A 141,714-nucleotide genomic window follows, 5' to 3' on the forward strand; every position below is an offset into this window, starting at 1 on the left:
TCCTTTATTGTGCCCATCTTTGTATGAAATATTCTCTTGGTGTCTCAAATTTTCTTCATGAGATCTCTAGTCTTTTCCATTCTATTGTTTTCCTCTATTTCTTTGCATTGATCACTGAGGAAGGCTTTCTAATCTCTCCTTGCTATTCTTGGGAGCTCTGCATTCCAATGGGTATATCTTTCCTTTTCCCATTTGCTTTTCACTTCTCTTCTTTTCAGAGCATTTGTAAGGCGTCCTCAGAGGCATTTTGCTTTTTTTCGTTTGTTTTGTTTTGCTTGCATTTCTTTTTCTTGGGGATGGTCTTGATCCCTGTCTCCTGTACAGTGTCACAGACTTGCATCCATAATCCATAGGCACTCTGTCTATGAGATCTAGACCCTTAAATGTTTCTCACTTCCACCATATAATCGAAACGGATTTAATTTAGTTCATAGCTGAATGCTTTAGTGGTGTTCCCTACTTTCTTCAATTTAAGTCTGAATTTGGCAATAAGGAGTTCTTGATCTGAGCCACAGTCAGCTCGTGGTCTTGTTTTTGCTGACTGTACAGAGTTTTTGTATCACTGGTTGCAAAGAATGTAACCAATCTGATTTCAGTGTTGACCATCTGGTGATGTCCGTGTGTAGAGTCTTCTCTTGTGTTGCTGGAAGAGGGTGCTTGCTATGACCAGTGCGTTCTCTTGGCAGAACTCTCTTAGGCTTTGCCCTGCAAGGTCAAATTTGCTTGCTGCTTCAGGTGTCACATATATATATGTGTGTGTGTGTGTGTGTGTGTGTGTGTGTGTGTGTGTGTGTGTGTTTGTATGTATATATAATAAAATATTTTACCTTGTGAATAATAAACAAAATATTTAACCTGACTGAAACGACATTAAACTTTTAAAACTTAAACCAAAAAAGATTGATTTGCAGGGAAAAATATTTAATTACTGACCTAATTTTAGAATACTGGGGATGTAGATGGTAATAAAAACAGAACCAGTTTTACTTGATTTTGTTCCTGTAATAAAATTCTTCGTGGCCAATGCCCCCCAGTAGTGCCTGCAATGGATGTGTGCCACTCCCCCTACCCTACCTGTAGGAGGCCACTGCATCATTCTAAATTCCTTAGCCAAAAAGGGCCTAGTCAATACTGGCTGTGTGACCTCCAAAAGGCACCACTATTTTCCTTCCTTTCTTCCCTCCTACCTCCTCCTCTTTCTTTCCTTTCCTTTATTATTACACAATGGTTAACGTTTAACTTTCCATTTATTGTTATTACATAGTACTGACTCTGTTTCCCATGTTGCACAATACAACCTTGAGCTCATCTCACAATTTATCCCTCCTATTCCCTCACCTCTGTACTGCACCTTCCACTCTCCACTACCCAGTAGATTGTTCTCTATATCTGTAAGACTCTTTATATTCTCTACTTTGTGATATTTTAAGAGTCTATAAATGATATCATGCGGCACTTTTCTTTCTTAATTTACTTACTATTATACCTTCCCTGTTGCTGCAAATGGCATTATTTCATTCCTTTTACGGCTGAGTAGCATTCCATAGGTCTCCCTCGGTGGCTCCTTTGCAAACAATCTGCCTGTCAAGAAGGGGATGTGGGTTCAATCCCTAGGTAAGTAAGATCGCTTGGAAAGGGAAGTGGCAACCGACTGGAGCAGTCTCGCCTGGAAAATTCCTTGGGCAGAGGCGTCTGTAGCGGTAGACGGGGTGGGGTCGTGAAGAGTGGGACGTAACTTAGTGACTGAACAACAGCGAGTGTCCCATAGTACATGTATACGCATCTTTATCCATTCATCTATTGTCTGATGGACATTTCCATTGCTTCCATGTCTTGGTGAATGGTGTGCTTCAATGAACAGTGGGGTACATGTCTCCATAGCTCTCGAGGAGGGCTACTTAAGGATAGCCAAGAAGAGCTAAGATAAAGACAACTAAGGTAAGGAAGGTAAGCTAAGGAGAGCTACACTAAGAGGAGCTAAGGGGTGCTGAGGTTTACTAAGGAGAACTTAGGAAGTGGGGGCTAAGCTAAGGGCAGCTGAGCTACCCTAAGGAGAGCTAAGCAGAGGAGTGTTGAGCTATGGCGGGCTGAGCTAAAGAGAGCTCTGCTAAGGAGAGCTAATTGACGAGAGCTATGGAGAGCACTGGAGAAGGCAATGGCACCCCGCTCCAGTACTCTTGCCTGGAAAATCCCATGGACGGAGGAGCCATGGGGTCGCTAAGAGCCGGGCAAGACTGAGCAATTTCACTTTCAATTTTCACTTTCCACTTTCATGCATTGGAGAAGGAAATGGCAACCCACTCCAGTGTTCTTGCCTGGAGAATCCCAGGGACGGTGGAGCCTGGTGGGCTGCCGTCTATGGGGTCGCATAGTCGGACACGACTGAAGTGACTTAGCAGCAGCAGCAGCGTGGAGGGCGATGGAGAAGGCAATGGCACCCCATTCCATTACTCATGCCTGGAAAATCCCATGGAGGGAGGAGCCATGGGGTCGCTAAGAGCCGGGCAAGACTGAGCAACTTCACTTTCACTTTCATGCACTGGAGCAGGAAATGGCAACCCACTCCAATATTCTTGCCTGGAGAATCCCAGGGACAGCGGAGTCTATGGGATCGCACAGAGGCGGACACAACTGAAGTGACTTAGCAGCAGCAGCAGCAGCAGCACGGAGAGCGAGCTGAGGAGAGCTGAGCTAAAGAGGGAAAACCTACGGCGACCTAAGGAGGGCTTGGGCTTCCCTAGTAGCTCAGAAGGTAAAGCATCTGCCTGTAATATGGGAGACCTGGGTTCAATTCCTGGGTTGGAAAGATCCCCTGGAGAAGGAAGTGCCAACCCACTCCAGTATTCTGGGCTGGAAAATTCCATGGACAGAGGAGCCTGGTGAGCTACAGTCCACTGGGTCTCAAAGAGTCGGTCACAATGGAGCAACTTCACTTTCACTTTTCACATTCAAGGAGGGATAAGGAGGGCTGAGTTAAGGAGATTTGTTCTTGCCTGGAGAATCCCAGGCATGGGGGAGCCTGGTGGGCTGCCGTCTATGGGATCACACAGAGTTGGACACGACTGAAGCGACTTAGCAGCAGCAGCAGCAGCAGCAAGGAGAGCTGGGCTATGGAGAGCTGGGCCAAGGAGAGCTGGGCCAAGGAGAGCTAAGGAGCATTTAGGTGAGGAGAAGTGAACTAAGGAAAAGTAAGGAGAGCTAAGCTGAGGACTGCTGAGCTAACAGGAGCTTATGGAGAGCTTAGTTGAGGAGAGCTGGGCTAAGGAGGACTAAGCTAAGGAGGTCTAAGGAGAGCTAACTAAGGAGAGCTTCACTAAGGAGAGCAATACTAAGTAGAGTTGAGCTATGTTAACGAGATCTAATTAAGGATAGCTAAGATAGGAGTCTAAGAAAACTAAGATCATGGCATCTGTTCCCATTATTTCATGGCAAATAGTTAAGGAAACAGTGGAAAGAGTGACAGCCTTTATTTGGGGGGACTCCAAAATCACTGCAGATGGTGACTGCAGCCTTGAAATTAAAAGACGCTTACTCCTTGGAAGGAAAGTTGTGACCAACCTAGACAGCATATTAAAAAGCAGAGACATTACTTTGCCAACAAATGTCCATCTAGTCAAGGCTATGGTTTTTCCAGTGGTCATGTGAGAGTTGGACTATAAAGAAAGCTGTATGGTTGTGAGAAGTGGACTGTGAAGAAAGCTGAGTGCTGAAGAATTGATGCTCTTGAACTGTGGTATTGGAGAAGACTCTTGAGAGTCCATTGGACTGCAAGGAGATCCAACCAGTCCATCCTAAAGGAAATCAGTCCTGAATGTTCATTGGAAGGAATGTTGCTGAAGCTAAAAGTCCAATAATTTGGCCACCTGATGAGAAGAAGTGACTCACTGGAAAAGACCCTGATGCTAGAAAGGTTGAAGGTGGAAGGAAAAGGAGACGACAGAGGATGAGATGGCTGGATGACATCACTGACACGATGGACATGAGTTTGAGGAAACTCCTGGGAGTTGTTGATGGACAGGAAACCTGGTGTGCTGCAGTACCTGGGATCGAAAAGAGTCAGACACGCCTGAGTGACCTGAACTGAACTAATGAGAACCATCTGTGTAGCACAGGAAACTGTCCTCAATGCTCTTTGGTGATCTACCTGGAAAGGAAATTTTTAAAATGGGATACACACACACACACACACACACACACACACACAGATACACACAGTTGATTTACTTTTCTGTACAGCAGAAAGTAACACATTGTAAAGCTACTACACGTGTACTACTGTAGGCTCCATTTATAGGAAGGTCTAGATGAGGCAAAACTCATCTATACTTATAGAACTGAGCACAGGATTTGCATGGGATAAGGGCAGTCAGTGGAAGGAGCTCAGAGATTTTCTAGGATGATAGGGGAAAGAAGATATTGCAGTGAACATCATATATATATATATATAATCTTGGTTTTATTGCATAAATATTCCTGCAATGTAAATTCCAAACAGGGTCTGGCTAAGTGGCCATGCATTTATAAATTTACTAGACATTGTCACATCGTTCTTCAAAGTTTCATCACTTTATGCTTTCACAGAAATGCATGAGCCCTCATTTTCTAGATTCTCATCCTCAATTCAGTGGAAAATTTTGATATCTTTCAACTTTCTTATTGAACTTTTTTGTAGTTTTCTTGGTGAGGAATTGTATTCCATTATTGTTTTGGTTTGCATTTCTGTTACTATTACCAGATAATATTCTTAATTATTATCAATTAACTTCAAAATGTCTTCCTGTTTTTAGGTAATTTTTCTTTCTTTCTTTTTTTCTGGGTAATTTGTATTTTGTTGTACCTTTAGCTTACTTCATGTTTTTCTAATGTTAGATTTTTCATCTTATTTTAACTTTGGAATCTGCATAACTTAGGTAAATGAACCCTTTGCCAGCTCTCTTCCAAATATTTCTCAATCGTCATTTTATAATTCATTGTTTATTGACCCACGCAGAAATTTTACTGAAAAGAAAGTTATGTAAAATTTCCCTTTTTAGCTTCAAAGATCACGTAAAGTAAAATTTAAATAACAGACAAAAAGCTCTAGGATGCTAGAGTGTGTGGTTAAAAGAATCAGGAAGGGGGACAACTCTGAATTCACCTGGCTGCCTTTCCACATGTGCTTTTCAAAAAGCTTTTTACATTAGCCTCATACTGTGGAATGAGGTTCGTGACATTGTACAGGAGACAGGGATCAAGACCATCCCCAAGAAAAAGAAATGCAAAAAAGCAAAACAGCTGTTGGGGAGGCCTGACAAATAGCTATGAAAAGAAGAGAAGTGAAAAGCAAAGGAGAAAGGAAAGATAAAAGCATCTGAATGCAGAGTTTCAAAGACTAGCAAGAAGAGATAAGAAAGCCTTCTTCAGTGATCAATGCAAAGAAATAGAGGAAAACAACAGAATGGGAAAGACTAGAGATCTCTTCAAGAGAATTAGAGATACCAAGGGAACATTTCCAAAGATGGGCTTGATAAAGGACAGAAATGGTAGGGACCTGACAGAAGCAGAAGATATTAAGAAGAGGTGTCAAGAATACACAGAACTATACAAAAAAGATTTTCATGACCCAGATAACCACGATGGTGTGATCACTCACCTAAAGGCAGACATCCTGGAATGTGAAATCAAGTGGGCCTTAGAAAGCATCACTACGAACAAAGCTAGAGGAGGTGATGGAATTGTGGTTGAGCTATTTCAAATCCTGAAAGATGATGCTGTGAAAGTGGTACACTCAATATGCCAGCAAATTTGGAAAACTCACCAGTGGCGACAGAACTGGAAAAGGTCAGTTTTCATTCCAATTCCAAAGAAAGGCAATGCCAAAGAATGCTCAAACTACCGCACAATTGCACTCATCTCACATGCTAGTAAAGTAATGCTCAAAATTCTCCAAGCCAGGCTTCAGCAATACTTGAACAGTGAACTTTCTGATGTTCAAGCTGGTTTTAGAAAAGGCAGAGGAACCAGAGATCAAATTGCCAACATCCGCAGGATCATGGAAAAAGCAAGAGAGTTCCAGAAAAACATCTATTTCTGCTTTATTGACTATGCCAAAGCCTTTGACTGTGTGGATCACAATAAACTGTGGAAAATTCTGGAAGAGATGGGAATACCAGACCACCTGACCTGCCTCTTGAGAAACCTGTCTGCAGGTCAGGAAGCAACAGTTAGAACTGGACATGGAACAACAGACTGTTTCCAAATAGGAAAAGGAGTATGTCAAGGCAGTATATTGTCACCCTGCTTATTTAACTTATATGCAGAGTACCTCATGAGAAACGCTGGACTGGAAGAAACACAAGCTGGAATCAAGATTGCCGGGAGAAATCTCAATAACCTCAGATATGCAGATGACATCACCCTTATGGCAGGAAGTGAAGAGGAACTAAAAAGCCTCTTGATGAAAGTGAAACAGGAGAGTGAAAAAGTTGGCTTAAAGCTCAACATTCAGAAAACGAAGATCATGGCATCCAGTCCCATCACTTCATGGGAAATAGATGGGGAAACAGTGGAAAGAGTGTCAGTTTATTTGGGGGGGGGTCCCAAAATCACTGCAGATGGTGATTGCAGCCATGAAATTAAAAGACGCTTACTCCATGGAAGAAAAGTTATGACCAACCTAGATAGCATAGTCAAAAGCAGAGATATTACTTTGCCAACTCAGGTCCATCTAGTCAAGGCTATGGTTTTTCCTGTGGTCATGTATGGATGTGAGAGTTGGACTGTGAAGAAGGCTGAGCACCGAAGAATTGATGCTTTTGAACTGTGGTGTTGGAAAAGACTCTTGAGAGTCCCTTGGACTGCAAGGAGATGGAACCAGTCCATTCTGAAGGAGATGAACCCTAGGATTTCTTTGTAAGGAATGATGCTAAAGCTGAAACTCCAGTACGTTGGCCACCTCATGTGAAGAGTTGACTCATTGGAAAAGACTCTGATGCTGAGAGGGATTGGGGGCAGGAGATGTAGGGGATGACAGAGGATGAGATGGCTGGATGACATCACTAACTCAATGGACATGAGTCTGAGTGAACTCTGGGAGTTGTGGGGAACAGGAAGGCCTGGCGTGCTGCAATTCATGTGGTCACAGAGAGTCGGACACGACTGAGCAAATGAACTGAACTGAACTGAATGTGTGTGTGTGTGTGTGTGTGTGTGTGTGTGTGTGTAAAGAGAAAAAATGAAGTAAGGCATGTAGCACCATGATGGGCCAAGATGAAGCCAAGATGGGTGGGGCTGCACCTGGGACTAAAAACAGATGAGTGGGCAATAGACTTACTCAGCCCTGAGAAGCCAATGGGGACACATCTCTAGAGCTGAGATTGGAGGACTCTGGGAGTCCCAGCAGGTGTGCTCAAAGCCAAGAGTGAGGAGGGGAACGCAAGCAAAAAGATGCTGCTGCCCAGTAGGCCTGTCTCCCTTAGGCCACACCAAAGGTGATAAAACTTTTATTAAGGAAAATGTAGACTGTGGATATTGGGGAAAGAACTTAGCCAGTGCAGGGAGTGTGATAAAGTAAGTAAAAACCACGATTACTTTCACCACAGTTCATATTTTAGTCCATCCCCCACCCCCATCATTTTTCAGCTCATATTTTTAGCATTGGAAATACGCTTCATGCCTGTACCTTGTTCGGTACTTCTCGAGCATTTTATCATAAAAATTTCCAAACATTCAAAAAGGTGGACATTTTTTGTAGCTAATACACCAAGACTTCCCACTTAGGTGGGGCCAGAGGGAAGGTGATGCAACTTTTATGATGGAAAATGCGGTCTGTGGATATTAGTAATAGAACTTGGTCAGCACACAGAGTATGAAAATGTAAATAAAAGGCATGTTTAGTTTCACAAGAGTTACTATTTTGGGGCTTCCTTGGTGGCTCAGTGATAAAGAACATGCCTGCCAATGCAGGAGTCAGGAGCTAGATCCCTGGGTTGGGAAGACCCCCTGGAGAAGGGATTGGTAACCCACTCCAGTACTCTTGCTTGGAGTATTCCATGGACAAAGGAGCCTGGTGCAAAAGAATCAGATATGAGCAAGGGACTGAACACACTATATTTAGCCTATCTCCACATCTTTTTTCAGCTCATATTTTTAAAATTTGAAATTATACATCATGTGCATTTTTTTCGTTTTTATTTGCTCTGTACTTTCCCCAGCACTTTATGATAAAACTTTCCAAGCATTCAAGGATGTTGAACAGGTTTTCTAGCTCATGCACAAAGACTGAAGCTAAGGAGAACTGCCCAAGGACGGCTCCAGTAAGGAGACCTAAGCAGGGCTGTGCTAAGGAGAGTGAGGAGACACCAGGTTTGCTGGCTTCTCTGCCTCATGCCACTCTAATGTACAACCATGAACTGGTGGGGCCAAATGCCGTGATCTTAATTTCCTGACTGTTGAGCTCTAAGCCAACTTTTTCATACTCCCCTCTTCCACTTTCATAAGAGGCTCTTGAGCTCTTCTTCACTTTCTGCCACAAGGGTGGAGTCATCTGTATATCTGAGGATATTCATATGTCTTCTGCCAATGTTGATTCCAGCTTACCACCTCGCCCAGCATTTCTCATGATGTACTCTACATATAAGTTAAATAAGCAGGGTGACAATATGCAGCCTTGATATACTCCTTTTCCTGTTTGGAACCAGTCTATTGTTCCTTGTCCAGTTCTGTTGCTTTCTGACCTGTATACAGGTTTCTCAAGAGGCAGGTCAGGTGGTCCGGTATTCCCATCTCTTTCAGAATTTTCCACAGTTTATTATGATCCACATATTCAAAGGCTTTGGCATAGTCAATAAAGTGGAAACAGATGTTTTCCTGGAACTCTCTTGTTTTTCAAAGATCCAGCAGATGTTGGCAGTTTGATCTCTGGTTCCTCTGCCTTTTCTAAAACCAGCTTGAACATCTGGAAGTTCTTGGTTCAACTATTGCTAAAGCCTGCCTTCGAGAATTTTTGAGCATCACTTTGCTAGCACGTGAGATGAGTGCAACTGTGCGGTAGTTTGAGCATTCTTTGGCATTGCCTTTCTTTGGGATTGGAATGAAAACTGACCTTTTCCAGTCCTGTGACCACTGCTGAGTATTCCAAATTTGCTGGCCTATTGAGTGTAACACTTTCACAGCATCATCTTCCAGGATTTGAAACAGTTCAACTGGAATTCAATCACCTCCACTAGCTTTGTTCATATGATGCTTTCTAAGGCCCACTTGACTTCACATTCCAGGATGTCTGGGTCTAGATGAGTGATTATCTGGGTCATGAAGATCTTTTTGTACAGTTCTGTGTATTCTTGCCACCTCTTCTTAATATCTTCTGCTTCTGTTAGGTCCCTACAATTTCTGTCCTTTGTTGAGCCCATCTTTGCATGAAATATTCCTTTGGTATCTCTAATTTTCTTGAAGAGATATCTAGTCTTTCCTATTTTATTTTCCCCCCTATTTCTTTGTACTCATCGCTGAAGAAGGCTTTCTTATCTCTCCTTGCTATTCTTTTGAACTCTGCATTCAAATGCTTATATCTTTCCTTTTCTCCTTGGCTTTTTGCTTCTCTCCTTTTCGTAGCTATTTGTAAGGCCTCCTCAGGCAGCCATTTTGCTTTTTTGCATTTCTTTTTCTTGGGGATGGTCTTGATCCCTGTCTCCTCTACAATGTCATGAACCTCTGTCCATAGTTTATCTGGCACTCTACCAGATCTAGCCCCTTAAATAATATTTCTCACTTCCACTGCATAATTATAAGGGATTTGATTTAGGTAATACCTGAATCAGTTCAGTTCAGTTCAGTTCAGTTCAGTCGCTCAGTCGTGTCTAACTCTTTGCAACCACATGAATTGCAGCACGCCAGGCCTCCCTGTCCATCACCAACTCCCGGAGTTCACTCAGACTCACGTCCATCGAGTCAGTAATGCCATCCAGCCATCTCATCTTCAGTCGTCCCCTTCTTCTCCTGCCCCCAATCCCTCCCAGCATCAGAGTCTTTTCCAATGAGTCAACTCTTCCCATGAGGTAGCTAAGTACTGGAGTTTCAGCTTTAGCATCATTCCTTCCAAAGAAATTCCAGGGTTGATCTCCTTCAGAATGGACTGGTTGGATCTCCTTGCAGTCCAAGGGACTCTATTGATTTTCCCCACTTTCTTCAATTTAAGTCTGAATTTGGCAATAAGGAATTCATGATCTGAGCCACAGTCAGCTCCTAGTCTTGTTTTTGCTGACTACATACAGCATCTCCATATTTGGCTATGAAGAATATAATCAGTCTCATTTTGGTATTGACCATCTGGTGATGTTCACATGTAGAGTCTTCTCTAGTGTTGTTGGAAGAGGGTGTTTGCTATGACCAGTGCATTCTCTTGGCAAATTGTGTTAGCCTTTGCCCTGTTTCATTCTGTACTCCAAGGCCAAATTTGCCTGTTACTCCAAGTGTTTCTTGACCTCCTACTTTTGCATTCCAGTCCCCTATAATGAAAAGAACATCTTCTTTGTGTATTAGTTGTAAAAGGTCTTGCAGGTCTTCATAGAATGGTTCGACTTCAGCTTCTTCAGCATTACTGTTGGGACGTAGGCTTCAGTTACCACGATATTGAATGGTTTGCCTCAGAAGTGAACTGAGATCATTTTATTGTTTTTGAGATTGCATCCAAATACTGCTTTAATGTTACTCTCTCCACAAATCTCACCCTCTCCTCCCCTCTCACCACATCCATCAGTCTGTTCTTTATGTCTGTTTTCCATTGTTGCCCTGAAAATAAATACTTTGGTCCCATCTTTCTAAATTCCATATATATGTGTTAGTAAATGATATTTATCTTTCTCTTTCTGACTTACTTCTCTCTGTATAATAAGGTCTAGGTTCATCCACCTCAGTAGAACTGACTCAGATGCACTTCTCTTTGGGCTGAGTAATATTCCATTGTGTGTATACCCCACACTTTTTTATCCATTCATGTATGATGCACATCTGTGTTGCTTTCATGTTCTAGCTATTGTAAATAGTGCTGCAATGAACACGAGGGTACATGTATGTTTTTCAATTTTTGTCTCCTCGGGGTATATGCCTAGAAGTAGGATCGCTGATCATTATGGTGGTTTTACTCCTAGTGTTTTAAGGGATCTCCATACTGTCTTTCAAAGTAGCTGTATCAGTTTTCATTCCCACTAACAGTGCAAGAGGGTTTCCTTTTCTCCACATCCATTCCAACATTTATTGTTGCAGACTTTTTGATGATGGCCTTTCTGATTGCTGTGAGGTAGTATCTCATTATGGTTTTGATGTGCATTTCTCTAATAATGAGCGATGCTGAGCATCTTCTCATGTGCTTGTTAGCGGTCTCTATGTCTTCTTTGGAGAAATGTTTCTTTAGGCTTTTTTCTCACTTTTTCCTTGGGTTGTTTGTTTTTCTGGGATTGAGTTGTATGAGCTGCTTGTATATTTTGGAAATTAATCTTTTGTCATTTGTTTCATTTGCTATTATTTTCTCCCATTCTCAGGGTTGTCTTTTCACCTTGCTTATAGTTTCCTTTGCTATGCAAATCTTTATAGTTTAATTAGGTCCCACTTTTTTTTAACCTCTGTTTTAATTTCCATTACTCTAGGAGGTAGGTCATAGAGGGTCTTGCTTTGATTTACGTGGTCGAGTGTTCTGCCTGTTGTCCTCTAAGAGTTTTATAGTTTCTGGTCTTACATTTAGGTCTTTAATACATTTTGAATTTATCTTTGTGTGTGCTGTAAGGACGTAATCTAATTCTTTCTTTTATATGTAGCTGTCCAATTTTACCAGCACCACTTATCGAAGAGATTGTATTTGCCCCATATTCTTGCCTTCTTTGTCAAAAATAAGGTACCCATAGGTGCATGGGCTTATTTCTGGGCTTTTTATCTTGTTCCATTGGTCTATATTTCTGTTTTTGTGCCAGTACCATACTGTCTTGATGAGTGTAGGTTTGCAATATAATCTGAAGTCTGGAAGGTTAATTCCTCCATTTCTATTGCTCATTCTCAAGGCTACTTTGGTTATTTGGGACCTTCTGTGTTTCCATATGAATAGTGGAATTTTTTTCTTCTAGTTATGTTAGAAATACAATTGGTAATTTGATGAGGATGGCTTTGAATCTGTAGATAGCTTGAATAGTAACATAGTTATTTTCATGATATTGATTCTTCCTACACAGGAATATGAAATATCTCTCCATCTGTTTGCATTTCTTTGATTTCTTTTATCAGAACTGTACACAGTTCTTTTGTCTGCTTAGGTAGGCTTATTCCTAGATATTTTATTTTTTGTTTCAGTGGTGAATGGGGTTGATTCCATTTCTTTTTATGATTTTTCATTGTTCAGTTCAGTTCAGTCACTCAGTCGTGTCTGACTATTTGTGACCCGATGAACCACAGCACACAAGGTCTCCCTGTCCATCACTAACTCCTGAAGTCTCCCCAAACCAATGTCCATCGATTCGATGATGTCACCCAGCCATCTCATTCTCTCTATCATCCTCTTCTCTTCCTGCCCTCGATCTTTCCCAGCATCATGGTCTTTTCAAATGAGTCAACTCTTCACATCATGTGGCCAATGTATTGGAGGTTCAGCTTCAACATCAGTCCCTCCAATGAACACCCAGGACTGATATCCTTTAGGATGGACTGGTTGGATCTCCTTGATCCAAGGGACTCTCAAGAGCCTTCTTCAACATCACAGTTCAAAGGCATCAATTCTTTGGCACTCAGCTTTCTTCACAGTTCAACTCTCACATCCATACATGACCACTGGAAAAATCAAATCCTTGACCAGACGGACCTTTACTGACAAAGTAATGTCTCTGCTTTTCAATATGCTGTCTAGTTTGGTCATAACTTTCCTTCCAAGTAGTAAGCATCTTTTAATTTCACGGCCACAATCACCATCTGCAGTGATTTTGGAGCCCAGAAAAATAAAGTCTGACACTGTTCCCACTGTTTCCCCATCTATCTAACATAAAATGATGGGACTGGAAGCCATGATCTTTGTTTTCTGAATGTTGAGCTTTAAGCCAACGTTTTCACTCTCGTGTTTCACTTTCATCAAAAGGCTTGTTAGTTCCTCTTCACTTTCTGCCATAAGGGTGGTTTTCTCTGCATATCTGAGGTTATTGAGATTTCTCCTGGCAATCTTGATTCCAGTTCTTCCTCCAGCCTAGCGTTTCTCATGATGAACTCTGCATATAAGTTAAATAAGCAGGTAACAATATACAGTCTTGACATACTCCTTTTCCTATTTGGAACCAGTCTGTTGTTCCATGTCCAGTTCTAACTGTTACTTCCTGACTCACATTCAGGTTTCTCAAGAGGCAGATATTTAATTTTTTGTTTCAATGGTAAATGGGATTGATTCCATTTCTTTTTCTGATTTTTCATTGTTAGTATATAGGAATGCAAGTGATTATTGTGTATTCATTTTGTATCCTGAGACTTTGCTCTAGTAATTTTCTGATAGTATCCTTAGGGTTTTCTGTTTATAGTATCACGTCATCTGCAAACAGAGAGAGCTCTACTTCTTTTCACATCTGGATTGCTTTGATTTCTCTTTCTTCTCTGGTTGCTCTAGCTAGGACTATACGCAGAAAGGGTGTATAAACTCGAACCCAAAACAATAAAGTAAATGGCAACGGGATCATACTTATGAGTAATTACTTTAAGTGTAAATGGGTTGAAACTCCCAACCAAAAGACAAAGACTGGCTGAGTGGATACAAAAACAAGACCACTATATATGTTGTCTACAAGAGACCCACCTCGAAACAAGGGACACATACAGACTGAAAGTGAAGGGCTGGAAAAGCTATTCCATGCAAATAAAGACCAAAAGAAAGCAAGAGTAGCAATACTCTTATCAGATAAAATAGCCTTTAAAACAAAGGCTGTGAAAAGAGACAAAGAAGGACACTACATAATGATCAAAAGATCAATCCAAGAAGAAGATATAATAATTATAAATATACATGCACCCAACTTAGGAGCACCACAATATGTCAGACAAATGCTAACAACTATGAAAAGGGAAATTAGCAATAACACAATAATAGTGTGAGACTTTAATACTCCCACTCACACCTATGGATAGATCAACTAAATAGAAAATTAACAAGGAAACACAAACTTTAAATGATACAATAGACCAGTTAGACCTAATTGATATCTATAGGACATTTCACCCAAAACAATGAATTTCACTTTTTTCTCATGTGCACAAGGAACCTTCTCCAGGATAGATCACATCCTGGGCCATAAACTAGCCTTAGTAAATTCAAAGTAATTGAAATCATTCCAAGCATCTTTTCTGACCACAATGCAGTAAGATTAGATGTCAATTACAGGAGAAAAACTATTAAAAATTCCAACATATGGAGGCTGAACAACATGATGCTGAATAATGAACAAATCACGGAAGAAATCAAAATATGGATTGAAACGAATGAAAATGAAAACACAACAACCCAAAATCTATGGGACACTGTACATCAGTGGTAGGGGAAGGTTCATAGCAATACAGGTTTACTTCAAGAAACAAGAAAAAAAAGTCAAATAAATAACCTAACTCTACACATAAAGCAACTAGTAAAGGAAGAAATGAAGAACCTCAGGGTTAGTAGAAGGAAAGAAATCTTAAAAATTAGGGCAGAAATAAATGCAAAAGAAAGAAAAGAGACCATAGCCAAATTCAACAAAGCGAAAAGCTGGTTCTTTGAGAAGATAAATAAAATTGACAAATGATTAGCCCGACTCACCAAGAAACAATGGGAGAAGAATAAAATCCACAAAATTAGAAATGAAAATGGAGAAATCACAACAGACAACCCAGAAATACAAAGGATCAGAAGAGACTTCTATCAGCAGCTATATGCCAATAAAATGGACAATTTGGAAGAAATTGACAAATTCTTAGAAAAATACAACTTTCCAAAAGTGAACCAGGAGGAAATAGAAACTCTTAACAGACACATCACAAGCACAGAAATTGAAGCTGTAACCAGAAATCTCCTAGCAAACAGAAGGCCAGGAGCAGATGGCTTTATAGCTGAATTCTGCCAAAACTTCAGAAATGAGCTAACGCCTATCCTACTCAAACACTTGCAGAAAATTGCAGAGGAAGATAAACATCCAAACTCATTCTATGAGGCCACCATCACCCTAATACCAAAACCGGACAAAGATGCCACAAAAAAAGGAAAACCACAGGCCAATAACACTGATGAACATATATGCAAAAATCTTTAACAAAATTCCAGCAAACAAAATCCACCAACATATTAAAAATATCATACATCATGATCAAGTGGGCTTTAACCCAAGGATGCAAGGATTGTTCAGTATCCACAATTCAATCAATGTAATACACAACATTAACAAGTGGAAATATGAAAATCATATGATTGTCTCAGTAGATGCAGAGAAAGTCTTTGACATAATTCAACATCCATTTATGATCAAAAAAAAAACCAATCTACAGAAAGCAGTCATAGAAGGAATACTCCTCAACATAATAAAAGCTGTATATGACAAACCCACAGCAAACATTATCCTCAATGGTGAAAAATTGAAAGCATTTCTCCTAAATTCAGGAACAAGACAAGGGTTCCCCCTCTCACCACTGCTATTCAACATAGTTCTGGAAGTTTTGGCCATAATATCAGAGAAGAAAAGGACATAAGAGGACTCCAGATTGGAAAAGAAGAAGTAAAACTCTCACTGTTTGCAGATGACATAATCCTCTACATAGAAAACCCTAAAGACTCCACCAGAAGATTATTAGAGCTAAGCAATGAATATAGTAAAGTTGCAGGACATAAAATTAACAGACAGAAATCCCTTGCATTCCTATACACTAACAATGAGAAAACAGAGAAAAGGAAACAATTCCATTCATCATTGCAATGAAAGGAATAAAATACCTAGGGCTAAATCTACCTAAAGAAACAAAAGCCCTATATATAGAAAACTATAAAACACTGATGAAAGAAATCAAAGAAGACACAGCTAGATGGAGAAATATACCATGTTCATGGATTGGAAGAATCAATATAGTGAAAATGAGTTTACTACCCGAAGCATAACCCATTGAATATACCACCCATTGAATCTTTAGATTCAATGCAATCCCTATCAAATTCAGTTCAGTTCAGTCACTCAGTCACATCCAACTCTTTGCGACCCCATGAACTGGACCACTCCAGGCCTCCCTGTCCATCACCAACGCCCAGAGTTCACTCAGACTCATGTCCATCAATTCAGTGCTGCCATCGAGCCATCTCATCCTCTGTCATCCCCTTCTCCTCCTGCCCCCAATCCCTCCCAGCGTCAGGGTCTTTTCCAGTGAGTCAACTCTTTGCATCAGGTGGCCAAAGTACTGGAATTTCAGCTTTAGCATCATTCCATCCAGAGAACACCCAGGACTGATCTCCTTTAGGATGAACTGGTTGGATCTCCTTGCAATCCTAGAGACTCAAGTCCAAGTCTCAAGACTCTTCTCCAACACCACAGTTCAAAAGCAGCAATTCTTCAGCACTCAGATTTCTTCACAGTCCAACTCTCACATCCATACATAACCACTGGAAAAACCATACCCTTCACTAGACGGACCTTTGTTGGCAAAGTAATGTCTCTGCTCTTGAATATGCTCTCTAGGTTGGTCTTTTCTTTCATGGAGTAAGCATCTTTTAATTTTGTGGCTGCAATCACCATCTGCAGTGATTTTGGAGCCCAGAAAAATAAAGTCTGACACTGTTTCCACTGTTTCCCCATTTATTTTCCACAGAACTAGAACAAATAATTTCACGATTTGTATAGAAAAAACAACAACAACAACAACAACAACCTCAAATAGCCAAAGCAATCTTGAGAAAGAAAAATCAACTGGAGGAATCCACCTGCCTGATTTCAGGCTCTCCTACAAAGCCACAGTCATCAAGGTAGTGTGGTACTGGCACAAAGACAGAAATCAATGGAACAAAATAGAAAGCCCAAAGAAGAATCCGCACCCCTTTGGACACCTTATATTTGGCAAAGGAGGCAAGAATACATAAAGGAGAAAAAACAATTTCTTTACCAAGTGGTGCTGAGAAAACTGGTCAACCACTTATAAAAGAATGAGACTAGAACACATTCTAACAACATACACAAAAATAAACTCAAAATGGATTAAACATCTAAATGTAAGACCAGAAACTATAAAACTCCTAGAGGAAATCATAGGCAAAACACTCTCTGACACAAATCACAGCAGGATCCTCTATGACCCACCTCCCACAGTATTGGAAATAAAAGCAAAAATGAATAAATGGGACCTAATTAAAATTAAAAGCTTTTATACAACAATGTAAACTATAAGCCAGGGGAAAAGGCAGCCTTCAGAATGGGAGAAAATAATAGCAAAGGAAGCAACTGACAAATAATTTATTTCAAAAATATACAAGCAACTTCTGCACTTCAGTTTCAGAAAAATAAATGGGCCCAATCAAAAAATCGGCCAAAGAACTAAAAAGACATTTCTCCAAAGAAGACATACATGTGGCTAACAAACACATGAAAAGATGCTCAACATCACTCATTCAGTTCAGCTCAGTTCAGTCGCTCAGTCGTGTCCGACTCTTTGCGACCCCATGAATCGCAGCATGCCAGGCCTCCCTGTCCATCACCAACTCCTGGTGTTCACTCAGACTCACGTCCATCGAGTCAGTGATGCCACCAGCCATCTCATCCTCTGTCATCCCCTTCGTCTCCTGCCCACAATCCCTCCCAGCATCAGAGTCTTTTCCAATGAGTGAACTCTTCACATGAGGTGGCCAAAGTACTCATTATCATTAGAGAAATACAAATTAAAACCACAATGAGGTACCATTTCATGATAGAATGGCTGCTAAATGCTGGAGAGGGTGTGGAGAAAAGGGAACTCTCTTACACTCTTTGTGAGAATGCAAACTAGTACAGCCACTATGGAGAACAGTGTGGAGATTCCTTGTAAAATTGGAAATAGAATGGCCATATGACCCAGCAATCCCAGTGCTGGGCATACACACTGAGGAAACCAGAATTGAAAGAGACATGTGTACCCCAATGTTCCTCGCAGCACTGTTTATAATAGCCAGGACATGGAAGCAACCTAGATGTCCATCAGCAGATGAATGGATAAGAACGCTGTGGTCCATATATACAATGGAATATTACTTATCCATTAAAAAGAATACGTTTGAATCAGTTCTAATGGGGTGGATGAAACTGAAGGCTATTATACAGAGTGAAGTAAGCCAGAAAGAAAAACACCAATACAGTATACTAACGCATATATATGGAATTTAGCAAGAAAGTAATGATAACCCTGCATGCGAGACAGCAAAAAAGAGACATAGATGTACAGAACAGTCTTTTGGACTGTGGGAGAGGGCGAGGGTGGTATGAAGTGGGAGAATGGCATTGAAACAGGTATATTGTCATATGTTAAATGAATCACCAATCCAGGTTTGATGCATGAGACAGGGTGCCTGGGGCTGGTGCACTGTGATGACCCAGAGGAATGCGATGGGAAGGGAGGTGGGAGGGGGGTTCAGGATGGGGAACCCACGTACACCTGTGGCAGGTTCATGTCACTGTATGGCAAAACCACTACAATATTGTAAAGTAATTAGCCTCCAATTAAAATAAATAAATTTACATTTTAAAAAAATTTAAAAAGAACAAAACTAACAAAAGCACAAACTAGAAATCAAAACTAAAGCAATCAAAAATAAAGCAATGAAAACAAAACTAACAAATATGGCAAGGGGAAAAAGGGAATGTAAGAAAGAGTAGAAAGGCAAAGCTAAATAGTAGTAGCTAAAGAAGAGATATATTTTAAAGATTAACTGCAAGGGGGAAAGAACCATGGGAAAAGCAAACAAAGGAATAAATGTTAGAAAAAATATAATAGGTTTAAAATTTTTTAATTACAATTTGAAAAAAGAATTGCCACAGAACTCAAATGTAAAAGGCAGAGATTTATAGCAGCAACAAAAAGTGGGATTTAAAAAAATTCAAAGGCTTAATTAGATTTCATAGTGCTAATAAAATTGACAGCTACAACAGAGGTGGGGGGGGGGAGAAAAATATAACAGGAAAAAGATTTTTAATACAGAACAAGTAAAAATATAAGAATAATAAGGGTATTTCTTGAGTGTCTGTTGTCAGCATCCTTTCCCTCTCTGGGAGCCACAGTCCACCCAAGATGCCCTCCAACACTGCCCTGGTCTCTGGACCTGATGCAGGGCAACCTCAGACTCTAATCTGGCCCCACTCCTATGTGTTCTTGCCCCCAGTATCCACATATATCAGAACTAGTGCATTTTCTTTTGCAGGAGCTCTCAAAGTCCTTTTATATTCAATACCGGCAGACTCTATGCTCTATATTCCATAGACACAGAGTCTGTCTAGTTGATCATGTTGATTTAATCTGCAGCTTGTAGAGCTGGTGGGAAGGGTTTGGGTCTTATTCCTTAGCCACACTGCCCCTGGGATTCAATTGTGGTTTTATCTGAACCTCTATATGTGGGTCATCCACTGGGGTTTCCTCCTGAGACTGCCCTGAAGTACTTGGGTCTGCCCAAGTGAGGGCCAGGTGTGGAGGTGGTGCAGCTGCTTGGGTTGCAGGGGCTCTGGCAACACTGGGTGCTCAAGGGAGTTGGCAGCTAGAGGAGCAGGAAGTATAGTCCTCTAGAAGGGTATGGCAACCTGCCAGGGTCCAGCCCTGGTGGATCCAGGGTGATTTGAAGGTGGGGACAGAGTCGGCGTCTTTGGAAAAATACATATTTAATCACAGATATAGAGAGATTAGAAATGAATAGTGTAGTAGGAAGATTAGTGGAGAAAAAGAGGCTGAATAACTTGGATTACGTGGAATAGCATCCATGCTCCAGATGGGAATTCAGCCAGAAAAACAGGAGCAAGAAAGAAGCGACATGGGGGAATCAGTCTTTCTGGAAACTGATCCGATTTCTTTATTTCTGAGTTTGCTTATATACCTTTTGTTACACATAGGGATGAATACAGAGTCACGCGGGGATCAGCAGTCCTGACCTTTATCAAAATCAGATGCTTCACATATATGCATAAAAAAAAAGGTCTTAGGGATATTACATCATCTTCTGGCCATGAGTGAGACCTGCTGACATTTTATGATCCTTTCTTTCTGATAACCAAACAACTAATTTCTTCGAAGGGTGTTTTTTCTTAAACCAGGCACTACCCTCCAAATAAAGTTACATTCCTATAGGTTGCGGGTGTAGTGAGTTACAATCAAGAAAAGAATTTATTTAACCCAAGGTTAACATGATTAGTCTTAAAGGTTAATACTTATTTCTCCTATATCCTTAAAGGTTAATACTTATTTCTTCTATATGTTAGTTATATTTGTTTAAGGGTAGGGAACATGGAGATTTAGCAGCAAACATCAGCCCAACAAATGAAAATCCTTTCACCAATGCTCCCCTTAAGATCTGTTTAGTCTTAAGATATGATAAAGTTGCATTTTTACATAGCAAGGACACAGTGATTTATAACAAAGTACAGTGATCTATTACAAAAGAGAAAATCCATTAACTCAAAAAGTCTAGTATTGCTAACCTTAAAAACTACTGTATTTCCTTTTCTATAGTCCAAATACATTGATTAATATATTTCCAGGTGCCTAAGGATATGGAAGCCTGGTGGCAATCATTGACTCAACAAGAAGAAAAAGCCCTATGCTAATTAAGACTCTCAAAATACTCCAAAACTCTCTGTGCTGTTTATGGTTAAGAGGTAGTAAACAATCATGTGAGTAGTGGCAGGAGTATGGATAATCCTGTCACACAAGCTAGTCTGTCAGCAGAGAGGTTTGACCTGAGACATCCTTGTGCCACCCAGAGCAGGGAATTAGCAGCAATTATTGACACAACAAATGAAAAACCCTTCACCAATATGATTCATAACCAACCCACTATACTAATAATTTCTAACTCCCCAAAAGAATTTGCCTTTAGTAAGTGTAAAACATCTCGTGCCTCTCAGGTTGGGAGGCTGTAAATAATCACATGTGGCCGGACGAACCTATACAGGTGGGCTAGATCACCTTCAGAGGAGTCCGTAAGCTGAAACACTCTTGTCACGCCCAGGAATTTTTATTGCCTTGGAGCTGCATCTCTGAGAGAAACGGTTATGGGGGAGAGCCCCCGTAAAGTCAGAGGTGTAGGTGAGAGCATAAAACAGACTCTGGTTTTGGGGTAGATGCTCGGGAACAGGGGGTTTCCTGAGGCTTGATCACGACTTTGCGTATGCCAAGCCTCCTTCCTCATGACCTTTGCCATGGGCGGAGTTCCTCACACTGGCCCCCAGCAGCAACCCACTCTAGTAACTATTCTTGCCTGGAGAACCCCCTGACAGAGAAGCCTGACAGGCCACAGTTCACAGGGTTTCAAAGGGTCAAACACTACTGCAGTGACCCCAGGTGCATAGACCCAAGACGTTTTTGCCTGTGGCAGCTCTGCCCCAGTGAGGGTTGAGCTTGAAGGTGGCACAGCTATTTGAGCCATGGGGATCCTGATGGCACTACGTGTGCAGGGACACAGACTGCCTCAGGTGCAGGATTTATGACCCTATCGGAGCCTGGCTGGCCATCAGAAGGCCTCTCAGGCTAGTCTTTCTCCGTGCCTCCCTTGCTTGGGGTCCTTCCCTGTTGTTCAGTGCATTTTTATATTAGAGCTTCACAAGTGCACACCTTACAATACATTCACCCTATTCTTTTACACACTCAACAGAAATGCAAAATATGCACACAATAACACATTTACACAGATTTTACAGCAGTAATGTCCATCTTGGCCTCAAACTGGAAAGCACTCAAATGCCTATAACCAGAAGAATAGATACAGAAACTGTAGCACATTAATACTGTGGCATATAGTATATATGCCCTAAGGTCCTGAAAGAGGGCCTTAAGGTTTGTATCTGTACCTAATGTTTTACTTCTTGACCTGGGTGCTAGTTAAATGGTCACAATAAGATTATCAAAATTGATCATACTTTACAGCTTAGACACATACACTCTCTTGTGTACCTTAAACTTACATTTTTTTCTTTAAAACCTTTATAAAAGTCATCTTCATGCAACATTAAATTCAGTCCCCCAAATGATGGTATTGTAGGTAGAGGCTTTGGGGAGCTGATGAGACCTTTAGGATAGGGATATTATGAATGGATTTTATGCTCTTATAAAATAGAGACCAGTGCAAGTTTAATGCATGAATCAGGACACTCAAAGCCAGTGCTTTGGGACAACCCAGAGGGGACGGGTGGAGGTGGTAGGGGGCATTCAGAATGAGGGGACACATGTGTACCTGTGGCTGATTCATGTCAATGTATGGCCAAAAAAATCACAATATTGTAAATGAATTATCCTCAAGTTAAAATAAATTACTTAATTTTAAAAAAGAAGATCTTAGAGATCTTCTAAGATCTACTAACCTGTTTCTCTGTGTGAGAACACAGAGAGAAGACAGTCATTTATAAACTGGAAGAAAAAAAAAAAAAGCCTTTAGAGCCATGGTCCCCAGGTCCCTGCAACAACCAGGCTGAACAGTAGGATATAAGGTGTGGGTGAGTGAAGCTTCATCCATTTTATAGCCAATCCTCATTGCTCACATTACTGCCTGAGTTTTGCCTCCTGTTCGATCAGCAGTGGCATTAGATTATCATAGGAACTTGAACAATGAATAGTTCTGTGAACTGCACACAGATGGTATCTATGTTGCAAGCTCCTTTTGAGAATCGAAAGCCTGATGATCTGAGGTGGATCTGAGCTGGTGATGCTAGCACTGTCCTCAGTGCTGCATAAAACAGATTACCATTAGCAGAAAGATTTGACTGCACAAAGTCATGATACGTCAACTGTTTGCAGACTCCTATCAAAACTCTATCACTGACAGGCAAGTAATAATTGAATTACATCTGGTGCAGGTTTTAAGTCAAAATCCGACACTTGTTTTAGTGCGTTCATGGTCTCCCATTATTTTATTTGCCACTTCCCGCTCTGCCTCTTTCCCACACTGCACATTTGTTGGTCCCAGTTTTCATTAGCTCACAAGCTAACACTAGCTAAAATAAGTAAAAAAAAAAAAAAAAAAACAAGAACAGAAAAACAAAAAGACAGATGCCTCTGGAGAGCTTCTCTGAAAGGGGTGAAGACCCAATGATGGGAAAGCAGAAGATGCTATGACTGTCAACACAAGGCAAGTGGCATTTAAAAGAAAATACCAAGAATCCTACATGTTCATTAAAACAGGGGATTCATACTCCAAGCACACTTTGTATATTTGATGACTAGTTATCCAACAAAGTCACAAAATCTTCAAAACTACTTCACCAGATGGAGATCAAGCACCTGGCATTAAAAGAACAAGTCTTCTGAGTTTTCCAAAAGAAAAAAAATGTGAACAAAAAGAATTGAAGCTATTGTTGAAGGCCACCACTTCACTGAACGTGTCTGCACTGAGCGCACCATTCTTACTGGCTAACTTCATTGCTAAAGTTAAGAAGCCCTTTACCATTGGTGAGGGGTTGACCCTGCCTGCTGCTAAAGACATTGGTTGTGAATTTTAGGAGAAGCTTCAGTTCCAAAGGAGCCACATATTCCTCTTTTGCCTACAACAATTACTGCTGCTAAGTCGCTCAGTCATGTCCGAATCTGTGTGACTCCACAGACAGCAGCCCACCAGCTCTCCCATCCCTGGGATTCTCCAGGTAAGAACACAGGAGTGGGTTGCCATTTCCTTCTCCAATGCATGAAAGTGAAGAGGGAAAGTGAGCAGAGCTAGAAAAATAATTTCACAATTTGTGTGGAAATGCAAAAAACCTCGACTAGCCAAAGCAATCTTGAGAAAGAAGACTGCAACTGGAGGAATCCACCTGCCTGGCTTCAGGCTCTCCTACAAAGCCACAGTCATCAAGACAGTATGGTACTGGCACACAGACAGAAATATAGATCAATGGAACAAAATAGAAAGCCCAGAAATAGATCCATGCACCTGTGGACACCTTATCTTTGACAAAGGAGGCAAGAATACACAATGGAGAAAAGACAATCTCTTTAGCTAGTGGTGCCGGAGAAACTGGTCCACAACTTCTAAAAGAATGAAACTAGAACATTTTCTAACACCACACACACAAATATATTCAAAATGGATTAAAGATCTAAACGTAAGACCAGAAACTTTAAAACTCCTCGAGGAGAACATAGGCAAAACACTCTCCGACACAAATCACAGCAGGATCCTCTATGACCCACGTCACAGAATATTGGAAAGAAAAAGCAAAAATAAACAAATGGGACCTAATTAAAATTAAAATCTTCTGCACAACAAGGGAAACTATAAGAAAGAGGGAAAGAGAGCCTTCAAAATGGGAGAAAATAATAGCAAATGAAGCATCAGACAAACAGCTAATCTCAAAAATATACACACAACTCCTGCAGCTCAATTGCAGGAAACTAAACAACCCAGTCAAAAAATGGGCCAAAGAACAAAATAGATATTTCCCCAAAGAAGACATACAGATGGCTAACAAACACATGAAAAGATGCTCAACATCACTCATTATCAGAGAAATGCAAATCAAAACCACAGTGAGGTACCATTTCACGCCAGTCAGAATGGCTGCTATCCAAAAGTGTACAAGCAACAAATGCCAGAGAAGGTGTGGAGAAAATGTAACCCTCTTACACTGTTGGTGGGAATGCAAACCAGTACAGCCACTACGGAGAACAGTGTGGAGATTCCTTAAAAAACTGAACATTGAACTGCCATATGACCCAGCAATCCCACTGCTGGGCATACACACCAAGGAAACCAGAATCGAAAGAGACACATGTACACCAGTGTTCACTGAAGCACTGTTTATAATAGCCAGGACATGGAAGCAACCTAGATGTCCATAAGCAGATGACTGGATAAGAAAGCTGTGGTACATATACACAATGGAGTATGCAAGTAAATTCTTCAGCACCATCTTTCTAGATGCTGCATATATGCATTAGTATACAGTATTTTGGAGAAGACAACGGCACCCCACTCCAGTATTTAGCTTTCTGACTTACTTCACTATGTATAATAGGCTCTAGATTCATCCACCTCATTAGAACTGTCAAATGTGTTCTTTTTTATGACTGAGTAATATTCCATTGAAAACTGACTTTTTCCAGTCTGATGGTCAGTTTTCAGTCCAATCCCAGAAAACGGCAATGCCAAAGAATATTCAAACCACTGCACAACTGCACTCATCTCACACGCTAGCAAAGTAATGTTCAAAATTCTCCAAGCAAGGCTTCAACAATACATGAACCAGGAACTCCAAGATGTTCAAACTTGATTTAGAAAAGGCAGAGGAATCAGACATTAAATTGCCAACATTTGTTAGATAGAACAAGCAAGGGAACTCCAGGAAACCATCTACTTCTGCTGTATTGATTTTGCCAATGCCTTTGACTGTGCAGATCTCTGCAAACTGTGGGAAATTCTTCAAGAGATGGGGATACCAGGCCAACGTACCTGCCTTTTGAGAAATCTGTATGCGGGTCAAGAAACAGCTGTTATAATGGGACATGGAACGACAGTCTGGGTCCAAATCTGGAAAAGAGTACGTCAAAGCTGTATAATGTCACCCTGCTTATTTAACTTACAGGCAGAATACTGCGCTAGATGCAAAATTCTGTGCTAGATGAAACACAAGCTGCAATTAAGACTTTGAGGAGAAATATCAACAACCTGAGATACTCAGAGTATGCCACCCTTATGGCAGAAAGTGAAGAGGAGCTAAAGAGTCTCTTGATGGAAGTGAAAGAGAGTGGGAAAAGTCGGCTTAAAACTCAACATTTAAAAAGCTCAGATCATGGCATCCAGTCCCATCACTTTTCATGGGAAATAGGTGGGGAAACAATGGAAACAGTCACAGACTTTATTTGGGGGTGCTCCAAAAATCACTGCAGATGGTGACTGCAGCCATGCTATTAAAAGACTCCTGCTCCTTGGAAGAAAAGCTATGACCAACCTATTCTCCATTCTCCAGACAAAAATACTGGAGTGGTTTGCCATTGCCTTCTCCAAGATCTGGGATACCTACCAGCAGGAGACCTAGACAGACATTTCCCCAAAGAAGACATACAGATGGCCAACAGGCCACAAGAAAAGATGCTTAACATCACCAATAAAAGGAAATGCAAATTGAAACCACACTGAGGTATCACGTTACACCAGTCAGAATGGCTATTGTTTAAAAGTCTGCAGATTGATAAGCACTGGAGAAGGGGTGGGGGAAAACGGACCCTCCTACACTGTTGGTAGGAATGTAAGTTGATGCATTTACCATGGAGAACATTGTGGAGGATCCTTCAAAACTGGAAAACAGTTACCATATGGTCCAGCAATCCCATTCCTGGGCATATGTCCAGAGAAGAACATGATTCGAAAAGATACATGAAGCCCAAATGTTCATAGCAGCATTATTTAGAATAGCCAAGACATGGACGCAACCTAGATGTCCATCAGCAGATGAATGGATAAAGAAGATGTATGACATAGCCCCTGGCCTGGGCCATGGTCACCACTCCAGGAGTAACCCTCAGCTGAGGTCAGGGTCTGGAGATCACTGCTCTGGCCAGGGTGCAGGCTCGAGGCTCCTGAGAGCACAGGAGCTCTGATGCCCACCTGGCACCCTTACCTTCATCCCTCGTATTATATTTGGGAATGTCTTTTTCAAATCTCGCACGCCTTCTGGGAACCAACCTGCTCATGACATGAAAATGCAACTCTGGGGTCATCAAGGTGGTTCTAGTGGAAACCAAGGCAAGCGATTACAAAGCTGCAAAAAAATATTCCACATTTGAGATTTCAGCAAGATAACCTCAAGTCTACTGCTTTTGCCAAAGGCAGAATGAAATTTCTGCTCCTTTGCTATGATATCTTTTGGGTGATTATGCAATAAATGCATTTCTAGCTTCATAGGGCACGTTTTAAGGGGAGAAACAAAAACAGTGAGTGCACATTCAGTCAATAAGTCGTGTTCCACTCTTTGCGACCTTATGGACGGTAGCCCACCAGGCTCCTCTGTCCATGAGATTCTCCAGGCAAGAATACTGGAGTGGTGCCAGGGGCCAGCCTGAGGAACTCCGCCCATGGCAAAGGTCATGAGGAAGAAGGCTTGGCATATGCAAAGGCGTGATCAAGCCTCAGGAAACCCCCTGTTCCCAAGCATCTACCCCCTAAACCAGAGTCTATCTACTTTACTGTTTCATGCTCTCGCCTACAACTCTGACTATATGGGGGGCTGTTCCCCACTGGTTCTCTTGGAGAAGGAGTAAATGTGCAGCTCCAAGTCAATAAAAATTCCTGGGGTGACAAGAGTGTTTCAACTTACGGACTCTTCTGAACGTTATCTAGCCCATCTGTATAGGTTCATCCGGCCACATGTGATTGTTTACAGCCTCCCAACCTGAGAGGCATGAGATGTTTTAGACTTACTAAAGGCAAATTCTTTTGGGAAATTGTCAGTATAATGGGTTGGTTAGGAATTATATTGGTGAAGGGTTTCTCATTTGTTGTGCCAATAATTGCTGCTAATTCCCTGCCCTGGGTGTGACAAGGATGTCTCAGGTCAAACCTCTCTGCTGACAGACTAGCTTGTGCGACAGGATTATGCATACTCCTGCCCTTAAGCACATGATTGTTTACTACCTCTCAACCATAAACAGCACAGAGAGTTTGGAGTATTTTGAGAGTCTTAATTAGCATAGGGCTTTTCTCATTGTTGAGTCAATGATTGCCGCCAGGCCTCCATATCCTTAGGCACCTGGGAATATATTAATCAATGTATTTGGATTATAGAAAAGGAAATATAGTAGTTTTTAAGGTTAGCAATACTACACTTTTTGAGTTAATGAATTTTCTCTTTTGTAATAGATCACTGTACTTTGTTATAAATCACTGTGTCCTTGCTGGGTAAAAATGTAACTTTATCACTATCTTAAGACTAAATAGATCTTAAGGGGAACATTGGTGAAGGGTTTTCATTTGTTGGGCTGATGTTTGCTGCTAAATCTCCATATTCCCTGCCCTTATAATGAATATAACTAACGTATAGGAGAAATAAGTATTAACTTTTAAGCACATAGGAGAAATAAGTATTAACCTTTAAGATTAATCACGTTAACCTTTGGTTAAATAAATTCCTTTCTTGATTGTAACTCACTACATCCTCACCCTATAGGAATGCAACTTTATTTGGAGGGTGGTGCCTGGTTTAATAAAAAATGCTCTTGGAAAAAATAAGTTTTTTGGTTATCAGAAAGAAAGGGTCGTAAAATGTCAGCAGGTCTCATGGCCAGAAGATGATGTAAAACCCCTAAGATCTTTTTTTATGTAAAGCACCTGATTTTGATAAAGGTCAGGACTGCTGACCCCCGCATGACTCTGTTTTCATCCCTATGTGTAACAAAAGGTATGTAAGCAAACCCCAAAATAAAGAAACGGGATCAGTTTCCAGCAAGACTGATTCCCCCATGTTGCTTCTTACTTGCTCCCCATTTTTTTCACTGAATTCCCATCTGGAGCATGGGTGCTTGCCATGTCTACTTACTTGTCCCGGCTTTCAAGTCCACGCGAGAAGGAGCCCAAGGAGGGGCACCTTCTGATATTCAAGTGGTGCCGGTGGCCCAATGTAGATGGTGCAAATTCCTTGTCTTGGAATTTTGTTGGCATCCCACGTAAACCAAGTTATTCAGCCTCTTTTTCTCTCCTACTATTTTCTGGCCGAATTCCCATCTGGTGCGTGGGTACCCACCAAGCCTTCCAGTTTTGCCTGGGCTTCTAAGATCAGACAGTGGGGGCCTCAGTGCCTCCTCTCCTTCGGGAGAATGGGAAGACGCCTGCAACCTACGTAGGTGGTGATTGGTATTCCATGTAAACCAAGTTATTCAGCCTCTTTTTCTCTGCTAATTTCTAATCCCTTTCTATCTGTAATTAAATAAGTTATTTCCAAGAATGCCGACTCCATCCCTACCTTCAAATCACCCTGGATCCACCGGGGCTGGACCCCGGCAGAGTGAGTTGCCGTTGTCTTCTCTAAGCAATCTTACCAACCCAAGGATTGAAACTGCTTCTCCTTCAGGCAGATTCTTTACCACTGGGCCACCTGGAAAGCCAAAAAATACAACAGAGATACTTGTAAGAGTTTCTTAGATGGGACTTCCCTTGTGGTCCCATGCTGCCATGTAGTTAAGACTCCATGCTGCCAATGCCAGGGGCACAGCTTTGATCACTGCTCAGGGGAACTCAAGGGCATGGCAACCCACTTCAGTATTCCTGCCTGGAGAATCCCATGGACAGAGGAGCCTGGCGGGCTAAAGTCCATGAGATCGCAAAGAGTCGGACAGGACTGAAGTAACTTAGCACACAGGGTAACATATGGGATCACAAACAGGTGGACACCGTTGAAGTGACTTAGCACCCACAGGGTAACTAAGATCACACACACTTGTGCAGCACAACCAAAAGATAAATAATAAAGGCATCTTCCCCTACCAAAAATGTGTAACAAGGGATTATTAAAAAAAAAAAAAGAAAGAAAGAAAGAAAGAAAGAAAAAAAGCTTGTTAGGGAAGGCATGGTGAACTTGAATTTCTAACAAGCTCTCTGTACAGTGCTGAGTCTGTTGGCTCATTTGACAGCACATTGTTAGAACCAGGGAATAAAATGACGGTGAGGAGAATCCATATACCATAGGAGAATCCAGATACCCTTTATACCACAATAAAGTTTATCTCAGAGACCGGAAGATCCCCTGAAGAAAGAAGAAGGGGAGAAGCGAATGGCAGCCCCACTCCACTAGTCTTGCCTGGAAAATCCCATGGACAGAGGAGCCTGGTGGTCTATGGTCCATGGAGTCACAAAGAATCGCTACTTATCACAGACACACACAGTTTATCCTATTTCCTCCTTCTCACTCTCAGTACAGTCACAGTCATACACACACACACACACACACACACGGCCAAAGGACCGGTCATCCATCCCTAAAGCTGATAATTCAAGGCCTTCACAGGAAGCAGGATGCTGAAAAGGAAGCCTCTGCTTCTTTGGGGTTTCAGGGCTACTGCTTTGGATACTGGAAATTCCTTCACTGGCCACTGGCCAAAAATTTCTCCCAACTGAGCCTGTGTGACCCCCATTCAAGGAACGGAGCCGTATTTGACTAGCAGTAGAAATAACAGGAAACAATGGAGGACTGCTGTCTGATAGATGGTGGAATTTTTACTGCAACAGAGATTTCTTCTGGGCACACATAACATGTTTCTAAAAGTTGGGTAGTTTGTCATTCCTTCAGTTCAGTTCAGTTCAGTCTCTCAGTCGTGTCCGACTCTTTGCAGCCCCATGAATCACAGTACACCAGGCCTCCCTGTCCATCACCAACTCCCGGAGTTCACTCAGACTCATGTCCATCGAGTCAGTGACGCCATCCAGCCATCTCATCCTCTGTCGTCCCCTTCTCCTCCTGCCCCCAATCCCTCCCAGCATCAGAGTGTTTTCCAATGAGTCAACTCTTCGCATGAGGTGGTCAAAGTACTGGAGCTTCAACTTTAGCATCATTCCTTCCACAGAAATCCCAGGGCTGATCTCCTTTAGAATGGACTGGTTGGATCTCCTGGCTGTCCAAGGGACTTTCAAGAGTCTTCTCCAATACCACAGTTCAACAGCATCAATTCTTTAGTGCTCAGCCTTCTTCACAATCCCACTCTCACATCCATACATGGCCACTGGAAAAACCATAGCCATGACTGGATGGACCTTTGTTGGCAAAGTAATGTCTCTGCTTTTCAATATGTTATCTAGGTTGGTCATATCTTTCCTTACCTTCTCGCAATTAAACTTGTAGAAAGCCTGCAGGAACTATTGTGTGATTGGCTTTTAGAACAACATAGTTGCTACATTTCAGAATAGTTTTAGATGAGGACTTACCTGGTGGTCCAGTGATTCAGACTCTGTGAGTCCACTGTAGGGGAAATGGATTCCCCAGCAGGGAAAGTAAGATCCCCAGGAAACTAACATCTCACATGCCCTGTGGCATGTGGCTGTCTCTTTTTCTAAATAAAGCTTTATTGGTACCATGCCTCATCCATTCACTTACCTTCTGCCAATGGCTACTCTGGGGCTCCCAGGGCAGTGGTGGGTAACTGCCATAGAGACCATGCAGCTTACAAAGGCTAAAATATTTACTATCTGGCCTCTTCAGAACAGGACTTCCTGGTGGCTCAGCTGGTAAAGAATCTGCCTGCAGTGCAGGAGACATAGGTTCAATCCCTATATTAGGAGGGTCCCCCTGGAAAAGGAAAAGGCTACGCACTCCAGTATTCCAGCCTGGAGAATTCCATGGACTGTATAGTACGCAGGGTTGCAAAGAGTCAGAGGCGACTGAGCGACATTCACTTTCATTTTTCTCTTCAGAATAAAGCTTTCTGGCCCCTTAATAGACTCACGTGCTGTCACTAGTTTGAGAGACCAGGGTTACGTACATGGTTCACTGTGGATGTTCAACCAAGGGCATTGCAATGGGACCCAAAGACTGGAAGGGAAGAGCCACCACGATCAAACCATGGGCCCCATAATGGGCGGACTGACCCACACTTTCCCTGTGAGAGCCTTTTGGTCCCTGGGGATGGAGATATTGCTCTGGTCTTTGTATCAGACACATGTTTCTGCCGTGTGTGCAACCAGCTGCACATAAATCTGTGTCATCTGCAGACGGGAGTTCTCGCCACAAGCGAAGCCCATGAGCTTCGTTTGGATTTCCTATCACCTGCTCATGGCTGCTTCTGTAAGCAATATAGCAGTCATTTTGAAATTAGTGAGGGTCTGTGGTTAATGAGCAGACTGCCTTTTTGTTAGATATCTGAGCTGTGACATCAGAGCACATGGTTACCCAGAAACAGTCATCTCATTTTACTATGTTAGTAAACTGTGCTGCAGAAAGAAACATAACGTTTAAACGAAGGTTGAGATATGCAATGTGTGTATATGTGTCAACGGACATGAGTTTGAGTAAACTCCAGTAGTTGGTGATGGACAGGGAGGCCTGGTGTCTGCAGTCCATGGGGGTAGTGAAGAGTTGGACATGACTGAGTGACTGAACTGAACTGATATATGTGTCTATCCTATAGACCTCCCTGTGGGGCCCTATACCAAGGTCTCAGGTGTGGAGCCCTTGGACCGAGGTCACAGGATAAAACTCTGGAACTGATCAAGTCCTATAGCAACTGTTGCCCTGAGCTCCCAGATCTAAACTGGCCAGTTTCCTGACCCCATATGAGCTAAAATACCCACTCTTATCCACCCAATAGCATCCTAGGGGTTTCTCAGCTGGTACTTGAGGTAAACACCCTGCTTGCCAATGCATGAGACATAGAGACTTGGGTTCGATCCCTGGTTTGGGAAGATCCCCTGGAGGAGGGCATGGCAACCCACTCTGGTCCTCTTGCCTGGAGAATCCCAGGGACAGAGGAGCCTGGCGGGCTCCAGCCCATAGGATCACAGAAAGAGTTGGACATGAGTGAAGCAATTTATCACACATAGCATCCTAACCAATCACCTAATGCCACCCTTCTAGTACGAATTTTCTGTCTTGAGGCTATAAAATGGGCTGCTTGCCCATCAAAGGGGTCAGCTCTCGATGTTGAGCCAGCCTGCTGTTTGAACAGCATCTCCCACTCTGATAAACTCTCTCTTCCTCTCATTCTGCCTCACCTCTGGAAACTTCCAACTGGTGCATGGACCACAACACTCCCCCAACACACATTTCCTTGAAAGCGTGGTGACATTCAGATGCCATCACATCTGAGACCACTTGAGACTTGCCTCCAGCCTCTCAAAAGCGGACTTCTTGTTGCTTCAAGACGCTGAGTCTAAGCAAGTGCTTCAGTCGGTCTGACCCCTTTGCAGACACTTAACTGACGGGGCGGTGAACCTCCTATTCCCTGGTGGAGCTTAGGGAGTGAACTGCTTGGACTGAAGTCTCAGCTTATGACCTCTGTGAGCTTGGACACGTCACACATCTTCTGCTGCTTTGGATAGAAACTAGAGATAGAAAGGTGAGCCACCAGGATGGGGGCTGGGTGGTGCCAGTTAAGCCAGACTTGAAGTTGTCCAGTGCAGCCAACGCATGGAAGGCAGTCTGATAAGGATACTTGCATTAGCTTGGGTTCCTTCTTTGCCTCTGGACGCAAACCCCACCCTGTCCTTTCCAGCCTGGGCTCGTCTCTTTGCAGGCTAAGAGATGGACCTCAAGACTTAGTCTGATGGCTGCAGCACTTAATGTCCTGCTGACTGCTCTCTTAGGCACTATTTCTCAAGCCATCCATTTCTGCTATTTCTTCAGAACAAAGACTTGGATTCCTTCAGGAAGGCAAGTCAGGGGAGGGTAAGTCCCCTCAAAAACCACTAGTCAGACTCTTTGGATTCTAAGTCTCAGTAGCTCAGTCGTAGTCTGACTCTCTGTGACCCCATGGCTTGTAGTCCGCCAGCTCCTCTGTCCACACAATTCTCCAGGCAAGAATCCTGGGATGGCTAGCTGCTGTTCCCTTCTCAGGGGATCTTCCCAACCTCTGATGGGACGCTGGTCTCCCCCATTGCAGGCAGATTCTTTACTGTCTGAGCCACTAAGCCCAGGTTCAAAACCCATCCACTGTGTACAATATTTACAGAGCTCCTGAATTCCCCTGGGGTGCAAGGGAGGGGGCATAAAAGGAGTTGCATGCCAAGCTGTAACCTACAGCAACACTTTTTTAATCTGCTTAAAGCTCTGTATGCAACCTTGAGCAGTTTTGTCTGTTTGGAGGACACTGGGCAGAAACAGAGGCTAAAATGCAGTGACAAGATTGCACAGATTCACCCTCAAATCTTTTGCATCAGGGCAAGTGAACAGAAGTGGCATTTTCATCTTTTAAGGCACGTTCCACACATGATCTTCCAAAAAAAACATTCTGCTTTCCAGGAGCCAACGAAATAGAAGATCAACTGTTCCCAACAGGTCCTGAGATCTCCGCTCTGAAGGAATCAGGGTCTCGGGAGTAGTCCTACAATGGTTTGTCCTGTGTTTACAAGCGAGTGTGTACTCCCCAAGGGTGGTTAAGGTTTCATCACCGTCAGCGTGTGTTCTGACTTCTATCAGAGCAGCTAGCTGCCCCTGCTTCCAGACGAGCCAGCCTGGATCTTTCTGAAGTGGTAGCGCTTGCAGCTCCTGGTTAGAGGCCCTGCTTCCATCCCGCAGTGACCTCCCCTCTGCCTTCTGCCCCATCAGAAGCCCAGTCCTGGGGTTTTCCAGGAGGAAGGCTGAGGAGTTGAGGCCAAACTCTGTCTTACTTAAAACTGCAAAGCTGGTGGTGGAAATGGAGATGGGCCGCTGGTATGGGAGAAGGAGGAGGAAAAGCTTAGAGGGACGCCTGACCTCTGGTTGGAAAAATTCTGAAACGGCATGTTTACTGCTGGGAGGAGGTCAAAGACTGTCTGCTCCTGACTGCAAATGGACCTGTTAAATTTCCTGATGATAAGGTTGTTGAAGCTGATGTTTTTCTTTCTTTCTTTTTTATTTCAAATTATGGTTAGTGAAAAATCTGCCTGCAATGTGGGAGACCTGGGTCTGATCCCTAGGTTGGGAAGATCCCCTGGAGAACAGAAAGGCTACTTACTCCAGTATTCTGGTCTAGAGAATTCTATACATTGTATAGTCCATGGGGTCGCAAAGAGTCAGACACCACTGAACGCCTTTCACTTTCACTTTTAGTAAAGCCATAACTTAGTTGGGATTCTTGTATTGTCAAGCTTGAAGAGTTGTTTTCTTTTTAAAGTCTGCTCAGTGTATTACCAATAGTACTAATATCATTTTGAAACTTTCATATGTATAGAATTCAGCATGACTTTCAATGTTTAATGCAGTTCCTCTAAAATTAAAGCAGTTTGGCTTCCCTGGAGGCTAACTCGGTAAAGAATCCACATGCAATGAAAGAGACCTGGGTTCAACCCTGTGTCCCAAAGATCCCCTGGAGGAGGGCATGGCAACCCACTCCACTATTTTTGCCTGGATAATCCCATGGACAGAGGAACCTGGCGGGCTACAGTCCATGGGGTGGAAAGACTGGAACATGAATGAGCGACTAACACACTTAAGAAAATATGAATAAACTTGAACTTGTTTTTTTTTTTTTCCTCAAAAGAGTTACTCTTGAAACCTAACATACAATGTGAAAAATCTACCCCTACATTGTTGAGATGAGTACAAATGGAGCAGACCTGAAGGTGTAAAACGTGTGTGTGTGTGTGTGTGTGTGTGTGTCCAGTTTGGCAAGTTTCCCCTGTCTTCAAAGGTTTGTTGATTCCAAGCAAAAGTCTAAGCAAAAAGTCCTAGCTCTGTGAAGTGATTTCCCTGGTGGAGGAGGGCCACAGAAAAGCAGTATTTTCATGCTAATCTTGGCAGGGTCACTGTTTATGAACTGGCAACGGATCAAAATGAAGGATGTCAGAGACTCAGACTGCTCGGACCTGGCAAGAGCGCGTGCTTTCTGGGGGAGATGAGGTCAGATGAAACAGCACCGTTGAGGACTCCGGGTTCTGGAGAATTAACCACCCGCACCCGGGGAAGGCGCGCTGAAGGGCAAGAGGGCGGACTTCCCCGCCCCTGAGCTCTCTGCCCCCAGCCGTCCTCCTAGCTACTAAGCATCACCCTCGTGAGGCCTCGTGGCGTCCAGCGCTGCCCTCACGGAGCCTGGCTCCTTTTCTGCCAGCGCCGGCCGGGAATCGGGAGGGGGCTGCGGGGAGGCCCAAGGCACAGAACGCCCCGCCCCGCGGCCCCCGCGCCCAGCACACGACTCAGGCCGGCCTGGCGGTCCACAGATTCCGGCATACCTGAGCCGCGCGCGTCCCTAACACGACCAATGTCCTCTCCGCGACTGGGCACCTTCTGCTGCCCCACGCGGGACACCGCCACGTAGCTCGCACAGGGCTTCCAGTGGCGGGCCTCCACCCGCCCTGCTTGGGCAGCGGCGCGCTCCGCCTGGCGCTTGACCTCCTGCAGCTGCAGCCCAGGAGCCGGCCCGCGGTCCCCGGGGTCGCTGCGGCCTCGCCGCAGACCTCGGCCCGCGGCCACGCCTCCGTGCGCATCGTGCGCGACGCCACCGCTTGCGACCTGCTCGGATGACTGGTTGAGCGCGCGACTCGCGCGGGCGAGGAGCGGGGTGGGACCCGTCGGTGTGCGAATGAGAGTGCCTGGCCCATGCGTGGGGACCCCTTTTGGGGAGGTAAGGGCACGTGGCCGGGAACCACTCCGTGCGTGGTTCAGGGCCCGGGCGTACTTTGCGGGTGGAGACCACTCCGCACGCAGTTGAGCGCCCGCGGCCCTAGAGTAGGGCTCCCTCAGTTTGTGGGTGAGGAGACCCGGCCCCCAAGTAGAGGTCAAGTAGAGACCCATCTGTGCGTTTTTTTCAGGGTGTGCCTACATGTGCTGTTGAGAGCCCCACGGGTGGGCCTCCGTGCGAGGCTGACGGAGTGTGGCCCACCGCAGGTGACTCCTTCCTGGGAGTTGGGGGCTCACGGCCTGTCGCAGATGGGGACAACTGCCAGTGCGATTGCGGACACCAGACCCGCGAGCAGGGACCCACTGTGCGTTTTTCAGGGGTCGAGTCCATGGGTTGGGACCCCTCCGTGCCCAGTTGAGGGCCAATGGCCCAAGAGTGGAGTCCCCTCAGCGCGGTTGAGGGCACCCAGCCCACAGGTGGGGACCACTGTGTGCGCATTTGAAGGCACCTGTCCGTAGGTGGGAACCCCTCCGTGCCCAGTTGAGGGCCCATGGCCTGTGAGTGGGGACTTCACTGGGCCCAGCAGACAGCATGAGGCCCACGACTGGGAACACCCTTCAAGGGATTTGAGGGTGCACAGCCTTGTGGTGAGGACTACCACTCCGTGCGCAGTTGAGGGTGCATGGCCCATGAGTGGGAACCACTGCGTGAGCGGTTGAAGACACACATCTTTGTGGTGGACCACAGTGTGCATGGTCCGTGAAGCCACATGGCCCATGGGTCTGCAAGTGGGGATCTCTCTGTGCCCATTTCAGAGCCTGTGGCCCACGAGTAGGGACGACCTTCATGGGAGTTGAGGGCACACACCTTATGGTGAGAACCACTCCATAAGTGGTTGGGGGCCCACAGCCCACAGGTGGGTAACCCTTGGTGTGCAGTTGAGGGCAGCCTGCAGCCTTGAGGACCCATCCATGCATGGTTGATGGTGCTTGCCCCATGAGTGGGAATCCCTCTCTGTGGGCATGAGGGCGCACTGCCTGCAAGTGGGAACCACTGCATGAGTGGTTGAGGGCACACAGCCTTGTGGTGGGGACCACCATAGGTGTGGATGAAGGCACATGGCTGGTGGGTGGGAAGCCTTCAGCGGGAAGCCTTCCGTGTGCAGCTGAGGATGTCGGGCCATGAGTTGGGACCTGTCTGTGTGTTTTCCAGGGCGCGTTTAGTGTGTGTCGGGATCCCTCTAAGCCCAGTTGAGGCCCGCGGCCCTCGAGTGGGGATACCTCCGTGTGTGCTTGAGGGCTCTGCCCGCGAGTGGGGACGCCTCTGTCCGTGGTTAAGGGCGCACAGCCCAGTGGTGGGGACCACTGCTATGCGCAATTGAGGACGCCTGGCCCTGGAGCAGGGAGCCTTCTGTGCATTTTTCAGGGCAGGCGCACCTCTGGTCAGGACTCCTCTGTGTGCCCTTGAGGGCGCGTGGCCAGTGAATGGGGATCTCTCTGTATGCGGTTGAGGGCACACGACCCGCAGGTGGGAACCCCTCCATGCCCAGTTGAGCCTGTGGGGCCTGAGAGTGGGGACTCCCTTCTTGGGAGTTGAGGGAACACAGCCCTCAACTGGGGAACCCTTCATGTGCAGGGAAGGACACCCGTCCCAGGAGTAGTGTGCATGGTTCAGGGTGTGCATACCGCGGATGGGGAGCACTCCAGGCATGGTTGAGCGAGCCTGGTCTCCCGGAATAGGGGCCCCTCCATATGCGGGGGAGGACTCCAGGCCCACGAGTGGGGAGGCCCCTGTATGAGTGGGGGTGCCTAGGAGGCAGGTGGTGCGTGTTTTAGGGCCCATAGCCTGTGAATGGAGACCCTTATGGATGCAAATGAGGACGCCCGCCCCTAGGAGTGGGGACTGATTGTGCGTGGCTGACAGCACCTGGCCGGGCCCTGGGAGGACTGATGCAGAGATGGCTTCCCAGGGACACAATGGGAGGACAAGTGGAATCTGCAATACAAGATAGGTAAAAGTTGCTTCCGGGGACTTCTCTTTTTTAACACTTTGATGTATTTGTTACTGCTCTTACTAGGGAAACTTTAGGCAGTGCTGTGAAGGAAAACCCAGAAAACACAAGGGTTCCATGATTGTTCCACCAGTGAGAGACTAATAGTTAATATCAGCCCTGGGCACACACAAACATGCATTTGTTTCCAAACTGATTTAGCAGGATCAGGAAGAAAACTTCATATATATGAAAAAATCTGTATTTCCTTGTTTATATATAACTTTGGGTTTTCTATCACAGGTGTGCAAACTTGCAGTCTCTAGGCTACATCCAGCCTGCTTTTTTATGCATGGCCCATGAGTTAAGAACGTTTTTTCACTTTAAAAATGTGTTTTTAAAATCTATGGGGACTTCCCTGGTGGCTCAGACGGTAAGGCATCTGCCTGCAAGGTGAGAGACCCAGGTTCAATCCCTGGGTCGGGAAGATCCCCTGGAGAAGAAAATGGCAATCCACTCCAGTCCTCTTGCCTGAAAAATTCCATGGATGGAGGAGACTTGTGGGCTACAGTCCATGGGGTCACGAGAGTTGGACACGACTAAGCAACTTCTCTTTCTCCCTTTCTAAGAGGAGAGTTAAAAAGCTGGCTTAACACTCAAAGCTTAGAAATCTACAGAACAGGGGCTTCCCTGGTGGCCCAGTGACTCAAACTCTGCGCTCCCAATGCAGGAGATCCAGATTCAATCCCTGGTCAGGGAACAAATCTCACGTGCCGCAGCTAAGACCTGGCCCAGCCAAGTAAATAAATACTTTTAAGAAAATCTACAGAGCAACAGTCTTTCAAACGTGCAAGATTCTGTGAAAGGTGAATGTTAGTGCCCGTTAGTGGAGTCTGATGGGGATACAGCCGTGCCCTGCACTTGTGCACTGTTGGGGCAACATCTTCCACCCACCCTGTTTCCCCACGAGGGCAGAAGTGGGTGTTGCATAGAGAGTGTGGGCCACAGAGCCTAAAATATTTTCTCCTGATCCATTACAGAAACTTTGCTGACCCCTGCTTTCAACCCTAGCATGGCACATTTTACAAACTGTAAGCTCGATACTGCTGATGTTTTAAACTTTTTATTTTGGACTTTATTAAATATATGCAAATGTATAGAGACTGTATAATAAAGCCCCAGTTCTCATTTCCTAGCCTCCTCTATACTTCATCCCTGTACCCCACTCTCCACTAAATTAATTTGAAGCAGATCCCAGAAGTTATATTGTTTCATCCACACAAATCTCAATATGTATCTGCAAGAAGAATTCAGCATATATATATATATATATAACCATATACACAATTATAATATATAACATGTCTATTGTAACATACTGTTTACTACATCTGTGAGTGTGTTAGTCACTTGCTCATGTCTGACTCTTTGCAGCCCCATGGACTGTAGCCCACCAGACTCCTCTGTCCATGGGATTCTCCAAGCAAGAATACTGGAGTGGGTTGCCATTGCCTTCTCCATTTGATCTTCCCAACCCAGGGATCAAACCCCAGTCTCCCGCATTGCAGGAGGATTCTTTACTATGTGAGCCACTAGGGAGGCCATATACTGTATAGTATGTTACAATTTTATTATATATTATAATATATAATATATTTAATATGATATATTAGTGAAGATAAATCGCTCAGTCATGTCCAACTCTTTGTGATCCCTTGGACTGTAGCCTACCAGGCTCCTCCATCCATGTAATTTCCCAGCCAAGTGTACTGGGGTTGGTATCCATTTTTTTCTCCAGGGGATCTTCCTGACCCAGGGATCGAACCCAGGTCTCCCACATCACAGGCAGATGCTTTACCCTCTGAGCCATCAGGGAAGCCCAATGTGGTATATTAAGTATATATCTAATATAGTATCATAATATAATATATATCTCACACTGATATCATTACCTTCTAAAAAATAAGGAAAACTGATTCCTTCATGTCACCGCTACATGTTCAGGCATGTCACACATGCCAGTATTCTGTTATTTCATTCAAATCAGGATCCAAAGAGCATCCATGTTCTGTGAGTGCTGAGGAGTGCTGGCCATGTTGGAATCATCTGCTGTTGAAGGAAAGGCCCTGATGGTATTTAAATGGCTTCCACCTCGTGTCCTGAGGGTGTTGCAGCAGCTTCTAGTCCATCTTGACCAGATACCTGGTGGATGTGTTCCAGGGGTTGGCTCCCCTGTTCCTCTTGCTGTTATGTGCTTGGAGACTCTCAAGAATCTTGACTCCAGACACATGCTATGGAACTTGTAGTCACTTCTGCAGACTTGAGTAGGACAGGAAGTAATACATCCCTTTCTGTCAGTGACAAAGTGAGTGTGATTCAGGATAATTAAATTTTAAAAAATTGGCTTTCTTCCTGATTCTGCTGAAGCATTTGGGGGAAGCATCTTAATAGCTTCAGTAACTTGAATATCTGGAGATAAGATTTGCAGCCAAACACCTTTTGAGGGGTCAGGAAATAAGACTGGCACATCCTTTCACCTTTCGAAGGACAGTATATGGCACTGTGGGCAAATGAGCAGAAGCAGGAGTCAGGGCAAGGCAGGGGGTGTCTGGACTTCCTCGCTGAAAAATAATAAGCACTGATGCCAAGGCATCCCTGGTGGTTCAGTGGTAATGGAGCCACCTGCCCATGCAAGGGATGTGGGTTCGATCCCTAGTCCGGCAGGTTCCCGAATACTCCAGAGTCTGTGAGCCACAATTGCTGAGCCTAGTCTCTACACCCAGTCTCTACACCAACTTCTGAAGCCCACAACCCACCTAGAGCCTGCGCTCCACAAGAGATGCCACGGCAATGAGAAGTCCACGTACCACAATGAAGAGTAGCCCTTTCTCTCTGAAACTAGAGAAAACCTATGAAGACTAAGTTCAGCCAAAATAAAGACAGAAAGAAATACAGAAAGAAATTCCATGCCTAAGCATGGAATGTGTTTGCACTCTCCCCCCAACCCCTCCTCCGTGGCAGAATTTTAAAAAATCTTTTTTTTAATTGTTGTTCCTGGACAAATTGTACAGCTTGTGGGATCCTGATTCCCTGACCAGGGATTGAACCTGGACCATAAGAAACCACAGAATCCTAGCCACTAGACCACCAGGGAAGTCCCACCCCAGTTTTACTGAGACTTCACTGACATATAGCACTGGGAAACATTTAGATATCCAGGACAATGATTCACATTTACCACAAAATGTTTCCTAAACACCCATCACCTCATATACATGCAAAAATATATACATATGGTGTTTACTGAGCTCAAAGCAGATCTCTATAGTGAAAACAACAAAGCACTGATTCGAATAAAACATTATTCCTGTTATTTGCGCTTAAGAATGAGAGGCGACATCTTTAGGATTTTAGTGTGCATAATTCCCTTTGGTGGTGTAGGACAGTGTATATTTGGTTGCCTAATTTGAAGTATATGTTTGTATGCCAACTATACACATCATGCTAGTATCCAAGTCTGTACTGTTCATTTCCCCTTGAGCATTTGGCGTTATACAGTGTACACTCAAACAGATGTTATCACAAACCTCACAACGCTCGAGTGTGGATACTGACTATAGGCGAATTAGATATCTGGATCTAAGAGCAAGGAAAACTCACAAATAATAAATGTCAGAAGTAGATTACCAAGAGCTAACTTGTGAAAATCTTCAATTTTTATTTTTATTTTTTTAAAAAAAGAACGGAAGAACTCTCTTCCACAACTTCAGAATGAGCTTTTTCGGGACTTCGCTGGTGTTCTGGTGGTTGAGAATCCACCTTGCAATGCAGGGCACGTGAGTTCCATCCCTGGTCGGGGAAGATCCCACATGGCATGGAGCGACTAAGCTCATGCCCCACAACTACTGAGCCCACGAGCCATGACTGCTGAGCCCAGGTGATGAAACTGTTGGAGCCCAGGTGCCCTGGAGCTGGTTCTCCACAACAAGGGAAGCCACAGAGATGAGAAGCCCAAGAGTAGTGCCCCTGCTCGCTTCACCTGGAGAAAGTCCTGTTAGCAGCAACAAAGACCAATCAATAAAATAAATCAATACATCCTTAAAAAAAAAAAAAGAATGTGCTTTTTTTCAGTCGTTCTTTTTTTTTCCTTTTTTTTAACTTGAGGACTAGCTAAGCAGGACACTAAAAATACAGCCAAAAAACACACTGTTATTCACAACATCACTTCTTAGAGGCAAATAAATGAACAAGCTAAATAAGGAGTGTGACAGTAGCTGATGTCAGTGGAAGTGGAAATTAAAGTGCCTGGGATTGCTCTACAAACCTAATCCTTATCGTCTGAGTCTTGGTGTTTTTTTTTCCTCCCCCTCTCGGTCTCTCCTGCACCCACCAACATGTGTATCTCTCGTCTCTGTCTCCCTCACATCTTTCTCTCTCCCTCCTTATCTTCTATCCATCCATCCTTTCATCTGTCCATGTGTCCATTTGTCCATCCATCATTTTTAAAGTCACCAAGTCCCCTTCAGGTCTGAGTCAGGAGTAGATACAAAGAAAGCGTTATCACCTGGTTGTCCTTTAGGCATCACAGTCAGGTCTGTGGTGTGGTTAGAGTTTCTGAGTTTTGTGGACTACTTCTCCACCGTGAACAGGATGTGTGGCCAGTCATCTTCTGCGTGGGGAGTGCAGTAGGTGTGGCTCCTCTGGTCCCCCTCCACACCCCTTCACTCCCCTCTGTTACACTGAGTCCTCAAAGTATGGTCCTGACCCTCCCACCAACCCAGTGTGGGTTTTAGAAAAGCTCAGAGACCCCCACCCTTACCCCACTGACCAGGGACCCTGAGTGGGGAGGGCCTGTCTGTGATTTAACAAACCCTCCAGGGGTCTCTGGAGCTTCCCAGATGGCTCATGGGTGAAGAACCCGCCTGCTAATGCAGGAGATGAGGATTTGATCCCTGTGTTGGGAAGATCCCCTGGAGGAGGAAATGGCAACCGACTCCAGTATTCTTGCCTGGAGAATCCCATGGACAGAGGAGCCTGGTGGGCTATAGTCCATGGGGTCACAAAGAGTCAGACACGACTGAGAAACTACACAAGAACCAGTGGCCTCTGAGCTACACTGCAGTCTGAGAACCACTGTGCTAGTATTTTCCATCCCCCATCCTTAAATTACACGTACAGTCATTACCTGAGATTTAGCCAACATCAAAACAAGCTGGCTAATAAAAAAAAAAGAAAAAAGAGAGTTATTGATTCATTGGATGTATGTACTTACCAAAATTGAATTTAAGTATATCTGTTCATTGGCTTCCCAGAGATGCTAGTGGTAAAAGAACCCACCTGCCAATGCAGGAGCAATAAGAGACATGGGTTCAATTCCTGGGTCTAGGAAGATCCCTTGGAGGAGGGCATGGCGACCCAATCCAGTAGTTTTTGCCTGGAGGATGCCATGGACAGAGGACCCTGCGGGGCTACAGTTCACAGGGCCGCAAAGAGTCGAACACCATTGAAGGGACTTAGCACTGCAGCACGTCCCTGCCTTGCTTCTCCTGGGAAGGTCCTTCCTGCACATCCTCATTCATCCTTGGCAGAACGGCATCTGCTTCAAAGTGCCAGGCCAGGCCTTCCATCTCTGAGCCCTTCATCTCTCTTGCCTACATGTATGAGCACCAGGCAGGGCTCACTGGACCAGTCCAGCTGAGCAGATGGGAGAATAAAGGCACACGCCTGCCCCCAGGCCACATCCTAGCCTGGGCTTCTAAGGGTGGCCACGTGTCTGTGGAGGGTTCTCATGGACACGAGATGACATCAGGGGAGGGGGCGGGGCCACCCAGACCCTGCACCCTGGGGCTGGGATGATATCAGGAGCCGGGCGGGGCACTGATTATATTATTATTGCCATTCTTCTGATTATAGCTCTGGGTCCTGCTGCTGCACAGTACCTGCTTCTGGTGGTTATTCTGCTACACGGTGGACGCCTACCTGGTGATCCAGAGGTTGGCTGGACAGAGGTATTCAGGGTGAACAGCTGGGTTCTTCTGCCATAGCTCATTGCCTGAGGGGAAGGTTGGAGAGGCCACGAGCACTCTTATTTCTATAGGGTTAGTTAGTTCAGTCACTCAGTCATGTCTGACTCTTTGAGACCCCATGAATTGCAGCACACCAGGCCTCTCTGTCCATCACCAACTCCCGGAGTTCACTCAGACTCACGTCCATCGAGTCCATGATGCCATCCAGCAATCTCATCCTCGGTTGTCCCCTTCTCCTCCTGCCCCCAAATCCCTCCCAGCATCAGAATCTTTTCCAACGAGTCAACTCTTCGCATGAGGTGGCCAAAGTACTGGAGCTTCAGCTTTAGCATCTTTCCTTACAAAGAAATCCCAGGGTTGATCTCCTTCAGAATGGACTGGTTGGGTCTCCTTGCAGTCCAAGGGACTCTCAAGAGTCTTCTCCAACACCACAGTTCAAATGCATCAATTCTTCGGCGCTCAGCCTTCTTCACAGTCCAACCCTCACATCCATACATGACCACAGGAAAAACCATAGCCTTGACTAGGTGGATCTTAGTCAGCAAAGTAATGTCTCTGCTTTTGAATATACTATCTAGGTTGGTCATAACTTTTCTTCCAAGGAGTAAGCGTCTTTTAATTTCATGGCTGCAGTCACCATCTTCAGTGATTTTGGAGCCCAAAAATATGAAGTCTGACACTGTTTCCACTGTTTCCCCATCTAGTTACCATGAAATAATGGGACCAGATGCCATGATCTTCGTTTTCTGAACGTTGAGCTTTAAGCCAACTTGTTCGCTCTCCTCTTTCACTTTCATCAAGAGGCTTTTTAGCTCCTCTTCTCTTTCTGCCATAAGGGTGGTGTCATCTGCATATCTGAGGTTATTGCTCTTTCTCCTGGCAATCTTGATTCCAGCTTGTGTTTCTTCCAGTCCAGCGTTTCTCATGATGTACTCTGCATATAAGTCATCAAGCAAAACTAAACAAAACAAAACAAAAATAACATTCTCTTCCCAGATGTTTAAGTGGATTTTAGGACAGTGGCTTGCAATAAGAGAATAACAGCTCTCATGGTTTTCTGGTTCAGCTTTTCAGCTGATGCAGGAATTCCTTTCTGTGCTTTCTGAGAGATGGCCTTGGGTCAGGCACTTTCAGTAACAGATTGTTCATCCCACTGCTATGTGACAAAGACAAGGGGAGGGGGGCTCCCCCTCATTTACAGCAGGGCTGGGCCACCGGCCATTCTCCCCACTACCCCATTCTCTGCAACTCCACAGAAAAAACACCCTGCCATTTCCTCCCAAGTCCTGTCTTTCCCAGACCAGACACACACCCATGCTTCGTGGGATCATGGTCTCCAGAACCCTCAGTGTATCCTGTGCTCACCCCTGGAATCTCTTTAGCTTGTGTGCCTCAAGGTTCTTATTAAAATATCCTACTGGGAGTGCAACATTGTATCCTGCATGATGTCCGACCAGGACCTGAAACACACAAGTCTGCAGAATGCAGGCTCAGTGATGAGCTTTTGTGGACTTCTAACTGATCCTAGCAAGGCTTCAGCAATAGGGGAACCGTGAACTTCCAGATGTTCAAGCTGGTTTTAGAAAAGACAGGGGAACCAGAGATCAAATTGCCAACATTGGCTGGATCACGGAAAAAGCAAAAGAGTTGCAGAAAAACATCTCTCTCTGCTTTATTGACTATGCCAAAGCCTTTGACTTTGTGGATCACAATAAACTGTGGACAGTTCTGAAAGAGATGGGAATACCAGACCACCTGACCTGCCTCTTGAGAAATCTGTATGAAGGTCAAGAAGCAACAGTTAGAACTAGACATGGAACAACAGACTGGTTCCAAAGAAAAAAACAGTACGTCAAGGCTGCATATTGTCACCCTGCTTATTTAACTTATATGCAGAGTACATCGTGAGAAATTCTGGACTGGAAGAAACACAAGCTGGAATCAAGATTGCCGGGAGAAATATCAATAACCTCAGATATGCAGATGACACCACCCTTATGGCAGAAAGAGAAGAGAAACTAAAAAGCCTCTTGATGAAAGTGAAAGAGGAGAGCGAACAAGTTGTCTTAAAACTCAACATTCAGAAAATGAAGATCATGGCATCCGGTCCCATCACTTCATGGGAACTAGATGGGGAAACAGTGGAAACAGTGTCAGACTTAATTTTTTGGGCTCCAAAATCCCTGCAGATGGTGACTGCAGCCATGAAACTAAAAGATGTTTACTCCTTGGAAGAAAAGTTATGACCAACCTAGATAGTATACTCAAAAGCAGAGACATTACTTGGCCAGCTAAAGTCCATCTAGTCAAGGCTATGGTTTTTCCTGTGGTCATGTATGGATGTGAGAGTTGGACTGTGAAGAAGGCTGAGTGCCGAAGAATTGATGCATTTGAACTGTGGTGTTGGAGAAGACTCTTGAGAGTCCCTTGGACTGCAAGAAGATCCAACTAATCCATTCTGAAGGAGATCAACCCTGGGGTTTCTTTGTAAGGAAAGATGCTAAAGCTGAAGCTCCAGTACTTTGGCCACCTCATGCGAAGAGTTGACTCATTGGAAAAGACTCTGATGCTGGGAGGGATTGGGGGCAGGAGGAGAAGGGGACAACAGAGGATGAGATGGCTGCATTGCATCACGGACTCGATGGACATGAGTCTGAGTGAACTTCGGGAGTTAGTGATGGACAGGGAGGCCTGGCGTCCTGCGATTCATGGGGTCGCAAAGAATCAGACACTACTGAGTGACTGAACTGAACTGAACTGAACTGACTAAACTGCTCTGCTCCCTTCTGGTCAGTCACTGACTGACTAGTCCTCTGCATCTGATCCTTGTGTCTTAGGGAGTTTACTGCATAAACCAGGGGTCCCCATCCTCTGGGACTTGATGCCTGATGATCCAAGGTGAAGCAGATGCATCATGACAGAAATAAAGGGCACAGTAAATGTAGTGCATTTGAATCATCCTGTAAATCTTGGAAAAGCGATTTTCCACAAAACTCGTCCCTGGTGCCAAAAAATCCGGAGATAGCCAGGATGAATGGTTAGGCTAGATCTGGTATTGGCTGGGAAACCTTCATGAACATTCAACATTCTCACCACCTGAAGCTCTGAGTTGGGCCAAGGATACCAAGTCCGAAGTGCAGGGAATGAACTGAAAGTCACTCAGTCGTGTCTGACTGTTTCGACTCCATGGACTATACAGTTCATGGAATTCTTCAGGCCAGAACATTGGAGTGTGTAGCCTTTCCCTTTTCCAGGGGATCTTCCCAACCCAGGGATCAAACCCAGCTCTCCCACACTGCAAGCAGATTCTTTACCAGCCACCAGGGAAGCCCAAGAATACTGGAGTGGGTAGCCTCTCCCTTCTCTAGAGGATCTTCCTGACCCAGGGATCAAACCGGGGTCTCCTGCATTGCAGGCAGATTCATTACCAACTGAGCTACCAGGGAAGCCCAACCGAGCCTGAGGTCCAAGCTAAATTGCTTCCTTTCTTCAGTCATAGTAAAAACCTTCACCAGAGCAAAATGTTGGGAGAGTGGATGTAGGCAATTCTTCCCTCCAGCCTGATGGTTTAAAGTATGCTTATTTCAACTTAGCCATCATTGATAACTTCTATCTCCCGGCTCTTTCACAGTGAGCTGTCTCTCCATTTACTTTGAGTTAGTTTCTAAGTTACTTTGAATGTGAGTCACTCAGTCGTGTCCAACTCCTTGCAACCCCACAGACTGTAGCCTGCCAGGCTCCTCTGTCCATGAGATTCTCCAGGTCAGAATACTGGAGTAGGGTGGCTTTTTCCCATCTCCAGGGGAACTTCCCAACCCAGGGATCGAACCCGAGTCTCCTGCATTATAGGCAGACTCTTTAGCATCTGAGGGCATAGACACCTTTGCAAGCTACACTGACAGCATCTCCTGGTCTCTTCAGGACATGAGTGACTTTTACTGGGTGCATGGCTAGAGCAACCTCAGCCACTAAGGCTGCTTTCAAGAACCAAGACTGGGGTGCGGGCTCTCTGTCCTTTACCTCGCCAGCATGATACTGGAGTTGGGGTTGCTGATGGCCGGCTGCGTGGGACTCCACTTACTGGTGTATCTCTTTGCTGTGCGCCTGAAGGTCATGGACACCCATGTCCTGCTTCACACTCCAGATCTAGGCAACGCAACGGGTACGAGGTGAGCAAAGGCCGACTCTCCCACGTGGGAAGGTTCGGCACCATTCCTGCCTGGAGCACTGCAGAGGTTTCTCTGTTCTGGGAAGCTCACATCTGCGGGCAGATAAGGCGCAGGTGCTTTGCAGGCAGAGGCGTCTGCTCACCACCAAGGGGCAGCCGTCAGAAAGGCCAGGGGGATCCATTCTACCCTGGTCTGATCTCTGAAGCCAGGCAGGGTTGGGGCGGGTCTAGTTAGTACTTGGATGGGAAAAAGGCCTCAGGAATGGAAGGAGCCTCCACGGGACCCTTGACCAATAAATAGAGCTTCACTGCCAGGGCAAGGGGCACGTCCTTTGTAAAGAGAAAAGAAGACAAAGGCAGCAAGAGTGCTCAGAACACAATGATCAGACATTTTTGTAATACCTACTTCAGAGTTTTTCCTGCAGAATCCAACACCTGGCTCATGCCAGATATTTAAAAAAGAACAACGAAACAACAACAAAAAACTCCAGTGCCAACCCAGGTGGATAACTGACCACCAGAGGTAGCAACTATAGTCCCGAGGAGGCTGTAGGAGAATGAATTGATAGTCACAGTAAGTAAGCTTTTAATCCTAGGCAGAGACCAGCCGGTTTCCCAGCTTCCCACACACCTTTCGTGAACCCGAGGCCCCACAGTCAGAAGTGAAACTCACCGTGTCCCTGGAACGATTGGACGGGTGGTTGCAGCCAAGTCTGCAAACATGAATACACTTGTCCGAGCTGTAAGAGGCAAAGGTAGCATTCTGGCAGTCCATGTCGAGAGCAGGGGCTGCAGAGAAGCAAAGGGCGGAGGGCTGGGGGAGAGGGGACAACACAGTCATTTAGCAGGTGTGCACAGAGCTCAGCTGACTCAGAGATAGCAGCACCATAGGTGAGAAAGCTGACAATATGATAAAGCAACACTCGCAGTGCCAGCACAGCCTTGGTCCATCACAGACCCTGAGGTCTGCCATTTATAGTTGCAAGGATAACCAGATGGCTTCAGAAAGAGACCCGACCCCCACCAAAGTGTCACCCAAAGTGATGCTTTGGGTGCCCTGAGCACACAGCTACTCCCTCCCCTGGTGCAGGTGAGACGGTAGGGGAGAAGCATACTGTTGTTCCCAGGAACATCACCAAACTGGGTGATGGATTTTCTTTTGGTGGGAAAGGGACAGAGCAGAGGAAAGACTTCTCAGCCTATGTTCAATGTGTCTCTCACTCAGTTATATCTGACTCTTTGGGACCCCATGGACTGTAGCCCACCAGGCTTCTCTGTCCATGGGATTCTCCAGGGACAAATACTGGAGTCGGTTGCTATTCCCTTAACCACCAACCGCCAGGGAAGCCCCTGTTCTTAACCTGCAAACCAGAGGTGAACCCTGTCCACCCTCCTGCATTCCAGAACTGCAGGACAGATACCATCAGCTTCCATGTCTTAGCACCACCCCCTCACAGGGCCTGTGGTGGGAGGGTTTCACGTAGAGGTAATGCTGGCTTTTTTCTCAACCACCCATGAAGGGGTCAGGGGGTTCAGCACAGGTCCACAGCTCTTGCTGAATTTGCCACACGTGCGCAGTGGAATGAAGGAGCCAGGTTCACTCGGTCAGCATGACGATCCAGGGAGCGAGGAAGCAAAGCCCACACGGCCCTTGTTTATAACATGGTACACGAGCCAAGTCACAGCTTTCCCGGGAGGGCCTCTGCATTTGGTCATGCAATTAATACGCCCAGAAGGGTGACAACCTGGCATGTGGTTCTGGGGATGGTAGTGGCACCTGGCAGAAAAGGCAATGGCAACCTACTCCAGTACTCTTGCCTGGAAAATCCCATGGACGGAGGAGCCTGGTGGGCTGCAGTCCATGGGGTCGCTAGGAGCTGGACAGAACTGAGGGACTTCATTTTCACTTTCACTTTCATGCATAGGAGAAGGAAATGGCAAGCCACTCCAGTGTTCTTGCCTGGAGAATCCCAGGGATGGGAGAGCCTGGTGATCTGCCATCTATGGGGTCGCAGAGAGTTGGACACGACTTAAGTGACTTAGCAACAGCAGCAGTGGCACCTGGCCTTGACAACTAACTTGTGCTGAACCCCGGCCATCTAAATGGAGGATGCTTGTACTCAGCTGACTGGGTCTGTGTCCACTGTGCTGCTGGGACCCTGCCCTCCCCCGATTAGTCATGATCCAGGCTCAGCTGTTTGACCCGGGTGGGTGACCACCCTGCTGACACTTGGCCAATGACATTTGACCAGCAGCACTGCTCTAGTTACAGGCAAGCTTCACTTTGCTTTCTCCTTTTAACTTTTACTTGAGAATAGATTATAGAATTGATGCTTTGGTACTGTGATGCTGGAGAAGACTCTTGAGAGTCCTTTGGACAGCCAGGAGATCCAACCGACCATCCTAAAGGAAATCAACCTTGAATATTTATTGGAAGGACTCATACTGAAGCTGCATTACTTCCGGTCACCTGATGGGAAGGACTGACTCATTGGAAAAGACCCTGATGCTGGGAATGATTGAAGGCGGGAGGAGAAGGGAATGACAGAGGATGATATGGTTGGCTGGCATCACTGACTCGACAGACATGGGTTTGAGCAAACACCGGGAGATGGTGCAGGGCAGGGAACCCTGGTGTCCTGCAGTCTGTGGAGTAGCAAAAGTTGAACAAGGCTGAGCAACTGAACAGTAACAACAAATAGAATCCTGGGATTGTGCAGAGGTGTTACAGGAAGGCTCTACCTTGAATCCGTCACCCACTGGTTGCATGTCACGGTCCTGCAGTACTGGGCTGGACGCAGAAGGTGAAAGGGTCCAGACGCAGCTGTGTATGCAGAGGCACAGTGTTTGATCTCAAGGGCCGATCCGTGTAACCACATCCTCGGTCAAGAGCCAAGGCGTGTTCCAACACCATGAGGGCCTCCCTTGCGCCATGTTACTGGCCCACCATTCCTTCCCTGGACTGAGAAATAAATGGTATCTCACCCAGGATTTGTTCCTTGGAGGGTGACTTTTTCTTTTTTCAAACTGCAGAAGCCCCTTGAGACCTATCCCAGCCTTTGGGTATTACCCACCTTATGAGTCACTCAGTTGTGTCTGACTCTTTGCAACCCCAGGGACTGTAATAGCATACCCACTCCTCTGTCTATGGGATTCTCCAGGCAGGAACCCTGGAGCAGGTTGCCATTTTCTTCTTCAGGGGATTCTTCCCGACCCAGGGATGGATCAATCCTGGGTCTCCTACATCACACGCAGAGTTTTTAGCATCTGAGCCACTAGTTAGGTCCTGTGTGAGCCACAATTTGACCCTTGTGGCTCAGGCAGTATTATCAACAGTCTATCAAAAAAAATTTTTTTTAAGTCTATTTATAATCTATTCTTTCTTGTGGCTGAGTGGGAGAACATCGTAAAAAAAAAAATCAGCTCCTCAGTTTTCACTCTTTGGGACTCCATGGACTATAGCCCACCAGTCTCTTCTGTCCACAGAATTCTCCAGGTAAGAATAGAGGAGCTGGTCGGCAGGCCCTCCTCCAGCGTATCTTCCTGACCCAGGGATTGAACCTGGGTCTCCTGCATCACAAACTGATTCTTCACTGTCTGAGCCACCAGGGAAGCTCCTGCACTTGTTTTTAACCTGTTCTTTCTCATTGCTTAATGTGCTGGAACCCTGTTAAGCTCTGAGGCCTAATGCTTCCTTCTGACTGAGGGCACCCCCACCAGGCCTTCCTGGGGAACAGCTCCAGAGAAGCAACGCAACCACTGATTATCAACACATCACATGCTGAGGGACAGATGTCCCTGTAGCTTGTACAAAAGCACGCTCCCTTGTCTTCCATCTTGGACAATGTCTACCACACCACTTCACACTATAGAGAAAGAGCAAATACCACCCAGAGCCAACCCAGCAACGGGCTACGTGTCGACCCCGTGGGCAGCATCACCCCAGGTGAGAAGCTCCCTGAGGGCAGAAGAGACACGTGGTCCATGGGATAGAAAGCCTAGGACCTTGGGATTGCTCTGGGGGAAATTTACATCCTGCTGAAAGACTCAGTACACGAGTCCTCAAGATGAAAACTGGTACAGGAAACTTATGGGCGTATTCCTCTCAGAAGAAATCAGAAGCCAGAGCTGCCTGTGTTACAGACATCTCCCCCATCATGTGAGCACACTGGTGCTCAGCACCAAGAATCAGAACCCTGGCAGGCTTCTGCCCCATCACTGTCTGCCCCGTCACTGAGTCCCTTCCCTACAACAAACCTCGAGATGGTCTTAGCCTCTGTCATGAGGCTGCAATCCCAAAGGGGGCTCACATCAAACCTGTCAGAAAGCCACCAGGCTCACCTGCCACAGTCTGCTCTGTCTATGGCACGGATGGCCGTGACATGCACGGATCAAATCATGGAGACTGGGTTGTCAGGGCCTGGGGAGAGGGGCACTAGAGAGCGCATTCTTCATGGGTAAGGGGTATCCTTCTGGGGTGACAGGAACATTCTGGAGCTAGACAGCGGTCAATGCTCTGTACATTCCGCCCACTGGAAACACACACATGGACGCAGACACGCAGACCTACACACAGAGGCACACACAGAGAGACACTCGGACCACGCCCCCCCCCCAAGAGACACAGATCCCACAAACAGAGACACACCCACAATCACACACACACACCCACGCAGACACGCCCCTCCAGAGAGATACCCACACCCACAGAACCCCCAAAGACACATCCCTTCCCACACACAGAAACACATCCACATTTAGACAGCTCCCACAAAGAGAGACACACACCCACACACAGACCCCTTCCGCAAAGAGAGACACACACCCACACTCTGACATACACCCCCACACAGACCCCTTCCACAAAGAGACACACACCCACACACAGACCCTTTCCGCAAAGAGAGACACACACCCACACTCAGACATACACCCACACACAGACCCCTTCCACAAAGAGAGACACACCCACACACAGATGCACACCCCCACACAGACCCCTTCCACAAGGAGAAACACATACCCACACTCAGACACACACCCACACATAGACAGTCATTTCCTTCTCCAGGGGATCTTCCCCACCCAGGGATTGAATCCAGGTCTCCCACCTTGGAGGCAGACGTTTTGCAATCTGAGCCACTAGGGAAGCCCCTGTAGATTTTTAAAACACACTTTAAAATGTAAAGACATTCTTAACTCATGGGCTGTACACAGAAAAGCAGGCTGGATGTAGCCTAGAGACTGCAAGTTTGCACACCTGTGATAGAAAACGCACAGTTAGATATATATATATATATATATATATATATATATATATATATAAACAAGGAATAAAAATTTTATCATATACCTGAAGTTTTCTACCTGGTCCTGCTGGTTTGGAAACAAATGCATGTGTGTGCTCCCGGGCCTGATCATCTTAAGTATTAGTCTCTCACTGGTGGAACAATCATGGAACCCTTGTATTTTCTGGGTTTTCCTTCACAGCACTGCCTAAAGTTTCCCTAGTAAGAGCAGTAACAAATACACCGAAGTGTTAAAAAAGAGAAGTCCCCGGAAGCAACTTTTACCCATCTTGTATTGCAGATTCCACTCGTCCTCCCATTGTGTCCCTGGGAAGCCGTCTCTGCATCGGTCCTCCTGGAGCCCAGCCAGGCGCTCTCAACCACGCACAACTGGTACCTACTCCTAGGGGCAGGTGTCTTCATTTGCACACGTAGAGGTCCCCATTCACAGGCCATGGGCCCTAAACATATACCACCGCCTGCTGGGCACCCCTACACGTACACAGGTATCCCACTTGCGGGTCTGGCATCCTCACCTGCATATGGAGGGGCCCCCAGTCCCGGGGACCAGGCTAGCTCAACCGTGCATGGAGTGGTCCCCATCTGCAGTATGTACATCCTAAACCATGCACACTACTCCCGGGACGGGTGTCCTTGCCTGCATATGAAGGGTTCCCCACTTGAGAGACATGTTCCCTCAACTCCCAAGAAAGGGTCCCCACACTTGGGCCCCATGGGCTCAACTGGGCATGGAGGGGTTCCCACCCGCAGCCCATGTGCCCTCAACTGCGTACAGAGAGGTCCCCATTCACTGGCCGGGCGCCCTTAAGGGCACACAGAGGTGCGTGTGCCCTGAAAAATGCACAGAAGGCTCCCTGCTCCAGGGCCAGGCATCCTCAACTGCACTCAGCAGTGGTCCCCACCACTGGGCTGTGCACCCTTAACCACGGACAGAGGCGTCCCCACTTGTGGGCAGCGTGCCCTCAAGCACACACAGAGGTATCCCCACTTGAAGGCCGCGGACCTCAACTGGGCGTGGAAGGATCCCAACACGCACTAAGCGCACCCTGGAAAACACACAGACAGGCCCCCACTCGGGGCCAGACGTCGTCACCTGCACATGGAAGACTTCCCACCCACGGGCCATATGCCTTCAACCACGCATGTGGTGGTCCCCACCACAAGGCTGTGTGCCCTCAACCGCTGACGCATTGGTTACCACTCGCAGGCAGTGCGCCCTCATGCCCACAGAGAGGGATTCCCATTCACGGGGCAAGAACCATCAACTGCCCACGAATGGGTCCTCAAGGCTATATGCCGCCCTCAACTGCACACCAAGGGTTCCCCACCTGTGGGCTGTGTGCCCTCACCCACGCATGGAGTGGTCCTCACCACAAGGCTGTTCACCCCCAACTCTCATGAAGGTAGTCAACACTCGTGGACCGCACGCTCTCTCCTGGGAACAGTGAGGTCCCCACTCCCACGCCATGAGCCCTCAACTGGGCATGGAGGGGTTCCCACCTATGGACTGGTGCCTTCAACCGCTCACGCAGTGGTCCCCCCTGCGGGCTGGGTGCCCTCAACTGCACATGGAGGGGACTCCACTCTTGGGCCATTGGCCCTCAATTGGCCATGGAGAGGTCCCGACCCATGGACTCGACCCCTTGGAAACGCACAGATGGTCCCTACTCGTGGGCCTGGCGTCCTCAGCTGCACCTACGACGGGCCTTGCGCCCCCAGCTCCCACAAAGGAGTCACCTGTGGCGGCCCGCACTCCGTCATGTAGGCGCACCCTGCAGAAAACGCACAGACTGGTCTCTTCTTGGGGGCCGGGCCTCCTCACCCACAAACGGAGGGAGCCCTACGCGCGGGCTGCGCGTCCAACTGCTCCCGGAGGGGTCCCCCCCCCCCCCCCCGCGCACTATGCGCGGGCCCTGAACCACGCACGGAATAGTCCCAGGCCATGTGCCCTCACCTCCCAAGAGGGGGTCCCCACGGGTGGGCCGGGCGGTCCCACTCGCATACCGATGTGTACTCCCTCGTCCCCCGCCCTCACGAGTCGCGTGCAAAACCAGGCAGCCCCAGGTCGCAAGCCTTGGTGGTGCGCACGATGCGAACGGAGGTGGGCCGAGGTGCGTGGCGACCCCAGGGACGCGGGCCTGCTCCGGGTCGCAGCTGCAGGAGGCCGAGCGCCAGGCGGAGTGCGCCGCTGCCCAGGCACAGTGCGCCGCTGCCCAGGCACAGTGGCTAGAAGGCCCGCTGCTGGAAGCCTAACGCAAGTTACGTGGCGGTGTCCCGCGTAGGGCAGCAGAAGGTCTGCCGGGACTCTGAGGACTGGCCGGGCGGCCTGAGTCTTGTGCTGGGCGCGGGGACCGCGGGGAGGGGGCGTTATGTGCCCTGGGCCTCCCGCAGCCCCAGCCCTATTCCCGCTCCGCGCTCGCAGTAAAGGAGTCAGGCTCAGTGAGGGCAGCGCGGAGCACCTCGAGGCCTCACGAGGGCGATGGTTGGTAGGGAGGAGGAAGGGTGGGGCAGAGAGCTCAGGGGCAGGGAAGTCCGCTCTCTTGCCCTTCAGCGCTCCTTCCTCGGGTGGGGGTGGTTAATTCTCCAGAATCCGGAGTCCTCAACAGTGCTGTTTCATCTTACCCCCATCTCCCCCAGAAAACAAGCGCTCTTGCGAGACTTGAGCAGTCTGAGTCTCTGACATCCTTCATTGTGATCCGTTGCCAGTTCATAAACAGTGATCCTGCCGTGATTAGCATGAAAATACTGCTTTTCTGTGGGCCCCCTCCACCAAGAAATCACCCCACAGAGCTAGGACTTTTGCTTGGAATCAACAAACCTTTGAAGAAAGGGGAAACTTTTGCCAAACTGGACACACACACATATGCACACGCACACACACACGTTTTATACCTTCAGGTCTGCTCCATTTGTACTCATCTCAACAATGTAGGGGTAGATTTTCCACATCGTATGTTAGCTTTCAAGAGTAACTCTACTGAGGAAAAAAAAAAGAAAAACCATTCAAGTTTTCAGATTTTCTTAAAGTGTGTTAGTCCCTCATTCATATTTGAGTCTTTGTGACCCTGTTGACTGTAGCCAGCCAGGTTTCTCCATGAAGTCTCTCCATGGGATTCTCCAGGCAAAAACACTGGAATGTGTTGCCATACCCTTCTCCAGGGGATCTTCCGGACACAGGGATTGAACCCAGGACTCCTTCACTTCAGGTGGATTCTTTACCAAGTTAGCCACCAGGGAAGCTACACTGCTTTAATTTAGAGGAACTGCATTAAACATTGAAAATCATGCTGAATTCTATATACACAAAAGTTTCAAACCAATAAAGCTTTATTTAGAAAAAGAGACAGGCACACACCACAGGGCATGTGGTATCTTAGTTTCCTGGAGATCTCACTTTCCTTGCTGGGGAATCCATGCCCCCTGCCCAGAGTCTGAACCACTGGACCACCAGGTAAGTCCCCATCTAAAACGATTCTAAAACGTAAGCAACTGTATTGTTTTGAAAGCCAATCACACATAGTTCCTGCAGGCTTTCTACAAGTCTAATTGAGCAGAAGTAAGAAATGACAACCTATGCAACTTTTAGAAACATGCTATGTGTGCCCAGAAGAAGTCTCTCCATTGTAGTGAAAATTCCACCACCTTTCAGACAGCGGTCCTAGGTCATTTCCTGTTATTTCTACCGCTAGTCAAATACGGCTCCATTCTTCGAAGGGGGGTCACATAGACTCAGTTGAAAGAAATGTTTTGGCCAGCAGCCAGTGAAGGAATTTCCAGCATCCAAAGCAGTAGCCCTGGAACACCAAAGAAGCAGAGGCTTCCTTTTCAGCGTCCTGCTTCCTGTGAAGGCCTTGAATTACCAGCTTTAAGGATAGATGACAACTCCCTTTTGTGTGTGTGTGTGTGTGTGTGTATGTGTGTGCGCCTGCGTGTGTGTATGACTGTGACTGTTCTGGGAGTGAGAAGGAGGAAACGGGATAAACTGTGTGTGTCTGTGCTATGTAGCAATTCTTTGTGACCCCATGGACCGTTCCCATAAGGCTCCTCGGTCTGTGGGATTCTCCAGGCAAGACTAGAGGAGTGGGGTTGCCGTTTGCTTCTCCCCTTCTTCTTCCTTCAGGGGATCTTCCCGACCCAGAGATAAACTTTATTGTGGTCTAAAGGTATCTGGACTCTGCTATAGCATCCAGATTCTCCTGACTGTCATTTTCCTCCCTGGTTCTAACAATGTGCTGTCAAATGAACCAACAGACTCAGCACTATACAGAGAGCTTGTTAGAAGTTCAAGTTCACCATGCCTTCCCTAACAACCTTTTTCTTTCTTATTTTTTAAATGCCTTGTTACACATTTTTGGTAGGGGAAGATGCCTTTATTATTTATCTTTTGGTTGTGCTGCACAGTGTGTGTGATCTTAGATACCCTGTGGGTGCTAAGTCACTTCAACGGTGTCCATCTGTTTGCGATCCCATGTTTAACCGTGTGCTAAGTCACTTCAGTCCTGTTCAACTCTTTATGATCTCAGGGACTGTAGCCTGCCAGGCTCGTCTGTCCATGGGATTCTCCAGGCAGGAATACTGGAGTGGGTTGCCATGCCCTTGAGTTCCCCTGAGCAGTGATCAAAGCTGTGCCCCCTGCATTGGCAGCATGGAGTCTTAACCACTGGACCACCAGGGAAGTCCCATCTAAGATTCTCTTACAAGTATCTCTATTGGATCTTTTGGCTTCCCAGGTGGCCCAGTGGTAAAGAATCTGCCTGAAGGAGAAGCAGTTTCAACCCTTGGGTCAGTAAGATTGCTTAGAGAAGACAACAGCAACCCACTCCGTATTCTTGCCTGGAGGTTCTCATGGACAGAGGAGCCTGGCAGGCTACCGTCCATAAGGTCGCAAAGAGTGGAACACAACTTTTTGACTGAACGTGCACTCACTGTTTTAGTTTCTCCCCTTAAAATGTGCCATATGAAGCTAGAAAGGCATTTATTGCATAATCACCCAAGTGATATCATAGCAAAGGAGCAGAAATTTCATTCTGCCTTTGGGAAAAGCAGTACACTTGAGGTTATCTTGCTGAAATCTCAAATGTGGAATCTATATTGCAGCTTTGTAATCGCTTGCCTTGGTTTCCACTAGAACCACCTTGATGACCCCAGAGTTGCATTTTCATGTTACAAGCAGGTTGGTTCCCAGAAGGCGTGCGAGATTTGAAAAAGACATTCCCAAATATAATACGAGGGATGAAGGTAAGGGTGCCAGGTGGGCATCAGAGCTCCTGTGCTCTCAGGAGCCTCGAGCCTGCACCCTGGCCACAGCTGTGATCTCCACACCCTGACCTCAGCTGAGGGTAACTCATGGAGTGGTGACCGTGGCCCAGGCTGGGGGTACTTCATACATCTTCTTTATCCATTCATCTGTTCATGGACATCTAGGTTGCGTCCAGTCTTGGCTATTCTAAATAATGCTGCTATGAACCTTTGGGCTTCATGTATCTTTTCGAATCATGTTCTTCTCTGGATATATGCCCAGGAATGGGATTGCTGGACCGTATGGAAACCATGTTTTCAGGTTTTAAAGGATCCTCCACAATGTTCTCCGTCATAAATGCATCAGCTTACTTTCCCATCAACAGTGTAGGAGGGTCCGTTTTTCCCCACCCCTTCTCTGGCATATTATCTGCAGAATTTTTACTAATAGCCATTCTGACTGATGTGATGTGATACCCCAGTATGGTTTCGATTTGCATTTCCTTTTATTGGTGATGTTGAGCGGCTTTTCATGTGGCCTGTTGGCCATCTGTATGTCTTCTTTGGGGAAATGTCTGTCTAGGTCTCCTGCTGGTAGGTATCCCAGATCTTGGAGAAGGCAGTGGCAAACCACTCCAGTATTTTTGCCTGGAGAATGGAGAATAGGTTGGTCATAGCTTTTCTTCCAAGGAGCAGGGGTCTTTTAATAGCATGGCTGCAGTCACCATCTGCAGTGATTTTTGGAGCACCCCCAAATAAAGTCTGTGACTGTTTCCATTGTTCCCCCACCTATTTCCCATGAAAAGTGATGGGACTGGATGCCATGATCTGAGCTTTTTAAATGTTGAGTTTTAAGCCGACTTTTCCCACTCTCTTTCACTTCCATCAAGAGACTCTTTAGCTCCTCTTCACTTTCTGCCATAAGGGTGGCATACTCTGAGTATCTCAGGTTGTTGATATTTCTCCTCAAAGTCTTAATTGCAGCTTGTGTTTCATCTAGCACAGAATTTTGCATCTAGCGCAGTATTCTGCCTGTAAGTTAAATAAGCAGGGTGACATTATACAGCTTTGACGTACTCTTTTCCAGATTTGGACCCAGACTGTCGTTCCATGTCCCATTATAACAGCTGTTTCTTGACCCGCATACAGATTTCTCAAAAGGCAGGTACGTTGGCCTGGTATCCCCATCTCTTGAAGAATTTCCCACAGTTTGCAGAGATCTGCACAGTCAAAGGCATTGGCAAAATCAATACAGCAGAAGTAGATGGTTTCCTGGAGTTCCCTTGCTTGTTCTATGATCTAACAAATGTTAGCGATTTAATATCTGATTCCTCTGCCTTTTCTAAATCGAGTTTGAACATCTTGGAGTTCCTGGTTCATGTATTGTTGAAGCCTTGCTTGGAGAAATTTCAACATTACTTTGCTAGCGTGTGAGATGAGTGCAGTTGTGCAGTGGTTTGAATATTCTTTGGCATTGCCCTTTTCTGGGATTGGACTGAAAACTGACCATCAGACTGGAAAACGTTAGTTTTCAATGGAGTATTAAGTTCAGTTCAGTTGCGACCCCATGACTCACAGTACACCAGGCCTCCCTGTCCATCACCAACTCCCGGATTTCACTCAGACTTGCATCCATCGAGTCCATGATGCCATCCAGCCATCTCATCCTCTGTTGTCCCCTTCTCCTCCTGCCCCCAATCCCTCCCAGCATCAGAGTCTTTTCCAATGAGTCAATTATTCGCATGAGGTGGCCAAAGTACTGGAGTTTCAGTTTCAGCATCATTCCTTCCAAAGAAATCCCAGGGCTGATCTCCTTCAGAATAGACTGATTAGATCTCCCTGGGAGAGAGAGTCTCCAAGGGACTCTCAAGAGTCTCCTCCAACACCACAGTTCAAAAGCATCAGTTCTTTGGTGCTCAGGTTTCTTCACAGTCCAACTCTCACATCCATACATGACCACTGGAAAAACCATAGCCATGACTGGATGGACCTTTGCTGGCAAAGTAATGTCTCTGCTTTTCAACATGATATCTTGCTTGGTCATAACTTTTCTTCCATGGAGTAAGCGTCTTTTAATGTCATGGCTGCAGTCACCATCTGCAGTGATTTTGGAACCCCGCAAAATAAAGCCTGACACTCCACTGTTTCCCCATCTATTTCCCATGAAGTGATGGGACCAGATGCCATGATCTTCATTTTCTGAATGTTGAGCTTTAAGCTAACTGTTTCACTCTCCACTTTCACTTTCATCAAGAGGCTTTTTAGTTCCTCTTCACTTTCTGCCATAAGAGTGGTGTCATCTGCATATCTGAGGTTCTTGACATTTCTCCCAGCAATCTTAATTTCAGCTTGTGCTTCTTCCTGCCCAGCATTTCTCATGATGTACACTGCACATAAGTTAAATAAGCAGGGCCACAATATACAGCTTGGATGAACTCCTTTTCCTATTTGGAACTAGTCTGTTGTTCCATGTCCAGTTCTAACTGTTGCTTCCTGACCTGTATATAGCTTTCTCAAAAGGCAGGTCAGGTGGTCTGGTCTTTCCATCTCTTTCAGAATTTTCCACAATTTATTGTCATCCACACAGTCAAAGGCTTTGGCATAGTCAATAAAGCAGAAATAGATGATTTTTTGGAATGTTCTTGACTTTTTGATGATCCAGTGGATGTTGGCAATTTGATCTCTGGTTCCTCTGCCTTTTCTGTAACCAGCTTGAACATCAGGAAGCTCACAGTTCACGTATTGCTGAAGCCTGGCTTGGAGAATTTTGAGCATCACTTTATTAGCGTGTGAGATAAGTGCAACTGTGCAGTAGTTTGAGCATTCTTTGGCATTCCCTTTGTATAAATGAAGGCAAAATAAAAGGAAAGCTTTTTCCTTATTATTAATTGGTGAAAAATAAATGCTTGCTTGGGCTTTGTTTTTTTGACTTTTTTTGGAGTTATAATTTTATTTTATTTTTTAATATAAATTGACTTATTTTAATTGGAGGCTAATTACTTTAAATATTGTATTGATTTTGCCATGCATCAACATGAATCCGCCATGGGTGTACACGTGTTCCCCATCCTGAACCCCCCTCCCACTTCCCTCCTCATACTATCCCTCTGAGTCATCCCAGTGCACCAGCCCTGAACATCCTGTATCACGCATTGAACCCGGGCTGGCAGTTCATTACGCATATGATATTATACATATTTCAATGCCATTCTCCCACGTCATCCCACCCTCACCGTCTTCCGCAGAGTCCAAAAGACTGTTCTGTACATCTGTGTCTCTTTTGCTGTCTCGCATACCGGGTAATCATTATCATCTTTCTAAATTCCATATATATGCGTTAGTATACTGTATTGATGTTTTTCATTCTGGCTTACTTCACTCTATATAATAGGTTCCAGTTTCATCCACCTCATTAAAACTGATTCAAACGTATTCTCTTTTTTTAGATATTTTAAAAATCTTTAATAACAGAAGTACATAATCAGCTCCAACATATTTCACAAAACACACTTAGTAAAATATTGCAAAAAATACTCATTAGTTTCTATAGTTTTTGTTTCCTCGTGCAAATTATCCATTCATCTAAGTTCTCTAATAATTTTCTGTTGACTATGATTTTAAGCTTTATTTTAAACTATTTTTGCTACTTACAAACCAATATTGATATTTTTATGAGTTGGCTGAGGAAGATTAAAATTTATCAAAAGTTTTACTGCCTGAAGTCTTACTTTATGATTCAAACAAAATTTTAAAAAGATTGAAGTTATATAATGCTTAGAGTTAAATTAGATTTTAACACTTAATATTTGCAATTCATGTTTTTCCCCCCTCAAAAAAAATTAAAGTATGATAGTTTAAAAATAAATATTCTGAAAATAATGACCATTATAGGTAGGCATTTAAAACTTTAATCTGTAGTCCAGGTAGTGCATTTTTTTAATGTTCTCTTAGAATCATGTATCTGCTTCTAATTAGATGTCTGAGAAAAATTATGTGTTGTTTTGATTTATTAACAAGAAAGTAAACCTTGCCACAGTAGTCAATATCAATTACATAGAGGAGAATAAACATCAAATCTCTCAAACTGAACAATTTTTTTTCCATTGGTATTCAATGTGTTGCTTAAAAAAATCGGAGAAGCAGCAGAGCAACTGTGGTATAGAATTTTATTAAGTCTGGGTAAATTTAAAATCAAATTGAAACTGTGTAGGAGAGTCCCATTTTGTCCTAATTATCTAGAAATACTCTTGTCAAGACATTGTAAAGGAGACTACTTTATTGAATGACCTAAAGTTTTGCTACTTGAGTTGTTGCTCCCAAACAGCTTCTGGCACTTCAGAACCCCATGTGGAGCTCACAGAGGTAATGGGCTTCAGTGTATAGTTTCCAATTCTTCATTAATTTTCTAGCCTTCCTGTTATTTCTTCGGGCAGCTGAAATGGAGGGGGTCAGGATAAATTTATGTTTGAAATGGATACAAAAGGGTTAGGAAAAGAATTGCAAATCTGAGCAATTCGATGCTTCTGAAGACTTAATAACAGGGCTCACCTTAATGTTGAAATTTCTTTCTCTGTATTCTTTTAAATGTGGCTTGTCTCTGTTCCAAGATGTCTGAGCTTCAGCTGGAAGACTCAAAGGGTGGGTGCAGAAGTGATCTGGAGGATCACTCATTCACACATCAGGTGTTCACACGTCAGCTGGTTGATGCCGGCTGTTGGCTAAGATGTCAGCTAGGACTGTGGGATGAACACCAACTTGTGACCTCTTTATTTGATCTGAGTTTCTGAGGGCCAGTGCCCCAAGTGGAGCTGAATGGAAGGTGTGTGTGTGTGTGTGTGTGTGTGTGTGTGTGTGTGTGTGTGCATGCACGTGTGCACATGCTCATGCACACATCACATCCAACTGTGTGTGACCCTATGGACTGCAGTCTGCCAGGCTCCACTCTGTGCATAGAATTTTCCAGGCAAAGATGCTGGAGTTGGTTGCCATTTCCTCGTCCAGCGGATCTTCACAACCCAGGGATCGAACCCAAGTTTCTGGCTTTGCAGGCATATTTTATCTTTTAACTGCTGAGTCACCAGGGGAGCCTGATGGAAGATATATCTTTTTTTATAATCCAGCCTCAGAAATCAGTATAACTTTCTGGGCTGGAGCAGCCACAAGTTTGCCCAAATTCAAACTGGGGAAATAGACTCCATCTCCTGATGGGAAATCAACTGTAAGCATTCATTGGATTTTGGCCATCTGATGCAGAAAGCCAACTCATTGGAAAAGACCCTGATGCTGGGAAAGATTGAAGGCAAAAGGATAGAGTGGTGGAGGATGAGATGGTTAGATAGCATCACCAACTCAACGGACATGAATTTGAGCAAACTCCAGGAGATAGTGAAGGACAGAGGAGCCAGACAGGACTTAGCAACTGAACAGCAACAACAGCCTGATGGGGAGAGGAAGTTCTGCACCAGAATATGGGTTTTGGGAATGTATGAGACCAGACATATTACTGTGGTTATTTTGGAAAATACAATCTTTCATGCTGTGTAAAAAGGCAGATCTAATCACTTAATTATTTCGTCATAGAAAGTATAAACCCGCTTTGAAGCAGCCCATTCATTGACTCTAACACTACTTGCTGCATATGAATAGTGTAAACAATGTTACATGACAGCTCTTCATACTCTTGAACTCTGTTCCTTTGAAGCCCTCTTTTCTTTATTTAAAATTCCTATAGATACACTATGACTTATCAATGTACTTTAAATGTGATATCCCAAAATGAACACAATATCCCAACATTTCAGGCTAGATTTTAGTAAATAAAATAAATTGTAAGCCTTTTTAATTCACATTTTACACCTTAGATAGTGTGGTGGTGGTTTAGTCGTTAAGTCGTGTTCAACTCTTGCCACCCATAGACTGTAGCCTGCCAGGCTCCACCGTGCATAGGATTTCCCAGGCAAGAAAACTGGATTGGGTTGCCATTTCTTTCTCAAGGGGATCTTCCTGACCCAGGGATCAACCCAGGTCTCCTGCAATGTAGGCAGATTCTTTACCAATTGAGCCACCAGGGAAGCTACTAAAGTAGCCTTAAGGAAGTAGGTTTTGAAAGCAAATCACACTATTGTCTTAAATAGGCTACATTGCTAACTAAACCATATTCTCTTCTGTTGTGAAAGTTTCAGCTTAAGTAATTCCTATTTTATTTTTTATTTATTTAATTTTTAATTTTTATTGTTACTATATTTTTTCTTTACAATACTGTATTGGTTTTGCCATACATTGACATGAATCCACCATGGGTGTACCCGAGTTCCCAATCCTGAACCCACCTCCCACCCCATATCATCTCTCTGGATCATCCCCGTGCACCAGCCCCAAGGATCCCGTATCCTGTATCGAACATAGACTGGCAATTTGTTTCTTATATGATAGTATACATGTTTCAATGCCATTCTTCCTAATCATCCCACCCTCTCCCTCTCTCTCAGAGTCCAAAAGTCCATTTTATACATCTGTGTCTCTTTTGCTGTCTCGCATACAGGGTTATCCTTACCATCTTTCTGAATTCCAAATATGTGTGTTAATATACTGTATTGGTGTTTTTCTTTCTGGCTTACTTCACTCTGTATAATCGGCTCCAGTTTCCTCCATCTCATTAGAACTAATTCAAATGTATTTTTTTAATGACTAATACTCCGTTGTGTATATGTACCACAGCTTGCTTATCCATTCATCTGCTGATGGACATCTAGGTTGTTTCCATGTCCTGGCTATTATAAACAGTGCTGCAATGAACATTGGGGTACACTTGTCTCTTTCAGTTCTGGTTTCCTCAGTGTGTATGCCCAGCAGTGGGATTGCTGGGTCATAAGGCAGTTCTATTTGCAATTTGTAAAGGAATCTCCACACTGTTCTCCATAGTGGCTGTTCTAGTTTGCATTCCCACCAACAGTGTAAGTGGGTTTTTCTCCACACCCTCTCCAGCATTTATTGCTTGTAGACTTTTGGATAGCAGCCATTCTGACTGGCATGAAATGGTACCTCATTGTAGTTTTGATCTGCATTTCTCTGATAATGAGTGATGTTGAGCATCTTTTCATGTGTTTGTTAGCCATCTCTATGTCTTCTTTGGGGGAATGTCTGTTCCATTCTTTGGCCCAGTTTTTGATTCAGTTCAGTTCAGCTCATTTCAGTCGCTCAGTCTTGTCCGACTCTTTGTGACCCCGTGAATTGCAGCACGCCAGGCCTCCCTGTTCATCACCAACTCCCGGAGTTCACTCAGACTCATGTCCATCGAGTAGGAGATGCCAACCAGCCATCTCATCCTCTGTTGTCCCTTTCTCCTCCTGCCCCCAATCCTTCCCAGCATCAGAGTCTTTTCCAATGAGTCAACTCTTCACATGAGGTGGCCAAAGTACTGGAGTTTCAGTTTCAGCATTATTCCTTCCAAAGGACACCCAGGACTGATCTCCTTTAGAATGGATTGGTTGGATTGGGGCATTTACTTTTCTGGAATTGAGCTCCAGGGGTTTCTTGTGTATTTTTGATGTTAATTCTTTGTCAGTTGCTTCATTTGCTATTATTTTCTCCCATTCTGAAGTCTGTCTTTTCCCCTTGCTTATAGTTTCCTTTGTTGTGCAGAATATTTTAATTTTAACTAGGTCCCATTTGTATATTTTTGCTTTTATTTCCAATATTCTGGGAGGTGGGTCATAGAGGATCTGGCTGTGATTTGTGTCAGAGAGTGTTTTGTCTATGTTCTCCTCTAGGAGTTTTACAGTTTCTGGTTTTACGTTTAGATCTTTAATCCATTTTGAATATATTTTTGTGTATCGTGTTAGAAAGTGTTCTAGTTTCTTTCTTTTACAAGTGGTTGACCAGTTTTCCCAGCACCATTTGTTAAAGAGATTGTCTTTTCTCCATTGTGTATTCTTGCCTCCTTTGTCAAAGATAAGGTGTCCACAGGTGCATGGATCTATTTCTGGGCTTTCTATTTTGTTCCATTGATCTATATTTCTGTCTGTGTGCCAGTACCATACTGTCTTGATGACTGTGGCTTTGTAGGAGAGCCTGAAGTCAGGCAGGTGGATTCCTCCAGTTGCAGTCTTCTTTCTCAAGATTGCTTTAGCTAGTCGAGGCTTTTTGTATTTCCACACAAATTGTGAAATTATTTTTCTAGCTCTGCTCACTTTCCCTTTTCACTTCATGCGTTGGAGAAGGAAATGGCAACCCACTCCAGTGTTCTTGCCTGGAGAATCCCAGGGACAAGAGAGCTGGTGGGCTGCCTTCTGTGGAGTCACACAGAGTCAGACATGACTGAGCGACTTAGCAGCAGTAATGGTTCTAGGCAAAAGAGGAATATATGGCACCCTTGGAACTGCAGCTTCTCCTAAAAGATCACAACCAATGTCTTTAGCAGCAGGCCGGGTCAACCTGTCACCAATCGTAAAGGGCTTCTTAGCTTTAGCAATGAAGTTAGCCAGTAAGAATGGTGCTCTCAGTGCAGACACATTCAGTGAAGTGGTGGCCTTCAACAGTTGCTTCTATTCTTTGTGTTCACTTTTTCTTTTTTCTTTTGTAAAACTCAGAAGACTTGTTCTTTTAATGCCAGGTGCTTGATCTCCATCTGAAGTAGTTTTGAAGATTTCCTGACTTTGTTGGATAACCAGTCATCACATATACAAAGTGGGCTTGGAGAGTATGAATCCCCTGTTTCAATGAACATGTAGGATTCTTGGTGTTTTCTTTTGAATGCCGCTTGCCTTGTGTTGACAGTCATAAAGTCTCCTGCTTTCTGATCATTGGGTCTTCACCCCTTTCAAAGAAGCTCTCCCGAGACATTTATTTTTTACTTATTTTGGGTTGCGTTAGCTTATGGGCTAATGGAAACCGGGACCAACACAAGTGCAGTATGGGACAGAGACAGCGCTGGAAGTGGTAAAGAAAACCATGGCAGACCATGAATGCACTAAAACAAGTGTCGGATTTTGACTTAAAACCTGCACCAGATGTAATTCAATTATTACTTGCCTGTCAGTGATAGAGTTTTGATAGGAGTCTGCAAACAGTTGACGTATCATGACTTTGTGCAGTCAAATCTTTCTGCTAATGGTAATCGCTTTTTGCAGCACTGAAGACAGTGCTAGCATCACCAGCTCAGATCCACCTCAGATCATCAGGCTTTCGATTCTCAAGAGGTGCTTGCAACATAGATACCATCTGTGTGCATTTCACAGAACTGTTCCTATGATAATCTAATGCCACTGCTGATCGAACAGGAGGCAGAAATCAGGCAGTAATGTGAGCAGTGAGGACTGGCTATAAAATGGATGAAGCTTCGCTCACCCACCGCTTATATCCTACTGTTCATCCCAGTCATTACAGGGACCTGGAAACCATTACTGTAAAGACCTTTTATTTTTTCAGTTTATAAATGACTGTTTTCTCTCTGTGTTCTGATACAGAGGAAGAGGTTAGCAGGTCCTCTGAGATCTTTTTTAAAATAAAGTAATTTATTTTAACTTGAGGATAATTCGTTTGCAATATTGTAATTTTTTGGCCATACATTGACATGAATCAGCCACAGGTGCACATGTGTTCCCCCATTCTGAATGCCCCCTATCACCGCCACCCCCACCTCTCCCCTCTGGGTTGTCCCAGAGCACTGGATTGGAGTGTTTTGATACATGCATTAAATTTGCACTGGTCTCTATTTTATAGAGCATAAAATCCACTCATGATATCCCTATTCTACCACACAATTGCGCTCATGTCACATGCTAATAAAGTAATGCTCAAAATTCTCCAAGCCAGGCTTTAGCAATACATGAACGTGAACTCCCTGATGTTCAAGCTGGCTTTACAAAAGGCAGAAGAACCAGAGATCAAATTGCCAACATCTGCTGGATCATCAAAAAGTCAAGAACGTTCCAGAAAATCATCTATTTCTGCTTTATTGACTATGCCAAAGCCTTTGACTGTGTGGATGACAATAAATTGTGGAAAATTCTGAAAGAGATGGAAAGACCAGACCATCTGACCTGCCTCTTGAGAAACCTGTATGCAGGTCAGGAATCAACAGTTAGAACTGGACATGGAACAACAGACTGGTTCCAAATAGGAAAAGGAGTTCATCTATGCTGTATATTGTCACCCTGCTTATTTAACTGATATGCAGAGTACATCATGAGAGATGCTGGACTGGAAGAAACACAAGCTGGCATCAAGATTGCCAGGAGAAATCTCAATAACCTCAGATATGCAGATGACACCACCCTTAGGGCAGAAAGTGAAGAGGAACTAAAAAGCCTCTTGATGAAAGTGAAAGAGGAGAGCAAAAGCGTTGGCTTAAAGCTCAACATTCAGAAAATGAAGATCATGGCATCTGGTCCCATCCCTTCATGGGAAATAGATGGGGAAACAGTGGAAAGAGTGTCAGGCTTTATTTTTTTTGGCTCCAAAATCACTGAAGATGGTGACTGCAGCCATGACATTAAAAGACTCTTACTCCATGGAAAGAAAGTTATGACCAACCTAGATAGCATATTCAAAAGCACACACATTACTTTGCCATCAAAGGTCAATCTAGTCAAGGCTATAATGCTTCCAGTAGTCGTGTATGAATGTGAGAGTTGGACTTGAATAAAGCTGAGTGATGAAGAACTGATGCTTTTGAAATGAGGTTCACATCCTAGTTGTAATAGTGTGTTCTATTATTCCGCTCAATGTTCCCATTAGGAGATGCCAGGGTGCTACCCCAGTGGATCCACGGTAATTTGAAGGGGAGGTGGAGTTGGCGTCTTAGGAAAAAATTATTTAATTAGAAATATAAAGATTAGGAAAGAATAGTGTAGTAGGAAAATTAGTGGAGAAAAGAGGCTAAATAACTTGGTTTACGTGGAAAGCTAATAAAACCTCAAGACAAGAGGTTTGCACCATCTACGTAGGTCACCAGCGCCCACTTGAATATCGGAGGGTGCCCCGCATTGGGCTCCCTCTTGCGTTGGTCTTAGAAACCAGGGCAAGTAAGTAGACTTGGTGAGCCTCCACGCTCCAGATGGGAATTCAGCCAGAAAAGAAGAGAAGGAAAAAAGACTACACAGGGGAAACCAGTCTTTCCACTGACTGGCCCACCCTTTATTGTTCAGGAATGCTTTTATACTTTTGATTGTACATAGAGATCAATGGATAATACAAAGTTATGCAGCGTCAGCAGCCCTGGCTCTTATCAAGACCAGGCTTTCTCTCTGCATACCTAGCTGTATACACAAATCTTGGGTGATTTACATCATCTTCTGGTCAGAAGGCCAATTAGCATTTTACGGCCCTTTTCTGATAAGGGTCTGTCAACCAGAAAACTTATTTGCCTTAATGCTGTTGTTCTTTTCCCAAATCTGGTGCCACTCTCAGACAGCACTAAATAAAGTTACATTCTTACATAGCAAGGACACAAAAATTTATAACAAAGAAAGAGGAGTATAGTGATCTATAACAAAGAGAAAATTAATTCACTCAAAAGTCTATTGTTGCTAACATCAAAACTACTATTTTCCTTTTTCTATATCCTAAGTACATTGATTAATATCCTCCAGGTGCCTAAAAGATAAAGAATATGGAGGCCTGGCAGCAGTCATTGACTCAACAGTGAAACCCATCACCAATACAATTTTTAGCTCTTTAGAAAAGGCTCTATATCTTTAAGATGCTTTAAGCTTCATGCCTCTCGCGGTTGGGGGGGGGCATAAACAATTCGCAACTGTAGTTAAACCTGTCAGGCAAGCTAGAGAGCCATCAAAGGGGTTTGAGCTGAAACATTCTTTTCATATGCAGGAGACTAATTGGAGCTGTAAGTTAACTTTTTCCAGAGAAAGGTGGTCGGGGATAGTCCTCCTGTAATGTCACAAGAATAGGTGGAAAGCATAATGCATTAAGGCAGGCAGACTCTGGTTTTGGGGGAAGATGTTCAAGAAAATTCAGTGAGCCTCCCTTAAGGCCCAACTCGCCTTTGCCTGTCAGACCCCTTAACCTCATGACCTTTGCCATGGGTGGGACTCTTCGTGCTGGCTCTGTGCTGGCTCCAGGCAAGGAGAGGTGAGACAGGGTGCAGGACATCCTTTTTTTCATTTCTTATGTACATCGCCATCATGTGGACTGTTTCCATAATTACAGTGCAGTTCAGTTCAGTGGCTCAGTAAGTGTCCAACTCTGCGACCCCATTGAATTGCAGCACGCCAGGCCTCCCTGTCCATCAGCAACATCCGGAGTTCACCAAACTCATGGACATCACCAAACTCGGTGATGCCATCCAGCCATCTCAACCTCTGTCGTCCCCTTTTCCTCCTGCCCCTAATCCCTCCCAGCACTAGAGTCTTTTCCAATGAGTCAACTCCTTGCATGAGGTGGCCAAAGTACTGGAGCTTCAGCTTTAGCATCATTCCCTCCAAAGAACACCCAGGGCTGATCTCCTTCATAATGGACTGGTTCCATCTCCTTGCAGTCCAAGGGACTCTCAGGAGTCCCCTAAAACACCACAGTTCAAAAGCATCAATTCTTCTGTGCTCAGCTTTCTTCACAGTCTAACCCTCACATTCATACATGACCACTGGAAAAACCAAAGCCTGACTAGATGGACCTTTGTGGCAAAGTAATGTCTCTGCTTTTCAATATGCTGTCTAGGTTGGTCATAAGTTTTCTTCCAAGGAGTAAGTGTCTTTTAATTTCATGGCTACAGTCCTATCTCCAACTCTTTGCGACCCCAGGAATGGTAGCAGCTGCCAGGCCTCCTGTTCATCACCAACTCCCAGAGCTGCTCAAACTCATGTCCATCGAATGGGTGATGCCAACCAACCATCTCATTGTCTGTCGTCCCTTTCTCCTCCTGCCCTGAATCTTTCCCAGGATCTAGGCTCGGTTTCCCCAACCGCAGGCCTGGGGGACCCCTCCGTGTCCAGTTGAGGGCGTGCTGCCCGCGAGTGAGGACCACTCGGTGCGCGGTTTAGAACACATGGTCCGCGGATGGGAACACCTCCATGCCCAGTGGAGGCCGCGGGGCCCACGAGTGGACCCCCCCATTCATGGGAGTTGAGGGAATACGGCCGTAGACTGGGGAAACCTTCCTGTGAGGGAAAGGACACACGTGGCGGGGCCCCGCGAGCCCAAGAAGGCGGGGGGAGGCGGTGAGGGTGCTCACGCCACTCACCCAGGAAGCAGGGTCTCACGCAGAGCCGCGTGGTCAGGAAAGTGGAGCTTGTGCAGCGCGTGCTGGGGGGAGTGATGGTCGCTCCAGCAGGAAAGTTTCCAGGGGTCCCCGCGCTGCGCCCACAAGAATGGCGGGGTGCGGGGCTCGGGGCGCGCGCTCTGGGGAAGGGCTGGCCCCGGACAGGCGCCCAGGGGGCACCCAGCCCCGGACAGGAACCCCGGGGGCACCCAGCCCCGCCGTGAGCTCAGCAAGAGGGATTTTGCACCGCCCATGTCAGGAGGCCCAAAGCAGGCAGGAAGTGGGGGATCGCGTCTCATGCGCGCACAAGAGACAGCTGATACTGTGCGGCAAGGAAGTGGGGTCTGGGGCGCACAAGAAGGGATAGCTCGAGCGATCAGGCATGCGCGGGACGTCACGGTGGATCGTGCCGCCACAGGAAAGTGGGGATCGCCCCAAGCGCAGAGGAAAGAAGCGTACGCGCCTCTAGCGGCAAAGTAGGGCTAGTCCCGCGCGAGCGTGTGCGCTACGGGTCTCTTCCACCTGCGAGTCAGGGGACCAGACGAACTACGGCTGCTGCGAGCTGTCTGGACTATGGGAGGGACAGGGAAAGACTCGCATGGGACCACCCGCCTCCCGGGCCGGCTGGAACCCCAGATGTCGTTCGCCTGTGACCAGGAGGACCGGCGATCGACTGGGTGAAGCCAAAGCGCAAAGGAATCCCGCAGCGGTTTCAAGCCTACCTCCAATCCCCTGTATTTGAACAGAGAGACTGATTGCCCCTGCAGCGAGGTCAAAGAGCTGGCCCACAGATTACCCAGCGCGGTGAGCAGCCCCAATGCCGAATGGCCTCTGGTGGCGCTGCCTGTAGTTTGCGCTCAATGCCGGCGGTCGCTTCGGCACAAGCGTGCGACGAGGACGGCCGCTGGGACTGTTCTATAGCTGGGCGCTCCTTAATACCTGGTGGCGATAAGAAGCGTTAGCCACGTGCTGTGCAGGAAGAAGGTGGCAAGGGCAACCCGGGAGAGCACAGACGGAACGGTGAGTCAGAGGTCCTGGCAGGTCCCAGAGGAGGTCGCGCCAGGACCTGCATCTCAGCAGGAGTGCCAGTGTCTTTAGACATCGGGAGCGGGATTTGTATTGTAGGGTTCTGTGGCGTCCTACGCAGACACCTGGGGAAAGCGGGCCTGGACGGATGGACAGCGGTGACTTCCCCTTTAAGGGCTCCAAGCTCATACTGATCCCCACAAGCCCCCACCCCCGCCCCCACTCTCCGCACCGCTCCCCTCCCCCACCCCCCCACACACCCCGGGGTATTAGTATGAAAGGACTTCTCCTTTGTGAAAGGAGTCTCCAGGAGGGCGCCTGTGAGAAGCAGGCTCTGGTGGACTTTGGCTGTGGCGGGTCCAGTTAAGTGCACCGAGCTCAACCCAGGCACGTGCTGGCTGGTATGAGTGTTGACCTCCTGCTTGGCGTAGTGTGCTCTTTGATTCCGCTCAGTGTTCCCAATGGGAGAGGTGAGGCACGGTGCGGAGCATCCGTTTTGTCACTTCTTATGCTAGATTGCCATCGTGTGGAACGTTGTTGTAATTGCCGTTCAGTTCAGGTCAGTGGCTCAGTCGTGTCCGACTCTTGGCGACCCCCTGCATGGCCGCAGGCCAGGCCTCCTGCGCATCACCAGCTCCCGGAGCTTGTTCAAACTCGTGTCCATCGAGTGGGTGATGCCAACCAGCCATCTCCTCGTCTGTCGTCCCCCTTCCCCTGCCCTCAATCTTTCCCAGGGTCGAGTAGCGCAGGGTAGGGACGCCTCCGTGCCCAGTTGAGGGCGTGCTGCCCGCGAGTGGGGACCACTCCGGGCGCGGTTGAGAACACCGGGCCCGCGGGTGGGAACCCCTCCGTGCGCAGTGGAGGAGGCGGGACCCGCAGGTGGGGACCCCCGACTTGGGAGTTGAGGGAGCACTGCCCTCGACTGGGGAGCCCTGCGCGTGTGGGGAAAAGACACCCGTCCCAGGGGGCCTCGCTAGCCCCCTGAGGAAGGGGGACTCGCGCTGCGCCGCGTGGTCAGGTAGGGGGCACTCGCGCAGTGCGTGCCTCGGGGAGGGATGGTCCGCTCGCGCAGGAAACGGGGTGCTCGCGCCGCGCGCGCTGGACCCGAGGCGCTTGTGCTGTGCTGCGCCGCGCGAGCAGGAATGGGACGGGGATGCTCACGCCACGCGCTCCCGGGGAAGGGTTGGCCCAGCACAGCGCAGGACGGCGGGCGGCTCGTGCCGTGCCGCGCGGACAGCAAGTGGGGTTTTGCCCCGCCGGTGGCAGGAGGCCCGGCGCACTCAAGACGTGCAGGGTCGCGACTCGCCACGCGCGCACAGGAGAGGGCTGATACCGTGCGCCGGGGCAAAGGGGCTCGTGGGGCCCCGCGTGCGCAAGAAAGGAGAGCTCGTGCCATGTAGCACGGGCAGGAAAGTGGGGCCTCGCGCGGCCGGTGCCCGGGGAGAGCGCGCCGGCAAGCGCAGGAACGTGTGCGCCTGCGCGGCCTGAGCAGGAAGGGAGGGTTTCGCGCTGCGTCACTCGCGCAGGCTGTGGGTGCACGCGCCGCAGGTGGCTGGGGGGCCCCGCGTGCGCAAGAAGAGAGACGGCGCGCCCTGCAGCGTGGGCAGATGGGTCTCGCCCCGCGCGTGCCGGTGGACACTGCGCGCACACGAAAGGGGTGGGCGCAGAGAACATTTGGGCACGTGCCTCTCCCACCGGGAGAAGGGCTGGTTCCCCGCCCGCGCGGCTTCGGGTCTCTTCGACCTCAGGGGCAGGGGACTGGACGCGCTGAGGCTGCTGCGAGCTGTCTGGAGGGTGGGAGGGGCGGGGAGAGGCGCGCTTGGGACCTCCGCCGCCCGTGGGGAGTAGGAAGTGGCCGGCTATGGCTGCAGCTCGCGGTGACCTGGAGGGGCGCGGGGGTGTGTGGCGCTCCCCGTGGGGCCAGAGGTCCGGCTGGGGCGGCGGCTCGAGGCGCCCACGCCCCCGGGCGACAGGCGCGGCAGGTGAGGAGCCAGAGCCCTCCTGTTGGCACCCGGGGCCGGCCGGCGCGCCAGAGGTGGTTCGCGTGGAAGCCTGGAGACCCGCGACCACGTAGGTGAGGCCGGAAGGGCCCAGAAGTCCGCGCAGCGGTCCTGGTCCCGCCCGCCAGTCCCCTGTGCTCCCCGCAGCGGGCTGGGGATGCCGGACCCCTGAGCCCTCTGAGCGCGTGGCCAAAGAGCTGGCCGTCGGGCGCTGCTCCGAAGTCCGGGAGGTAGGAGAAGGGGTCTTGCTCTCCCCCGGGGGCTGCCCGTACACCCTCAGATTACCCAGCGCGGTGCGCAGCCCCAATGCCGAATGGCCTCTGGTGGCGCTGCCTGTAGTTTGCGCTCAATGCCGGCGGTCGCTTCGGCACAAGCGTGCGACGAGGACGGCCGCTGGGACTGTTCTATAGCTGGGCGCTCCTTAATACCTGGTGGCGATAAGAAGCGTTAGCCACGTGCTGTGCAGGAAGAAGGTGGCAAGGGCAACCCGGGAGAGCACAGACGGAACGGCGAGTCAGAGGTCCTGGCAGGTCCCAGAGGAGGTCGCGCCAGGACCTGCATCTCAGCAGGAGTGCCAGTGTCTTTAGACATCGGGAGCGGGATTTGTATTGTAGGGTTCTGTGGCGTCCTACGCAGACACCTGGGGAAAGCGGGCCTGGACGGATGGACAGCGGTGACTTCCCCTTTAAGGGCTCCAAGCTCATACTGATCCCCACAAGCCCCCACCCCCGCCCCCACTCTCCGCACCGCTCCCCTCCCCCACCCCCCCACACACCCCGGGGTATTAGTATGAAAGGACTTCTCCTTTGTGAAAGGAGTCTCCAGGAGGGCGCCTGTGAGAAGCAGGCTCTGGTGGACTTTGGCTGTGGCGGGTCCAGTTAAGTGCACCGAGCTCAACCCAGGCACGTGCTGGCTGGTATGAGTGTTGACCTCCTGCTTGGCGTAGTGTGCTCTTTGATTCCGCTCAGTGTTCCCAATGGGAGAGGTGAGGCACGGTGCGGAGCATCCGTTTTGTCACTTCTTATGCTAGATTGCCATCGTGTGGAACGTTGTAATTGCCGTTCAGTTCAGGTCAGTGGCTCAGTCGTGTCCGACTCTTGGCGACCCCCTGCATGGCCGCAGGCCAGGCCTCCTGCGCATCACCAGCTCCCGGAGCTTGTTCAAACTCGTGTCCATCGAGTGGGTGATGCCAACCAGCCATCTCCTCGTCTGTCGTTCCCCTTCCCCTGCCCTCAATCTTTCCCAGGGTCGAGTAGCGCAGGGTAGGGACGCCTCCGTGCCCAGTTGAGGGCGTGCTGCCCGCGAGTGGGGACCACTCCGGGCGCGGTTGAGAACACCGGGCCCGCGGGTGGGAACCCCTCCGTGCGCAGTGGAGGAGGCGGGACCCGCAGGTGGGGACCCCCGACTTGGGAGTTGAGGGAGCACTGCCCTCGACTGGGGAGCCCTGCGCGTGTGGGGAAAAGACACCCGTCCCAGGGGGCCTCGCTAGCCCCCTGAGGAAGGGGGACTCGCGCTGCGCCGCGTGGTCAGGTAGGGGGCACTCGCGCAGTGCGTGCCTCGGGGAGGGATGGTCCGCTCGCGCAGGAAACGGGGTGCTCGCGCCGCGCGCGCTGGACCCGAGGCGCTTGTGCTGTGCTGCGCCGCGCGAGCAGGAATGGGACGGGGATGCTCACGCCACGCGCTCCCGGGGAAGGGTTGGCCCAGCACAGCGCAGGACGGCGGGCGGCTCGTGCCGTGCCGCGCGGACAGCAAGTGGGGTTTTGCCCCGCCGGTGGCAGGAGGCCCGGCGCACTCAAGACGTGCAGGGTCGCGACTCGCCACGCGCGCACAGGAGAGGGCTGATACCGTGCGCCGGGGCAAAGGGGCTCGTGGGGCCCCGCGTGCGCAAGAAAGGAGAGCTCGTGCCATGTAGCACGGGCAGGAAAGTGGGGCCTCGCGCGGCCGGTGCCCGGGGAGAGCGCGCCGGCAAGCGCAGGAACGTGTGCGCCTGCGCGGCCTGAGCAGGAAGGGAGGGTTTCGCGCTGCGTCACTCGCGCAGGCTGTGGGTGCACGCGCCGCAGGTGGCTGGGGGGCCCCGCGTGCGCAAGAAGAGAGACGGCGCGCCCTGCAGCGTGGGCAGATGGGTCTCGCCCCGCGCGTGCCGGTGGACACTGCGCGCACACGAAAGGGGTGGGCGCAGAGAACATTTGGGCACGTGCCTCTCCCACCGGGAGAAGGGCTGGTTCCCCGCCCTCGCGGCTTCGGGTCTCTTCGACCTCAGGGGCAGGGGACTGGACGCGCTGAGGCTGCTGCGAGCTGTCTGGAGGGTGGGAGGGGCGGGGAGAGGCGCGCTTGGGACCTCCGCCGCCCGTGGGGAGTAGGAAGTGGCCGGCTATGGCTGCAGCTCGCGGTGACCTGGAGGGGCGCGGGGGTGTGTGGCGCTCCCCGTGGGGCCAGAGGTCCGGCTGGGGCGGCGGCTCGAGGCGCCCACGCCCCCGGGCGACAGGCGCGGCAGGTGAGGAGCCAGAGCCCTCCTGTTGGCACCCGGGGCCGGCCGGCGCGCCAGAGGTGGTTCGCGTGGAAGCCTGGAGACCCGCGACCACGTAGGTGAGGCCGGAAGGGCCCAGAAGTCCGCGCAGCGGTCCTGGTCCCGCCCGCCAGTCCCCTGTGCTCCCCGCAGCGGGCTGGGGATGCCGGACCCCTGAGCCCTCTGAGCGCGTGGCCAAAGAGCTGGCCGTCGGGCGCTGCTCCGAAGTCCGGGAGGTAGGAGAAGGGGTCTTGCTCTCCCCCGGGGGCTGCCCGTACACCCTCAGATTACCCAGCGCGGTGCGCAGCCCCAATGCCGAATGGCCTCTGGTGGCGCTGCCTGTAGTTTGCGCTCAATGCCGGCGGTCGCTTCGGCACAAGCGTGCGACGAGGACGGCCGCTGGGACTGTTCTATAGCTGGGCGCTCCTTAATACCTGGTGGCGATAAGAAGCGTTAGCCACGTGCTGTGCAGGAAGAAGGTGGCAAGGGCAACCCGGGAGAGCACAGACGGAACGGTGAGTCAGAGGTCCTGGCAGGTCCCAGAGGAGGTCGCGCCAGGACCTGCATCTCAGCAGGAGTGCCAGTGTCTTTAGACATCGGGAGCGGGATTTGTATTGTAGGGTTCTGTGGCGTCCTACGCAGACACCTGGGGAAAGCGGGCCTGGACGGATGGACAGCGGTGACTTCCCCTTTAAGGGCTCCAAGCTCATACTGATCCCCACAAGCCCCCACCCCCGCCCCCACTCTCCGCACCGCTCCCCTCCCCCACCCCCCCACACACCCCGGGGTATTAGTATGAAAGGACTTCTCCTTTGTGAAAGGAGTCTCCAGGAGGGCGCCTGTGAGAAGCAGGCTCTGGTGGACTTTGGCTGTGGCGGGTCCAGTTAAGTGCACCGAGCTCAACCCAGGCACGTGCTGGCTGGTATGAGTGTTGACCTCCTGCTTGGCGTAGTGTGCTCTTTGATTCCGCTCAGTGTTCCCAATGGGAGAGGTGAGGCACGGTGCGGAGCATCCGTTTTGTCACTTCTTATGCTAGATTGCCATCGTGTGGAACGTTGTAATTGCCGTTCAGTTCAGGTCAGTGGCTCAGTCGTGTCCGACTCTTGGCGACCCCCTGCATGGCCGCAGGCCAGGCCTCCTGCGCATCACCAGCTCCCGGAGCTTGTTCAAACTCGTGTCCATCGAGTGGGTGATGCCAACCAGCCATCTCCTCGTCTGTCGTTCCCCTTCCCCTGCCCTCAATCTTTCCCAGGGTCGAGTAGCGCAGGGTAGGGACGCCTCCGTGCCCAGTTGAGGGCGTGCTGCCCGCGAGTGGGGACCACTCCGGGCGCGGTTGAGAACACCGGGCCCGCGGGTGGGAACCCCTCCGTGCGCAGTGGAGGAGGCGGGACCCGCAGGTGGGGACCCCCGACTTGGGAGTTGAGGGAGCACTGCCCTCGACTGGGGAGCCCTGCGCGTGTGGGGAAAAGACACCCGTCCCAGGGGGCCTCGCTAGCCCCCTGAGGAAGGGGGACTCGCGCTGCGCCGCGTGGTCAGGTAGGGGGCACTCGCGCAGTGCGTGCCTCGGGGAGGGATGGTCCGCTCGCGCAGGAAACGGGGTGCTCGCGCCGCGCGCGCTGGACCCGAGGCGCTTGTGCTGTGCTGCGCCGCGCGAGCAGGAATGGGACGGGGATGCTCACGCCACGCGCTCCCGGGGAAGGGTTGGCCCAGCACAGCGCAGGACGGCGGGCGGCTCGTGCCGTGCCGCGCGGACAGCAAGTGGGGTTTTGCCCCGCCGGTGGCAGGAGGCCCGGCGCACTCAAGACGTGCAGGGTCGCGACTCGCCACGCGCGCACAGGAGAGGGCTGATACCGTGCGCCGGGGCAAAGGGGCTCGTGGGGCCCCGCGTGCGCAAGAAAGGAGAGCTCGTGCCATGTAGCACGGGCAGGAAAGTGGGGCCTCGCGCGGCCGGTGCCCGGGGAGAGCGCGCCGGCAAGCGCAGGAACGTGTGCGCCTGCGCGGCCTGAGCAGGAAGGGAGGGTTTCGCGCTGCGTCACTCGCGCAGGCTGTGGGTGCACGCGCCGCAGGTGGCTGGGGGGCCCCGCGTGCGCAAGAAGAGAGACGGCGCGCCCTGCAGCGTGGGCAGATGGGTCTCGCCCCGCGCGTGCCGGTGGACACTGCGCGCACACGAAAGGGGTGGGCGCAGAGAACATTTGGGCACGTGCCTCTCCCACCGGGAGAAGGGCTGGTTCCCCGCCCGCGCGGCTTCGGGTCTCTTCGACCTCAGGGGCAGGGGACTGGACGCGCTGAGGCTGCTGCGAGCTGTCTGGAGGGTGGGAGGGGCGGGGAGAGGCGCGCTTGGGACCTCCGCCGCCCGTGGGGAGTAGGAAGTGGCCGGCTATGGCTGCAGCTCGCGGTGACCTGGAGGGGCGCGGGGGTGTGTGGCGCTCCCCGTGGGGCCAGAGGTCCGGCTGGGGCGGCGGCTCGAGGCGCCCACGCCCCCGGGCGACAGGCGCGGCAGGTGAGGAGCCAGAGCCCTCCTGTTGGCACCCGGGGCCGGCCGGCGCGCCAGAGGTGGTTCGCGTGGAAGCCTGGAGACCCGCGACCACGTAGGTGAGGCCGGAAGGGCCCAGAAGTCCGCGCAGCGGTCCTGGTCCCGCCCGCCAGTCCCCTGTGCTCCCCGCAGCGGGCTGGGGATGCCGGACCCCTGAGCCCTCTGAGCGCGTGGCCAAAGAGCTGGCCGTCGGGCGCTGCTCCGAAGTCCGGGAGGTAGGAGAAGGGGTCTTGCTCTCCCCCGGGGGCTGCCCGTACACCCTCAGATTACCCAGCGCGGTGCGCAGCCCCAATGCCGAATGGCCTCTGGTGGCGCTGCCTGTAGTTTGCGCTCAATGCCGGCGGTCGCTTCGGCACAAGCGTGCGACGAGGACGGCCGCTGGGACTGTTCTATAGCTGGGCGCTCCTTAATACCTGGTGGCGATAAGAAGCGTTAGCCACGTGCTGTGCAGGAAGAAGGTGGCAAGGGCAACCCGGGAGAGCACAGACGGAACGGTGAGTCAGAGGTCCTGGCAGGTCCCAGAGGAGGTCGCGCCAGGACCTGCATCTCAGCAGGAGTGCCAGTGTCTTTAGACATCGGGAGCGGGATTTGTATTGTAGGGTTCTGTGGCGTCCTACGCAGACACCTGGGGAAAGCGGGCCTGGACGGATGGACAGCGGTGACTTCCCCTTTAAGGGCTCCAAGCTCATACTGATCCCCACAAGCCCCCACCCCCGCCCCCACTCTCCGCACCGCTCCCCTCCCCCACCCCCCCACACACCCCGGGGTATTAGTATGAAAGGACTTCTCCTTTGTGAAAGGAGTCTCCAGGAGGGCGCCTGTGAGAAGCAGGCTCTGGTGGACTTTGGCTGTGGCGGGTCCAGTTAAGTGCACCGAGCTCAACCCAGGCACGTGCTGGCTGGTATGAGTGTTGACCTCCTGCTTGGCGTAGTGTGCTCTTTGATTCCGCTCAGTGTTCCCAATGGGAGAGGTGAGGCACGGTGCGGAGCATCCGTTTTGTCACTTCTTATGCTAGATTGCCATCGTGTGGAACGTTGTTGTAATTGCCGTTCAGTTCAGGTCAGTGGCTCAGTCGTGTCCGACTCTTGGCGACCCCCTGCATGGCCGCAGGCCAGGCCTCCTGCGCATCACCAGCTCCCGGAGCTTGTTCAAACTCGTGTCCATCGAGTGGGTGATGCCAACCAGCCATCTCCTCGTCTGTCGTCCCCCTTCCCCTGCCCTCAATCTTTCCCAGGGTCGAGTAGCGCAGGGTAGGGACGCCTCCGTGCCCAGTTGAGGGCGTGCTGCCCGCGAGTGGGGACCACTCCGGGCGCGGTTGAGAACACCGGGCCCGCGGGTGGGAACCCCTCCGTGCGCAGTGGAGGAGGCGGGACCCGCAGGTGGGGACCCCCGACTTGGGAGTTGAGGGAGCACTGCCCTCGACTGGGGAGCCCTGCGCGTGTGGGGAAAAGACACCCGTCCCAGGGGGCCTCGCTAGCCCCCTGAGGAAGGGGGACTCGCGCTGCGCCGCGTGGTCAGGTAGGGGGCACTCGCGCAGTGCGTGCCTCGGGGAGGGATGGTCCGCTCGCGCAGGAAACGGGGTGCTCGCGCCGCGCGCGCTGGACCCGAGGCGCTTGTGCTGTGCTGCGCCGCGCGAGCAGGAATGGGACGGGGATGCTCACGCCACGCGCTCCCGGGGAAGGGTTGGCCCAGCACAGCGCAGGACGGCGGGCGGCTCGTGCCGTGCCGCGCGGACAGCAAGTGGGGTTTTGCCCCGCCGGTGGCAGGAGGCCCGGCGCACTCAAGACGTGCAGGGTCGCGACTCGCCACGCGCGCACAGGAGAGGGCTGATACCGTGCGCCGGGGCAAAGGGGCTCGTGGGGCCCCGCGTGCGCAAGAAAGGAGAGCTCGTGCCATGTAGCACGGGCAGGAAAGTGGGGCCTCGCGCGGCCGGTGCCCGGGGAGAGCGCGCCGGCAAGCGCAGGAACGTGTGCGCCTGCGCGGCCTGAGCAGGAAGGGAGGGTTTCGCGCTGCGTCACTCGCGCAGGCTGTGGGTGCACGCGCCGCAGGTGGCTGGGGGGCCCCGCGTGCGCAAGAAGAGAGACGGCGCGCCCTGCAGCGTGGGCAGATGGGTCTCGCCCCGCGCGTGCCGGTGGACACTGCGCGCACACGAAAGGGGTGGGCGCAGAGAACATTTGGGCACGTGCCTCTCCCACCGGGAGAAGGGCTGGTTCCCCGCCCGCGCGGCTTCGGGTCTCTTCGACCTCAGGGGCAGGGGACTGGACGCGCTGAGGCTGCTGCGAGCTGTCTGGAGGGTGGGAGGGGCGGGGAGAGGCGCGCTTGGGACCTCCGCCGCCCGTGGGGAGTAGGAAGTGGCCGGCTATGGCTGCAGCTCGCGGTGACCTGGAGGGGCGCGGGGGTGTGTGGCGCTCCCCGTGGGGCCAGAGGTCCGGCTGGGGCGGCGGCTCGAGGCGCCCACGCCCCCGGGCGACAGGCGCGGCAGGTGAGGAGCCAGAGCCCTCCTGTTGGCACCCGGGGCCGGCCGGCGCGCCAGAGGTGGTTCGCGTGGAAGCCTGGAGACCCGCGACCACGTAGGTGAGGCCGGAAGGGCCCAGAAGTCCGCGCAGCGGTCCTGGTCCCGCCCGCCAGTCCCCTGTGCTCCCCGCAGCGGGCTGGGGATGCCGGACCCCTGAGCCCTCTGAGCGCGTGGCCAAAGAGCTGGCCGTCGGGCGCTGCTCCGAAGTCCGGGAGGTAGGAGAAGGGGTCTTGCTCTCCCCCGGGGGCTGCCCGTACACCCTCAGATTACCCAGCGCGGTGCGCAGCCCCAATGCCGAATGGCCTCTGGTGGCGCTGCCTGTAGTTTGCGCTCAATGCCGGCGGTCGCTTCGGCACAAGCGTGCGACGAGGACGGCCGCTGGGACTGTTCTATAGCTGGGCGCTCCTTAATACCTGGTGGCGATAAGAAGCGTTAGCCACGTGCTGTGCAGGAAGAAGGTGGCAAGGGCAACCCGGGAGAGCACAGACGGAACGGTGAGTCAGAGGTCCTGGCAGGTCCCAGAGGAGGTCGCGCCAGGACCTGCATCTCAGCAGGAGTGCCAGTGTCTTTAGACATCGGGAGCGGGATTTGTATTGTAGGGTTCTGTGGCGTCCTACGCAGACACCTGGGGAAAGCGGGCCTGGACGGATGGACAGCGGTGACTTCCCCTTTAAGGGCTCCAAGCTCATACTGATCCCCACAAGCCCCCACCCCCGCCCCCACTCTCCGCACCGCTCCCCTCCCCCACCCCCCCACACACCCCGGGGTATTAGTATGAAAGGACTTCTCCTTTGTGAAAGGAGTCTCCAGGAGGGCGCCTGTGAGAAGCAGGCTCTGGTGGACTTTGGCTGTGGCGGGTCCAGTTAAGTGCACCGAGCTCAACCCAGGCACGTGCTGGCTGGTATGAGTGTTGACCTCCTGCTTGGCGTAGTGTGCTCTTTGATTCCGCTCAGTGTTCCCAATGGGAGAGGTGAGGCACGGTGCGGAGCATCCGTTTTGTCACTTATGCTAGATTGCCATCGTGTGGAACGTTGTTGTAATTGCCGTTCAGTTCAGGTCAGTGGCTCAGTCGTGTCCGACTCTTGGCGACCCCCTGCATGGCCGCAGGCCAGGCCTCCTGCGCATCACCAGCTCCCGGAGCTTGTTCAAACTCGTGTCCATCGAGTGGGTGATGCCAACCAGCCATCTCCTCGTCTGTCGTCCCCCTTCCCCTGCCCTCAATCTTTCCCAGGGTCGAGTAGCGCAGGGTAGGGACGCCTCCGTGCCCAGTTGAGGGCGTGCTGCCCGCGAGTGGGGACCACTCCGGGCGCGGTTGAGAACACCGGGCCCGCGGGTGGGAACCCCTCCGTGCGCAGTGGAGGAGGCGGGACCCGCAGGTGGGGACCCCCGACTTGGGAGTTGAGGGAGCACTGCCCTCGACTGGGGAGCCCTGCGCGTGTGGGGAAAAGACACCCGTCCCAGGGGGCCTCGCTAGCCCCCTGAGGAAGGGGGACTCGCGCTGCGCCGCGTGGTCAGGTAGGGGGCACTCGCGCAGTGCGTGCCTCGGGGAGGGATGGTCCGCTCGCGCAGGAAACGGGGTGCTCGCGCCGCGCGCGCTGGACCCGAGGCGCTTGTGCTGTGCTGCGCCGCGCGAGCAGGAATGGGACGGGGATGCTCACGCCACGCGCTCCCGGGGAAGGGTTGGCCCAGCACAGCGCAGGACGGCGGGCGGCTCGTGCCGTGCCGCGCGGACAGCAAGTGGGGTTTTGCCCCGCCGGTGGCAGGAGGCCCGGCGCACTCAAGACGTGCAGGGTCGCGACTCGCCACGCGCGCACAGGAGAGGGCTGATACCGTGCGCCGGGGCAAAGGGGCTCGTGGGGCCCCGCGTGCGCAAGAAAGGAGAGCTCGTGCCATGTAGCACGGGCAGGAAAGTGGGGCCTCGCGCGGCCGGTGCCCGGGGAGAGCGCGCCGGCAAGCGCAGGAACGTGTGCGCCTGCGCGGCCTGAGCAGGAAGGGAGGGTTTCGCGCTGCGTCACTCGCGCAGGCTGTGGGTGCACGCGCCGCAGGTGGCTGGGGGGCCCCGCGTGCGCAAGAAGAGAGACGGCGCGCCCTGCAGCGTGGGCAGATGGGTCTCGCCCCGCGCGTGCCGGTGGACACTGCGCGCACACGAAAGGGGTGGGCGCAGAGAACATTTGGGCACGTGCCTCTCCCACCGGGAGAAGGGCTGGTTCCCCGCCCGCGCGGCTTCGGGTCTCTTCGACCTCAGGGGCAGGGGACTGGACGCGCTGAGGCTGCTGCGAGCTGTCTGGAGGGTGGGAGGGGCGGGGAGAGGCGCGCTTGGGACCTCCGCCGCCCGTGGGGAGTAGGAAGTGGCCGGCTATGGCTGCAGCTCGCGGTGACCTGGAGGGGCGCGGGGGTGTGTGGCGCTCCCCGTGGGGCCAGAGGTCCGGCTGGGGCGGCGGCTCGAGGCGCCCACGCCCCCGGGCGACAGGCGCGGCAGGTGAGGAGCCAGAGCCCTCCTGTTGGCACCCGGGGCCGGCCGGCGCGCCAGAGGTGGTTCGCGTGGAAGCCTGGAGACCCGCGACCACGTAGGTGAGGCCGGAAGGGCCCAGAAGTCCGCGCAGCGGTCCTGGTCCCGCCCGCCAGTCCCCTGTGCTCCCCGCAGCGGGCTGGGGATGCCGGACCCCTGAGCCCTCTGAGCGCGTGGCCAAAGAGCTGGCCGTCGGGCGCTGCTCCGAAGTCCGGGAGGTAGGAGAAGGGGTCTTGCTCTCCCCCGGGGGCTGCCCGTACACCCTCAGATTACCCAGCGCGGTGCGCAGCCCCAATGCCGAATGGCCTCTGGTGGCGCTGCCTGTAGTTTGCGCTCAATGCCGGCGGTCGCTTCGGCACAAGCGTGCGACGAGGACGGCCGCTGGGACTGTTCTATAGCTGGGCGCTCCTTAATACCTGGTGGCGATAAGAAGCGTTAGCCACGTGCTGTGCAGGAAGAAGGTGGCAAGGGCAACCCGGGAGAGCACAGACGGAACGGTGAGTCAGAGGTCCTGGCAGGTCCCAGAGGAGGTCGCGCCAGGACCTGCATCTCAGCAGGAGTGCCAGTGTCTTTAGACATCGGGAGCGGGATTTGTATTGTAGGGTTCTGTGGCGTCCTACGCAGACACCTGGGGAAAGCGGGCCTGGACGGATGGACAGCGGTGACTTCCCCTTTAAGGGCTCCAAGCTCATACTGATCCCCACAAGCCCCCACCCCCGCCCCCACTCTCCGCACCGCTCCCCTCCCCCACCCCCCCACACACCCCGGGGTATTAGTATGAAAGGACTTCTCCTTTGTGAAAGGAGTCTCCAGGAGGGCGCCTGTGAGAAGCAGGCTCTGGTGGACTTTGGCTGTGGCGGGTCCAGTTAAGTGCACCGAGCTCAACCCAGGCACGTGCTGGCTGGTATGAGTGTTGACCTCCTGCTTGGCGTAGTGTGCTCTTTGATTCCGCTCAGTGTTCCCAATGGGAGAGGTGAGGCACGGTGCGGAGCATCCGTTTTGTCACTTCTTATGCTAGATTGCCATCGTGTGGAACGTTGTTGTAATTGCCGTTCAGTTCAGGTCAGTGGCTCAGTCGTGTCCGACTCTTGGCGACCCCCTGCATGGCCGCAGGCCAGGCCTCCTGCGCATCACCAGCTCCCGGAGCTTGTTCAAACTCGTGTCCATCGAGTGGGTGATGCCAACCAGCCATCTCCTCGTCTGTCGTCCCCCTTCCCCTGCCCTCAATCTTTCCCAGGGTCGAGTAGCGCAGGGTAGGGACGCCTCCGTGCCCAGTTGAGGGCGTGCTGCCCGCGAGTGGGGACCACTCCGGGCGCGGTTGAGAACACCGGGCCCGCGGGTGGGAACCCCTCCGTGCGCAGTGGAGGAGGCGGGACCCGCAGGTGGGGACCCCCGACTTGGGAGTTGAGGGAGCACTGCCCTCGACTGGGGAGCCCTGCGCGTGTGGGGAAAAGACACCCGTCCCAGGGGGCCTCGCTAGCCCCCTGAGGAAGGGGGACTCGCGCTGCGCCGCGTGGTCAGGTAGGGGGCACTCGCGCAGTGCGTGCCTCGGGGAGGGATGGTCCGCTCGCGCAGGAAACGGGGTGCTCGCGCCGCGCGCGCTGGACCCGAGGCGCTTGTGCTGTGCTGCGCCGCGCGAGCAGGAATGGGACGGGGATGCTCACGCCACGCGCTCCCGGGGAAGGGTTGGCCCAGCACAGCGCAGGACGGCGGGCGGCTCGTGCCGTGCCGCGCGGACAGCAAGTGGGGTTTTGCCCCGCCGGTGGCAGGAGGCCCGGCGCACTCAAGACGTGCAGGGTCGCGACTCGCCACGCGCGCACAGGAGAGGGCCTGATACCGTGCGCCGGGGCAAAGGGGCTCGTGGGGCCCCGCGTGCGCAAGAAAGGAGAGCTCGTGCCATGTAGCACGGGCAGGAAAGTGGGGCCTCGCGCGGCCGGTGCCCGGGGAGAGCGCGCCGGCAAGCGCAGGAACGTGTGCGCCTGCGCGGCCTGAGCAGGAAGGGAGGGTTTCGCGCTGCGTCACTCGCGCAGGCTGTGGGTGCACGCGCCGCAGGTGGCTGGGGGGCCCCGCGTGCGCAAGAAGAGAGACGGCGCGCCCTGCAGCGTGGGCAGATGGGTCTCGCCCCGCGCGTGCCGGTGGACACTGCGCGCACACGAAAGGGGTGGGCGCAGAGAACATTTGGGCACGTGCCTCTCCCACCGGGAGAAGGGCTGGTTCCCCGCCCGCGCGGCTTCGGGTCTCTTCGACCTCAGGGGCAGGGGACTGGACGCGCTGAGGCTGCTGCGAGCTGTCTGGAGGGTGGGAGGGGCGGGGAGAGGCGCGCTTGGGACCTCCGCCGCCCGTGGGGAGTAGGAAGTGGCCGGCTATGGCTGCAGCTCGCGGTGACCTGGAGGGGCGCGGGGGTGTGTGGCGCTCCCCGTGGGGCCAGAGGTCCGGCTGGGGCGGCGGCTCGAGGCGCCCACGCCCCCGGGCGACAGGCGCGGCAGGTGAGGAGCCAGAGCCCTCCTGTTGGCACCCGGGGCCGGCCGGCGCGCCAGAGGTGGTTCGCGTGGAAGCCTGGAGACCCGCGACCACGTAGGTGAGGCCGGAAGGGCCCAGAAGTCCGCGCAGCGGTCCTGGTCCCGCCCGCCAGTCCCCTGTGCTCCCCGCAGCGGGCTGGGGATGCCGGACCCCTGAGCCCTCTGAGCGCGTGGCCAAAGAGCTGGCCGTCGGGCGCTGCTCCGAAGTCCGGGAGGTAGGAGAAGGGGTCTTGCTCTCCCCCGGGGGCTGCCCGTACACCCTCAGATTACCCAGCGCGGTGCGCAGCCCCAATGCCGAATGGCCTCTGGTGGCGCTGCCTGTAGTTTGCGCTCAATGCCGGCGGTCGCTTCGGCACAAGCGTGCGACGAGGACGGCCGCTGGGACTGTTCTATAGCTGGGCGCTCCTTAATACCTGGTGGCGATAAGAAGCGTTAGCCACGTGCTGTGCAGGAAGAAGGTGGCAAGGGCAACCCGGGAGAGCACAGACGGAACGGTGAGTCAGAGGTCCTGGCAGGTCCCAGAGGAGGTCGCGCCAGGACCTGCATCTCAGCAGGAGTGCCAGTGTCTTTAGACATCGGGAGCGGGATTTGTATTGTAGGGTTCTGTGGCGTCCTACGCAGACACCTGGGGAAAGCGGGCCTGGACGGATGGACAGCGGTGACTTCCCCTTTAAGGGCTCCAAGCTCATACTGATCCCCACAAGCCCCCACCCCCGCCCCCACTCTCCGCACCGCTCCCCTCCCCCACCCCCCCACACACCCCGGGGTATTAGTATGAAAGGACTTCTCCTTTGTGAAAGGAGTCTCCAGGAGGGCGCCTGTGAGAAGCAGGCTCTGGTGGACTTTGGCTGTGGCGGGTCCAGTTAAGTGCACCGAGCTCAACCCAGGCACGTGCTGGCTGGTATGAGTGTTGACCTCCTGCTTGGCGTAGTGTGCTCTTTGATTCCGCTCAGTGTTCCCAATGGGAGAGGTGAGGCACGGTGCGGAGCATCCGTTTTGTCACTTCTTATGCTAGATTGCCATCGTGTGGAACGTTGTTGTAATTGCCGTTCAGTTCAGGTCAGTGGCTCAGTCGTGTCCGACTCTTGGCGACCCCCTGCATGGCCGCAGGCCAGGCCTCCTGCGCATCACCAGCTCCCGGAGCTTGTTCAAACTCGTGTCCATCGAGTGGGTGATGCCAACCAGCCATCTCCTCGTCTGTCGTCCCCCTTCCCCTGCCCTCAATCTTTCCCAGGGTCGAGTAGCGCAGGGTAGGGACGCCTCCGTGCCCAGTTGAGGGCGTGCTGCCCGCGAGTGGGGACCACTCCGGGCGCGGTTGAGAACACCGGGCCCGCGGGTGGGAACCCCTCCGTGCGCAGTGGAGGAGGCGGGACCCGCAGGTGGGGACCCCCGACTTGGGAGTTGAGGGAGCACTGCCCTCGACTGGGGAGCCCTGCGCGTGTGGGGAAAAGACACCCGTCCCAGGGGGCCTCGCTAGCCCCCTGAGGAAGGGGGACTCGCGCTGCGCCGCGTGGTCAGGTAGGGGGCACTCGCGCAGTGCGTGCCTCGGGGAGGGATGGTCCGCTCGCGCAGGAAACGGGGTGCTCGCGCCGCGCGCGCTGGACCCGAGGCGCTTGTGCTGTGCTGCGCCGCGCGAGCAGGAATGGGACGGGGATGCTCACGCCACGCGCTCCCGGGGAAGGGTTGTCCCAGCACAGCGCAGGACGGCGGGCGGCTCGTGCCGTGCCGCGCGGACAGCAAGTGGGGTTTTGCCCCGCCGGTGGCAGGAGGCCCGGCGCACTCAAGACGTGCAGGGTCGCGACTCGCCACGCGCGCACAGGAGAGGGCCTGATACCGTGCGCCGGGGCAAAGGGGCTCGTGGGGCCCCGCGTGCGCAAGAAAGGAGAGCTCGTGCCATGTAGCACGGGCAGGAAAGTGGGGCCTCGCGCGGCCGGTGCCCGGGGAGAGCGCGCCGGCAAGCGCAGGAACGTGTGCGCCTGCGCGGCCTGAGCAGGAAGGGAGGGTTTCGCGCTGCGTCACTCGCGCAGGCTGTGGGTGCACGCGCCGCAGGTGGCTGGGGGGCCCCGCGTGCGCAAGAAGAGAGACGGCGCGCCCTGCAGCGTGGGCAGATGGGTCTCGCCCCGCGCGTGCCGGTGGACACTGCGCGCACACGAAAGGGGTGGGCGCAGAGAACATTTGGGCACGTGCCTCTCCCACCGGGAGAAGGGCTGGTTCCCCGCCCGCGCGGCTTCGGGTCTCTTCGACCTCAGGGGCAGGGGACTGGACGCGCTGAGGCTGCTGCGAGCTGTCTGGAGGGTGGGAGGGGCGGGGAGAGGCGCGCTTGGGACCTCCGCCGCCCGTGGGGAGTAGGAAGTGGCCGGCTATGGCTGCAGCTCGCGGTGACCTGGAGGGGCGCGGGGGTGTGTGGCGCTCCCCGTGGGGCCAGAGGTCCGGCTGGGGCGGCGGCTCGAGGCGCCCACGCCCCCGGGCGACAGGCGCGGCAGGTGAGGAGCCAGAGCCCTCCTGTTGGCACCCGGGGCCGGCCGGCGCGCCAGAGGTGGTTCGCGTGGAAGCCTGGAGACCCGCGACCACGTAGGTGAGGCCGGAAGGGCCCAGAAGTCCGCGCAGCGGTCCTGGTCCCGCCCGCCAGTCCCCTGTGCTCCCCGCAGCGGGCTGGGGATGCCGGACCCCTGAGCCCTCTGAGCGCGTGGCCAAAGAGCTGGCCGTCGGGCGCTGCTCCGAAGTCCGGGAGGTAGGAGAAGGGGTCTTGCTCTCCCCCGGGGGCTGCCCGTACACCCTCAGATTACCCAGCGCGGTGCGCAGCCCCAATGCCGAATGGCCTCTGGTGGCGCTGCCTGTAGTTTGCGCTCAATGCCGGCGGTCGCTTCGGCACAAGCGTGCGACGAGGACGGCCGCTGGGACTGTTCTATAGCTGGGCGCTCCTTAATACCTGGTGGCGATAAGAAGCGTTAGCCACGTGCTGTGCAGGAAGAAGGTGGCAAGGGCAACCCGGGAGAGCACAGACGGAACGGCGAGTCAGAGGTCCTGGCAGGTCCCAGAGGAGGTCGCGCCAGGACCTGCATCTCAGCAGGAGTGCCAGTGTCTTTAGACATCGGGAGCGGGATTTGTATTGTAGGGTTCTGTGGCGTCCTACGCAGACACCTGGGGAAAGCGGGCCTGGACGGATGGACAGCGGTGACTTCCCCTTTAAGGGCTCCAAGCTCATACTGATCCCCACAAGCCCCCACCCCCGCCCCCACTCTCCGCACCGCTCCCCTCCCCCACCCCCCCACACACCCCGGGGTATTAGTATGAAAGGACTTCTCCTTTGTGAAAGGAGTCTCCAGGAGGGCGCCTGTGAGAAGCAGGCTCTGGTGGACTTTGGCTGTGGCGGGTCCAGTTAAGTGCACCGAGCTCAACCCAGGCACGTGCTGGCTGGTATGAGTGTTGACCTCCTGCTTGGCGTAGTGTGCTCTTTGATTCCGCTCAGTGTTCCCAATGGGAGAGGTGAGGCACGGTGCGGAGCATCCGTTTTGTCACTTCTTATGCTAGATTGCCATCGTGTGGAACGTTGTTGTAATTGCCGTTCAGTTCAGGTCAGTGGCTCAGTCGTGTCCGACTCTTGGCGACCCCCTGCATGGCCGCAGGCCAGGCCTCCTGCGCATCACCAGCTCCCGGAGCTTGTTCAAACTCGTGTCCATCGAGTGGGTGATGCCAACCAGCCATCTCCTCGTCTGTCGTCCCCCTTCCCCTGCCCTCAATCTTTCCCAGGGTCGAGTAGCGCAGGGTAGGGACGCCTCCGTGCCCAGTTGAGGGCGTGCTGCCCGCGAGTGGGGACCACTCCGGGCGCGGTTGAGAACACCGGGCCCGCGGGTGGGAACCCCTCCGTGCGCAGTGGAGGAGGCGGGACCCGCAGGTGGGGACCCCCGACTTGGGAGTTGAGGGAGCACTGCCCTCGACTGGGGAGCCCTGCGCGTGTGGGGAAAAGACACCCGTCCCAGGGGGCCTCGCTAGCCCCCTGAGGAAGGGGGACTCGCGCTGCGCCGCGTGGTCAGGTAGGGGGCACTCGCGCAGTGCGTGCCTCGGGGAGGGATGGTCCGCTGGCGCAGGAAACGGGGTGCTCGCGCCGCGCGCGCTGGACCCGAGGCGCTTGTGCTGTGCTGCGCCGCGCGAGCAGGAATGGGACGGGGATGCTCACGCCACGCGCTCCCGGGGAAGGGTTGGCCCAGCACAGCGCAGGACGGCGGGCGGCTCGTGCCGTGCCGCGCGGACAGCAAGTGGGGTTTTGCCCCGCCGGTGGCAGGAGGCCCGGCGCACTCAAGACGTGCAGGGTCGCGACTCGCCACGCGCGCACAGGAGAGGGCTGATACCGTGCGCCGGGGCAAAGGGGCTCGTGGGGCCCCGCGTGCGCAAGAAAGGAGAGCTCGTGCCATGTAGCACGGGCAGGAAAGTGGGGCCTCGCGCGGCCGGTGCCCGGGGAGAGCGCGCCGGCAAGCGCAGGAACGTGTGCGCCTGCGCGGCCTGAGCAGGAAGGGAGGGTTTCGCGCTGCGTCACTCGCGCAGGCTGTGGGTGCACGCGCCGCAGGTGGCTGGGGGGCCCCGCGTGCGCAAGAAGAGAGACGGCGCGCCCTGCAGCGTGGGCAGATGGGTCTCGCCCCGCGCGTGCCGGTGGACACTGCGCGCACACGAAAGGGGTGGGCGCAGAGAACATTTGGGCACGTGCCTCTCCCACCGGGAGAAGGGCTGGTTCCCCGCCCGCGCGGCTTCGGGTCTCTTCGACCTCAGGGGCAGGGGACTGGACGCGCTGAGGCTGCTGCGAGCTGTCTGGAGGGTGGGAGGGGCGGGGAGAGGCGCGCTTGGGACCTCCGCCGCCCGTGGGGAGTAGGAAGTGGCCGGCTATGGCTGCAGCTCGCGGTGACCTGGAGGGGCGCGGGGGTGTGTGGCGCTCCCCGTGGGGCCAGAGGTCCGGCTGGGGCGGCGGCTCGAGGCGCCCACGCCCCCGGGCGACAGGCGCGGCAGGTGAGGAGCCAGAGCCCTCCTGTTGGCACCCGGGGCCGGCCGGCGCGCCAGAGGTGGTTCGCGTGGAAGCCTGGAGACCCGCGACCACGTAGGTGAGGCCGGAAGGGCCCAGAAGTCCGCGCAGCGGTCCTGGTCCCGCCCGCCAGTCCCCTGTGCTCCCCGCAGCGGGCTGGGGATGCCGGACCCCTGAGCCCTCTGAGCGCGTGGCCAAAGAGCTGGCCGTCGGGCGCTGCTCCGAAGTCCGGGAGGTAGGAGAAGGGGTCTTGCTCTCCCCCGGGGGCTGCCCGTACACCCTCAGATTACCCAGCGCGGTGCGCAGCCCCAATGCCGAATGGCCTCTGGTGGCGCTGCCTGTAGTTTGCGCTCAATGCCGGCGGTCGCTTCGGCACAAGCGTGCGACGAGGACGGCCGCTGGGACTGTTCTATAGCTGGGCGCTCCTTAATACCTGGTGGCGATAAGAAGCGTTAGCCACGTGCTGTGCAGGAAGAAGGTGGCAAGGGCAACCCGGGAGAGCACAGACGGAACGGTGAGTCAGAGGTCCTGGCAGGTCCCAGAGGAGGTCGCGCCAGGACCTGCATCTCAGCAGGAGTGCCAGTGTCTTTAGACATCGGGAGCGGGATTTGTATTGTAGGGTTCTGTGGCGTCCTACGCAGACACCTGGGGAAAGCGGGCCTGGACGGATGGACAGCGGTGACTTCCCCTTTAAGGGCTCCAAGCTCATACTGATCCCCACAAGCCCCCACCCCCGCCCCCACTCTCCGCACCGCTCCCCTCCCCCACCCCCCCACACACCCCGGGGTATTAGTATGAAAGGACTTCTCCTTTGTGAAAGGAGTCTCCAGGAGGGCGCCTGTGAGAAGCAGGCTCTGGTGGACTTTGGCTGTGGCGGGTCCAGTTAAGTGCACCGAGCTCAACCCAGGCACGTGCTGGCTGGTATGAGTGTTGACCTCCTGCTTGGCGTAGTGTGCTCTTTGATTCCGCTCAGTGTTCCCAATGGGAGAGGTGAGGCACGGTGCGGAGCATCCGTTTTGTCACTTCTTATGCTAGATTGCCATCGTGTGGAACGTTGTTGTAATTGCCGTTCAGTTCAGGTCAGTGGCTCAGTCGTGTCCGACTCTTGGCGACCCCCTGCATGGCCGCAGGCCAGGCCTCCTGCGCATCACCAGCTCCCGGGAGCTTGTTCAAACTCGTGTCCATCGAGTGGGTGATGCCAACCAGCCATCTCCTCGTCTGTCGTCCCCCTTCCCCTGCCCTCAATCTTTCCCAGGGTCGAGTAGCGCAGGGTAGGGACGCCTCCGTGCCCAGTTGAGGGCGTGCTGCCCGCGAGTGGGGACCACTCCGGGCGCGGTTGAGAACACCGGGCCCGCGGGTGGGAACCCCTCCGTGCGCAGTGGAGGAGGCGGGACCCGCAGGTGGGGACCCCCGACTTGGGAGTTGAGGGAGCACTGCCCTCGACTGGGGAGCCCTGCGCGTGTGGGGAAAAGACACCCGTCCCAGGGGGCCTCGCTAGCCCCCTGAGGAAGGGGGACTCGCGCTGCGCCGCGTGGTCAGGTAGGGGGCACTCGCGCAGTGCGTGCCTCGGGGAGGGATGGTCCGCTCGCGCAGGAAACGGGGTGCTCGCGCCGCGCGCGCTGGACCCGAGGCGCTTGTGCTGTGCTGCGCCGCGCGAGCAGGAATGGGACGGGGATGCTCACGCCACGCGCTCCCGGGGAAGGGTTGGCCCAGCACAGCGCAGGACGGCGGGCGGCTCGTGCCGTGCCGCGCGGACAGCAAGTGGGGTTTTGCCCCGCCGGTGGCAGGAGGCCCGGCGCACTCAAGACGTGCAGGGTCGCGACTCGCCACGCGCGCACAGGAGAGGGCTGATACCGTGCGCCGGGGCAAAGGGGCTCGTGGGGCCCCGCGTGCGCAAGAAAGGAGAGCTCGTGCCATGTAGCACGGGCAGGAAAGTGGGGCCTCGCGCGGCCGGTGCCCGGGGAGAGCGCGCCGGCAAGCGCAGGAACGTGTGCGCCTGCGCGGCCTGAGCAGGAAGGGAGGGTTTCGCGCTGCGTCACTCGCGCAGGCTGTGGGTGCACGCGCCGCAGGTGGCTGGGGGGCCCCGCGTGCGCAAGAAGAGAGACGGCGCGCCCTGCAGCGTGGGCAGATGGGTCTCGCCCCGCGCGTGCCGGTGGACACTGCGCGCACACGAAAGGGGTGGGCGCAGAGAACATTTGGGCACGTGCCTCTCCCACCGGGAGAAGGGCTGGTTCCCCGCCCGCGCGGCTTCGGGTCTCTTCGACCTCAGGGGCAGGGGACTGGACGCGCTGAGGCTGCTGCGAGCTGTCTGGAGGGTGGGAGGGGCGGGGAGAGGCGCGCTTGGGACCTCCGCCGCCCGTGGGGAGTAGGAAGTGGCCGGCTATGGCTGCAGCTCGCGGTGACCTGGAGGGGCGCGGGGGTGTGTGGCGCTCCCCGTGGGGCCAGAGGTCCGGCTGGGGCGGCGGCTCGAGGCGCCCACGCCCCCGGGCGACAGGCGCGGCAGGTGAGGAGCCAGAGCCCTCCTGTTGGCACCCGGGGCCGGCCGGCGCGCCAGAGGTGGTTCGCGTGGAAGCCTGGAGACCCGCGACCACGTAGGTGAGGCCGGAAGGGCCCAGAAGTCCGCGCAGCGGTCCTGGTCCCGCCCGCCAGTCCCCTGTGCTCCCCGCAGCGGGCTGGGGATGCCGGACCCCTGAGCCCTCTGAGCGCGTGGCCAAAGAGCTGGCCGTCGGGCGCTGCTCCGAAGTCCGGGAGGTAGGAGAAGGGGTCTTGCTCTCCCCCGGGGGCTGCCCGTACACCCTCAGATTACCCAGCGCGGTGCGCAGCCCCAATGCCGAATGGCCTCTGGTGGCGCTGCCTGTAGTTTGCGCTCAATGCCGGCGGTCGCTTCGGCACAAGCGTGCGACGAGGACGGCCGCTGGGACTGTTCTATAGCTGGGCGCTCCTTAATACCTGGTGGCGATAAGAAGCGTTAGCCACGTGCTGTGCAGGAAGAAGGTGGCAAGGGCAACCCGGGAGAGCACAGACGGAACGGTGAGTCAGAGGTCCTGGCAGGTCCCAGAGGAGGTCGCGCCAGGACCTGCATCTCAGCAGGAGTGCCAGTGTCTTTAGACATCGGGAGCGGGATTTGTATTGTAGGGTTCTGTGGCGTCCTACGCAGACACCTGGGGAAAGCGGGCCTGGACGGATGGACAGCGGTGACTTCCCCTTTAAGGGCTCCAAGCTCATACTGATCCCCACAAGCCCCCACCCCCGCCCCCACTCTCCGCACCGCTCCCCTCCCCCACCCCCCCACACACCCCGGGGTATTAGTATGAAAGGACTTCTCCTTTGTGAAAGGAGTCTCCAGGAGGGCGCCTGTGAGAAGCAGGCTCTGGTGGACTTTGGCTGTGGCGGGTCCAGTTAAGTGCACCGAGCTCAACCCAGGCACGTGCTGGCTGGTATGAGTGTTGACCTCCTGCTTGGCGTAGTGTGCTCTTTGATTCCGCTCAGTGTTCCCAATGGGAGAGGTGAGGCACGGTGCGGAGCATCCGTTTTGTCACTTCTTATGCTAGATTGCCATCGTGTGGAACGTTGTTGTAATTGCCGTTCAGTTCAGGTCAGTGGCTCAGTCGTGTCCGACTCTTGGCGACCCCCTGCATGGCCGCAGGCCAGGCCTCCTGCGCATCACCAGCTCCCGGGAGCTTGTTCAAACTCGTGTCCATCGAGTGGGTGATGCCAACCAGCCATCTCCTCGTCTGTCGTCCCCCTTCCCCTGCCCTCAATCTTTCCCAGGGTCGAGTAGCGCAGGGTAGGGACGCCTCCGTGCCCAGTTGAGGGCGTGCTGCCCGCGAGTGGGGACCACTCCGGGCGCGGTTGAGAACACCGGGCCCGCGGGTGGGAACCCCTCCGTGCGCAGTGGAGGAGGCGGGACCCGCAGGTGGGGACCCCCGACTTGGGAGTTGAGGGAGCACTGCCCTCGACTGGGGAGCCCTGCGCGTGTGGGGAAAAGACACCCGTCCCAGGGGGCCTCGCTAGCCCCCTGAGGAAGGGGGACTCGCGCTGCGCCGCGTGGTCAGGTAGGGGGCACTCGCGCAGTGCGTGCCTCGGGGAGGGATGGTCCGCTGGCGCAGGAAACGGGGTGCTCGCGCCGCGCGCGCTGGACCCGAGGCGCTTGTGCTGTGCTGCGCCGCGCGAGCAGGAATGGGACGGGGATGCTCACGCCACGCGCTCCCGGGGAAGGGTTGGCCCAGCACAGCGCAGGACGGCGGGCGGCTCGTGCCGTGCCGCGCGGACAGCAAGTGGGGTTTTGCCCCGCCGGTGGCAGGAGGCCCGGCGCACTCAAGACGTGCAGGGTCGCGACTCGCCACGCGCGCACAGGAGAGGGCTGATACCGTGCGCCGGGGCAAAGGGGCTCGTGGGGCCCCGCGTGCGCAAGAAAGGAGAGCTCGTGCCATGTAGCACGGGCAGGAAAGTGGGGCCTCGCGCGGCCGGTGCCCGGGGAGAGCGCGCCGGCAAGCGCAGGAACGTGTGCGCCTGCGCGGCCTGAGCAGGAAGGGAGGGTTTCGCGCTGCGTCACTCGCGCAGGCTGTGGGTGCACGCGCCGCAGGTGGCTGGGGGGCCCCGCGTGCGCAAGAAGAGAGACGGCGCGCCCTGCAGCGTGGGCAGATGGGTCTCGCCCCGCGCGTGCCGGTGGACACTGCGCGCACACGAAAGGGGTGGGCGCAGAGAACATTTGGGCACGTGCCTCTCCCACCGGGAGAAGGGCTGGTTCCCCGCCCGCGCGGCTTCGGGTCTCTTCGACCTCAGGGGCAGGGGACTGGACGCGCTGAGGCTGCTGCGAGCTGTCTGGAGGGTGGGAGGGGCGGGGAGAGGCGCGCTTGGGACCTCCGCCGCCCGTGGGGAGTAGGAAGTGGCCGGCTATGGCTGCAGCTCGCGGTGACCTGGAGGGGCGCGGGGGTGTGTGGCGCTCCCCGTGGGGCCAGAGGTCCGGCTGGGGCGGCGGCTCGAGGCGCCCACGCCCCCGGGCGACAGGCGCGGCAGGTGAGGAGCCAGAGCCCTCCTGTTGGCACCCGGGGCCGGCCGGCGCGCCAGAGGTGGTTCGCGTGGAAGCCTGGAGACCCGCGACCACGTAGGTGAGGCCGGAAGGGCCCAGAAGTCCGCGCAGCGGTCCTGGTCCCGCCCGCCAGTCCCCTGTGCTCCCCGCAGCGGGCTGGGGATGCCGGACCCCTGAGCCCTCTGAGCGCGTGGCCAAAGAGCTGGCCGTCGGGCGCTGCTCCGAAGTCCGGGAGGTAGGAGAAGGGGTCTTGCTCTCCCCCGGGGGCTGCCCGTACACCCTCAGATTACCCAGCGCGGTGCGCAGCCCCAATGCCGAATGGCCTCTGGTGGCGCTGCCTGTAGTTTGCGCTCAATGCCGGCGGTCGCTTCGGCACAAGCGTGCGACGAGGACGGCCGCTGGGACTGTTCTATAGCTGGGCGCTCCTTAATACCTGGTGGCGATAAGAAGCGTTAGCCACGTGCTGTGCAGGAAGAAGGTGGCAAGGGCAACCCGGGAGAGCACAGACGGAACGGTGAGTCAGAGGTCCTGGCAGGTCCCAGAGGAGGTCGCGCCAGGACCTGCATCTCAGCAGGAGTGCCAGTGTCTTTAGACATCGGGAGCGGGATTTGTATTGTAGGGTTCTGTGGCGTCCTACGCAGACACCTGGGGAAAGCGGGCCTGGACGGATGGACAGCGGTGACTTCCCCTTTAAGGGCTCCAAGCTCATACTGATCCCCACAAGCCCCCACCCCCGCCCCCACTCTCCGCACCGCTCCCCTCCCCCACCCCCCCACACACCCCGGGGTATTAGTATGAAAGGACTTCTCCTTTGTGAAAGGAGTCTCCAGGAGGGCGCCTGTGAGAAGCAGGCTCTGGTGGACTTTGGCTGTGGCGGGTCCAGTTAAGTGCACCGAGCTCAACCCAGGCACGTGCTGGCTGGTATGAGTGTTGACCTCCTGCTTGGCGTAGTGTGCTCTTTGATTCCGCTCAGTGTTCCCAATGGGAGAGGTGAGGCACGGTGCGGAGCATCCGTTTTGTCACTTCTTATGCTAGATTGCCATCGTGTGGAACGTTGTTGTAATTGCCGTTCAGTTCAGGTCAGTGGCTCAGTCGTGTCCGACTCTTGGCGACCCCCTGCATGGCCGCAGGCCAGGCCTCCTGCGCATCACCAGCTCCCGGAGCTTGTTCAAACTCGTGTCCATCGAGTGGGTGATGCCAACCAGCCATCTCCTCGTCTGTCGTCCCCCTTCCCCTGCCCTCAATCTTTCCCAGGGTCGAGTAGCGCAGGGTAGGGACGCCTCCGTGCCCAGTTGAGGGCGTGCTGCCCGCGAGTGGGGACCACTCCGGGCGCGGTTGAGAACACCGGGCCCGCGGGTGGGAACCCCTCCGTGCGCAGTGGAGGAGGCGGGACCCGCAGGTGGGGACCCCCGACTTGGGAGTTGAGGGAGCACTGCCCTCGACTGGGGAGCCCTGCGCGTGTGGGGAAAAGACACCCGTCCCAGGGGGCCTCGCTAGCCCCCTGAGGAAGGGGGACTCGCGCTGCGCCGCGTGGTCAGGTAGGGGGCACTCGCGCAGTGCGTGCCTCGGGGAGGGATGGTCCGCTCGCGCAGGAAACGGGGTGCTCGCGCCGCGCGCGCTGGACCCGAGGCGCTTGTGCTGTGCTGCGCCGCGCGAGCAGGAATGGGACGGGGATGCTCACGCCACGCGCTCCCGGGGAAGGGTTGGCCCAGCACAGCGCAGGACGGCGGGCGGCTCGTGCCGTGCCGCGCGGACAGCAAGTGGGGTTTTGCCCCGCCGGTGGCAGGAGGCCCGGCGCACTCAAGACGTGCAGGGTCGCGACTCGCCACGCGCGCACAGGAGAGGGCTGATACCGTGCGCCGGGGCAAAGGGGCTCGTGGGGCCCCGCGTGCGCAAGAAAGGAGAGCTCGTGCCATGTAGCACGGGCAGGAAAGTGGGGCCTCGCGCGGCCGGTGCCCGGGGAGAGCGCGCCGGCAAGCGCAGGAACGTGTGCGCCTGCGCGGCCTGAGCAGGAAGGGAGGGTTTCGCGCTGCGTCACTCGCGCAGGCTGTGGGTGCACGCGCCGCAGGTGGCTGGGGGGCCCCGCGTGCGCAAGAAGAGAGACGGCGCGCCCTGCAGCGTGGGCAGATGGGTCTCGCCCCGCGCGTGCCGGTGGACACTGCGCGCACACGAAAGGGGTGGGCGCAGAGAACATTTGGGCACGTGCCTCTCCCACCGGGAGAAGGGCTGGTTCCCCGCCCGCGCGGCTTCGGGTCTCTTCGACCTCAGGGGCAGGGGACTGGACGCGCTGAGGCTGCTGCGAGCTGTCTGGAGGGTGGGAGGGGCGGGGAGAGGCGCGCTTGGGACCTCCGCCGCCCGTGGGGAGTAGGAAGTGGCCGGCTATGGCTGCAGCTCGCGGTGACCTGGAGGGGCGCGGGGGTGTGTGGCGCTCCCCGTGGGGCCAGAGGTCCGGCTGGGGCGGCGGCTCGAGGCGCCCACGCCCCCGGGCGACAGGCGCGGCAGGTGAGGAGCCAGAGCCCTCCTGTTGGCACCCGGGGCCGGCCGGCGCGCCAGAGGTGGTTCGCGTGGAAGCCTGGAGACCCGCGACCACGTAGGTGAGGCCGGAAGGGCCCAGAAGTCCGCGCAGCGGTCCTGGTCCCGCCCGCCAGTCCCCTGTGCTCCCCGCAGCGGGCTGGGGATGCCGGACCCCTGAGCCCTCTGAGCGCGTGGCCAAAGAGCTGGCCGTCGGGCGCTGCTCCGAAGTCCGGGAGGTAGGAGAAGGGGTCTTGCTCTCCCCCGGGGGCTGCCCGTACACCCTCAGATTACCCAGCGCGGTGCGCAGCCCCAATGCCGAATGGCCTCTGGTGGCGCTGCCTGTAGTTTGCGCTCAATGCCGGCGGTCGCTTCGGCACAAGCGTGCGACGAGGACGGCCGCTGGGACTGTTCTATAGCTGGGCGCTCCTTAATACCTGGTGGCGATAAGAAGCGTTAGCCACGTGCTGTGCAGGAAGAAGGTGGCAAGGGCAACCCGGGAGAGCACAGACGGAACGGTGAGTCAGAGGTCCTGGCAGGTCCCAGAGGAGGTCGCGCCAGGACCTGCATCTCAGCAGGAGTGCCAGTGTCTTTAGACATCGGGAGCGGGATTTGTATTGTAGGGTTCTGTGGCGTCCTACGCAGACACCTGGGGAAAGCGGGCCTGGACGGATGGACAGCGGTGACTTCCCCTTTAAGGGCTCCAAGCTCATACTGATCCCCACAAGCCCCCACCCCCGCCCCCACTCTCCGCACCGCTCCCCTCCCCCACCCCCCCACACACCCCGGGGTATTAGTATGAAAGGACTTCTCCTTTGTGAAAGGAGTCTCCAGGAGGGCGCCTGTGAGAAGCAGGCTCTGGTGGACTTTGGCTGTGGCGGGTCCAGTTAAGTGCACCGAGCTCAACCCAGGCACGTGCTGGCTGGTATGAGTGTTGACCTCCTGCTTGGCGTAGTGTGCTCTTTGATTCCGCTCAGTGTTCCCAATGGGAGAGGTGAGGCACGGTGCGGAGCATCCGTTTTGTCACTTCTTATGCTAGATTGCCATCGTGTGGAACGTTGTTGTAATTGCCGTTCAGTTCAGGTCAGTGGCTCAGTCGTGTCCGACTCTTGGCGACCCCCTGCATGGCCGCAGGCCAGGCCTCCTGCGCATCACCAGCTCCCGGAGCTTGTTCAAACTCGTGTCCATCGAGTGGGTGATGCCAACCAGCCATCTCCTCGTCTGTCGTCCCCCTTCCCCTGCCCTCAATCTTTCCCAGGGTCGAGTAGCGCAGGGTAGGGACGCCTCCGTGCCCAGTTGAGGGCGTGCTGCCCGCGAGTGGGGACCACTCCGGGCGCGGTTGAGAACACCGGGCCCGCGGGTGGGAACCCCTCCGTGCGCAGTGGAGGAGGCGGGACCCGCAGGTGGGGACCCCCGACTTGGGAGTTGAGGGAGCACTGCCCTCGACTGGGGAGCCCTGCGCGTGTGGGGAAAAGACACCCGTCCCAGGGGGCCTCGCTAGCCCCCTGAGGAAGGGGGACTCGCGCTGCGCCGCGTGGTCAGGTAGGGGGCACTCGCGCAGTGCGTGCCTCGGGGAGGGATGGTCCGCTCGCGCAGGAAACGGGGTGCTCGCGCCGCGCGCGCTGGACCCGAGGCGCTTGTGCTGTGCTGCGCCGCGCGAGCAGGAATGGGACGGGGATGCTCACGCCACGCGCTCCCGGGGAAGGGTTGGCCCAGCACAGCGCAGGACGGCGGGCGGCTCGTGCCGTGCCGCGCGGACAGCAAGTGGGGTTTTGCCCCGCCGGTGGCAGGAGGCCCGGCGCACTCAAGACGTGCAGGGTCGCGACTCGCCACGCGCGCACAGGAGAGGGCTGATACCGTGCGCCGGGGCAAAGGGGCTCGTGGGGCCCCGCGTGCGCAAGAAAGGAGAGCTCGTGCCATGTAGCACGGGCAGGAAAGTGGGGCCTCGCGCGGCCGGTGCCCGGGGAGAGCGCGCCGGCAAGCGCAGGAACGTGTGCGCCTGCGCGGCCTGAGCAGGAAGGGAGGGTTTCGCGCTGCGTCACTCGCGCAGGCTGTGGGTGCACGCGCCGCAGGTGGCTGGGGGGCCCCGCGTGCGCAAGAAGAGAGACGGCGCGCCCTGCAGCGTGGGCAGATGGGTCTCGCCCCGCGCGTGCCGGTGGACACTGCGCGCACACGAAAGGGGTGGGCGCAGAGAACATTTGGGCACGTGCCTCTCCCACCGGGAGAAGGGCTGGTTCCCCGCCCGCGCGGCTTCGGGTCTCTTCGACCTCAGGGGCAGGGGACTGGACGCGCTGAGGCTGCTGCGAGCTGTCTGGAGGGTGGGAGGGGCGGGGAGAGGCGCGCTTGGGACCTCCGCCGCCCGTGGGGAGTAGGAAGTGGCCGGCTATGGCTGCAGCTCGCGGTGACCTGGAGGGGCGCGGGGGTGTGTGGCGCTCCCCGTGGGGCCAGAGGTCCGGCTGGGGCGGCGGCTCGAGGCGCCCACGCCCCCGGGCGACAGGCGCGGCAGGTGAGGAGCCAGAGCCCTCCTGTTGGCACCCGGGGCCGGCCGGCGCGCCAGAGGTGGTTCGCGTGGAAGCCTGGAGACCCGCGACCACGTAGGTGAGGCCGGAAGGGCCCAGAAGTCCGCGCAGCGGTCCTGGTCCCGCCCGCCAGTCCCCTGTGCTCCCCGCAGCGGGCTGGGGATGCCGGACCCCTGAGCCCTCTGAGCGCGTGGCCAAAGAGCTGGCCGTCGGGCGCTGCTCCGAAGTCCGGGAGGTAGGAGAAGGGGTCTTGCTCTCCCCCGGGGGCTGCCCGTACACCCTCAGATTACCCAGCGCGGTGCGCAGCCCCAATGCCGAATGGCCTCTGGTGGCGCTGCCTGTAGTTTGCGCTCAATGCCGGCGGTCGCTTCGGCACAAGCGTGCGACGAGGACGGCCGCTGGGACTGTTCTATAGCTGGGCGCTCCTTAATACCTGGTGGCGATAAGAAGCGTTAGCCACGTGCTGTGCAGGAAGAAGGTGGCAAGGGCAACCCGGGAGAGCACAGACGGAACGGTGAGTCAGAGGTCCTGGCAGGTCCCAGAGGAGGTCGCGCCAGGACCTGCATCTCAGCAGGAGTGCCAGTGTCTTTAGACATCGGGAGCGGGATTTGTATTGTAGGGTTCTGTGGCGTCCTACGCAGACACCTGGGGAAAGCGGGCCTGGACGGATGGACAGCGGTGACTTCCCCTTTAAGGGCTCCAAGCTCATACTGATCCCCACAAGCCCCCACCCCCGCCCCCACTCTCCGCACCGCTCCCCTCCCCCACCCCCCCACACACCCCGGGGTATTAGTATGAAAGGACTTCTCCTTTGTGAAAGGAGTCTCCAGGAGGGCGCCTGTGAGAAGCAGGCTCTGGTGGACTTTGGCTGTGGCGGGTCCAGTTAAGTGCACCGAGCTCAACCCAGGCACGTGCTGGCTGGTATGAGTGTTGACCTCCTGCTTGGCGTAGTGTGCTCTTTGATTCCGCTCAGTGTTCCCAATGGGAGAGGTGAGGCACGGTGCGGAGCATCCGTTTTGTCACTTCTTATGCTAGATTGCCATCGTGTGGAACGTTGTTGTAATTGCCGTTCAGTTCAGGTCAGTGGCTCAGTCGTGTCCGACTCTTGGCGACCCCCTGCATGGCCGCAGGCCAGGCCTCCTGCGCATCACCAGCTCCCGGGAGCTTGTTCAAACTCGTGTCCATCGAGTGGGTGATGCCAACCAGCCATCTCCTCGTCTGTCGTCCCCCTTCCCCTGCCCTCAATCTTTCCCAGGGTCGAGTAGCGCAGGGTAGGGACGCCTCCGTGCCCAGTTGAGGGCGTGCTGCCCGCGAGTGGGGACCACTCCGGGCGCGGTTGAGAACACCGGGCCCGCGGGTGGGAACCCCTCCGTGCGCAGTGGAGGAGGCGGGACCCGCAGGTGGGGACCCCCGACTTGGGAGTTGAGGGAGCACTGCCCTCGACTGGGGAGCCCTGCGCGTGTGGGGAAAAGACACCCGTCCCAGGGGGCCTCGCTAGCCCCCTGAGGAAGGGGGACTCGCGCTGCGCCGCGTGGTCAGGTAGGGGGCACTCGCGCAGTGCGTGCCTCGGGGAGGGATGGTCCGCTCGCGCAGGAAACGGGGTGCTCGCGCCGCGCGCGCTGGACCCGAGGCGCTTGTGCTGTGCTGCGCCGCGCGAGCAGGAATGGGACGGGGATGCTCACGCCACGCGCTCCCGGGGAAGGGTTGGCCCAGCACAGCGCAGGACGGCGGGCGGCTCGTGCCGTGCCGCGCGGACAGCAAGTGGGGTTTTGCCCCGCCGGTGGCAGGAGGCCCGGCGCACTCAAGACGTGCAGGGTCGCGACTCGCCACGCGCGCACAGGAGAGGGCTGATACCGTGCGCCGGGGCAAAGGGGCTCGTGGGGCCCCGCGTGCGCAAGAAAGGAGAGCTCGTGCCATGTAGCACGGGCAGGAAAGTGGGGCCTCGCGCGGCCGGTGCCCGGGGAGAGCGCGCCGGCAAGCGCAGGAACGTGTGCGCCTGCGCGGCCTGAGCAGGAAGGGAGGGTTTCGCGCTGCGTCACTCGCGCAGGCTGTGGGTGCACGCGCCGCAGGTGGCTGGGGGGCCCCGCGTGCGCAAGAAGAGAGACGGCGCGCCCTGCAGCGTGGGCAGATGGGTCTCGCCCCGCGCGTGCCGGTGGACACTGCGCGCACACGAAAGGGGTGGGCGCAGAGAACATTTGGGCACGTGCCTCTCCCACCGGGAGAAGGGCTGGTTCCCCGCCCGCGCGGCTTCGGGTCTCTTCGACCTCAGGGGCAGGGGACTGGACGCGCTGAGGCTGCTGCGAGCTGTCTGGAGGGTGGGAGGGGCGGGGAGAGGCGCGCTTGGGACCTCCGCCGCCCGTGGGGAGTAGGAAGTGGCCGGCTATGGCTGCAGCTCGCGGTGACCTGGAGGGGCGCGGGGGTGTGTGGCGCTCCCCGTGGGGCCAGAGGTCCGGCTGGGGCGGCGGCTCGAGGCGCCCACGCCCCCGGGCGACAGGCGCGGCAGGTGAGGAGCCAGAGCCCTCCTGTTGGCACCCGGGGCCGGCCGGCGCGCCAGAGGTGGTTCGCGTGGAAGCCTGGAGACCCGCGACCACGTAGGTGAGGCCGGAAGGGCCCAGAAGTCCGCGCAGCGGTCCTGGTCCCGCCCGCCAGTCCCCTGTGCTCCCCGCAGCGGGCTGGGGATGCCGGACCCCTGAGCCCTCTGAGCGCGTGGCCAAAGAGCTGGCCGTCGGGCGCTGCTCCGAAGTCCGGGAGGTAGGAGAAGGGGTCTTGCTCTCCCCCGGGGGCTGCCCGTACACCCTCAGATTACCCAGCGCGGTGCGCAGCCCCAATGCCGAATGGCCTCTGGTGGCGCTGCCTGTAGTTTGCGCTCAATGCCGGCGGTCGCTTCGGCACAAGCGTGCGACGAGGACGGCCGCTGGGACTGTTCTATAGCTGGGCGCTCCTTAATACCTGGTGGCGATAAGAAGCGTTAGCCACGTGCTGTGCAGGAAGAAGGTGGCAAGGGCAACCCGGGAGAGCACAGACGGAACGGTGAGTCAGAGGTCCTGGCAGGTCCCAGAGGAGGTCGCGCCAGGACCTGCATCTCAGCAGGAGTGCCAGTGTCTTTAGACATCGGGAGCGGGATTTGTATTGTAGGGTTCTGTGGCGTCCTACGCAGACACCTGGGGAAAGCGGGCCTGGACGGATGGACAGCGGTGACTTCCCCTTTAAGGGCTCCAAGCTCATACTGATCCCCACAAGCCCCCACCCCCGCCCCCACTCTCCGCACCGCTCCCCTCCCCCACCCCCCCACACACCCCGGGGTATTAGTATGAAAGGACTTCTCCTTTGTGAAAGGAGTCTCCAGGAGGGCGCCTGTGAGAAGCAGGCTCTGGTGGACTTTGGCTGTGGCGGGTCCAGTTAAGTGCACCGAGCTCAACCCAGGCACGTGCTGGCTGGTATGAGTGTTGACCTCCTGCTTGGCGTAGTGTGCTCTTTGATTCCGCTCAGTGTTCCCAATGGGAGAGGTGAGGCACGGTGCGGAGCATCCGTTTTGTCACTTCTTATGCTAGATTGCCATCGTGTGGAACGTTGTTGTAATTGCCGTTCAGTTCAGGTCAGTGGCTCAGTCGTGTCCGACTCTTGGCGACCCCCTGCATGGCCGCAGGCCAGGCCTCCTGCGCATCACCAGCTCCCGGAGCTTGTTCAAACTCGTGTCCATCGAGTGGGTGATGCCAACCAGCCATCTCCTCGTCTGTCGTCCCCCTTCCCCTGCCCTCAATCTTTCCCAGGGTCGAGTAGCGCAGGGTAGGGACGCCTCCGTGCCCAGTTGAGGGCGTGCTGCCCGCGAGTGGGGACCACTCCGGGCGCGGTTGAGAACACCGGGCCCGCGGGTGGGAACCCCTCCGTGCGCAGTGGAGGAGGCGGGACCCGCAGGTGGGGACCCCCGACTTGGGAGTTGAGGGAGCACTGCCCTCGACTGGGGAGCCCTGCGCGTGTGGGGAAAAGACACCCGTCCCAGGGGGCCTCGCTAGCCCCCTGAGGAAGGGGGACTCGCGCTGCGCCGCGTGGTCAGGTAGGGGGCACTCGCGCAGTGCGTGCCTCGGGGAGGGATGGTCCGCTCGCGCAGGAAACGGGGTGCTCGCGCCGCGCGCGCTGGACCCGAGGCGCTTGTGCTGTGCTGCGCCGCGCGAGCAGGAATGGGACGGGGATGCTCACGCCACGCGCTCCCGGGGAAGGGTTGGCCCAGCACAGCGCAGGACGGCGGGCGGCTCGTGCCGTGCCGCGCGGACAGCAAGTGGGGTTTTGCCCCGCCGGTGGCAGGAGGCCCGGCGCACTCAAGACGTGCAGGGTCGCGACTCGCCACGCGCGCACAGGAGAGGGCTGATACCGTGCGCCGGGGCAAAGGGGCTCGTGGGGCCCCGCGTGCGCAAGAAAGGAGAGCTCGTGCCATGTAGCACGGGCAGGAAAGTGGGGCCTCGCGCGGCCGGTGCCCGGGGAGAGCGCGCCGGCAAGCGCAGGAACGTGTGCGCCTGCGCGGCCTGAGCAGGAAGGGAGGGTTTCGCGCTGCGTCACTCGCGCAGGCTGTGGGTGCACGCGCCGCAGGTGGCTGGGGGGCCCCGCGTGCGCAAGAAGAGAGACGGCGCGCCCTGCAGCGTGGGCAGATGGGTCTCGCCCCGCGCGTGCCGGTGGACACTGCGCGCACACGAAAGGGGTGGGCGCAGAGAACATTTGGGCACGTGCCTCTCCCACCGGGAGAAGGGCTGGTTCCCCGCCCGCGCGGCTTCGGGTCTCTTCGACCTCAGGGGCAGGGGACTGGACGCGCTGAGGCTGCTGCGAGCTGTCTGGAGGGTGGGAGGGGCGGGGAGAGGCGCGCTTGGGACCTCCGCCGCCCGTGGGGAGTAGGAAGTGGCCGGCTATGGCTGCAGCTCGCGGTGACCTGGAGGGGCGCGGGGGTGTGTGGCGCTCCCCGTGGGGCCAGAGGTCCGGCTGGGGCGGCGGCTCGAGGCGCCCACGCCCCCGGGCGACAGGCGCGGCAGGTGAGGAGCCAGAGCCCTCCTGTTGGCACCCGGGGCCGGCCGGCGCGCCAGAGGTGGTTCGCGTGGAAGCCTGGAGACCCGCGACCACGTAGGTGAGGCCGGAAGGGCCCAGAAGTCCGCGCAGCGGTCCTGGTCCCGCCCGCCAGTCCCCTGTGCTCCCCGCAGCGGGCTGGGGATGCCGGACCCCTGAGCCCTCTGAGCGCGTGGCCAAAGAGCTGGCCGTCGGGCGCTGCTCCGAAGTCCGGGAGGTAGGAGAAGGGGTCTTGCTCTCCCCCGGGGGCTGCCCGTACACCCTCAGATTACCCAGCGCGGTGCGCAGCCCCAATGCCGAATGGCCTCTGGTGGCGCTGCCTGTAGTTTGCGCTCAATGCCGGCGGTCGCTTCGGCACAAGCGTGCGACGAGGACGGCCGCTGGGACTGTTCTATAGCTGGGCGCTCCTTAATACCTGGTGGCGATAAGAAGCGTTAGCCACGTGCTGTGCAGGAAGAAGGTGGCAAGGGCAACCCGGGAGAGCACAGACGGAACGGTGAGTCAGAGGTCCTGGCAGGTCCCAGAGGAGGTCGCGCCAGGACCTGCATCTCAGCAGGAGTGCCAGTGTCTTTAGACATCGGGAGCGGGATTTGTATTGTAGGGTTCTGTGGCGTCCTACGCAGACACCTGGGGAAAGCGGGCCTGGACGGATGGACAGCGGTGACTTCCCCTTTAAGGGCTCCAAGCTCATACTGATCCCCACAAGCCCCCACCCCCGCCCCCACTCTCCGCACCGCTCCCCTCCCCCACCCCCCCACACACCCCGGGGTATTAGTATGAAAGGACTTCTCCTTTGTGAAAGGAGTCTCCAGGAGGGCGCCTGTGAGAAGCAGGCTCTGGTGGACTTTGGCTGTGGCGGGTCCAGTTAAGTGCACCGAGCTCAACCCAGGCACGTGCTGGCTGGTATGAGTGTTGACCTCCTGCTTGGCGTAGTGTGCTCTTTGATTCCGCTCAGTGTTCCCAATGGGAGAGGTGAGGCACGGTGCGGAGCATCCGTTTTGTCACTTCTTATGCTAGATTGCCATCGTGTGGAACGTTGTTGTAATTGCCGTTCAGTTCAGGTCAGTGGCTCAGTCGTGTCCGACTCTTGGCGACCCCCTGCATGGCCGCAGGCCAGGCCTCCTGCGCATCACCAGCTCCCGGAGCTTGTTCAAACTCGTGTCCATCGAGTGGGTGATGCCAACCAGCCATCTCCTCGTCTGTCGTCCCCCTTCCCCTGCCCTCAATCTTTCCCAGGGTCGAGTAGCGCAGGGTAGGGACGCCTCCGTGCCCAGTTGAGGGCGTGCTGCCCGCGAGTGGGGACCACTCCGGGCGCGGTTGAGAACACCGGGCCCGCGGGTGGGAACCCCTCCGTGCGCAGTGGAGGAGGCGGGACCCGCAGGTGGGGACCCCCGACTTGGGAGTTGAGGGAGCACTGCCCTCGACTGGGGAGCCCTGCGCGTGTGGGGAAAAGACACCCGTCCCAGGGGGCCTCGCTAGCCCCCTGAGGAAGGGGGACTCGCGCTGCGCCGCGTGGTCAGGTAGGGGGCACTCGCGCAGTGCGTGCCTCGGGGAGGGATGGTCCGCTCGCGCAGGAAACGGGGTGCTCGCGCCGCGCGCGCTGGACCCGAGGCGCTTGTGCTGTGCTGCGCCGCGCGAGCAGGAATGGGACGGGGATGCTCACGCCACGCGCTCCCGGGGAAGGGTTGGCCCAGCACAGCGCAGGACGGCGGGCGGCTCGTGCCGTGCCGCGCGGACAGCAAGTGGGGTTTTGCCCCGCCGGTGGCAGGAGGCCCGGCGCACTCAAGACGTGCAGGGTCGCGACTCGCCACGCGCGCACAGGAGAGGGCTGATACCGTGCGCCGGGGCAAAGGGGCTCGTGGGGCCCCGCGTGCGCAAGAAAGGAGAGCTCGTGCCATGTAGCACGGGCAGGAAAGTGGGGCCTCGCGCGGCCGGTGCCCGGGGAGAGCGCGCCGGCAAGCGCAGGAACGTGTGCGCCTGCGCGGCCTGAGCAGGAAGGGAGGGTTTCGCGCTGCGTCACTCGCGCAGGCTGTGGGTGCACGCGCCGCAGGTGGCTGGGGGGCCCCGCGTGCGCAAGAAGAGAGACGGCGCGCCCTGCAGCGTGGGCAGATGGGTCTCGCCCCGCGCGTGCCGGTGGACACTGCGCGCACACGAAAGGGGTGGGCGCAGAGAACATTTGGGCACGTGCCTCTCCCACCGGGAGAAGGGCTGGTTCCCCGCCCGCGCGGCTTCGGGTCTCTTCGACCTCAGGGGCAGGGGACTGGACGCGCTGAGGCTGCTGCGAGCTGTCTGGAGGGTGGGAGGGGCGGGGAGAGGCGCGCTTGGGACCTCCGCCGCCCGTGGGGAGTAGGAAGTGGCCGGCTATGGCTGCAGCTCGCGGTGACCTGGAGGGGCGCGGGGGTGTGTGGCGCTCCCCGTGGGGCCAGAGGTCCGGCTGGGGCGGCGGCTCGAGGCGCCCACGCCCCCGGGCGACAGGCGCGGCAGGTGAGGAGCCAGAGCCCTCCTGTTGGCACCCGGGGCCGGCCGGCGCGCCAGAGGTGGTTCGCGTGGAAGCCTGGAGACCCGCGACCACGTAGGTGAGGCCGGAAGGGCCCAGAAGTCCGCGCAGCGGTCCTGGTCCCGCCCGCCAGTCCCCTGTGCTCCCCGCAGCGGGCTGGGGATGCCGGACCCCTGAGCCCTCTGAGCGCGTGGCCAAAGAGCTGGCCGTCGGGCGCTGCTCCGAAGTCCGGGAGGTAGGAGAAGGGGTCTTGCTCTCCCCCGGGGGCTGCCCGTACACCCTCAGATTACCCAGCGCGGTGCGCAGCCCCAATGCCGAATGGCCTCTGGTGGCGCTGCCTGTAGTTTGCGCTCAATGCCGGCGGTCGCTTCGGCACAAGCGTGCGACGAGGACGGCCGCTGGGACTGTTCTATAGCTGGGCGCTCCTTAATACCTGGTGGCGATAAGAAGCGTTAGCCACGTGCTGTGCAGGAAGAAGGTGGCAAGGGCAACCCGGGAGAGCACAGACGGAACGGTGAGTCAGAGGTCCTGGCAGGTCCCAGAGGAGGTCGCGCCAGGACCTGCATCTCAGCAGGAGTGCCAGTGTCTTTAGACATCGGGAGCGGGATTTGTATTGTAGGGTTCTGTGGCGTCCTACGCAGACACCTGGGGAAAGCGGGCCTGGACGGATGGACAGCGGTGACTTCCCCTTTAAGGGCTCCAAGCTCATACTGATCCCCACAAGCCCCCACCCCCGCCCCCACTCTCCGCACCGCTCCCCTCCCCCACCCCCCCACACACCCCGGGGTATTAGTATGAAAGGACTTCTCCTTTGTGAAAGGAGTCTCCAGGAGGGCGCCTGTGAGAAGCAGGCTCTGGTGGACTTTGGCTGTGGCGGGTCCAGTTAAGTGCACCGAGCTCAACCCAGGCACGTGCTGGCTGGTATGAGTGTTGACCTCCTGCTTGGCGTAGTGTGCTCTTTGATTCCGCTCAGTGTTCCCAATGGGAGAGGTGAGGCACGGTGCGGAGCATCCGTTTTGTCACTTCTTATGCTAGATTGCCATCGTGTGGAACGTTGTTGTAATTGCCGTTCAGTTCAGGTCAGTGGCTCAGTCGTGTCCGACTCTTGGCGACCCCCTGCATGGCCGCAGGCCAGGCCTCCTGCGCATCACCAGCTCCCGGGAGCTTGTTCAAACTCGTGTCCATCGAGTGGGTGATGCCAACCAGCCATCTCCTCGTCTGTCGTCCCCCTTCCCCTGCCCTCAATCTTTCCCAGGGTCGAGTAGCGCAGGGTAGGGACGCCTCCGTGCCCAGTTGAGGGCGTGCTGCCCGCGAGTGGGGACCACTCCGGGCGCGGTTGAGAACACCGGGCCCGCGGGTGGGAACCCCTCCGTGCGCAGTGGAGGAGGCGGGACCCGCAGGTGGGGACCCCCGACTTGGGAGTTGAGGGAGCACTGCCCTCGACTGGGGAGCCCTGCGCGTGTGGGGAAAAGACACCCGTCCCAGGGGGCCTCGCTAGCCCCCTGAGGAAGGGGGACTCGCGCTGCGCCGCGTGGTCAGGTAGGGGGCACTCGCGCAGTGCGTGCCTCGGGGAGGGATGGTCCGCTCGCGCAGGAAACGGGGTGCTCGCGCCGCGCGCGCTGGACCCGAGGCGCTTGTGCTGTGCTGCGCCGCGCGAGCAGGAATGGGACGGGGATGCTCACGCCACGCGCTCCCGGGGAAGGGTTGGCCCAGCACAGCGCAGGACGGCGGGCGGCTCGTGCCGTGCCGCGCGGACAGCAAGTGGGGTTTTGCCCCGCCGGTGGCAGGAGGCCCGGCGCACTCAAGACGTGCAGGGTCGCGACTCGCCACGCGCGCACAGGAGAGGGCTGATACCGTGCGCCGGGGCAAAGGGGCTCGTGGGGCCCCGCGTGCGCAAGAAAGGAGAGCTCGTGCCATGTAGCACGGGCAGGAAAGTGGGGCCTCGCGCGGCCGGTGCCCGGGGAGAGCGCGCCGGCAAGCGCAGGAACGTGTGCGCCTGCGCGGCCTGAGCAGGAAGGGAGGGTTTCGCGCTGCGTCACTCGCGCAGGCTGTGGGTGCACGCGCCGCAGGTGGCTGGGGGGCCCCGCGTGCGCAAGAAGAGAGACGGCGCGCCCTGCAGCGTGGGCAGATGGGTCTCGCCCCGCGCGTGCCGGTGGACACTGCGCGCACACGAAAGGGGTGGGCGCAGAGAACATTTGGGCACGTGCCTCTCCCACCGGGAGAAGGGCTGGTTCCCCGCCCGCGCGGCTTCGGGTCTCTTCGACCTCAGGGGCAGGGGACTGGACGCGCTGAGGCTGCTGCGAGCTGTCTGGAGGGTGGGAGGGGCGGGGAGAGGCGCGCTTGGGACCTCCGCCGCCCGTGGGGAGTAGGAAGTGGCCGGCTATGGCTGCAGCTCGCGGTGACCTGGAGGGGCGCGGGGGTGTGTGGCGCTCCCCGTGGGGCCAGAGGTCCGGCTGGGGCGGCGGCTCGAGGCGCCCACGCCCCCGGGCGACAGGCGCGGCAGGTGAGGAGCCAGAGCCCTCCTGTTGGCACCCGGGGCCGGCCGGCGCGCCAGAGGTGGTTCGCGTGGAAGCCTGGAGACCCGCGACCACGTAGGTGAGGCCGGAAGGGCCCAGAAGTCCGCGCAGCGGTCCTGGTCCCGCCCGCCAGTCCCCTGTGCTCCCCGCAGCGGGCTGGGGATGCCGGACCCCTGAGCCCTCTGAGCGCGTGGCCAAAGAGCTGGCCGTCGGGCGCTGCTCCGAAGTCCGGGAGGTAGGAGAAGGGGTCTTGCTCTCCCCCGGGGGCTGCCCGTACACCCTCAGATTACCCAGCGCGGTGCGCAGCCCCAATGCCGAATGGCCTCTGGTGGCGCTGCCTGTAGTTTGCGCTCAATGCCGGCGGTCGCTTCGGCACAAGCGTGCGACGAGGACGGCCGCTGGGACTGTTCTATAGCTGGGCGCTCCTTAATACCTGGTGGCGATAAGAAGCGTTAGCCACGTGCTGTGCAGGAAGAAGGTGGCAAGGGCAACCCGGGAGAGCACAGACGGAACGGTGAGTCAGAGGTCCTGGCAGGTCCCAGAGGAGGTCGCGCCAGGACCTGCATCTCAGCAGGAGTGCCAGTGTCTTTAGACATCGGGAGCGGGATTTGTATTGTAGGGTTCTGTGGCGTCCTACGCAGACACCTGGGGAAAGCGGGCCTGGACGGATGGACAGCGGTGACTTCCCCTTTAAGGGCTCCAAGCTCATACTGATCCCCACAAGCCCCCACCCCCGCCCCCACTCTCCGCACCGCTCCCCTCCCCCACCCCCCCACACACCCCGGGGTATTAGTATGAAAGGACTTCTCCTTTGTGAAAGGAGTCTCCAGGAGGGCGCCTGTGAGAAGCAGGCTCTGGTGGACTTTGGCTGTGGCGGGTCCAGTTAAGTGCACCGAGCTCAACCCAGGCACGTGCTGGCTGGTATGAGTGTTGACCTCCTGCTTGGCGTAGTGTGCTCTTTGATTCCGCTCAGTGTTCCCAATGGGAGAGGTGAGGCACGGTGCGGAGCATCCGTTTTGTCACTTCTTATGCTAGATTGCCATCGTGTGGAACGTTGTTGTAATTGCCGTTCAGTTCAGGTCAGTGGCTCAGTCGTGTCCGACTCTTGGCGACCCCCTGCATGGCCGCAGGCCAGGCCTCCTGCGCATCACCAGCTCCCGGAGCTTGTTCAAACTCGTGTCCATCGAGTGGGTGATGCCAACCAGCCATCTCCTCGTCTGTCGTCCCCCTTCCCCTGCCCTCAATCTTTCCCAGGGTCGAGTAGCGCAGGGTAGGGACGCCTCCGTGCCCAGTTGAGGGCGTGCTGCCCGCGAGTGGGGACCACTCCGGGCGCGGTTGAGAACACCGGGCCCGCGGGTGGGAACCCCTCCGTGCGCAGTGGAGGAGGCGGGACCCGCAGGTGGGGACCCCCGACTTGGGAGTTGAGGGAGCACTGCCCTCGACTGGGGAGCCCTGCGCGTGTGGGGAAAAGACACCCGTCCCAGGGGGCCTCGCTAGCCCCCTGAGGAAGGGGGACTCGCGCTGCGCCGCGTGGTCAGGTAGGGGGCACTCGCGCAGTGCGTGCCTCGGGGAGGGATGGTCCGCTCGCGCAGGAAACGGGGTGCTCGCGCCGCGCGCGCTGGACCCGAGGCGCTTGTGCTGTGCTGCGCCGCGCGAGCAGGAATGGGACGGGGATGCTCACGCCACGCGCTCCCGGGGAAGGGTTGGCCCAGCACAGCGCAGGACGGCGGGCGGCTCGTGCCGTGCCGCGCGGACAGCAAGTGGGGTTTTGCCCCGCCGGTGGCAGGAGGCCCGGCGCACTCAAGACGTGCAGGGTCGCGACTCGCCACGCGCGCACAGGAGAGGGCTGATACCGTGCGCCGGGGCAAAGGGGCTCGTGGGGCCCCGCGTGCGCAAGAAAGGAGAGCTCGTGCCATGTAGCACGGGCAGGAAAGTGGGGCCTCGCGCGGCCGGTGCCCGGGGAGAGCGCGCCGGCAAGCGCAGGAACGTGTGCGCCTGCGCGGCCTGAGCAGGAAGGGAGGGTTTCGCGCTGCGTCACTCGCGCAGGCTGTGGGTGCACGCGCCGCAGGTGGCTGGGGGGCCCCGCGTGCGCAAGAAGAGAGACGGCGCGCCCTGCAGCGTGGGCAGATGGGTCTCGCCCCGCGCGTGCCGGTGGACACTGCGCGCACACGAAAGGGGTGGGCGCAGAGAACATTTGGGCACGTGCCTCTCCCACCGGGAGAAGGGCTGGTTCCCCGCCCGCGCGGCTTCGGGTCTCTTCGACCTCAGGGGCAGGGGACTGGACGCGCTGAGGCTGCTGCGAGCTGTCTGGAGGGTGGGAGGGGCGGGGAGAGGCGCGCTTGGGACCTCCGCCGCCCGTGGGGAGTAGGAAGTGGCCGGCTATGGCTGCAGCTCGCGGTGACCTGGAGGGGCGCGGGGGTGTGTGGCGCTCCCCGTGGGGCCAGAGGTCCGGCTGGGGCGGCGGCTCGAGGCGCCCACGCCCCCGGGCGACAGGCGCGGCAGGTGAGGAGCCAGAGCCCTCCTGTTGGCACCCGGGGCCGGCCGGCGCGCCAGAGGTGGTTCGCGTGGAAGCCTGGAGACCCGCGACCACGTAGGTGAGGCCGGAAGGGCCCAGAAGTCCGCGCAGCGGTCCTGGTCCCGCCCGCCAGTCCCCTGTGCTCCCCGCAGCGGGCTGGGGATGCCGGACCCCTGAGCCCTCTGAGCGCGTGGCCAAAGAGCTGGCCGTCGGGCGCTGCTCCGAAGTCCGGGAGGTAGGAGAAGGGGTCTTGCTCTCCCCCGGGGGCTGCCCGTACACCCTCAGATTACCCAGCGCGGTGCGCAGCCCCAATGCCGAATGGCCTCTGGTGGCGCTGCCTGTAGTTTGCGCTCAATGCCGGCGGTCGCTTCGGCACAAGCGTGCGACGAGGACGGCCGCTGGGACTGTTCTATAGCTGGGCGCTCCTTAATACCTGGTGGCGATAAGAAGCGTTAGCCACGTGCTGTGCAGGAAGAAGGTGGCAAGGGCAACCCGGGAGAGCACAGACGGAACGGTGAGTCAGAGGTCCTGGCAGGTCCCAGAGGAGGTCGCGCCAGGACCTGCATCTCAGCAGGAGTGCCAGTGTCTTTAGACATCGGGAGCGGGATTTGTATTGTAGGGTTCTGTGGCGTCCTACGCAGACACCTGGGGAAAGCGGGCCTGGACGGATGGACAGCGGTGACTTCCCCTTTAAGGGCTCCAAGCTCATACTGATCCCCACAAGCCCCCACCCCCGCCCCCACTCTCCGCACCGCTCCCCTCCCCCACCCCCCCACACACCCCGGGGTATTAGTATGAAAGGACTTCTCCTTTGTGAAAGGAGTCTCCAGGAGGGCGCCTGTGAGAAGCAGGCTCTGGTGGACTTTGGCTGTGGCGGGTCCAGTTAAGTGCACCGAGCTCAACCCAGGCACGTGCTGGCTGGTATGAGTGTTGACCTCCTGCTTGGCGTAGTGTGCTCTTTGATTCCGCTCAGTGTTCCCAATGGGAGAGGTGAGGCACGGTGCGGAGCATCCGTTTTGTCACTTCTTATGCTAGATTGCCATCGTGTGGAACGTTGTTGTAATTGCCGTTCAGTTCAGGTCAGTGGCTCAGTCGTGTCCGACTCTTGGCGACCCCCTGCATGGCCGCAGGCCAGGCCTCCTGCGCATCACCAGCTCCCGGGAGCTTGTTCAAACTCGTGTCCATCGAGTGGGTGATGCCAACCAGCCATCTCCTCGTCTGTCGTCCCCCTTCCCCTGCCCTCAATCTTTCCCAGGGTCGAGTAGCGCAGGGTAGGGACGCCTCCGTGCCCAGTTGAGGGCGTGCTGCCCGCGAGTGGGGACCACTCCGGGCGCGGTTGAGAACACCGGGCCCGCGGGTGGGAACCCCTCCGTGCGCAGTGGAGGAGGCGGGACCCGCAGGTGGGGACCCCCGACTTGGGAGTTGAGGGAGCACTGCCCTCGACTGGGGAGCCCTGCGCGTGTGGGGAAAAGACACCCGTCCCAGGGGGCCTCGCTAGCCCCCTGAGGAAGGGGGACTCGCGCTGCGCCGCGTGGTCAGGTAGGGGGCACTCGCGCAGTGCGTGCCTCGGGGAGGGATGGTCCGCTCGCGCAGGAAACGGGGTGCTCGCGCCGCGCGCGCTGGACCCGAGGCGCTTGTGCTGTGCTGCGCCGCGCGAGCAGGAATGGGACGGGGATGCTCACGCCACGCGCTCCCGGGGAAGGGTTGGCCCAGCACAGCGCAGGACGGCGGGCGGCTCGTGCCGTGCCGCGCGGACAGCAAGTGGGGTTTTGCCCCGCCGGTGGCAGGAGGCCCGGCGCACTCAAGACGTGCAGGGTCGCGACTCGCCACGCGCGCACAGGAGAGGGCTGATACCGTGCGCCGGGGCAAAGGGGCTCGTGGGGCCCCGCGTGCGCAAGAAAGGAGAGCTCGTGCCATGTAGCACGGGCAGGAAAGTGGGGCCTCGCGCGGCCGGTGCCCGGGGAGAGTGCGCCGGCAAGCGCAGGAACGTGTGCGCCTGCGCGGCCTGAGCAGGAAGGGAGGGTTTCGCGCTGCGTCACTCGCGCAGGCTGTGGGTGCACGCGCCGCAGGTGGCTGGGGGGCCCCGCGTGCGCAAGAAGAGAGACGGCGCGCCCTGCAGCGTGGGCAGATGGGTCTCGCCCCGCGCGTGCCGGTGGACACTGCGCGCACACGAAAGGGGTGGGCGCAGAGAACATTTGGGCACGTGCCTCTCCCACCGGGAGAAGGGCTGGTTCCCCGCCCGCGCGGCTTCGGGTCTCTTCGACCTCAGGGGCAGGGGACTGGACGCGCTGAGGCTGCTGCGAGCTGTCTGGAGGGTGGGAGGGGCGGGGAGAGGCGCGCTTGGGACCTCCGCCGCCCGTGGGGAGTAGGAAGTGGCCGGCTATGGCTGCAGCTCGCGGTGACCTGGAGGGGCGCGGGGGTGTGTGGCGCTCCCCGTGGGGCCAGAGGTCCGGCTGGGGCGGCGGCTCGAGGCGCCCACGCCCCCGGGCGACAGGCGCGGCAGGTGAGGAGCCAGAGCCCTCCTGTTGGCACCCGGGGCCGGCCGGCGCGCCAGAGGTGGTTCGCGTGGAAGCCTGGAGACCCGCGACCACGTAGGTGAGGCCGGAAGGGCCCAGAAGTCCGCGCAGCGGTCCTGGTCCCGCCCGCCAGTCCCCTGTGCTCCCCGCAGCGGGCTGGGGATGCCGGACCCCTGAGCCCTCTGAGCGCGTGGCCAAAGAGCTGGCCGTCGGGCGCTGCTCCGAAGTCCGGGAGGTAGGAGAAGGGGTCTTGCTCTCCCCCGGGGGCTGCCCGTACACCCTCAGATTACCCAGCGCGGTGCGCAGCCCCAATGCCGAATGGCCTCTGGTGGCGCTGCCTGTAGTTTGCGCTCAATGCCGGCGGTCGCTTCGGCACAAGCGTGCGACGAGGACGGCCGCTGGGACTGTTCTATAGCTGGGCGCTCCTTAATACCTGGTGGCGATAAGAAGCGTTAGCCACGTGCTGTGCAGGAAGAAGGTGGCAAGGGCAACCCGGGAGAGCACAGACGGAACGGTGAGTCAGAGGTCCTGGCAGGTCCCAGAGGAGGTCGCGCCAGGACCTGCATCTCAGCAGGAGTGCCAGTGTCTTTAGACATCGGGAGCGGGATTTGTATTGTAGGGTTCTGTGGCGTCCTACGCAGACACCTGGGGAAAGCGGGCCTGGACGGATGGACAGCGGTGACTTCCCCTTTAAGGGCTCCAAGCTCATACTGATCCCCACAAGCCCCCACCCCCGCCCCCACTCTCCGCACCGCTCCCCTCCCCCACCCCCCCACACACCCCGGGGTATTAGTATGAAAGGACTTCTCCTTTGTGAAAGGAGTCTCCAGGAGGGCGCCTGTGAGAAGCAGGCTCTGGTGGACTTTGGCTGTGGCGGGTCCAGTTAAGTGCACCGAGCTCAACCCAGGCACGTGCTGGCTGGTATGAGTGTTGACCTCCTGCTTGGCGTAGTGTGCTCTTTGATTCCGCTCAGTGTTCCCAATGGGAGAGGTGAGGCACGGTGCGGAGCATCCGTTTTGTCACTTCTTATGCTAGATTGCCATCGTGTGGAACGTTGTTGTAATTGCCGTTCAGTTCAGGTCAGTGGCTCAGTCGTGTCCGACTCTTGGCGACCCCCTGCATGGCCGCAGGCCAGGCCTCCTGCGCATCACCAGCTCCCGGAGCTTGTTCAAACTCGTGTCCATCGAGTGGGTGATGCCAACCAGCCATCTCCTCGTCTGTCGTCCCCCTTCCCCTGCCCTCAATCTTTCCCAGGGTCGAGTAGCGCAGGGTAGGGACGCCTCCGTGCCCAGTTGAGGGCGTGCTGCCCGCGAGTGGGGACCACTCCGGGCGCGGTTGAGAACACCGGGCCCGCGGGTGGGAACCCCTCCGTGCGCAGTGGAGGAGGCGGGACCCGCAGGTGGGGACCCCCGACTTGGGAGTTGAGGGAGCACTGCCCTCGACTGGGGAGCCCTGCGCGTGTGGGGAAAAGACACCCGTCCCAGGGGGCCTCGCTAGCCCCCTGAGGAAGGGGGACTCGCGCTGCGCCGCGTGGTCAGGTAGGGGGCACTCGCGCAGTGCGTGCCTCGGGGAGGGATGGTCCGCTGGCGCAGGAAACGGGGTGCTCGCGCCGCGCGCGCTGGACCCGAGGCGCTTGTGCTGTGCTGCGCCGCGCGAGCAGGAATGGGACGGGGATGCTCACGCCACGCGCTCCCGGGGAAGGGTTGGCCCAGCACAGCGCAGGACGGCGGGCGGCTCGTGCCGTGCCGCGCGGACAGCAAGTGGGGTTTTGCCCCGCCGGTGGCAGGAGGCCCGGCGCACTCAAGACGTGCAGGGTCGCGACTCGCCACGCGCGCACAGGAGAGGGCTGATACCGTGCGCCGGGGCAAAGGGGCTCGTGGGGCCCCGCGTGCGCAAGAAAGGAGAGCTCGTGCCATGTAGCACGGGCAGGAAAGTGGGGCCTCGCGCGGCCGGTGCCCGGGGAGAGCGCGCCGGCAAGCGCAGGAACGTGTGCGCCTGCGCGGCCTGAGCAGGAAGGGAGGGTTTCGCGCTGCGTCACTCGCGCAGGCTGTGGGTGCACGCGCCGCAGGTGGCTGGGGGGCCCCGCGTGCGCAAGAAGAGAGACGGCGCGCCCTGCAGCGTGGGCAGATGGGTCTCGCCCCGCGCGTGCCGGTGGACACTGCGCGCACACGAAAGGGGTGGGCGCAGAGAACATTTGGGCACGTGCCTCTCCCACCGGGAGAAGGGCTGGTTCCCCGCCCGCGCGGCTTCGGGTCTCTTCGACCTCAGGGGCAGGGGACTGGACGCGCTGAGGCTGCTGCGAGCTGTCTGGAGGGTGGGAGGGGCGGGGAGAGGCGCGCTTGGGACCTCCGCCGCCCGTGGGGAGTAGGAAGTGGCCGGCTATGGCTGCAGCTCGCGGTGACCTGGAGGGGCGCGGGGGTGTGTGGCGCTCCCCGTGGGGCCAGAGGTCCGGCTGGGGCGGCGGCTCGAGGCGCCCACGCCCCCGGGCGACAGGCGCGGCAGGTGAGGAGCCAGAGCCCTCCTGTTGGCACCCGGGGCCGGCCGGCGCGCCAGAGGTGGTTCGCGTGGAAGCCTGGAGACCCGCGACCACGTAGGTGAGGCCGGAAGGGCCCAGAAGTCCGCGCAGCGGTCCTGGTCCCGCCCGCCAGTCCCCTGTGCTCCCCGCAGCGGGCTGGGGATGCCGGACCCCTGAGCCCTCTGAGCGCGTGGCCAAAGAGCTGGCCGTCGGGCGCTGCTCCGAAGTCCGGGAGGTAGGAGAAGGGGTCTTGCTCTCCCCCGGGGGCTGCCCGTACACCCTCAGATTACCCAGCGCGGTGCGCAGCCCCAATGCCGAATGGCCTCTGGTGGCGCTGCCTGTAGTTTGCGCTCAATGCCAGCGGTCGCTTCGGCACAAGCGTGCGACGAGGACGGCCGCTGGGACTGTTCTATAGCTGGGCGCTCCTTAATACCTGGTGGCGATAAGAAGCGTTAGCCACGTGCTGTGCAGGAAGAAGGTGGCAAGGGCAACCCGGGAGAGCACAGACGGAACGGTGAGTCAGAGGTCCTGGCAGGTCCCAGAGGAGGTCGCGCCAGGACCTGCATCTCAGCAGGAGTGCCAGTGTCTTTAGACATCGGGAGCGGGATTTGTATTGTAGGGTTCTGTGGCGTCCTACGCAGACACCTGGGGAAAGCGGGCCTGGACGGATGGACAGCGGTGACTTCCCCTTTAAGGGCTCCAAGCTCATACTGATCCCCACAAGCCCCCACCCCCGCCCCCACTCTCCGCACCGCTCCCCTCCCCCACCCCCCCACACACCCCGGGGTATTAGTATGAAAGGACTTCTCCTTTGTGAAAGGAGTCTCCAGGAGGGCGCCTGTGAGAAGCAGGCTCTGGTGGACTTTGGCTGTGGCGGGTCCAGTTAAGTGCACCGAGCTCAACCCAGGCACGTGCTGGCTGGTATGAGTGTTGACCTCCTGCTTGGCGTAGTGTGCTCTTTGATTCCGCTCAGTGTTCCCAATGGGAGAGGTGAGGCACGGTGCGGAGCATCCGTTTTGTCACTTCTTATGCTAGATTGCCATCGTGTGGAACGTTGTTGTAATTGCCGTTCAGTTCAGGTCAGTGGCTCAGTCGTGTCCGACTCTTGGCGACCCCCTGCATGGCCGCAGGCCAGGCCTCCTGCGCATCACCAGCTCCCGGAGCTTGTTCAAACTCGTGTCCATCGAGTGGGTGATGCCAACCAGCCATCTCCTCGTCTGTCGTCCCCCTTCCCCTGCCCTCAATCTTTCCCAGGGTCGAGTAGCGCAGGGTAGGGACGCCTCCGTGCCCAGTTGAGGGCGTGCTGCCCGCGAGTGGGGACCACTCCGGGCGCGGTTGAGAACACCGGGCCCGCGGGTGGGAACCCCTCCGTGCGCAGTGGAGGAGGCGGGACCCGCAGGTGGGGACCCCCGACTTGGGAGTTGAGGGAGCACTGCCCTCGACTGGGGAGCCCTGCGCGTGTGGGGAAAAGACACCCGTCCCAGGGGGCCTCGCTAGCCCCCTGAGGAAGGGGGACTCGCGCTGCGCCGCGTGGTCAGGTAGGGGGCACTCGCGCAGTGCGTGCCTCGGGGAGGGATGGTCCGCTGGCGCAGGAAACGGGGTGCTCGCGCCGCGCGCGCTGGACCCGAGGCGCTTGTGCTGTGCTGCGCCGCGCGAGCAGGAATGGGACGGGGATGCTCACGCCACGCGCTCCCGGGGAAGGGTTGGCCCAGCACAGCGCAGGACGGCGGGCGGCTCGTGCCGTGCCGCGCGGACAGCAAGTGGGGTTTTGCCCCGCCGGTGGCAGGAGGCCCGGCGCACTCAAGACGTGCAGGGTCGCGACTCGCCACGCGCGCACAGGAGAGGGCTGATACCGTGCGCCGGGGCAAAGGGGCTCGTGGGGCCCCGCGTGCGCAAGAAAGGAGAGCTCGTGCCATGTAGCACGGGCAGGAAAGTGGGGCCTCGCGCGGCCGGTGCCCGGGGAGAGCGCGCCGGCAAGCGCAGGAACGTGTGCGCCTGCGCGGCCTGAGCAGGAAGGGAGGGTTTCGCGCTGCGTCACTCGCGCAGGCTGTGGGTGCACGCGCCGCAGGTGGCTGGGGGGCCCCGCGTGCGCAAGAAGAGAGACGGCGCGCCCTGCAGCGTGGGCAGATGGGTCTCGCCCCGCGCGTGCCGGTGGACACTGCGCGCACACGAAAGGGGTGGGCGCAGAGAACATTTGGGCACGTGCCTCTCCCACCGGGAGAAGGGCTGGTTCCCCGCCCGCGCGGCTTCGGGTCTCTTCGACCTCAGGGGCAGGGGACTGGACGCGCTGAGGCTGCTGCGAGCTGTCTGGAGGGTGGGAGGGGCGGGGAGAGGCGCGCTTGGGACCTCCGCCGCCCGTGGGGAGTAGGAAGTGGCCGGCTATGGCTGCAGCTCGCGGTGACCTGGAGGGGCGCGGGGGTGTGTGGCGCTCCCCGTGGGGCCAGAGGTCCGGCTGGGGCGGCGGCTCGAGGCGCCCACGCCCCCGGGCGACAGGCGCGGCAGGTGAGGAGCCAGAGCCCTCCTGTTGGCACCCGGGGCCGGCCGGCGCGCCAGAGGTGGTTCGCGTGGAAGCCTGGAGACCCGCGACCACGTAGGTGAGGCCGGAAGGGCCCAGAAGTCCGCGCAGCGGTCCTGGTCCCGCCCGCCAGTCCCCTGTGCTCCCCGCAGCGGGCTGGGGATGCCGGACCCCTGAGCCCTCTGAGCGCGTGGCCAAAGAGCTGGCCGTCGGGCGCTGCTCCGAAGTCCGGGAGGTAGGAGAAGGGGTCTTGCTCTCCCCCGGGGGCTGCCCGTACACCCTCAGATTACCCAGCGCGGTGCGCAGCCCCAATGCCGAATGGCCTCTGGTGGCGCTGCCTGTAGTTTGCGCTCAATGCCGGCGGTCGCTTCGGCACAAGCGTGCGACGAGGACGGCCACTGGGACTGTTCTATAGCTGGGCGCTCCTTAATACCTGGTGGCGATAAGAAGCGTTAGCCACGTGCTGTGCAGGAAGAAGGTGGCAAGGGCAACCCGGGAGAGCACAGACGGAACGGTGAGTCAGAGGTCCTGGCAGGTCCCAGAGGAGGTCGCGCCAGGACCTGCATCTCAGCAGGAGTGCCAGTGTCTTTAGACATCGGGAGCGGGATTTGTATTGTAGGGTTCTGTGGCGTCCTACGCAGACACCTGGGGAAAGCGGGCCTGGACGGATGGACAGCGGTGACTTCCCCTTTAAGGGCTCCAAGCTCATACTGATCCCCACAAGCCCCCACCCCCGCCCCCACTCTCCGCACCGCTCCCCTCCCCCACCCCCCCACACACCCCGGGGTATTAGTATGAAAGGACTTCTCCTTTGTGAAAGGAGTCTCCAGGAGGGCGCCTGTGAGAAGCAGGCTCTGGTGGACTTTGGCTGTGGCGGGTCCAGTTAAGTGCACCGAGCTCAACCCAGGCACGTGCTGGCTGGTATGAGTGTTGACCTCCTGCTTGGCGTAGTGTGCTCTTTGATTCCGCTCAGTGTTCCCAATGGGAGAGGTGAGGCACGGTGCGGAGCATCCGTTTTGTCACTTCTTATGCTAGATTGCCATCGTGTGGAACGTTGTTGTAATTGCCGTTCAGTTCAGGTCAGTGGCTCAGTCGTGTCCGACTCTTGGCGACCCCCTGCATGGCCGCAGGCCAGGCCTCCTGCGCATCACCAGCTCCCGGAGCTTGTTCAAACTCGTGTCCATCGAGTGGGTGATGCCAACCAGCCATCTCCTCGTCTGTCGTCCCCCTTCCCCTGCCCTCAATCTTTCCCAGGGTCGAGTAGCGCAGGGTAGGGACGCCTCCGTGCCCAGTTGAGGGCGTGCTGCCCGCGAGTGGGGACCACTCCGGGCGCGGTTGAGAACACCGGGCCCGCGGGTGGGAACCCCTCCGTGCGCAGTGGAGGAGGCGGGACCCGCAGGTGGGGACCCCCGACTTGGGAGTTGAGGGAGCACTGCCCTCGACTGGGGAGCCCTGCGCGTGTGGGGAAAAGACACCCGTCCCAGGGGGCCTCGCTAGCCCCCTGAGGAAGGGGGACTCGCGCTGCGCCGCGTGGTCAGGTAGGGGGCACTCGCGCAGTGCGTGCCTCGGGGAGGGATGGTCCGCTCGCGCAGGAAACGGGGTGCTCGCGCCGCGCGCGCTGGACCCGAGGCGCTTGTGCTGTGCTGCGCCGCGCGAGCAGGAATGGGACGGGGATGCTCACGCCACGCGCTCCCGGGGAAGGGTTGGCCCAGCACAGCGCAGGACGGCGGGCGGCTCGTGCCGTGCCGCGCGGACAGCAAGTGGGGTTTTGCCCCGCCGGTGGCAGGAGGCCCGGCGCACTCAAGACGTGCAGGGTCGCGACTCGCCACGCGCGCACAGGAGAGGGCTGATACCGTGCGCCGGGGCAAAGGGGCTCGTGGGGCCCCGCGTGCGCAAGAAAGGAGAGCTCGTGCCATGTAGCACGGGCAGGAAAGTGGGGCCTCGCGCGGCCGGTGCCCGGGGAGAGCGCGCCGGCAAGCGCAGGAACGTGTGCGCCTGCGCGGCCTGAGCAGGAAGGGAGGGTTTCGCGCTGCGTCACTCGCGCAGGCTGTGGGTGCACGCGCCGCAGGTGGCTGGGGGGCCCCGCGTGCGCAAGAAGAGAGACGGCGCGCCCTGCAGCGTGGGCAGATGGGTCTCGCCCCGCGCGTGCCGGTGGACACTGCGCGCACACGAAAGGGGTGGGCGCAGAGAACATTTGGGCACGTGCCTCTCCCACCGGGAGAAGGGCTGGTTCCCCGCCCGCGCGGCTTCGGGTCTCTTCGACCTCAGGGGCAGGGGACTGGACGCGCTGAGGCTGCTGCGAGCTGTCTGGAGGGTGGGAGGGGCGGGGAGAGGCGCGCTTGGGACCTCCGCCGCCCGTGGGGAGTAGGAAGTGGCCGGCTATGGCTGCAGCTCGCGGTGACCTGGAGGGGCGCGGGGGTGTGTGGCGCTCCCCGTGGGGCCAGAGGTCCGGCTGGGGCGGCGGCTCGAGGCGCCCACGCCCCCGGGCGACAGGCGCGGCAGGTGAGGAGCCAGAGCCCTCCTGTTGGCACCCGGGGCCGGCCGGCGCGCCAGAGGTGGTTCGCGTGGAAGCCTGGAGACCCGCGACCACGTAGGTGAGGCCGGAAGGGCCCAGAAGTCCGCGCAGCGGTCCTGGTCCCGCCCGCCAGTCCCCTGTGCTCCCCGCAGCGGGCTGGGGATGCCGGACCCCTGAGCCCTCTGAGCGCGTGGCCAAAGAGCTGGCCGTCGGGCGCTGCTCCGAAGTCCGGGAGGTAGGAGAAGGGGTCTTGCTCTCCCCCGGGGGCTGCCCGTACACCCTCAGATTACCCAGCGCGGTGCGCAGCCCCAATGCCGAATGGCCTCTGGTGGCGCTGCCTGTAGTTTGCGCTCAATGCCGGCGGTCGCTTCGGCACAAGCGTGCGACGAGGACGGCCGCTGGGACTGTTCTATAGCTGGGCGCTCCTTAATACCTGGTGGCGATAAGAAGCGTTAGCCACGTGCTGTGCAGGAAGAAGGTGGCAAGGGCAACCCGGGAGAGCACAGACGGAACGGTGAGTCAGAGGTCCTGGCAGGTCCCAGAGGAGGTCGCGCCAGGACCTGCATCTCAGCAGGAGTGCCAGTGTCTTTAGACATCGGGAGCGGGATTTGTATTGTAGGGTTCTGTGGCGTCCTACGCAGACACCTGGGGAAAGCGGGCCTGGACGGATGGACAGCGGTGACTTCCCCTTTAAGGGCTCCAAGCTCATACTGATCCCCACAAGCCCCCACCCCCGCCCCCACTCTCCGCACCGCTCCCCTCCCCCACCCCCCCACACACCCCGGGGTATTAGTATGAAAGGACTTCTCCTTTGTGAAAGGAGTCTCCAGGAGGGCGCCTGTGAGAAGCAGGCTCTGGTGGACTTTGGCTGTGGCGGGTCCAGTTAAGTGCACCGAGCTCAACCCAGGCACGTGCTGGCTGGTATGAGTGTTGACCTCCTGCTTGGCGTAGTGTGCTCTTTGATTCCGCTCAGTGTTCCCAATGGGAGAGGTGAGGCACGGTGCGGAGCATCCGTTTTGTCACTTCTTATGCTAGATTGCCATCGTGTGGAACGTTGTTGTAATTGCCGTTCAGTTCAGGTCAGTGGCTCAGTCGTGTCCGACTCTTGGCGACCCCCTGCATGGCCGCAGGCCAGGCCTCCTGCGCATCACCAGCTCCCGGAGCTTGTTCAAACTCGTGTCCATCGAGTGGGTGATGCCAACCAGCCATCTCCTCGTCTGTCGTCCCCCTTCCCCTGCCCTCAATCTTTCCCAGGGTCGAGTAGCGCAGGGTAGGGACGCCTCCGTGCCCAGTTGAGGGCGTGCTGCCCGCGAGTGGGGACCACTCCGGGCGCGGTTGAGAACACCGGGCCCGCGGGTGGGAACCCCTCCGTGCGCAGTGGAGGAGGCGGGACCCGCAGGTGGGGACCCCCGACTTGGGAGTTGAGGGAGCACTGCCCTCGACTGGGGAGCCCTGCGCGTGTGGGGAAAAGACACCCGTCCCAGGGGGCCTCGCTAGCCCCCTGAGGAAGGGGGACTCGCGCTGCGCCGCGTGGTCAGGTAGGGGGCACTCGCGCAGTGCGTGCCTCGGGGAGGGATGGTCCGCTCGCGCAGGAAACGGGGTGCTCGCGCCGCGCGCGCTGGACCCGAGGCGCTTGTGCTGTGCTGCGCCGCGCGAGCAGGAATGGGACGGGGATGCTCACGCCACGCGCTCCCGGGGAAGGGTTGGCCCAGCACAGCGCAGGACGGCGGGCGGCTCGTGCCGTGCCGCGCGGACAGCAAGTGGGGTTTTGCCCCGCCGGTGGCAGGAGGCCCGGCGCACTCAAGACGTGCAGGGTCGCGACTCGCCACGCGCGCACAGGAGAGGGCCTGATACCGTGCGCCGGGGCAAAGGGGCTCGTGGGGCCCCGCGTGCGCAAGAAAGGAGAGCTCGTGCCATGTAGCACGGGCAGGAAAGTGGGGCCTCGCGCGGCCGGTGCCCGGGGAGAGCGCGCCGGCAAGCGCAGGAACGTGTGCGCCTGCGCGGCCTGAGCAGGAAGGGAGGGTTTCGCGCTGCGTCACTCGCGCAGGCTGTGGGTGCACGCGCCGCAGGTGGCTGGGGGGCCCCGCGTGCGCAAGAAGAGAGACGGCGCGCCCTGCAGCGTGGGCAGATGGGTCTCGCCCCGCGCGTGCCGGTGGACACTGCGCGCACACGAAAGGGGTGGGCGCAGAGAACATTTGGGCACGTGCCTCTCCCACCGGGAGAAGGGCTGGTTCCCCGCCCGCGCGGCTTCGGGTCTCTTCGACCTCAGGGGCAGGGGACTGGACGCGCTGAGGCTGCTGCGAGCTGTCTGGAGGGTGGGAGGGGCGGGGAGAGGCGCGCTTGGGACCTCCGCCGCCCGTGGGGAGTAGGAAGTGGCCGGCTATGGCTGCAGCTCGCGGTGACCTGGAGGGGCGCGGGGGTGTGTGGCGCTCCCCGTGGGGCCAGAGGTCCGGCTGGGGCGGCGGCTCGAGGCGCCCACGCCCCCGGGCGACAGGCGCGGCAGGTGAGGAGCCAGAGCCCTCCTGTTGGCACCCGGGGCCGGCCGGCGCGCCAGAGGTGGTTCGCGTGGAAGCCTGGAGACCCGCGACCACGTAGGTGAGGCCGGAAGGGCCCAGAAGTCCGCGCAGCGGTCCTGGTCCCGCCCGCCAGTCCCCTGTGCTCCCCGCAGCGGGCTGGGGATGCCGGACCCCTGAGCCCTCTGAGCGCGTGGCCAAAGAGCTGGCCGTCGGGCGCTGCTCCGAAGTCCGGGAGGTAGGAGAAGGGGTCTTGCTCTCCCCCGGGGGCTGCCCGTACACCCTCAGATTACCCAGCGCGGTGCGCAGCCCCAATGCCGAATGGCCTCTGGTGGCGCTGCCTGTAGTTTGCGCTCAATGCCGGCGGTCGCTTCGGCACAAGCGTGCGACGAGGACGGCCGCTGGGACTGTTCTATAGCTGGGCGCTCCTTAATACCTGGTGGCGATAAGAAGCGTTAGCCACGTGCTGTGCAGGAAGAAGGTGGCAAGGGCAACCCGGGAGAGCACAGACGGAACGGTGAGTCAGAGGTCCTGGCAGGTCCCAGAGGAGGTCGCGCCAGGACCTGCATCTCAGCAGGAGTGCCAGTGTCTTTAGACATCGGGAGCGGGATTTGTATTGTAGGGTTCTGTGGCGTCCTACGCAGACACCTGGGGAAAGCGGGCCTGGACGGATGGACAGCGGTGACTTCCCCTTTAAGGGCTCCAAGCTCATACTGATCCCCACAAGCCCCCACCCCCGCCCCCACTCTCCGCACCGCTCCCCTCCCCCACCCCCCCACACACCCCGGGGTATTAGTATGAAAGGACTTCTCCTTTGTGAAAGGAGTCTCCAGGAGGGCGCCTGTGAGAAGCAGGCTCTGGTGGACTTTGGCTGTGGCGGGTCCAGTTAAGTGCACCGAGCTCAACCCAGGCACGTGCTGGCTGGTATGAGTGTTGACCTCCTGCTTGGCGTAGTGTGCTCTTTGATTCCGCTCAGTGTTCCCAATGGGAGAGGTGAGGCACGGTGCGGAGCATCCGTTTTGTCACTTCTTATGCTAGATTGCCATCGTGTGGAACGTTGTTGTAATTGCCGTTCAGTTCAGGTCAGTGGCTCAGTCGTGTCCGACTCTTGGCGACCCCCTGCATGGCCGCAGGCCAGGCCTCCTGCGCATCACCAGCTCCCGGGAGCTTGTTCAAACTCGTGTCCATCGAGTGGGTGATGCCAACCAGCCATCTCCTCGTCTGTCGTCCCCCTTCCCCTGCCCTCAATCTTTCCCAGGGTCGAGTAGCGCAGGGTAGGGACGCCTCCGTGCCCAGTTGAGGGCGTGCTGCCCGCGAGTGGGGACCACTCCGGGCGCGGTTGAGAACACCGGGCCCGCGGGTGGGAACCCCTCCGTGCGCAGTGGAGGAGGCGGGACCCGCAGGTGGGGACCCCCGACTTGGGAGTTGAGGGAGCACTGCCCTCGACTGGGGAGCCCTGCGCGTGTGGGGAAAAGACACCCGTCCCAGGGGGCCTCGCTAGCCCCCTGAGGAAGGGGGACTCGCGCTGCGCCGCGTGGTCAGGTAGGGGGCACTCGCGCAGTGCGTGCCTCGGGGAGGGATGGTCCGCTCGCGCAGGAAACGGGGTGCTCGCGCCGCGCGCGCTGGACCCGAGGCGCTTGTGCTGTGCTGCGCCGCGCGAGCAGGAATGGGACGGGGATGCTCACGCCACGCGCTCCCGGGGAAGGGTTGGCCCAGCACAGCGCAGGACGGCGGGCGGCTCGTGCCGTGCCGCGCGGACAGCAAGTGGGGTTTTGCCCCGCCGGTGGCAGGAGGCCCGGCGCACTCAAGACGTGCAGGGTCGCGACTCGCCACGCGCGCACAGGAGAGGGCTGATACCGTGTGCCGGGGCAAAGGGGCTCGTGGGGCCCCGCGTGCGCAAGAAAGGAGAGCTCGTGCCATGTAGCACGGGCAGGAAAGTGGGGCCTCGCGCGGCCGGTGCCCGGGGAGAGCGCGCCGGCAAGCGCAGGAACGTGTGCGCCTGCGCGGCCTGAGCAGGAAGGGAGGGTTTCGCGCTGCGTCACTCGCGCAGGCTGTGGGTGCACGCGCCGCAGGTGGCTGGGGGGCCCCGCGTGCGCAAGAAGAGAGACGGCGCGCCCTGCAGCGTGGGCAGATGGGTCTCGCCCCGCGCGTGCCGGTGGACACTGCGCGCACACGAAAGGGGTGGGCGCAGAGAACATTTGGGCACGTGCCTCTCCCACCGGGAGAAGGGCTGGTTCCCCGCCCGCGCGGCTTCGGGTCTCTTCGACCTCAGGGGCAGGGGACTGGACGCGCTGAGGCTGCTGCGAGCTGTCTGGAGGGTGGGAGGGGCGGGGAGAGGCGCGCTTGGGACCTCCGCCGCCCGTGGGGAGTAGGAAGTGGCCGGCTATGGCTGCAGCTCGCGGTGACCTGGAGGGGCGCGGGGGTGTGTGGCGCTCCCCGTGGGGCCAGAGGTCCGGCTGGGGCGGCGGCTCGAGGCGCCCACGCCCCCGGGCGACAGGCGCGGCAGGTGAGGAGCCAGAGCCCTCCTGTTGGCACCCGGGGCCGGCCGGCGCGCCAGAGGTGGTTCGCGTGGAAGCCTGGAGACCCGCGACCACGTAGGTGAGGCCGGAAGGGCCCAGAAGTCCGCGCAGCGGTCCTGGTCCCGCCCGCCAGTCCCCTGTGCTCCCCGCAGCGGGCTGGGGATGCCGGACCCCTGAGCCCTCTGAGCGCGTGGCCAAAGAGCTGGCCGTCGGGCGCTGCTCCGAAGTCCGGGAGGTAGGAGAAGGGGTCTTGCTCTCCCCCGGGGGCTGCCCGTACACCCTCAGATTACCCAGCGCGGTGCGCAGCCCCAATGCCGAATGGCCTCTGGTGGCGCTGCCTGTAGTTTGCGCTCAATGCCGGCGGTCGCTTCGGCACAAGCGTGCGACGAGGACGGCCGCTGGGACTGTTCTATAGCTGGGCGCTCCTTAATACCTGGTGGCGATAAGAAGCGTTAGCCACGTGCTGTGCAGGAAGAAGGTGGCAAGGGCAACCCGGGAGAGCACAGACGGAACGGTGAGTCAGAGGTCCTGGCAGGTCCCAGAGGAGGTCGCGCCAGGACCTGCATCTCAGCAGGAGTGCCAGTGTCTTTAGACATCGGGAGCGGGATTTGTATTGTAGGGTTCTGTGGCGTCCTACGCAGACACCTGGGGAAAGCGGGCCTGGACGGATGGACAGCGGTGACTTCCCCTTTAAGGGCTCCAAGCTCATACTGATCCCCACAAGCCCCCACCCCCGCCCCCACTCTCCGCACCGCTCCCCTCCCCCACCCCCCCACACACCCCGGGGTATTAGTATGAAAGGACTTCTCCTTTGTGAAAGGAGTCTCCAGGAGGGCGCCTGTGAGAAGCAGGCTCTGGTGGACTTTGGCTGTGGCGGGTCCAGTTAAGTGCACCGAGCTCAACCCAGGCACGTGCTGGCTGGTATGAGTGTTGACCTCCTGCTTGGCGTAGTGTGCTCTTTGATTCCGCTCAGTGTTCCCAATGGGAGAGGTGAGGCACGGTGCGGAGCATCCGTTTTGTCACTTCTTATGCTAGATTGCCATCGTGTGGAACGTTGTTGTAATTGCCGTTCAGTTCAGGTCAGTGGCTCAGTCGTGTCCGACTCTTGGCGACCCCCTGCATGGCCGCAGGCCAGGCCTCCTGCGCATCACCAGCTCCCGGAGCTTGTTCAAACTCGTGTCCATCGAGTGGGTGATGCCAACCAGCCATCTCCTCGTCTGTCGTCCCCCTTCCCCTGCCCTCAATCTTTCCCAGGGTCGAGTAGCGCAGGGTAGGGACGCCTCCGTGCCCAGTTGAGGGCGTGCTGCCCGCGAGTGGGGACCACTCCGGGCGCGGTTGAGAACACCGGGCCCGCGGGTGGGAACCCCTCCGTGCGCAGTGGAGGAGGCGGGACCCGCAGGTGGGGACCCCCGACTTGGGAGTTGAGGGAGCACTGCCCTCGACTGGGGAGCCCTGCGCGTGTGGGGAAAAGACACCCGTCCCAGGGGGCCTCGCTAGCCCCCTGAGGAAGGGGGACTCGCGCTGCGCCGCGTGGTCAGGTAGGGGGCACTCGCGCAGTGCGTGCCTCGGGGAGGGATGGTCCGCTCGCGCAGGAAACGGGGTGCTCGCGCCGCGCGCGCTGGACCCGAGGCGCTTGTGCTGTGCTGCGCCGCGCGAGCAGGAATGGGACGGGGATGCTCACGCCACGCGCTCCCGGGGAAGGGTTGGCCCAGCACAGCGCAGGACGGCGGGCGGCTCGTGCCGTGCCGCGCGGACAGCAAGTGGGGTTTTGCCCCGCCGGTGGCAGGAGGCCCGGCGCACTCAAGACGTGCAGGGTCGCGACTCGCCACGCGCGCACAGGAGAGGGCCTGATACCGTGCGCCGGGGCAAAGGGGCTCGTGGGGCCCCGCGTGCGCAAGAAAGGAGAGCTCGTGCCATGTAGCACGGGCAGGAAAGTGGGGCCTCGCGCGGCCGGTGCCCGGGGAGAGCGCGCCGGCAAGCGCAGGAACGTGTGCGCCTGCGCGGCCTGAGCAGGAAGGGAGGGTTTCGCGCTGCGTCACTCGCGCAGGCTGTGGGTGCACGCGCCGCAGGTGGCTGGGGGGCCCCGCGTGCGCAAGAAGAGAGACGGCGCGCCCTGCAGCGTGGGCAGATGGGTCTCGCCCCGCGCGTGCCGGTGGACACTGCGCGCACACGAAAGGGGTGGGCGCAGAGAACATTTGGGCACGTGCCTCTCCCACCGGGAGAAGGGCTGGTTCCCCGCCCGCGCGGCTTCGGGTCTCTTCGACCTCAGGGGCAGGGGACTGGACGCGCTGAGGCTGCTGCGAGCTGTCTGGAGGGTGGGAGGGGCGGGGAGAGGCGCGCTTGGGACCTCCGCCGCCCGTGGGGAGTAGGAAGTGGCCGGCTATGGCTGCAGCTCGCGGTGACCTGGAGGGGCGCGGGGGTGTGTGGCGCTCCCCGTGGGGCCAGAGGTCCGGCTGGGGCGGCGGCTCGAGGCGCCCACGCCCCCGGGCGACAGGCGCGGCAGGTGAGGAGCCAGAGCCCTCCTGTTGGCACCCGGGGCCGGCCGGCGCGCCAGAGGTGGTTCGCGTGGAAGCCTGGAGACCCGCGACCACGTAGGTGAGGCCGGAAGGGCCCAGAAGTCCGCGCAGCGGTCCTGGTCCCGCCCGCCAGTCCCCTGTGCTCCCCGCAGCGGGCTGGGGATGCCGGACCCCTGAGCCCTCTGAGCGCGTGGCCAAAGAGCTGGCCGTCGGGCGCTGCTCCGAAGTCCGGGAGGTAGGAGAAGGGGTCTTGCTCTCCCCCGGGGGCTGCCCGTACACCCTCAGATTACCCAGCGCGGTGCGCAGCCCCAATGCCGAATGGCCTCTGGTGGCGCTGCCTGTAGTTTGCGCTCAATGCCGGCGGTCGCTTCGGCACAAGCGTGCGACGAGGACGGCCGCTGGGACTGTTCTATAGCTGGGCGCTCCTTAATACCTGGTGGCGATAAGAAGCGTTAGCCACGTGCTGTGCAGGAAGAAGGTGGCAAGGGCAACCCGGGAGAGCACAGACGGAACGGTGAGTCAGAGGTCCTGGCAGGTCCCAGAGGAGGTCGCGCCAGGACCTGCATCTCAGCAGGAGTGCCAGTGTCTTTAGACATCGGGAGCGGGATTTGTATTGTAGGGTTCTGTGGCGTCCTACGCAGACACCTGGGGAAAGCGGGCCTGGACGGATGGACAGCGGTGACTTCCCCTTTAAGGGCTCCAAGCTCATACTGATCCCCACAAGCCCCCACCCCCGCCCCCACTCTCCGCACCGCTCCCCTCCCCCACCCCCCCACACACCCCGGGGTATTAGTATGAAAGGACTTCTCCTTTGTGAAAGGAGTCTCCAGGAGGGCGCCTGTGAGAAGCAGGCTCTGGTGGACTTTGGCTGTGGCGGGTCCAGTTAAGTGCACCGAGCTCAACCCAGGCACGTGCTGGCTGGTATGAGTGTTGACCTCCTGCTTGGCGTAGTGTGCTCTTTGATTCCGCTCAGTGTTCCCAATGGGAGAGGTGAGGCACGGTGCGGAGCATCCGTTTTGTCACTTCTTATGCTAGATTGCCATCGTGTGGAACGTTGTTGTAATTGCCGTTCAGTTCAGGTCAGTGGCTCAGTCGTGTCCGACTCTTGGCGACCCCCTGCATGGCCGCAGGCCAGGCCTCCTGCGCATCACCAGCTCCCGGAGCTTGTTCAAACTCGTGTCCATCGAGTGGGTGATGCCAACCAGCCATCTCCTCGTCTGTCGTCCCCCTTCCCCTGCCCTCAATCTTTCCCAGGGTCGAGTAGCGCAGGGTAGGGACGCCTCCGTGCCCAGTTGAGGGCGTGCTGCCCGCGAGTGGGGACCACTCCGGGCGCGGTTGAGAACACCGGGCCCGCGGGTGGGAACCCCTCCGTGCGCAGTGGAGGAGGCGGGACCCGCAGGTGGGGACCCCCGACTTGGGAGTTGAGGGAGCACTGCCCTCGACTGGGGAGCCCTGCGCGTGTGGGGAAAAGACACCCGTCCCAGGGGGCCTCGCTAGCCCCCTGAGGAAGGGGGACTCGCGCTGCGCCGCGTGGTCAGGTAGGGGGCACTCGCGCAGTGCGTGCCTCGGGGAGGGATGGTCCGCTCGCGCAGGAAACGGGGTGCTCGCGCCGCGCGCGCTGGACCCGAGGCGCTTGTGCTGTGCTGCGCCGCGCGAGCAGGAATGGGACGGGGATGCTCACGCCACGCGCTCCCGGGGAAGGGTTGGCCCAGCACAGCGCAGGACGGCGGGCGGCTCGTGCCGTGCCGCGCGGACAGCAAGTGGGGTTTTGCCCCGCCGGTGGCAGGAGGCCCGGCGCACTCAAGACGTGCAGGGTCGCGACTCGCCACGCGCGCACAGGAGAGGGCTGATACCGTGTGCCGGGGCAAAGGGGCTCGTGGGGCCCCGCGTGCGCAAGAAAGGAGAGCTCGTGCCATGTAGCACGGGCAGGAAAGTGGGGCCTCGCGCGGCCGGTGCCCGGGGAGAGCGCGCCGGCAAGCGCAGGAACGTGTGCGCCTGCGCGGCCTGAGCAGGAAGGGAGGGTTTCGCGCTGCGTCACTCGCGCAGGCTGTGGGTGCACGCGCCGCAGGTGGCTGGGGGGCCCCGCGTGCGCAAGAAGAGAGACGGCGCGCCCTGCAGCGTGGGCAGATGGGTCTCGCCCCGCGCGTGCCGGTGGACACTGCGCGCACACGAAAGGGGTGGGCGCAGAGAACATTTGGGCACGTGCCTCTCCCACCGGGAGAAGGGCTGGTTCCCCGCCCGCGCGGCTTCGGGTCTCTTCGACCTCAGGGGCAGGGGACTGGACGCGCTGAGGCTGCTGCGAGCTGTCTGGAGGGTGGGAGGGGCGGGGAGAGGCGCGCTTGGGACCTCCGCCGCCCGTGGGGAGTAGGAAGTGGCCGGCTATGGCTGCAGCTCGCGGTGACCTGGAGGGGCGCGGGGGTGTGTGGCGCTCCCCGTGGGGCCAGAGGTCCGGCTGGGGCGGCGGCTCGAGGCGCCCACGCCCCCGGGCGACAGGCGCGGCAGGTGAGGAGCCAGAGCCCTCCTGTTGGCACCCGGGGCCGGCCGGCGCGCCAGAGGTGGTTCGCGTGGAAGCCTGGAGACCCGCGACCACGTAGGTGAGGCCGGAAGGGCCCAGAAGTCCGCGCAGCGGTCCTGGTCCCGCCCGCCAGTCCCCTGTGCTCCCCGCAGCGGGCTGGGGATGCCGGACCCCTGAGCCCTCTGAGCGCGTGGCCAAAGAGCTGGCCGTCGGGCGCTGCTCCGAAGTCCGGGAGGTAGGAGAAGGGGTCTTGCTCTCCCCCGGGGGCTGCCCGTACACCCTCAGATTACCCAGCGCGGTGCGCAGCCCCAATGCCGAATGGCCTCTGGTGGCGCTGCCTGTAGTTTGCGCTCAATGCCGGCGGTCGCTTCGGCACAAGCGTGCGACGAGGACGGCCGCTGGGACTGTTCTATAGCTGGGCGCTCCTTAATACCTGGTGGCGATAAGAAGCGTTAGCCACGTGCTGTGCAGGAAGAAGGTGGCAAGGGCAACCCGGGAGAGCACAGACGGAACGGTGAGTCAGAGGTCCTGGCAGGTCCCAGAGGAGGTCGCGCCAGGACCTGCATCTCAGCAGGAGTGCCAGTGTCTTTAGACATCGGGAGCGGGATTTGTATTGTAGGGTTCTGTGGCGTCCTACGCAGACACCTGGGGAAAGCGGGCCTGGACGGATGGACAGCGGTGACTTCCCCTTTAAGGGCTCCAAGCTCATACTGATCCCCACAAGCCCCCACCCCCGCCCCCACTCTCCGCACCGCTCCCCTCCCCCACCCCCCCACACACCCCGGGGTATTAGTATGAAAGGACTTCTCCTTTGTGAAAGGAGTCTCCAGGAGGGCGCCTGTGAGAAGCAGGCTCTGGTGGACTTTGGCTGTGGCGGGTCCAGTTAAGTGCACCGAGCTCAACCCAGGCACGTGCTGGCTGGTATGAGTGTTGACCTCCTGCTTGGCGTAGTGTGCTCTTTGATTCCGCTCAGTGTTCCCAATGGGAGAGGTGAGGCACGGTGCGGAGCATCCGTTTTGTCACTTCTTATGCTAGATTGCCATCGTGTGGAACGTTGTTGTAATTGCCGTTCAGTTCAGGTCAGTGGCTCAGTCGTGTCCGACTCTTGGCGACCCCCTGCATGGCCGCAGGCCAGGCCTCCTGCGCATCACCAGCTCCCGGAGCTTGTTCAAACTCGTGTCCATCGAGTGGGTGATGCCAACCAGCCATCTCCTCGTCTGTCGTCCCCCTTCCCCTGCCCTCAATCTTTCCCAGGGTCGAGTAGCGCAGGGTAGGGACGCCTCCGTGCCCAGTTGAGGGCGTGCTGCCCGCGAGTGGGGACCACTCCGGGCGCGGTTGAGAACACCGGGCCCGCGGGTGGGAACCCCTCCGTGCGCAGTGGAGGAGGCGGGACCCGCAGGTGGGGACCCCCGACTTGGGAGTTGAGGGAGCACTGCCCTCGACTGGGGAGCCCTGCGCGTGTGGGGAAAAGACACCCGTCCCAGGGGGCCTCGCTAGCCCCCTGAGGAAGGGGGACTCGCGCTGCGCCGCGTGGTCAGGTAGGGGGCACTCGCGCAGTGCGTGCCTCGGGGAGGGATGGTCCGCTCGCGCAGGAAACGGGGTGCTCGCGCCGCGCGCGCTGGACCCGAGGCGCTTGTGCTGTGCTGCGCCGCGCGAGCAGGAATGGGACGGGGATGCTCACGCCACGCGCTCCCGGGGAAGGGTTGGCCCAGCACAGCGCAGGACGGCGGGCGGCTCGTGCCGTGCCGCGCGGACAGCAAGTGGGGTTTTGCCCCGCCGGTGGCAGGAGGCCCGGCGCACTCAAGACGTGCAGGGTCGCGACTCGCCACGCGCGCACAGGAGAGGGCTGATACCGTGCGCCGGGGCAAAGGGGCTCGTGGGGCCCCGCGTGCGCAAGAAAGGAGAGCTCGTGCCATGTAGCACGGGCAGGAAAGTGGGGCCTCGCGCGGCCGGTGCCCGGGGAGAGCGCGCCGGCAAGCGCAGGAACGTGTGCGCCTGCGCGGCCTGAGCAGGAAGGGAGGGTTTCGCGCTGCGTCACTCGCGCAGGCTGTGGGTGCACGCGCCGCAGGTGGCTGGGGGGCCCCGCGTGCGCAAGAAGAGAGACGGCGCGCCCTGCAGCGTGGGCAGATGGGTCTCGCCCCGCGCGTGCCGGTGGACACTGCGCGCACACGAAAGGGGTGGGCGCAGAGAACATTTGGGCACGTGCCTCTCCCACCGGGAGAAGGGCTGGTTCCCCGCCCGCGCGGCTTCGGGTCTCTTCGACCTCAGGGGCAGGGGACTGGACGCGCTGAGGCTGCTGCGAGCTGTCTGGAGGGTGGGAGGGGCGGGGAGAGGCGCGCTTGGGACCTCCGCCGCCCGTGGGGAGTAGGAAGTGGCCGGCTATGGCTGCAGCTCGCGGTGACCTGGAGGGGCGCGGGGGTGTGTGGCGCTCCCCGTGGGGCCAGAGGTCCGGCTGGGGCGGCGGCTCGAGGCGCCCACGCCCCCGGGCGACAGGCGCGGCAGGTGAGGAGCCAGAGCCCTCCTGTTGGCACCCGGGGCCGGCCGGCGCGCCAGAGGTGGTTCGCGTGGAAGCCTGGAGACCCGCGACCACGTAGGTGAGGCCGGAAGGGCCCAGAAGTCCGCGCAGCGGTCCTGGTCCCGCCCGCCAGTCCCCTGTGCTCCCCGCAGCGGGCTGGGGATGCCGGACCCCTGAGCCCTCTGAGCGCGTGGCCAAAGAGCTGGCCGTCGGGCGCTGCTCCGAAGTCCGGGAGGTAGGAGAAGGGGTCTTGCTCTCCCCCGGGGGCTGCCCGTACACCCTCAGATTACCCAGCGCGGTGCGCAGCCCCAATGCCGAATGGCCTCTGGTGGCGCTGCCTGTAGTTTGCGCTCAATGCCGGCGGTCGCTTCGGCACAAGCGTGCGACGAGGACGGCCGCTGGGACTGTTCTATAGCTGGGCGCTCCTTAATACCTGGTGGCGATAAGAAGCGTTAGCCACGTGCTGTGCAGGAAGAAGGTGGCAAGGGCAACCCGGGAGAGCACAGACGGAACGGTGAGTCAGAGGTCCTGGCAGGTCCCAGAGGAGGTCGCGCCAGGACCTGCATCTCAGCAGGAGTGCCAGTGTCTTTAGACATCGGGAGCGGGATTTGTATTGTAGGGTTCTGTGGCGTCCTACGCAGACACCTGGGGAAAGCGGGCCTGGACGGATGGACAGCGGTGACTTCCCCTTTAAGGGCTCCAAGCTCATACTGATCCCCACAAGCCCCCACCCCCGCCCCCACTCTCCGCACCGCTCCCCTCCCCCACCCCCCCACACACCCCGGGGTATTAGTATGAAAGGACTTCTCCTTTGTGAAAGGAGTCTCCAGGAGGGCGCCTGTGAGAAGCAGGCTCTGGTGGACTTTGGCTGTGGCGGGTCCAGTTAAGTGCACCGAGCTCAACCCAGGCACGTGCTGGCTGGTATGAGTGTTGACCTCCTGCTTGGCGTAGTGTGCTCTTTGATTCCGCTCAGTGTTCCCAATGGGAGAGGTGAGGCACGGTGCGGAGCATCCGTTTTGTCACTTCTTATGCTAGATTGCCATCGTGTGGAACGTTGTTGTAATTGCCGTTCAGTTCAGGTCAGTGGCTCAGTCGTGTCCGACTCTTGGCGACCCCCTGCATGGCCGCAGGCCAGGCCTCCTGCGCATCACCAGCTCCCGGAGCTTGTTCAAACTCGTGTCCATCGAGTGGGTGATGCCAACCAGCCATCTCCTCGTCTGTCGTCCCCCTTCCCCTGCCCTCAATCTTTCCCAGGGTCGAGTAGCGCAGGGTAGGGACGCCTCCGTGCCCAGTTGAGGGCGTGCTGCCCGCGAGTGGGGACCACTCCGGGCGCGGTTGAGAACACCGGGCCCGCGGGTGGGAACCCCTCCGTGCGCAGTGGAGGAGGCGGGACCCGCAGGTGGGGACCCCCGACTTGGGAGTTGAGGGAGCACTGCCCTCGACTGGGGAGCCCTGCGCGTGTGGGGAAAAGACACCCGTCCCAGGGGGCCTCGCTAGCCCCCTGAGGAAGGGGGACTCGCGCTGCGCCGCGTGGTCAGGTAGGGGGCACTCGCGCAGTGCGTGCCTCGGGGAGGGATGGTCCGCTCGCGCAGGAAACGGGGTGCTCGCGCCGCGCGCGCTGGACCCGAGGCGCTTGTGCTGTGCTGCGCCGCGCGAGCAGGAATGGGACGGGGATGCTCACGCCACGCGCTCCCGGGGAAGGGTTGGCCCAGCACAGCGCAGGACGGCGGGCGGCTCGTGCCGTGCCGCGCGGACAGCAAGTGGGGTTTTGCCCCGCCGGTGGCAGGAGGCCCGGCGCACTCAAGACGTGCAGGGTCGCGACTCGCCACGCGCGCACAGGAGAGGGCTGATACCGTGCGCCGGGGCAAAGGGGCTCGTGGGGCCCCGCGTGCGCAAGAAAGGAGAGCTCGTGCCATGTAGCACGGGCAGGAAAGTGGGGCCTCGCGCGGCCGGTGCCCGGGGAGAGCGCGCCGGCAAGCGCAGGAACGTGTGCGCCTGCGCGGCCTGAGCAGGAAGGGAGGGTTTCGCGCTGCGTCACTCGCGCAGGCTGTGGGTGCACGCGCCGCAGGTGGCTGGGGGGCCCCGCGTGCGCAAGAAGAGAGACGGCGCGCCCTGCAGCGTGGGCAGATGGGTCTCGCCCCGCGCGTGCCGGTGGACACTGCGCGCACACGAAAGGGGTGGGCGCAGAGAACATTTGGGCACGTGCCTCTCCCACCGGGAGAAGGGCTGGTTCCCCGCCCGCGCGGCTTCGGGTCTCTTCGACCTCAGGGGCAGGGGACTGGACGCGCTGAGGCTGCTGCGAGCTGTCTGGAGGGTGGGAGGGGCGGGGAGAGGCGCGCTTGGGACCTCCGCCGCCCGTGGGGAGTAGGAAGTGGCCGGCTATGGCTGCAGCTCGCGGTGACCTGGAGGGGCGCGGGGGTGTGTGGCGCTCCCCGTGGGGCCAGAGGTCCGGCTGGGGCGGCGGCTCGAGGCGCCCACGCCCCCGGGCGACAGGCGCGGCAGGTGAGGAGCCAGAGCCCTCCTGTTGGCACCCGGGGCCGGCCGGCGCGCCAGAGGTGGTTCGCGTGGAAGCCTGGAGACCCGCGACCACGTAGGTGAGGCCGGAAGGGCCCAGAAGTCCGCGCAGCGGTCCTGGTCCCGCCCGCCAGTCCCCTGTGCTCCCCGCAGCGGGCTGGGGATGCCGGACCCCTGAGCCCTCTGAGCGCGTGGCCAAAGAGCTGGCCGTCGGGCGCTGCTCCGAAGTCCGGGAGGTAGGAGAAGGGGTCTTGCTCTCCCCCGGGGGCTGCCCGTACACCCTCAGATTACCCAGCGCGGTGCGCAGCCCCAATGCCGAATGGCCTCTGGTGGCGCTGCCTGTAGTTTGCGCTCAATGCCGGCGGTCGCTTCGGCACAAGCGTGCGACGAGGACGGCCGCTGGGACTGTTCTATAGCTGGGCGCTCCTTAATACCTGGTGGCGATAAGAAGCGTTAGCCACGTGCTGTGCAGGAAGAAGGTGGCAAGGGCAACCCGGGAGAGCACAGACGGAACGGTGAGTCAGAGGTCCTGGCAGGTCCCAGAGGAGGTCGCGCCAGGACCTGCATCTCAGCAGGAGTGCCAGTGTCTTTAGACATCGGGAGCGGGATTTGTATTGTAGGGTTCTGTGGCGTCCTACGCAGACACCTGGGGAAAGCGGGCCTGGACGGATGGACAGCGGTGACTTCCCCTTTAAGGGCTCCAAGCTCATACTGATCCCCACAAGCCCCCACCCCCGCCCCCACTCTCCGCACCGCTCCCCTCCCCCACCCCCCCACACACCCCGGGGTATTAGTATGAAAGGACTTCTCCTTTGTGAAAGGAGTCTCCAGGAGGGCGCCTGTGAGAAGCAGGCTCTGGTGGACTTTGGCTGTGGCGGGTCCAGTTAAGTGCACCGAGCTCAACCCAGGCACGTGCTGGCTGGTATGAGTGTTGACCTCCTGCTTGGCGTAGTGTGCTCTTTGATTCCG

The sequence above is a fragment of the Ovis aries genome, chromosome Y, assembly GCF_016772045.2.
Source record: "Ovis aries strain OAR_USU_Benz2616 breed Rambouillet chromosome Y, ARS-UI_Ramb_v3.0, whole genome shotgun sequence".
NCBI classification, from domain to species: Eukaryota; Metazoa; Chordata; class Mammalia; order Artiodactyla; family Bovidae; genus Ovis; species Ovis aries.